We start from the raw sequence: 144,179 nt of genomic DNA, 5'->3' as shown, positions 1-144,179 counted from the left end.
GAATGTAAACTTTATTTATAACAGCTGAAATATCAGATGGTTAATGCTATTTCATTTGAAATTATAATTATTACAAGGAGTAAATACGTGAACTTGGTGTTATTTTCATTAACCAGGAAAGTAATTGTATATGAGCCTATGGAGTTCTCCTTTAATGAGTTGCTTTATCAAGTTGAAAATGATAGTTTCTCAGTGGCTAAAGGCACTTGCTTACAAATATTGTTGTCCTGGGTTCAATTCCCTAGCTACACACATAAAGTTCAGTGGGCATTTGTTTGCAGTGGCAAGAGAGTATGGTACACACACACACACACACACACACACACACACACACACACACAAATATATGAATAATTTCTTAAAAGAAAGTGGTAGGCAAATGCTGCTCAGGTGATGGAAACTTGAAGAGTAAATGCTTTAAGGAAAAAATAAGCCTGAATTTCATGAATGATACATGTATTTTCTATTCTATGTTCTATTTTAAAAGTTTATCCCTCCTTTTGGATGGTTTTGAGTGTTTGTGTATTGTTGGTTTTGAGAGGAAATTTGTGAATTTACTGGACTAACTCAGAAAAAAAAGAATTTTTTATTGCATCCTACAGAAATGATGAAAGTTTTTAAAAATATTATATTTATTTGCAAGCAAAGGGAGACATGGGGTGAGGGAAAGAGTAAGAGAGAAAGAGAGAAAGAGTTACAAAATGCAAGAGAATATGGGTTTACTGGGACCTCCTACCACTTCTAGTGAACTCCAGATACATGAGCCACTTTGTATATCTGGCTTTACATGGGTACTGGAAAATCAAAAATATTTCTCAGATCTGATATTTGTAGGCATCACAGCACAAAGTAATATTTAAATTCAAAATTCTCCAGAATTTGTGAAGTTGAGGTTAAAGGATTGCCATGAATTCAAGGCCAGAGAGGGAAGGAGTTTTTCATCAGCCTGGGTTAGAGTAAGAACTTGACTAAAGAAAATTAAAGTTTTGATTATATAAATATATTTTTCATGATACTATTGTTATTACTTCAAATTATGGATCTCAAATACATTTAATTATATCCTACACTTGTATCTTCATATTTTTTTCTAAAATTCCGCTGGTGAAAAGGACCAATGTTTTGATTCTTCAAAATGAGATAAATAAGTTCATGCTATGTTTCATCTATTACCTTATATAATCAAGATAAAAATCATATGATGAAGGATTATTGTTATTTCTACTGAAAATACAGCAGAAAAGTGGCAGAACAATTTCTTCACTTGCTTAAGTCCCCAGAGTTGGGGAGTATTAAATAAAGCGTGCTATGAGATAGTGCAATCTGGCCCAAGTTAGAGGATACAGTCATTCATTTTCAGAAATGATTCATCAGATCAGTTAGAGCCATATTTTCTCATGGCATGCCAGTATTGTCAAAGTATGCTCAGAAAAATAGGCACATGTTCATTGTACTTCATCATACAGGACCAACTCAACCAGGATTCCCCAATGAATAATTATGGAAACAAACACTGCTTATAAACGTGATTTTAACAGAATTCTCAGATTACTTGCCAACACTTAGTTTCTAAGACATGATGTGCTTTCCAAATGTGTCCACGTCTATCTTGTAAGTGCCTCAGACACACATAGTAGGCTTACTCACTGACACTGTAAGTGGGATAAAGCATAAAGGAAGAAATCTGTGGTTTCACTAACTAAAGATTTTCACAATAATTAGCAATAAATAAAAAATGTATTTTATCATAAACAATCTGTGAATATGTATTTAATTAAGTCAGCCTGCCTGTGTTTTCCTTTCTCATTTTGTTTCACCTGGGGTGCATACTCCCAGGATTTATGAAATGCAGGTGTGTGAGCATTTGACATTTTAAAACTGCCTTGAAAACAAAACAATATAAATCTATGGGTCTATATCAAAACTACAATGGATACATTTGAGAATTAAACATAAAGATGTAAAATATAATTTTATCTAACTTCTCTTTTTATGCTAGTATGTATGTATGTACGCATGTGTACTTGTAAGCATGTGTGTATGTATGTGCATTTGTGTGTAATAAGTATGTATGTATATAAGTATTTATTTATTGGTTTAGAGGATCAAACCCAGAGCCTTGTGAGTGCAAAGCTCTAGCCAGAAATCATCTCAATTTTAATGATACAAGTATTGTCCTTTTAACTGTTGGCTTTCTCAGGCAACTGTAGTTTTGTTTTTAAGTTTTATGATAATTATAAAAATGCATTTATATATACAATTTAGAACCTCAACACAAAATGAATAAAATTTTCCTGACTCTAGGTGTTATTTCTTTTGAACCAAACTTAATAACCCTTAACGTTAGATCTGGACAGTTCTTTACAGACATACTGAGGTAACTATGTTTTTCTGTGGTGAGCAGTAATGAAGTGTGCATGCATACATTTGTATGCAGTGTACTATAAAAGTGATTCAGTTATATTTGTTTGTTACACACTGTATGAGAATATGCCAGATTCTCCAACAGGGGCCCACAAAAAAGTTTTCAAGTCAGAAATTATGGAAGTAGAACACACATAGTAATGATAGAAGGTCTCTCTCTACTTGGGCAAACCAGACTAGGCACTCACCTGTTCCCTTACTGGATTGTAAACTTACAAAAATGAATCCTCTATACAAAATAGCTCTGTTTGAAATTTTCATGTTAACCTCACCATATTTTCACGCCCATTCTCTATTAACTGTTATTGAAATGTCCAGCCTTATGCTGCAGGATACAGTGTGAAAGCATGAGCAGCTCCTCTCATTGAGAAAAGGTGAAGATACCTTAGCAACAAACTTTTCCAGACTTTGGTACCACGTTACTATTATGACACCTCTGAAGGCTGAGACAGGAGGATTTCAGGCTCCAAACCTTTATTATAGGGGCTATAGAATGAGGCAAGGCCAGCTTGGACAACTTCATGAAACCTTGGTTGGAGATATTACACAGCAGTGAATCATTTGAAATTTAGTATTAAAAGCAATTATTTTTTTTCATTCATTTTTGATAACTGCATATTATTGAAGAATTGTGCATTTAAATACAAATTCTTCATTAAGTGCTTGTCAGAATCTTTTCATATATATTTGCTAGACTCTTATTGTAATATATTTTATTAAATTTTCAATGCCTGAATAAAAAGGAAATCAGTACAATATAGTGATGCTAACATAATTTTTTTCCTTCTTAAAAAGATAATTGCTTCAATGTTGCAATATTAAAAACATATTGATTAAATTAGTAACTTAGAAGTGCTACTTGAACAATTGAATAGTTACAAAATTCCTTCATAAAAATAGAACTATGAAAATTACAATGAATATTAATTTTATAATCCCCTTCTGTGATACACTTCAAATATAAGCCTTTTGATTCTGCCATTCACCCAATTTATTGAAGATTTATGACAAAACATCTATGCACAGAAGTTCTATAAAATTATTAAAAAGTAGAGGTCTCAATACTTGTGATTTCAACATTTTCTCTTGTTAGATTACATGGACTCTATGTAGATCCACATAGAAAGATATATTCCTATAGATATCTTAAATTCCATGTAGACGTATTCTCTGTAACTTTTTCCAAGTACTAAGTAGGAATCCCTTGATTCTATAATGCTTTTCTGTTATGAATCATATTCAAAATAACTCTTATTATCTTTACATCTATTCCTCATAAAAATATGTCTCAGGTCATTAACTTAGACTTTTGTTACTTATTACCAAATGGCTTCTTACTTTAGATAACTTGGTTAAACTCTGTATACTTAGAATATTTTATGTTTCTAGAAGCTTTAAATACAGTTTGGGTCTGACCATTGTGTTATGATTTCCTTTCTCTAGCAAGTCTCCTTTTCTCCATCCCTGAATACAGCATAATAAAGTCTTTATTAACCTGCCTTACTGTTATTGTCTTTTGCAACATTTATTATGATGGTATTTAAATTCTAGTGTCTTAAAAAAGACTTCTCTTAGGCTGGAGAGATGACTTTAGTGGTTAAGGGCTTGCATGTGAAGCCTAAGGACCCCACTTTGAGGTTTGATTCCCCAGGACCCACCCAAGCCAGATGCACAAGGTAGTACATGCAACTGGTATTTGATTTCAGTGGCTGGAAGCCCTGGCACACCCATGCTCTCTCTCTCTATCTGCTTCTTTCTCTCTATGCCATCTCAAATAAATAAATAAAAATAAACAAGAAACAAGATTTCTCTCCTTTTGAAGTCCAACAATTTTTTAATTGAAAAAATAATAAATGAGAATATTTTGTAGTCAGATGAAAACAACATTTAAAATATTTTATACTAAAATAAAAACTCAATTGCTTGGATAGGGAGATGACTCAGAAAGTAATAGCACTTGCTGCAAACATGAGACTTCTCTAAATCAGTTTCTGACGACCCAAGTAAACAGGTTGGGGTGGTCATTCATATGTGTAACCACAGTCCTATGAAGTGCAGCAAGGAGAGAATCACTGGGGTTTGCAAGTCTGCATTCCATGTTCAGACAAAGACCCCATTTCAAGTAGATATCTTGGTAAGTGCTAGAGGAAAAACACCTGATATTCTCCTTTGACTTCTGAATGCTTATGAGCATATCGATACATACAAATGCATAGAACCCCACATGCTGAAACACAAACTATATATGCAAAAATTATCCACCAATTCACTAGTGTTACTTTGAAATTACTACAAAACACTACCTGTTTTGAAAAGACTGTTTCAGGAAAAGAATGAGCATAAACTGACTTATTGTCATTAACTAGTGTTTCTCTTGATGACTATCTCATGGTTCCTGTCTTACATTACCTGAGCTATAGTTTTCTACCCCAGAAGGGATAGGATCCCAGAGTTCTTTCTTTCCCTTGAAGGCATCAGAAAAATTAAGTGAATTGTTTAAATATGTGTAACTGTTTAATTGTATAGCACTGTAACAATTTGCTGTAGATAAATTAGGAAAAGCAAATATAGAGATGAATGTGTGTAAACCTGCAATGGCCAGCAATAATTCCTTAGAATCATATAAGAGATTTTATCCGGAATCAGAGGTAAAGGAAGGAGTGACTTTTAGAGCAAGTTGTTTTTTAACATTAACCACAAGAAAAATGATTTGTACAAAAAAAATGTGAACCCCACAATGCATGACCAATGTTCTCCAAAGAGGTGGGTTCCTGCAGAGGACAGGGAGAAAGCTAATGATGGTACCAACATGACTGTATACACACTATGTACATAACTAATAAAAAAAAAAAACTTAAAAAATTTCAAAACAAGTCTAATGGAGTGCCAGACTTTGTGACTGTAAGAAAGATAAAATGAATGCTTGACAATGTTCACCATTAAAGTATTCTTTAAGGACGATTTAAAAATCATTAATTAAATGCATGTCAGTGTTCTGCTCATAGTGAAATTGCAACTTCCACTAAGCTATAGCTGCAAAGCTCAGAATAAATTGGTATGCACTCATGCCTGACACAAGGGTTGTCTATTTAGATTTATTTTCTAGGTCATTGCTCACCATGCGCCTGATACAATACCACACCACCAAAATCTCCACAGTATACGAGTACCTACATGCATGCATACACTTGTGATATCAAGTCAAAGTTTGATATGTTATTAGATTGTTTGCTTTCTTCTACCGCCCATCCTACTGTATGCAACCCAAGACCAGATGGATTTTCACAGTGGGAAGTAAGTTGTAGTGTGAAGTGGTGTGAAGGTTGCTGAGCACAAAAGCATAAAGCAGCACACAACTGTGAAGCCATATTATTTTTACTAAAGAGTTTAATGCTTCATTTTACTTAAAATTAGCTAATACATGGGATGATCAAGAGGAATATGCAATATCATCTTTATTTTAATAAATGTATGTATATATGTATATGTACACATATACATATATAACTTATGTTTATGTTCATATAAGGAAATTTAAATAAACTATGAAGACAGACTGGAGGGAGTTGAGGAGATTGCTCAGTGGTTAAAAACACTTCCTGTAAAGCCTGACGTCCTGGGTTTGATTTCCCAGTCTCAACAAAGCCAAATGCATAACATGAAGCATGTGTCTAGAATTTGTTTGCAATGGCAAGAGGCTCTGGTATGCCGTGCTCACTCATGTCTGCCTCTATCTGTCTCTCAAATAAAGAAATAATATCTAAAGGGACAAGCTGGAGCTCCTTACTTTCTACATGTCTTCCTTTCCCCTGGAGTCTCTAAGATGTGTATATGCCTATTTTATTATTTATGTATGATATAAATATAAGATATTTTGTATTTTAAAGTTCTTAAACATGAATTCTAGAAAGTATACACTAAAGACATTATTAATCAAAATAATTGTAATTTTCAGCAACCATAATTTAACCTCAACAATTTTTTTAAAAGCCATGTGTGAAAGAATGATGTGGATTAACCGGGGAGAAGAAATGATTTTTTGTTTGTTTGTTTGTTTTTATTTACTTGATTGTGACAGACAGAGAGAGAAAAAGTCAGAGAAAGAGAGAGAGAGAGAGAGAGAGGATGGGTGCACCAGGGTCTCCAGCTACTGCAAATGAACTCCAGATGCATGCACCACATTGTGCATCTGGTTTACTTGGGTCCTGGGGAATTGAGCCTCAAACCAGGGTCCTTAGGCCCCACTTAAGGCCATCACTTAATGGTTAAGCCATCTCTCCAGCCTGAGAAGAAGGGTTTCTGTGGGAAGAATATGGGATGAGAATGTAATTGGGGGAACAAGATCAAATCTGGGAAATATGTACAAAAGATCTATACTATCACTAGTACTTCAAAAGTATATAATAAAAAGGAAGCAGAAGGTAAAGAAAGGAAGGAAAAGGGACAGAATAGGTTTATAGCATGTGCAGTATGAGAAATTCTTGATCAAAGGCCTGAGCACTTTGACATTCTGATAAAAATTGGGGTCTGTGAAGACAGAAGGAATAGATTTTGTATACAAAGATCACCACATGCAGATGCAAAGGTGAAAGAAAATGGCAGAGAGTTGAACCTGTTCCTGAACAGCTAAGAAACATGCCAAGAACCTATTGCTTTCCTGAAAAACCAGTGGATTAGTCCATTGTTGTTGTTGGTTTTAGTATAATAAAATTCTGCAGTAAGCTATTTTATAAAGGAAATGGTTTTAATTGGCTCACAATTTTGCTTCAAAGTTGAGCAGTCTCAGAGTCTGAGGTGGCTCAGGACAAGGTGTGAGTGTGTGTGTGTGTGTGTGTGTGTGTGTGTGTGTGTGTACAGCAGCTCTTCTTATAAAGTCATCTGTACTCAGTCAAGGGGACTCTCTTCCTCTTCTCAGAAGGGATTAGTATCTAACCATCGTAGGATTATATTAGTTTATCTAATCCCACTCACTTCCCAGAGACCCCACCTCTAAGCACCATGGTAGGGATGTGTTTTCTGTATACTAATACCTCACAGTTAGGATCAGACATCAACATATAAACCCCTGAACCAGAAATTCATGCCAGATCCAAATGATAGCAACCAGCTCACCAAGTAGCAATACTAAATGGAAATGAAGTGAGACATTACTAACATGGTAATTTAAAAGGCATTAAGATATTAATCATAATAAACTAGGCATGGTGGTGAGAGAGAACTGGAAGGGCAACACATTTTTTCTCTTCCTTTCTTACTTCATCACAATCTATTACTCTTTTGTTATTTTTTATTTTTAATGTCCGTGACCAAAAGGTAAATAAACCAAGAATCAGAATATTACAGGTGAGTAAGCAAGAAGAACTGAAATGTATAATGATAAAATCATTAATTGATTAGGGCACATTGGCATGCGGCTTTAATCCTTGCATTTGGAAGGCTGAAGTAGGAGGATCACCATGAAATTGAGCCCACCCTGAAACTACCAAGTGAATTCTAGGTCAGCCTGGGTTAGAATTAGGCCCTACCTTGACAAACAAAAACAAACAAAAATAACCCACTCATAAATAGGTAATCCACTTAGCAACACATTTTTCTACCTCCTTATATTTAAAATGTTCCCACTGAAAATATATAATGTTATGAAATATATCTTGACAAATCCAAAAGTAGGGTAGGCTGAATTGAAGTAAATTTAATAATGGCACAGCTTGTGTTGAGATGAACCATTTACAAATAAGGACATTAAAAAAATAAAAACAGTTATGGCTTTCTAATCTGAACATTGAGTCCACCTCCTCATGGCAGCCTTTGCTCTGTACACCACAATGTCACATCTGTGATCATGAAGGACTCAGGAACCAGATCGTCACCATGACAGGCTTCAGAGTCCTCAGTAGGCCTAAATTACAGTTTTAGCTTAAACAAAGGAGCAAAGGGGCAGCTGCCCTGCCCGCTGCCCAGGACACCTGAGACTTGCCAAAGATTTGACCCGCCTACCTCCCTGTCTCAGCCAATCAAAATGCATATAAATGTTATTACTGCTTATTTAGCCAATCCCAACAGAGGTTGCTTAACCTAGCTCCTGCCCGCCAACCATGCCAAAATGTCCTAAGAAATCAACCAATCATGTACCCATTCCTTACTTCTTTGTTCAAATCCCAATAAAAAACCTAACCCCCTGCTGCTTGGGGCTCTTGTAGGGATGCACTGCTTTGGTCAAATCAAGAGACTGATTTTAAGAGGGAAATAAAGCTCCTTGCCCTTGCATGTGTGTTTGGTTCTCCTTGGTGATCACTGGGGGTGTCTGTGACTGGGCATAACAATCACATCACTTTCACACACTTGAAATATAATCCAACATTTATTTGATAAACAACAGTGGCCAAGTTCATTAACCTCTCTATTGCTTGATATTCTCATTCATGAAAATGGGGAATATTTATACCAACTTAATAGAATACATTTGAAAAATAAATGAGATAGTGACTAGACAGAGTTGAATCTGGTCTCCAATAGCTACATAGGGTATCTGCACAAGGCCTTTAACTACACCGTTTCTTTCCTGGACTGCTCTCTTGGCAGGCCTTTGCGAGCAAGTGTGTGTGTGTGTGTGTGTGTGTGTGTGTGTATGGTTTTGCTGTGTGGATTTATAAACTAATAATGGCTCCTTAATGCCAAAAAGGAAATAAGATATAATCACAGAGAAAGATAGAGTTAAATATTTATATTAAATATAAAAACAAAATTCAGTAGCTATCATGTATCTATATACAGTTAAAACAGATAGTTTGTTAGTATTGTTAATACTCATTGCAGAGATTATGTCACAGAGTCCAAAATAAATAAATAAATATATAATATATTAATATTAATTATTTTCCTCTTTTCCAACTAAATAATGATTTTTTTTTTATTAGGTTATCAGGGGCTTGTTACTTTCAAACCTAAACTATCTTCTAAAAATGTGTATAAGTAAATTTAGGAGGAATTTTTTAATACTGCTTTCTTAAATGTGAATAAAGCCATTGTTTTATGAAGTTAATGTTCACAAACTTTAAAATTAATAATTTCTTAGCTCTATGAATGTAATCAAATATTTTGAACTATTTTGTATGTAATTCTTTAATAGAGTTAAAGAAATAACATGATTCAGGTATCCAAAACGCAATCCCCAAAACAGACATAAAACACGCGATAACAGAAGAGCCACTGCTTCCCAAGCACAGTGATGGTTTTACTCTTTTCACCAAAAAAAAAGTTCTGAGATGATTTATAATATTTATTTTTTGCTAATCTCTTCAGTTGTGAACATTAATTTTATAGTGTAAGATAGAAATGGGCAACACTTACAGTTAATCTCTCAGCCACTTCCAAATGCATGATAGCAGATAGGACTTGAGTACCTACTTTTCATAAATTTAAATTCAAATTTGGTGGCACAGCCATTATTGCAGGCAGTTTTGCTGATTGTATGAAAAAGCATAAATAGTTAGTCAGTATGAATGAAGATTTCAATAACAATATACCTGCAGCAGCTACTGTACCAGTACTTTCTAGAAGAACTTTTGATGTTGACATGCCAAAGGATGCCTTCCTTAATGTTTTGACTTCTTTGTGAATAGATATTCTTGTGAATTCTATTATTCACCTATTGATAGGAATTTATTTTTCCTTACACTCCTAAGCATTTCCTCTTACATTCTCTTAATCTCCTTTATTTAATTTCTTTGTCTCTGGAATGCTGTATTTATACCCAAATAGGATAACAAATGGCACCTAAATCCATGGTTGCTGTACTTCCTGTGCCCAGCATGTTTGCACCCCCAGCTCTGTTTGAATAATGGCATTAGAATTCATAACCTTCCAAAGCACAAGGCCTTTAACTACACCATCTTCTTTCCTGGACTGCTCTCTTGGCAGGCCTTTGCACAAATCTGCAGAGTTGGCATTGCTCAGCTCTGATTCTGAATTAAACCTATTAGGGTTTTGTTATTAGGGGCTTCTTATTTTAAGAAAATAGCATCACAAGTTTTATGAATCAAAGGACTAATGAGCCCATCTGTCATATTTTTGTAAGAATGTCACAGTGAATCATTTCATCTGCCTCTAATGTACACTGGAAGATTACTACATGTAAATAGATTCACTGAGATATCAAAACAAGAGCCGGACATGACACAATTGCTGTGTAATTCTCCAGTGTTTGCTGGGTTTAAAGCTTTATTAGCCAATTGGGATCAATCATGCCACTGGAGTTTAAGCAAAATGTTCAGAACTATGAAGAATGGAAAGGAGTAATAAATAAATGGAAAACAGAATCTTCTCTCTCAAGCCAGCAGAGGTTATGATGCTTGAATATTATTGTTGAGTAAGTGGAAACCTAAAGAATAAATATAAGGCCTTGGCATGATGTTTAATTTGAACAAAACACTCATCTTTAACCTAAAATATAATTATCCTTTAAGACCTTGTGAATAACATTTCTTTCTATGAAAATATTTACACAATCCATCCATATCAGGCTGAGGTGTCACTTCTTAATGAAGAAATTGTATGTCTCATTTTAAAATTTTATTTATTTATTTATTTGAGAGTGACAGACAGAGAGAGAAAGAGGCAGAAAGAGAGAATGGGCACACCAGGGACTCCAGCCACTGCAAATGAACTCCAGATGCATGTGCCACTTTGTGCATCTGGCTTACATGGGTCCTGGGGAATTGAGCCTTGAGCCAGGGTCCTTAGGCTTCACAGGCAAGTACTTGACTGCTAAGCCATCTCTCCAGCCCTGTATGTCTCATTTTTGTTTGTTTGATGAATTTTTAAAAAGGAAATAGATGGAAATCAAGATGCTATCAAACATAAGAAAGTGATGCTGACTGCAGTGAGCTATAATCTGATTGTTAATCACACTATTCAATTTCTTAATATCAATAAATATCTTAAATTTTTAGAAAATCGGGATCTTTTCTGTTTCTGAGAAATGCAAGTCAGTTGAATGTGCTATCAGATACATACATCCACTAAGGAATAGAAATTTATTCAGAAGATCAGAATTTCCCTAGCAGTGAACAAGTACTCAGGACTAGGACTGTCAGGAAAGATTGGATTATAGGATCAGAGAAAATCAGTAACAATGTCTAAAGGGAAACAGCAATGTGTGTAAGCAATTTTTTGCCTCCATCTTTAGGGACACTGGAAGTCATAGATCTGTAAATGAGCAATTGTGAATAAAATCTGTCTTATCTAAAGCTGGAAATTTTTCAAATAAATCAAGTGTATGAGGACAAATGCAAGCCCATGAGGATACATGAGAAGCCACATCTGATCTTCACTATTTATTATTTCATATTTCTGATCTTCATCTGGTCTTCACATTTATTATTTCATATTGAGCCTTGAGTGTCCCACATTGAGACAGTTACAGCTTCCCACCTTGACACTGCACAAGAGTGTGGCCCACATCAGGAAGAATGTAGAGGAACTCTGTTCTGCCTATAAGCCTATGCCCTCCTAAAGAGCTTCCTTATCACCAGCAACACATCTAAATAGTGATGCTTGGTGCCCTAGAACCAACCTCCTGGTCTCCTGGTTACTATATCTCATCCATCTTCCAGTTTTCCACTCTTGTGGCTACTTTGCCAAGAACCATACATGGGAATTTAAATGTAAAAAATGAGTTGTTGTATAAAAGACAAATGGATTTAGCATCTAGACCCAAATTATTTGTATGCATTTCCTAATTCTGGTACTTGCTGGCTTTGACACATTTGGTTAGTTATATAAACATTGTTAGGTCAGGACAAAATGAACTTCCCAGCCATTATCCCTTCATTGCCTAACAATGCCCCAGGTCAAGGTTTCCTGCCCCTTATCTCCCACCTGGTCACTTCTGGTCTCACACACTATGGCTAATGTAAAGAACAAAGGAGTTCCTTCCCTTCCTCACCTTCTCCCAATTGAAGAGCTCTATATAGATCACTATCTGTATTGTTCTGCTCTTAGAGTCAGTCCTGGTAGCTCATGTGTTGAGAGACATAGAGCAAATGCCTCTCCATTTTGCCTGTGCCTGCTCATAAGCTGACTCGTCCATCCAGATTTCTGTTAGGTACTTCTGGAACGTCAGTCAGCAGACTGCTTATAGAATCTTATCTTTTGCAAAAGGCCAGTTTATGGTCAGGATGTGAAGCCTGGTGCAGTCAGAATGTTAAGCCATTGAGGTAAGATTAGGTGAACACCTAATTACATCCCCTCTAGGTTTCCTGACAATTCCAAAGCCCTAAATCACATCAGTCAGCTTACCCCCCCCCCCCGAATTTTTCTTCCCCTATATAACCACTGCATAAAAAAATACTCTGAGGCCTTGACAAACATTTAGCATGGTCTCCTTCTTATGTCTGTTTGCCTTTTATCATTCAGGTTAGCTTCCCCTCAGGTCCTTGTTCAACTCCTCGCTGGCCGGGGCACTCATGCCCCTCCCCCACCCCAATTAAAACTTCATCTTTGCCTCAGAGTGGTCTCCATGGTCTTAGTCACTTCTGAACCTTACAAACCATTCAAACCATTGAGTACACAGTCATTTTACATAGCTCCTGGGGTTATTGTGAGCATTACATAAACAAATGCATATAAAGTTCCAAGAATTGCATGCAGAATACAGTAAATGATCATTTAAGGTATGTAATTGCCATTATATGTTAACTTCATTTTATACTACTTTCTAAAAACAGGTTAATTATGTCAATAGTAGGAAACTTCACTAGCACTTAAGAAGTCAACAATTCAATCCCAGCTCCAAAAATAAAGCGATACTTACTGATCTCTATCAAAAATAATTTCTTCTTTGCTCAATGAAAGTTTTCTGTGTTTTTTTTTTTTAAACTCATAACATGGCAAAAATATCAAGGCACCACATGTTTTATCACTTTATTCTCTATTAACTCTTAAATTACTTTCAATCTTCTGTGTGAAGTAGTCTAAGCAGCTCTGTGCAAAGCTCACATTGTCATCTTCAGGGGTCATAACAAAACACAAGTGTTAATTATCATTTGAAAGTATAAAAGGCTGAATTTAAGGCAAAAGATAGTTCAAGGTCATACTTAGCTACACAGGCAGTTTGTAGCAAACCTGAGCTACTCCAGACACTGTCTCAAAGAAAGAAGGAAAGGAAAAAAAAACAGAAGAAAGAAAGAAAGAACGCAAAAGAAAATCATAACTAAAATCTTAAAATACAAAATGTCAAACTCCTAATTCCCATCTCACAAGGTTTAATTTATTATCTTCCTACGCAATGTTTCAAATCAGAAAAATCCTATTCAAAGCTTAAACAAAGAAGCAATTTGTTCCCCAAATAGACTGGAGAGAAGGATATTCAAAAGATTTAGAGAACAAATCCAAGACAAAGGAGTGGAAATTGTATATGTCATCTGCTTTTCTTTTTTCTTAATGGCTCTGTGAAGTTTTGTTCCAAGAAAAAAAAAAATGCTGACCTCTGATGTGCCTAAATTAAAAACACTGGTCATACTCAGTAGTAGATCCAAAGATTAGGAGATTGTTAACTGACCTGAGATAGGAGCACCAAAATTTGAGGGCTAACTTTTCTGAATGTTTTGCTGAATACTTAGACAACTACCATCCCCCATATTGCTGAGGAAATTGATGTTCACTGAAATTAAGTAAAATATTTCATTTATTTATATCCAGTAAAAAACATCAAATTCAAGATAGAGTGATTTTTAATATCTATACAAACTTTTTCCCTTTTGAAATCAGGATAGAGCACTTTCAACTATAACTAGGGGTTAGGGATATAACTCAGTGGGCAGAGTGCCTGCTAATTATGCATGAAGCTCTGAATTCCCTCCCCAACATCTCAGAAATTAATGTGGAAGTGCATATTTACAATCCCAAAACTCAGGAGGTAGAGGTTTCAGGATTGGAAGTTCAAGAGCACCCTTAGCTATAGTCAATTTGTGGTAAGCCTGAGCTATATAAGACACTGTTTCAAAAAAGAAAAATACAAGAATGAAGAAAGGACAACAAAAGAAATTATAAGCATAATCTAGAAATACAAAATGTCAAACTCCTACATTACATTCAGATTCTGAACACTCACTGGAAATGATTAATTTTTTTGTCACTGCTTCTCATGCTGATTCTGTTGTGTTTCCTTGCTTAGTAGAATAGTGTTTAGTATTAGAAAGCTCCCAAGTTAGAACTATAAAGTAATAGCTAATAATGAAAAGATTTCTCAATTTCACTACCAAGGTCCCTGAGCTTTTAGAACTTTAATGTGCATAGAAGCCACCTGGGGTTCTGGTTGAAATAGATTCTCATTTCATATTTTTCCATCTTATTCTTTGTTTCCAACAACTATGCTTGGAGCGATAATGCCATAACCTCTATAAAAATCTTTCTAGATCTTTCTTATGGATGAAGTTGGGAATATTCAAGCACCAGGAGATGCTTTGATTATGTACTGCTGGGGCTCCCTATAGTGATGTCTCTAATCTAATGAGTATTCAAAGTGACATCTACATGCTTAACCTGCCAGCAATATCATCCTAGCTGCTAAAGCCAAGCCACGATATTTGCACTGCTCACTTCAAGAATTTAACAGAAAGTCAGAGATCAAAAGCTTGTTTCATATAGCAGCAAGATCAAATCGTCTTATCTATTTCATGGTACGGTATGATGGCATTAAAATGACAGTGTCACTATCTGAAAATACTAATCATTTAAGGTAATAGATAAGTTTTACTTGGTACAAAGTACTACTAATGATTAATTTGACCTACACTATCACCAGAAAACTTTCATTGGATCTTCTAAATGTTGAACATATCACTTGGGAGACCACAAAAGTATAGCACATCAAATTTTATTATATACCACCATAGATTTCCTCTCAGATACCCAATAAAGAAATAAGAGAAAGAGATTCTTACAAGTTACATGGTAGTGACTTTGTAATGTTGCTGAAGGTTACTCTCAATTCAAGTGGTGTTGACACTGGCTACCAATGCCTCCTCTGAATAATTCCTCAACAGATGCAGAAGCTAACGCATGGGTCGAGGAAGTTCTCCAATGCAGTCATTAACAAAATCAAAAAAATATTCCCTCTCTCTCTCTCTCTCTCTCTCTCTCTCTCTCTCTCTCTCTCTTCTATTTCTCTCTTCCTCTTTATCTATATATATTTTTTAATTAGCTAATATAGAAGTAGGTGTTTCATAACATCTTTAGGTTTGGCTAACCCTTCCCCCACTTATCAAAGTGCTGAGAATAGTAAGTGACTGTGGAGAGCTCAGCGCTAAATGGGACATCAATATCATGCTCTACAAGACTCAGGGAACATTGCAGAATTATATATATATGGTATATATAGATATATAATCTCTCTCTCTCTCTCTCTCTCTCTCTCCATATATATATATATATATATATATATATATATATATATATATATATATATATATACTCTCTCTCTCTCTCTCTCTCTCTCTCCATATATATATATATATATATATATATATATATATATATATATACTCTCTCTCTCTCTCTCTCCATATATATATATATATATATACTCTCTCTCTCTCTCTCTCTCTCTCTCCATATATATATATATATATATATATATATATACTCTCTCTCTCTCTCATATATATGCTCTCTCTCTCTCTTTCTCCATATATATATATATATCCATTTGTACATGTATATGTGTTTAAATGCACATTTGGGGATTATACAAAGAAGTACATATGTGTGTATTTTCTTTATAGAGCATGGGCTATAGTTCTGCAAGATACATAATTGCTTATAACAGCTTTCTCCTAATTATTTTACAAACAAGGGCCAATTCCCACTGATCAAGATTAGCTTTTGAATCATTCCACTCAACAGTTAAATTTATTTATTTTTTTATCAGAAACAACTCGGAGATACAGACATCTGAGAGGTCCAGGCTCTATTTTTATCACAGTGGTGTTGAGAGTTTGAAATTAATTAAATTGTGAATACATCAGTTTTGTTCAGCATAGATACTAGCTTATGTGGCAAGAATCTTAAAATGTTTCAAAAAATAACTTCTTTTATTTTTGTTTCCTACTATAGAAAGAAATTCATTAGCAGTGGTAATTGCATATTTTAATTGCATAACTGTATTGTGAAGCACTGTTTCAACATCTTTGTTTAGCCTTTATCTCCAGAGATCTCTCTCTGGCTGTTATTGCACCTGCTCATTTGCAGTGACAGAACTTTGAGATAAAAGAGGAGACCTTGGACACATTGTGTAAAATGTTGTAATTGTTTTTGTTGTTGTTGTTGTTGTTGCCTTATTATTACACTCACAGAGTAGAAATATTTTGCTTAATTTTCAACATTGCTAAAATGAAAAGACACCTTAAAAGTAGAAGAGTTAGATAAATGGTGAATCAGTTAATACGTGATCTAAAATCTTAAAACTACATTTTGGAATCCTGTTGGGTAAAATTTGGCTGAAAAATTATAACCAACAGTTTTTTAAAATTTTTATTTATTTGAGAGCTACAGACAGAGAGAAAAAGGGAGAAAGAGAGAGAGAGAGAGAGAAAGAGAGAGAGAGAGAGAATGGGTGCTCCAGGGCCTCCAGCCACTGCAAATGAACTCCAGATGCGTGCAACCCCTTGTGCATCTGGCTAACGTGGGTCCTGGGGAATCAAGCCTTAAACCGGTGTCCTTAGGCTTCACAGGCAAGCGCTTAACCACTATACCATCTCTTCAGCCCCATCACTTTTTTTTTAATGATTCTGCATTTTGTATTCAAACTCATTTAAAATTGCTCTGTATATATAAACATGATTCTTATGATTGGTGAAAAAGAATATTGATTTGTCTCTTTATCTTATCCTTATGAGGTTGGAGGTGTTGGAAGCTATGAACCAAACCTCGGTCATGTTAACAGAAACCGCCATATAGCAAGTTGAGTTTCTACTTCCTCACCTAATATTCAACTACCAGAAACAATGGGATCGTACTCCTAGCTGAACACTCTCCCATCCTGCTGGTAGCTGATGAAGAAACAAAGGCATTGTGGTTTAATCAGTAACTCTGTGATCTTTGCCCTAACCACGTCCCCTTTCCCCTACAACTCCTTGCCCTGACCACATCCCCTTCCCCCTACAACCCTATATAAACCTACGTGGAAAAATAATAAAATCTTGAGGCCTTGACAAGCACCTAGCATGGTCTCCTTCTTGAGTCTGTTTGCCTTTTCCCACCCAGGTTAACTTCTCCTCGGGTCCTTGTTCAACTCCCTGCTGGCCGGGGCAGGAGGAATGATTGTCACAGTGATTTTTCAAATCTTTCTGGCATGAACTGGCTTTGTTCCTGAACGAATGTCTTTCATAATGTCATTTAATAAGCACAGTATGTGCCACAGAAAATATATGCACAGTAAACAAGCATATCTGTGGTACTAGTAGGACACTGTGTATATTTTTAGTGAATGAGTTTATTTTGTCCAATAACAAGATATAAAATAAAAATCCATGATTTCATAAAGTGAAAAAAGAAGAAAAATTGTAAGTTTTAAAACGCTTTTGAGAATGCTACACATACTTTGTAAATCAAGCAGAGGGCTGCACGTTTTGGCTAAATAATGTAACTCCAAACATTAAACAGTGCCCTGTTCACTCATAGATAAATTTACTTTATAGTAGATGAATCACCCACCACAGAAAGATAAACAGTCACCTCTTGACAAAAGATCTAAGATAATAAAATCAAGACATCTGCAGCATAACAACCTAACTATAGTTACCTGTATTAAGGATAAATCGCATGATAGGAAGTATATGTTGGAGCAAAGATATTTATCTCATACAAACTGGGAAGCAAAGAACAAAAAAGACCAGAAACCTACCATCTCCCTCAAAAGCTCCCTCCAACTTCCTTCTACTAGACCAAACTTTCCAAAGACTGTCTTTAGTTTTGCAGTGGTGCAATAGGTGTCCAGGCAAGTCTCTAGCCTATGGAAGTTTGGTAACAAAAAATATTAAGAGACAAACCATAACAGGTTTATGTAAAATGTATCTTAATTTTGTACAATCTCTCCAATGATTTCATGTAAGAAATTTAACTCAACATCTTATACCCTTTTTAGTGCCCCAATGCTAACTTACTTCTACAAGTCAATAAAATGCTACATTTCTTTTACTGTGAGTTACTTTGTTTCAGATGTCAATGGTCCTAACTCTGATCAGCAGCAGTATGACTAATAGAAACATTAACTAAATACACAGTTCTGGGCACAGGATTATATTATTTATGCAAATACACATCACATAGTAGTCTGCTTTGTTCTAGGAACTGATACCCTTAATAGTTATGGTCAGCCTATTATATTCATACAAAGAAACTATGCATTAATCCTATATAAGTATTACTCAAGAATAGGGAAATAGCTCAGTCCATATGTTGTTGTTTCAAGCTCAGGAATCTGAGATTGAACCTCAGAACCAAAGAAAAAATGCCAGGTGTGCTGGCACAGGTTTGTAATCCCAGAGCTAGGGAGGCAGAGACCAGCAAACCTGGGATACTCACCAGCCAGCCAGCAGAGGCTCATCAGGTATTCAGCAATAGCCAGACCAAGGAGAGATTTCATTTCAGAAAAGTAGAAGTGAACAGGATTCTCAGTGCACAACCCCCAAAGTTGTCCTCTGGCCTCCACATATACATCGTGTATACACATACATGTACATCTATACCTGCCCCCACATCAGACATATATATGAACACCCATAGCTACATGATTTAGAAATAAAGAGAGAAAAAGAGACTTATTTGACTATAAAAGATCCAGTTCAGAAAATGAAGCATAAAATTTTATTTGACATTTTTGAGACACAAACCAAACCAAGAAACTTTAGTTTCCTTAATCAAATGACCTCTTAGTTGGATCTTATGCCGTCATTTGAGGAGGAAGAAAGAATGAGCACTTGCACTGTTTCAGTGACAGAGAAAACATAGCAAGTTATGGAAAGATATGGAAAACTCATTCTATGGAAAAAGTAATACTTGCTCTAACAGCTTGGTGATGATAGCAGGGCAATTAGATAAAAAGAATGCTGAGAAAATTTGACAAGTAGGCTCACTCTCTTTCAATATCGAAAAATCTTTTGACCTCCAGGCACTAAGATGATTAAAGTTAAAAAGCAACATGGTGAGATGATAAATCCTGCCTGAGCTACAGCTGTGGCTGGCACAACAATATAAAATCATGGGGTTGAGAATTGGTTAGGATTCTGGATACAGAGGGGGTTTCTTTGAAAATGACCTAAACTAGCAGCTGATAGGAAAGAACATGCTGGTATTTTTTCAAAGCTCCCTACTAACCAATGAAGATGCTGTAAAAAGTGTGGTAACCCCTACTAGGAAAAACCAATCTATCCCAGCCTAGCTCATTTTTCTTCCCTGAAATGCAGGTCTATTTTTGAATACTCCATGAATAGAGTTCTTTCCATCTGAACAGTTAAGTGCTATGCATTTCAGCATGCTCTGGTATAATACCCTTTATTCAAAACTTTCATAATCCACTTTACAGATAAAAGTAGATTAGGGAGATAAACTTGGTGAGAGTGACTTTCATATAGCAAGGTAAGAAGCCACATGTGGAGACCTAACAAAGGCTTGAAGTAGGAGGCAGCAGAATTTGCATTAGCAAAGAAGTAAATATGGCTTCACTGCAGTCTGAACAGAGGACAAAGATGAAAGAGACTGCAATGGGAATGAAAGGTCAGGGAGCAATATGAAGGAAAAGATCTTAAGAAAATATTTTAAAAGATATTATCTTACCCAGATGATTTTTAGATGAATATCTGAAACACTTCTAGTGGGAAAAAATGTGTTTTTTTTTTGTTGTTGTTGTTGTTTAATGTGAAGGCATATAAATCATACACTTTCCTTTAAAAGGAACCATAAAAATTATAGTCATGAAATTCCAGAAATGAAAGTGATTTTAAAATCAATAACTTTGTTCTCCAGATGAGAAAACTGATGTTCAAAAGTTTTAGGGAAGAGCCCAAAGTTGTGCCCTGAAGGCCAAAGCCTCTACAGAGACAGGCTTCTACCACCACACATAATGATTTTTTTTTTTTTTTACAATATTACACTACCTATTTTGAGTAACAAATACATTTTTAACTAATTAAAGGAGTGAAGTTCTTCAGTATTAAAGACAGCATTCCGGTACAGCATATTTAAGGAAGTTCTTTTGCTATAAAATAGTAGAGGGACCCATCCTTAGTCCTGAACATTCTGTCTTTCTTTTACCTTGATATCATTGTTAAGATCTTGCTAGATTCTTTTTTTAAATTTATTTTATTTTTTTTCTCAATTTTTTAAAACATTTTCCATGATTATAAAAAATATCCCATGGTCATACCCTCTCCACCCCCCATTCTTTATCCTTTCATTCACTCTAGTCGAGATAATTATATCTTCCTCTTAGCAGTTTCAAAGCCTTCAGCATTGGCTCCAGTAACTGCACTTCACCTTTCTTGAATTTGCTCTTAACTTTCTTATTCTCCTAACCAAAAGATATCAATTCCACCCCTGGAACATGGCCTCAGATTGAAATTTACTCCCTGAAAGCTTCATTATGAGTATCAGGATGTCTACCAATCCAGAACTATTGTCTTCATTCATGATCCCATACACATTACAGTAGTCTGTATCCAGAGTTTCATCTTCTGAAGTATCAGTTACCGTGTCTGAAAATATGTAGCAAATTCAAGAATTATTTCTGGAATTTAATTATCCTACCATTCTGGACAGCCAGATGAAATACTGTGCTCTCATGTCTTTTCCATCTGGAGCTGAATCATTTCGCTGTCCATATCCATATATCAAGCATATTGTTACACAACTAGTACCCATTGTATCTAATCAATGCAGAAAATTGGTCTGAATGGTCTAGTTATTATTGCTATTAATCCCTACTTTTTCTTAACATATGCATTAAACTTTGACATAGGCAAGTACACATGGGAGGAAAATCCTACTACAAATAGCCTTAGACATCCCCTGGGATTCATGAAATATATTGACAACTTTGCACTTGCTTGGCCTTTAACCCAGGTGTTAGATTGACAGAAACTTATGGTCACACAAAACATTCACTGAGTCAGTGACCTCCAATTCTTGTCTAATGAATTTGATAAATGAAATGCACAGGCCATAGAAGGCAGTATTTAGAAAGATTTTATCACAGAGCTGAAGAAAAGAAGGCAGAGCTTCTGCTATAAAGCAAGCGGGTGTTCTCCAAATAAGATAACTTGCCTAGTGACCTATTCACTAACACATGCTGAGCTGGGTAGTCCAGATCCCAGGCCATATGTGTAGGCACCTTGCAGTCCTTTCTAGGGAAAGGGCAGCTTCTTTAGAGAAGAAGAGATATGGAAAAAAATAAATTATTCTCCATTTCTGGCCTCCAGCATAGCGGAGGCTGCCATGACTCTTTGAGGAAAAAAAGAGATAAGAAAGCACCAAATACTCCTTCACAGTCCTAAGGACATTTCTCACTTTTAGTTAATTTTAGTTTATTTTTGGACACCCTGCTAACCCTAGACTGTCCCAATATCCCACACAGATAAGGAATTACTGCTATAGACTTACTTCTTTTTCATATCAATCATTTAAATGGTTAAATATTGTAAATGTATGTTTAAAATAAATATATTACTCTTTTATGCACATTCACTGATGACAAGAGAAATATTTTTAATCTTCATAATTCTAGAAATAGAAAGTGTCATGATAAAATTCCTTAATATTTTAGTAATAATTGATAATGGGGAAAATTATTAATAGCTTGGATTTTTATTATATTCTTGCTTATTATCTTACATGTTTAAGAGAAATGTGGACTTCTATTGATTTAAATGTCATAAGGTTGTGCTATGACAAAGTTGATATGTAGTTAGTGGTTCATTAATTTATTTATAAAAATTATAAGAACTAACACAGCAAAAATAATTACATTGCTTTTCAACCTGCACGTTATCTCATCCCTGTCTGCCTATGAGTAACAATTATACTGAAATTTGTGTTATCTTATTATCATTATATTTATTATATTAAGTATATTAATATAAATTAAATAAGATTTACCATCGTATCATTATACTTTTGTTACACTAACTGTATCAATTAACTAATGAATTTGCACATTAAACTTGAAATAATTTAGCATACTTACATCTTTATGAATTATCTTTATGAAATTACCTTTTTGCATCACATTTTTAAAAAATTTTTTTGTTCATTTTTATTTACTTATTTGAGAGTGACAGAAAGAGAGAGAGAGAAAGAGGCATATATATATAGAGAGAGAGAATGGGTATGCCAGCGCCTCCAGCCACTGCAAATGAACTCCAGATGCGTGCACCCCCTTGTGTTTCTGGCTAATGTGGGTCCTGGGAAATCGAGCCCCGAACAGGTGTCCTTAGGCTTCACAGGCAAGCGCTTAACCGCTAAACGATCTCTCCAGCCCCACACTTCATTTTAATATTAGGCTGCATATAGGTTATTTCAGACACTTTTTATGGATCATAATTTGTACTTAAAATTCTGTTTATTTTTATATTTATAAATATGTAAATTTTTAAAAATAATTTTGCAAGGCATCCTAAGGTATTTACAATGGATATTACCTCATTGTCTTCATTTTCTAGGTTCTCTAGGAAATTTACCAAGAAGGGGAAACTAGAGGAAAAAAAAAAATTATTACATGTAATCATTTTGTTCCTCAAGACTATTTATGAATTTTCCTCTTACAAACAATAAATGAAATTCTTGTAAGGTTTGCTAGTACATTTGAGAAAATAAAATTTATGTTAATTTTTATTGGAATTCTATGATTATTAGGAAAATTGATCATCCCCTCAAGTTGAATCCTTATAGATACTTGTGTGTTTTTTTTCTTTTGCTTGATTTTGTCTTTTCTTCAATTCTTCATATAAATTCTTCTAAATTTCTCCATTTCTTTTTCTTTCTTATTTTTCCTTTAAGGTAAGGTCTCACTTTAGCTCACGCTGACCTCGAACTCACTCTGTAGTCCCAGATTGCCTTCAATCTCATAGCAATCCTCCTTCCCCTACTTCTATCTCCTGAATGCTGTTCATTTATTTCTTATTTGTACATATTCATTCTAAAAGTAATGGGTTTTATAATGACAGATTTTCTCAAATGTATACTATTTCATATATATATATGGCCATTTCATATGTATATATATGAAAAAATATATATCATATCTATCTATATCTATCTATCTATATCATATTCTCCCTTCTAACATCTTTTGTTCCTCCTTCCCTTTGTCTTCCTCTTGTCAAACAGTCCCTTTTCTCTTTTCTGTACGTATTGGTAAGCTTATCAGACATTGTAAGAATACTCTATCTACATGAAACCTCCATTTCTGCCTAGGGATACCAGCTTCCAGTAACTGTTGTAGCCACACAGAGGACAGGTTGAACATACCAGAGAAAGTCCCACCATTACTCTCCAATAATGGGCTTGGCTTTTTGACACATAATGATCCTACTCACCTGACTCTTAACTAGGGGACCTATGAAGTCTGTCCTCAGTGTCTCATATGGGTCCTGGCCAGATAGTCTTCCTCGTGTCTAAGGGAACTGATGATCACATACACTACTCCCATGCCCCCAAGCCATTCCCCAATTTTTACTTGTAGGTTCTTCTTGTTGACTTTCTGTAGTTTGCCTCCCAAATAAATTTCAGGACCACAGATAGTAACATTCGTCTTCTTTCTGTTTTGTTACAGCCAAACTATATGTTTAAAAATACATCCTAACCAGTGCTTTGGATTACTTTTCTTTGACAATAAACGAATGAGGAGTCATTTCTATCATACTTGCCAGGACCTAAGAACCATTTTTGAGGCAGTAGAGGAATAAATATGAGTGCTATACACACTACACAAAAGAGAACATTCTCCATGAAGATGGCCATAGACACTGAGGAGAATCAGAACTCATAAAAGCAGAAAATAGGAGGCTGCTAAGAGATCAACACCAATGGAGATTTCTGTCTAGCTCTCTAAAACTCAGGGAACATTGTGAAAGATGTGGCAAATAAGTGTAAGAGCCACAGGGTACATGGGCAAACTTTGGGACACTCCTTGTCCCAGTACGAAGTGACTGGTGAAATCATGATACCTCAGTGGTTAACACCAATACTCCAAGAAGACCACCATGGTTCTGAGCCCATCACATTTTGACACTGGGGTGAGGAGGACAAAAGGAAACAGCAAGCCAGAGGAAGGAATCCTCAAAGCATGAGAGGGCAGTGGGAAGGCAACAAAAGACACGAAGGGGAGGGAAGTGTCAAATATGTATGTAATTTCACATATTCAAATCACTGTATGTAATTTGACATATTCAAGTTCTCAATTTTTTTTTTTAATTGTACATTGTTATTGGGTAGACTTATTATTATTTATTGCTGGTTTGTCCTTTTATATTTTTATTCTTTAAAATTCTGTCATCACTACCATAAAGGTTGCTATATTTTCTTCTAAATAAATGTGTACTTTCCATATACATTTACTAAACCTGGAATTTACTTTTCTTTATGCTGAGAGATGACGATTTGATTTTTTTTTTTTCATTTGTTAGTTTCATAGGTTGAATCACCATTTTCCCCTCAAGTACTAAAATTATGCTTTTCACATATGATATTTTCCATGTGTAACTCCAGTTGTTTATGAGTTCTTTATACTGAGTTGTATTTCTACTACACTGATACTATACTCTATTATCACAATCCCCTATCTCAATTTCACTGTTTTATGAGAGAGAATTGCGACACTGGGGCCACTGGCCATTGCAACTGAACTCCAGACGCAACACCTTGTGCGCATGTGCGGTCTAGCAGTTGCGTCACTTTGCCTATACAGCTTCTGTTGGCTAAGGGTGTTGAACGTGGGTCCTTAAGCTCCGCAGGCAAGCACCTTAACCACGAAGCAATCCTTAGCTCCAAAAATATTTTTTTGTTTGTTTGTTTGTTTTTGAGGTAGGGTCTGGCTCTAGTCCATGATGACATGGAATTTACTATGTAATTTCTGGGTTGTCTCAAACTACAATAATCCTCCTACTTCTGCCTCCCATGTGTTGAAATTAAAGATATGAACCACCACAGCTTGCTAGAGTTTTGTTTTCTAACGAAAAACTCCTACTTTATTTTAATAGCTTATTTTTATAAATTTTAAGACATGATCTATTAAATTTTAACATCTACTTGTTTGTTTAATTCCAGTCTGTCCTGCATAAATTGTTGCCTTTACAAAACATACTCTTAGGAGTTAAGAATTGGCTCAGCAGTTGCTTACAAAGGCTGATGGTCCCGATTCAATTCCCTAGTACCTACACAAAGCACCATCCACGAAGCGGCAGGCATATGCGTTTGGGATTTGTTTGCAGTGGCAAAATCACCTGGTGCACCTATTCTCTCATCTCTCTCTCTCTCTCTCTCTCTCTCTCTCTCTAATAAATGAAAATACTTAAGAAATAATCTCTTAAATACATTAATGTGAAGACAGTAAGCATAAGTATTGTGGTGGTTTGATTCAGGTGTCCCCCATAAACTTAGGTGTTCTGAATGCTAGCTCCCCAGCTGATGGAGATTTGGGAATTAATGCCTCCTGGAGGGAGTGTATTGTTGGGGGCGGGCTTATGGGCTTTATAGCCAGTTTCCCCATCCCAGTGTTTGGCACACCCTCCTGTTGCTGTGGTCCATCTTATGTTGGCCAGGGGGTGATGTCCACCCTCTGCTCATGCCATCGTTTTTCCCCTGCCATCGTGGAGCTTCCCCTCGAGCCTGTAAGCCAAATAAACCTCTTTTTCCCAGAAGCTGCTCTTGGTTGGGTGATTTCTACCAGCAATGCTAACCAGACTGCAACAGTAAAGTGGTACCAAGGAGTGGGGTTGCTGCTAGACACCTGACTATGTGGCTTCAGCCTTTTGTAGCTGATTTTCAAGAGGAAAGTGGAAGGAGTTGAAACCTTGGCCTAAGAGATGTCTTGCAGTGCTGTAAGTACAACTTAATGGACTATTCTGGTCTGAGCTCTAAGACCTGAATGCAGTAAGAACCATGGACTGTGAGGTTTGGCTTATGAGGGTGAGAAAGAGCTGTGCCTGGACTGGGCTAGCAATTTGTGTGAGAAGCTTGCTCTTATGCCCATGTCCTGAGAAGTTGTGCAGGGTTGCTTTGCGTAGAAATGAACTGGTATGTGCAGAGGGATATGGCACAGAAAGAAAAATCTTTGGGTGAACTATTGCCCGTTCAGCTGCAACTGAGAGATTACAACCTTTGAGACTGGGCTAGCTGACCTGCGCTGGGGCAACAAGAAGAATGTAGACTCTTTTGAAGGGGCCTGAGTGCTCAAGGAGTCCTGTTCTTCAAAGTCTGCTTAATTCCCCCCTGGATTAACAAATTGGCACCCTACCTGGTATCGTGGAGTATAAGAAATGCTGGAAAGAGGGTCATTGAGTTTGCAACACGGTCTTGTGTTTTGGAAATGGCCATGGGCAGTGTGAAGCGGGTTTGCTGGTTGCCTGCATAGAGACCCCATGGGGCCATGAGGATGAACCGTGGCTTGCAGTGGAGACCCAGTGGAGATGCCGGGACCATGAGATGGCTGCCCAGGAGCTGCCGCCCCCGGTGAAGTTTCCCAGGACTATGAGTAGCCTAGCTGGAGGGGCAGAATTGGAATACCAGAGACTTGTTGCTGGTTAGAATTGTCGGACTTGAAGATTTGTCACTGGTTTGAGTTGCTGGACTTGAAGCTACAGAGTTTGATGTTTGCCCTGGTTGTTTTAAATCTTGTATTGGTTGAATGTTTCTTTGCTATGCCCAATGCCATCTATTGCAGTGTGAATATTTATTCTGTGCCATTCTGGGTTTTTTGAGGTTATATTTTGGTATTATGGCTCAGTTAAAAGATCTTGAACTATGGGGATGTATGAACATCATTGAGATTGATAAAAACTATGGGGACTTTTAAAGTCAGACTGAATGTATTGTATTTTACATCATGTATGGATATCAGTTTATGGGGGCCAGGGGCGGAATGTGGTGGTTTGATTCAGGTGTCCCCCATAAACTTAGGTGTTCTGAATGCTAGCTCCCCAGCTGATGGAGATTTGGGAATTAATGCCTTCTGGAGTGAGTGTATTGTTGGGGGCGGGCTTATGGGCTTTATAGCCAGTTTCCCCATCCCAGTGTTTGGCACACCCTCCTGTTGCTGTGGTCCATCTTATGTTGGCCAGGGGGTGATGTCCACCCTCTGCTCATGCCATCGTTTTTCCCCTGCCATCGTGGAGTTTCCCCTCAAGCCTGTAAGCCAAATAAACCTCTTTTTCCCAGAAGCTGCTATTGGTTGGGTGATTTCTACCAGCAATGCGAACCGGACTGCAACAAGTATGTACAATGTATGATGTGAACAGAATTTATTATCTGAATTTTCATTTGGTTGCTGAACCTATGTAACTTATTTTGTATTATCAACTTTATATTTTATGTGATTGCCTGTCACGTAAGATAGCTAAGGTTGCTATGTTCTCTGTTCCTTCTAGAATGCCAAAATAAATGTAGTTTGCTTTAGAGTCTGTTCCTGAAGCAGCTAGCCAGGAAAGAGTGATTGTGTTTTCACTTTCTTGGTTTCTTGGTTTCCAAATGATAAGCATATTTTTTAAATCTATCAGAGTTATAGCTGTCATCATAACTGTCCCTGTTAAAATAAATAAATAAATTTCTGTAAGTCCTTCAAGTGACATCTCTCACTTAATGCATATTTATATCACTTAACAATAAATAATGAATTAAAGACATATTTATTGGTATTCAGTTATTAACTATATTCTATTTCTATATGCAGGAATTTGAGCATAATAATCAGTTTTCTATTTTTCAACCATAAATAAGGGAAAAAGTAGTTATAACTGAACTAAATATAAAATTCCACAATCTCAGTGTATTAAGGATTCCTGAAGAGTCCCTTATTTCTTATCAATTTTACCTACTTATAAAATGTATGTGGCTTCCTTCAGAATAGAAGTTATTTATTTATTAATTCATATATTCATTCATTTTGCAATCCTAGACTCCTTGTGAATAAAGTGAAGTAATTTCACTTAAATCTTAGAATTAAGTATCCCTTTAAAGCTGCTTAATGTATAGAGACATACCATTTCCACAAGGACATAGACACAATGCTACTTTATCAGAAAATAAAATCCAGAAAAAGAGAACAATGACTTCCTCACTCAGCATATTTTCTTAATATAGTTATGCATGTTCTCGTCCTTTTAGTGGTTACTCCCTTGAACTGATAACTGCACAAGTCATAAAATGTAGCCATATGATGCCCATCAAAGTGGACTTTCCTTTGTATGAAATCAATACTGCCTTGCATAGTATAATCTCAAAGTGCCAAAGATTATAACACTTTTTGCTCAGACATATGCGTATCTTGTATATGTATACATGCATATATACACATGAAACAGACAGAGAGATGATAGTTAGTCTCTCTATACATCTGTGAACAAGTTGTTTTTGGAATGTCTTTACCTGTCTATAATCACAGAAATATCAGAATAATTACTTGAGTCAGAGGGTAGAAGGTTGATCTGTTAGGAACAGATATGTTCAGAACAGATGCTGGAAATATCAAGTGCATATCCCTATGACTAATTTTACTATCATGAATTTCATGCTTTCCGAATAGTTCTTTTTATAAATATCAGCCATTCTAATTTATAGCATGCATTTAATTTTGCTCACCTTGATAAATGGCCTATCCAAGTAATTGCCATTTACAACTCTAGGCTACTTTACTCATTTATATCTTAGTGATAAACCTCCCTTTTAAAGCTACTTAATGTACAGAAACATAGCATTTCATTTCTGGCAGTACATACCCATTCACACTGACTAGCATGAATGTTAGCATGGGTTGCTTTTGTGTTACAAAACGTTAACAACTCTCCTGTTAGTGCTGAAGTCTCAGTTTTGCTTGAAGAGGACATAAATAGCTATATTTTCTCTCAGATTCTAAATTAGCGAGTCTTCAAATACTAAAGATGAGATCAAACAGAAGTATATCTTCAAGGCATGGTTCCCTCAGCTCCCATGAAGTTACGTTTGTAGCTCTCATTGTCATACTGGTAATTCTTTGTGCTGGACTAATTGCAGTGTCCTGGCTGGCAATCAAGGAACCAGAAACAGGTAAGTGAAGAGCTCAACCACTGAATGTATCCTCAATTACCTTGTCAGCATACTTTGTTCATTGTTATTGTTTCACCAAAATATATTTTTATTTCATCCAATTATTTATTTGTCCTTTACTTTGTAGAATATTAAGAATGTATTTGGTGCATAAATTTGGAGTCAATAATGAGAATAAAGTAGATCTTTAAAAAAATTATGTTTGATATCTCATTTAAGCATATAACATGATAGGTCTCATAGCCTATAAGTTCATTGTGGTAGAATCAAAATCACAAACATTCAAGCATTATGACTCATAAAATTTCATATGAAAAGTTAATAAATACTGATTTTTCTATTTACATAGGATAGTATATTTATTCTATTGTTAAACTAAACTATCATTTGTAGTAACATAAAAATTTCAATATAAATATAAACATATATTAACATTAATCTGAATTGTAACTTATGACTAACTTAAAGAAAAACAATTAAAATTAGAACTGCTTGAATATATGCTAACAACTTCTAAAAGACCTTCAAATGTAATATCTTTATCCAACAAATCTATGCAGTCATTGCTGTTGGCATCTCATACAACAGATGAGGAATCTGGGACCAAGAACTTCAAGTGCCAGTCTGCTTACATTCACATCATTTGGTACTCAGCAGAAGGTTCCACATTACAAAATCCAGAAGCATAGAGTAAATATAATTTAGAGCACAGCAATAATTTCAGTGTAAAAAGTTGATACATATTTATATTTGTATTTAATTAATAGTATGTGGCAAGTTATTTATCTCTAAAACTAACAGATAGAGCCTTTTACATGTGAATGAACTTTGTAATTTATTCTCTTATTCATTCTTTTTTAGTTTTTTGACATAGGGTTTCACTCTACCCCAGGCTGACCTGGAATTCACTACGTAGTCTCAGGGTGGCCTCGACTGCATGGCACTCCTCCTACCTCTGTTTCCCAAGTGCTAGGAGAAAAAGTATGTGCCACCATGCCTGGCAATCATAGTTTTATTAAGAAAATTCTGTTTGGATTTACTATGTTCCTCAAATAATTAGGTGAATTAGAATATAATAACATGATTCACAACTTTATAAAATAATTCAAAATAACCTCTGAATTACTTACATACCATAAACATATATAAGGAATATTCCTTAAAGATAGGGAATACTTGTGAAAATTTTATATGATTATATGAACAACAACAGAAACTTTGAGAAAAGTAGATGATTTAGTCCTGTTTATATGCTGTCAATAACTTAAAGAAAGTATAGTAATTTTGTGGTATGCTATAGTTTTTAATACTCAATAAAAATACAAAGATTCTTTATCTTATAAAAAGGATATATAATATTCATAAATGATAATCTAATAGCAGAATAAGTATTAAAGGGGATTTGAGTTTAACCTTTGATACATTAGCCAACATGAAATATGCCGCAGTGATTTTAATAAACATGCTTAATGGAAATTATTTTACCTTTTTTTAGTTTTGTGTATATGCATAGTAATTATCTCAAACAAAATATTCACATTGATTCAGTATTTTAACTATGTATTCAGACCCTACTGGTTTTTCCATGAATGTCCAAATGCTCAGGATTGAATGCAGTTTCCTACACAAAATTTGTTTAACAAGGCCCCTGAGTCTCCATCCATCATTAGAGTTCCTTATTCTCACTCACTTCTATGTTCAGGCATGAAAATTTAATTACAATTTGTTTTAACAAAAATAAAATTTAAAAAAAAACAAATAATAAGAATTATCATTAAGCGATGATAACTATTGAGACTAAAGCTAAATTTATTGCTTGGAATATCAGATCTAATATTTCTATGGACTGAAAAGCTTGGTGTCTAAGAGACTGGGTTGTAGTCAACTAAATCTGTTCAAATTCCATGCCTGTCACTTTGAACCTTTACTACTTTGGGAAATGCTTAGTCATTCTCAACTTTGTTTTCCTCCATTGGGAACAAGAAAAACTATTATCATCTGGTATGATGTCACCATCAGAATCATGTGTCGTTAATATTGCATTCATAATGATTTCCTCATTGTGTGAGTGTAAGGTGAAGCAATCATTAACAATATAAATATGGGAGCTGGAAAGATGGCTCAGCAGTTAAGGAGCCTGCCTGCAAAGCCTAACCATCTGGATTCATCTCCTCAGTACCCACATAAAGACAGCTGCACGAAGTGGTATATGTGTCTGGAGTTTGTTTTCAGTGGCTAGAGGCCCTGCATGTCCATTTCTCTCTCTCTCTCTCTCTCTCTCTCTCTCTCTCTCTCTATCTCACACACATACACACACACACACACACACACACATTCTCTCTGTGTAAATATTTAAATAAATAAATATTTAAAAATACAAATATGTATTAAAGAGAAAATATTAAGAAAGGCTTATTACTCTACATTATTTCTCCACTGACAGTACAATTTCTGCATTATGATCATGACTTCTCTAATAAGGACATTCATATTACAGTCCTAAAAGTCATATATGCCAAATTATAATGACTAGAATGCAAAAACTAGCTTCAAATCTATGCTTCAAAGTAACACAGTGAAATCTTCAAGCAATTCACATGCAGAAAAACAGCTGTGTCCCTGGATGCTTGAGGTTCAAGAAACATCCAAGAACAACTACAAAATTTTTAATGGTCCATTTCTCACCATGTTTTCCTGAACCAGTTCCTGCAAATGATGGAATCTGATTATTGCCTGTGTCTTGCAACAGGATTCTGAGTTAGAAGCTGATTGTGGGGGGTTGACTTCAAGAAGAAAGAAATATTGGAAGAGACAAGTAGTATATTTTTCAATTTCTTAAAACAACCATATAGTTAACAAAGAAAAAGAAAATAAAAGGAAGTAAGGGGCAGAGAATTTTGAAACTGGAAGACTACAAAGAAAAAAGAATGTTAGGGAAAACACATCAAGCAAGAATTTTTCCTTTACATCTTATACCAGAGTGCTTCTATTTTCCTCCATTCATAATTCAGTGTTTCATTTCTTATTACTCTGTCTAGATGCAGTATTTGGTAAGCGTCATGAAGCCAGAGGGACATTTAAAGTAACATCTGGAGCAACATACAATCCCAATTTACAAGATAAACTCTCAGTGGATTTCAAGGTTTTGTCCTTTGACCTTCAGCAAATGGTAGGGGCACCTTTCTACAGCTGTTTTAAATTCCACAGTAAAGTTTCATTAACTTCTTGCCTGAAGATATGTAGATCACAATTTCTCACTATGAAAACATTAGTAAATAGTTGTAATGTCTTCGAGATTTTTAAACCTTATCATAATTTTTGTTTTCAGTTTTAAACCAAAGAATCATCTATATTCTATATATCAAGTTTTGAACAAAAGTTGAAATATTCAAGTTAACACATTTTTTCAATTTTTTTTAGATAGACGAGATCTTCGGATCAAGTAACCTGAAGAATGAATATATAAATTCAAGGGTTTTACAATTTCAGTGAGTATATTAAAAAACCTTTTATTAGTTATACAGTTTTGTTCAAAAAAAATGTAGTGTTGCTCTATGTAGTAAAGAAGGTATATTCAAAATTCTACACTTGCTGTGCATTGAGAAATGCTGCATAGGAGAAAATTTCATTTGCAGTAGCAGGTAATAGTGACTTCTGATTAAAAGATCTTAGATTAATATGCTTCTTTTCCAAGAACAAAATTTTCAAGGCATGTAGAAGATGCTAGAGTTGATTCTATTCCCATGTAAACACAGTGTTTAATTTGCTAAAAAAAATCCTTTAGTAACAAAATACTATTCTGTAATATGATATTTTTGCATTTTAAATCACAAAACAGAGGAGACTTGTTCACTTTTGCAAACAGAGAACTAAATACTGTGATTGTAAAGGTTTTCAGTAAATCGTAGATTAATAGGATAATGATATGATTTCATGAATACTCAATGTAGTGTGTGCATAATGTGTCTGTTAAGATGTTGCACTTCACATACTGTAAGAACAATTAACATGAGACCTACCATCTTAACAAATAAGGTTTGTATTTCTGAACTAACCTATGCATCCTTGTTGAACCATTGTATCTTAAGAGAAGATTCCAGGACTTCTTGGTCTGTTGTCTTGCTGAAATCTTGGTGACTTCAGCGATTGGAAAAAATTGTGATTTTCAAAGGGCTTTTGCAACAGAGATACAAGTCATTAGGAATTTAACAAAAGAAAATTATCTGCTAATTGGAATTTATAAAACAGTTAAAATAGAAAAAATACAAATCATTTCAATGAAAACCTAGAAAACTAACACTACATAAAAAAGATTGAATACTACTTGTTATATCTGAAATATGTAAGAAAGAAAAGGGCTTTTAAATAACTAAATATTTGTCTTTAAACATTGAAACATTGAGAAAAATAAAATTCAGGTGAGAAAGGATAGGTAGGTAACATTGTTTTGAGTGCTGGTACTGGCTTTACGTCTAATATGAAGATGATCATTTTCCATGGCTATTTTTTGTATAGATATGTGTATAAGACAGAGTTAGTCCGTGCATTTTAGATGAAAATAGGCAAACATTAAGAAATTGTCACACTAGCACATTTTTCTTAGTGACTTGAGTTATATCTGAATGCCTTATTTTATTATATTCCTAAATTGCCTTAGGCCCTTTGTAGAGAAAAAAAATAATCTCATTCCACTTTCTCTTGTTCTTCTTCCACATTTTACCTTCATAAAATCAGACTTTTAGGAAAATTTATGATATAATGTACATTCAAAATAGTCTTATTTTTAATCTTTGTGGAAACAAACACTTTGTGGAAAAGGTCATTGTAGACTGTATGTTCAAAGTAAGATGAAAATGTACCATATTTTTGCCATTTATTTTTCCTTCAGTTCTACCTTTGTTATGGATTATACAGTTGTTATAGCTTTTTGAGTCATCAATGCTAGCTGTTGGTATGAACATATAGAGAAATAATCTGTCAATCAGGGTGGGTTGAGTTAGGGAAAGATGAAAGAGAACTCCTTACTGAAGCTGAAGGTTGATAGTCCATACAGAAGTCTGAGGAGGTTTCTAGAATTATGATTCATACTAAACTTAGTATGAATTGATTTTCTCATAGTAAGCTCTTTGCTGTTTTAACAAAAGCTATAAACAAATAGAAGGGGTCTGCCTTGATGATGCACTATACATAGTATATAGCCATATATAACAAAAATGAAGTATGCACAGGTGTGCTTGTTCGGATGAATAAGCAAGTGAATGCTATTGATGAAGACTTAAAGTGTCTGTTTTGTTAGAATGAAAACTGTGATCAGTATTTACTCTTTGTGTGACTTCCACCTGGAAATGACACATCCCTATTATGTCTATTTCATGTAAAGCACTTATAATCAGCTTTTCATTTGTGATGTGATTGGAAGCTGTTACCTTGAACTTCCTGTAATCTCCACAAAGAAGCAATTCCCTTCTTTTCCCCAAATGATCTTCAGCTTAGTCAGGGTAGATGTCTCTAACATTCTATGAATGATGCATCATGCTCTCAAAGAGGATGTGGAATGCAAAATCAAAACCAGTACATAATGAAATAGAAATGGAGGTACTTAAATACAAGCTAATGTTCTCCACAGTTCACAGAGAAAAAAATTACCAAACTATAAGGGTAAAGGCAAGTACTTTATTTCAAAATCAAACAAAACGTACATTAAAATAGCTGTGAAGAGCTGGAGAGATTGCTCAGTGGTTACAGTACTTGCCTGAACAGCCTAACAACCCAAGTTAGATTCCCCAGGACCCAAATACAGAGTGATGCATGTATCTGGAGTTTATCTGCAGTGGCTGAAGGCCCTTGCATGCCTATTCTCTCTCTCATTTGCATCTCTCTCTCTCCTTGCAAATAAATAAACAAATAAACTTTAAAATAGGTATGAACATTTGGAGAAAACATATGTGTCCTATCCATAATACTACTAATAATAAATAAATGTTCATTTCTTCTTTATTTATTCTCTCAGCTACACATCACACAGACACACATAGGGTTTTCTTTGAACCAGGCAATTAATTAGGTTATAAGAACAACCATATTAAGAGAGAATAGTATTAAGGAGCTCATACTGCCACCATCATTAAGACATTTTTACCTTAGCAGAGCGGCTCATGCCCATAATTACAGCACTTGGGAGGCTGAGGTATGAGAATCACTGTGAGTTTAAGGCCAGCTTGAGCTATAGAGTGAGTTCCAGGTTATTCTTGGAGGGAGGGAGAGAGAGAGAGAGAGAGAGAGAGAGAGATAAAGCGGGGGAAGGACTGCCACATATGTGTATGGTGTTATAGCATATGTACTACACACACACACACACACACACACACATACACACACACACAAAGATGACAAGCATAAACTTACACATCATAAAAAAGGAAGGAGGGCTGGAGAGATGGCTTAGCGGTTAAGCGCTTGCCTGTGAAGCCTAAGGACCCCGGTTCGAGGCTCGGTTCCCCAGGTCCCACGTTAGCCAAATGCACAAGGGGGCACACGCATCTGGAGTTCGTTTGCAGAGGCTGGAAGCCCTGGCGCGCCCATTCTCTCTCTCTCCCTCTATCTGTCTTTCTCTCTGTGTCTGTCGCTCTCAAATATATAAATAAAAAATGAACAAAAAATATTTTTAAAAAATTTAAAAAAAAAAAGGAAGGAAAGGAGAGGCTGGGGCAAAGTGGTTCAAAGCACTTTCTTAGCAAAGACTGCCAGGCTAGGTTTGATTCTTCACTATCAATGGAAAGCAAGATGTACAAAGAGGCACATATGTCTGGACTTTGCTTGCACTGGCACAAGACCCTGATTCACACACACACACGCACACATTCTCTATTTTTCCCAAATAAATGTATTAATTAGATTTTAAAAATGTTTTTAAAAAAGAAAATTAAATTCTGTTGGGGAGATATGAAAGTCATGACATATCATGTAATATTACTTGATAGTACATGGAAAGTTAAATATATAGCTTGTGTAATGGACAAGAAAAAAAATAACAATTTAAGCTGGTGTGGTGGTGCACACCTTTAATCCCAGCACCCGAGATGCAGAGGTAGGAGGATCACCATGAGTTCGAAGCCACACTGAGACTACAGAGTGAATTACAGATCAGCCTGAGCTAGAGTGAGACCGTACCTCAATAAACCAAAAATAAATAAATAAATATTAAAATATCACAATAGTCTAGCCTTTGTTTAAATGTTTTGGCCCAGGGTATTCACAACCTTATAAGGAAAGAAATTCATCCAAATTCTACAAAAGAAGATCCATATTGCTTAAAATGGATCCTTCCAAAGAATATACCTGCATAAATTATGTATCCATGCCAACGTTGCTATGGACATAAAACGAAATGGATAACTGAGTAATCATTGTTATTACCATGTTCTGTTTATTGTTCTTTGTTTCTTTCCCTCTTGACCACTGATAGTGGTATTAACTTTGTAGTTGTAGAGAAATAACTATCCTTGCAGTCATATCTCAGGTTTTTGGTGCCCGAGATCCAGTTCTTCTATTGTGATTTTAAAAGTAGGTGTGCTCTTGGGTTCCCATCAGAAACTCACTCTTATTTTATTTCTCCTTCTCCTGGCTTCTGCAACAGCCTTGTCTCATCTACTACATAACCACAAAAGCATATTGCTCTCTTCTCTTTTGCTGGAATCCTATTTCTTTCCATAGTATATATCACATTTGTCTTTCATGCCATCCTGACAATTCACCAAGCATCAGTCCATATCACATCTCTGGTGATGCTTAGCAAACACTTCTCTGGATAAGGTCTTCTTTCTCCTGCTCTCTTAGTGCCTGGTGCAAACATAAAATACCATCTTCATACTGTGATGTGATTGTCTACTTACTGCTTTCCTTACAACTTTATGAGTTTTCTCAGTACAGAGAACAGATCTTTGCTATTTGTGTTATCTGAATCTATCTCATGTTTGTCTTTGAACATTTACTATATAAAGTCCTTGGAAATGATGAATCATTCATTGTGCCATTGCAGATGGGAGCAAGCAAAGATCCATGTCTTGTGTCAAATACTACAACTACCAGGAATAAGAAAGTTAGTCAGCTTTTGTCACTGTGGAAAATACATGACGGAAGCAGTTTAAAGGAAGACTAATTTATTATGACTTATGGTTTCAGAGAAGTCAATTTATAGGTAGCTGCTTCCTTGACAGTGGGCCTGAGACAAGGTAAAACACTATAGCAGAAGAAGACAGTGCAGCAAAGCAGCTCACCTCATGACAGTCGGAAGCAGTGTCAAACAGGAAGACTCCAAGGCAGGATATAGTCTCATAGCACCCACCACTAGTGACTTACTTCCTCCTGGTAGAAACCACCTCCTAAAGATTGAACTTCACCAAAATAGTGCCACTAACTAGGAACTTCAGCTACTAATCAATTAATAGCCTTTTTCTCTTTCCACATGCTACCTTTTGTTATTAAATTTAGGACATCTAAGAAGTTTTCCCTTCCTAATACATAGGTCTGGTGAATTATCAAAAGCCCCAGAATTCTCTTTTGATATTTATTAAGCAGTTCTTTGTTAATAAAATTAGTAAAACCACTGCATATGAAAGTGGGAATTATTGGAGCTGAGTAATCTCCTCTCACAACTCTCTTGTGCTGATCTAGGAGTTTCCAGTATATTGCCCAAATCTTAATAAATATTTTACATTTATTTCTCCCTAAGCATACTTCTTCAATATAGAGATATTTTTCCATGATGATATTTGAACAACTTATAAAAGAAGAAAAAAGTTTCTGAAAAGTATGGCTTAGAAACCATGACAATTACGATGTGATAAATTATAAATAAGTCCTCTAGAGACCAGGAATAGGAAAAGTCATGGAGGAGGGAAAGAGTGTGACAAGAGAATGGTTAGGGCTACTTAAAATTACCACATACCAATAGACATGTACATAGAAAGAAATAGCAAACTCATTAGACTTAGTTTAATTTTAACAGTCATTTCATAAAGAAAGAAGAGAAACAACTGAGTTCTCCTCCACATAGAAGTATCCACAACTGTAAAAAGTATATCTAGACACATCTTAAACATGTATTTATAACAATTTAATGTCAAACCATATCCCCTAGCAACTTGTGATTGTGTATTCGCATGTGCACGTGTGTGTGTGGACATTCAATAGATCAAGCAAAATATTTTCTCTCCTTTGAGGATATTTTCTGCTATTCTGCTTTGCGGAAGGTCTTGAATTGTGGGGTATTAGCAGCTGATTCCTTCAATGACAGACAGTTTACATTTGTGGCAATTTGCACTCTAGTTTGCCCTCTGAGCATAGACAAGTCACCAAGTAAGGAAAGAAAACAGCTCTGTTTATTTAGCAAACCTAAAGGTTATCAGTATCATTAGGGAAAATATTAGATGGGAAACATTTCAAGGGCTCAAGGGATGGCTTAGTGGTAAAGGTGTTTGTCTCCAAAGTCAAAGAACCCAGGTTCAATTTCCCAGGACCCACATTAGACAGATGCACAAGGGGATGCACAAGTTCATTTGCAGTGGCTGCAGTGGCTAGGGGCCCTGGCATGCCCATATTCTTTCACTCTCTCCCTCTTTCTCTGCCAAATAAATAAACAAATAAAAATAAAATATTTGTTAAAAAAATGTTTTAATCTATCATATTCAGGTTCTCTGTATAATGAAAGGATTTATCCCGAGGGAAGAAGGGGGCAAGGGAGGGAGAGCGAAAGAGAGGATGAGAGAGAAAAAAAATGAGCTATTACACCACAGCAAGTATTTTGAGAATAAAATGGCCATGTTTCTTCTTTAATCAAATGACTCTCAGTTACCTTAACAAGTAAAGTCAGTCTGAATGTAGAGATGGAAATAATTGATAAGTTACCAAAATTATGTTTTAGCCTTCTAAAAAAGGGAAACACAAGTGCTTATTATTTTGTTCTTTCTAGTATATACTTTTCTCTTATCTCAACATCTACCCTTAGTAACAAAATAAATTCTAACGAATAAGATTTTATATGACTATAAGCTATGTAGCTCCTTATGTTGCAAAATATAAATTATTAAATACAATGTATAATTCACAACTAAGAAGACTCATCTTCCATGCAGGGTGAACTAATCACATTACTTTCACCTCAATGAAGGAAAATGCCTCAATTGTCCATTTTCTGCCCCAACTACCTTACCTCTTCTAGTCCCTAGCCCTAATAAAATAAAGGCTAATGTTTATTAAAATTAAATATATAGAAAATAATTAACACATAAACAAAATGTATGCTTTTAATTAAAATTAACATGATCTTTGTTGAAGTTACCTTCATATTGCTGACACAAACCTCCTGTCTAAAAGCAGTTGAAAAGAGGAAAGGATTTATTTTTGGCTTACAGTCTGGAGGGATAGTTCCATAATGGCAGGGTAGTGGATTAATGGATGGCATGGGCAGAAGCTGGACATCATCTCAGCAGGTAGAAAACAGCAGCAGGAGAGTGAGAAATGCTCTGACAAAGGGAGCTGGTTATTTTAGCCGTAAGCCCACCCCAACAGCACACTTCCTCCAGGAAGTTTTCACCTCCCAAATTTCCCTCATTTGGGGATTAAGCATACAGAAATTATGAGTTTATGGGGGCACCTAATCCAAACCAACAAAATCTTGAATGAATCAAAAGTTGAAGAGAAATATAGAATTGAAAACAGAAAATAAACAATATTGTGCATGATTACATTATTTTAACCATATTTAATCCTGTTTGTTTAATTCATAACCATTCTCGTTTGGGGAAACTGGATTGATTATCAACACATAATGTAAAGAAAACAAGAAAAATAAAGAGGAGAAAACCGGAGGGGAGGAGATAGTGACCAAAAACAAAAAGGAAATTATATACTAAATGCAGAGAACAAAATGTCTTTCTCTCCCAAAAATGTCCAAGTAGTTATCTTTGCCATCTATTTGGATGTAACTTTTTTACAACAATGCAAGATGATGCAAATCTGGATCTACCCATAAGGTTACACATTATAGTGTCTCTCCTCAAGAAAAAAAAAAAAAAAAATCACCATGATATTGTTGAAAGGTAAAAGATTGTGATAACACTAAGAGACAAAGTCATGGGTATCCTAACTCTGCTACTAATAATCTCTGTATCCCTGGACAAGTTACCTATCTTACTTCGAATATCAGTGTCCTTAATACTCAGTGAAAGTTTTGGCACACACAAAATATTAAATAGTCATTTTTTTCTGAAGCTTTTCTTTCCAATAAATATTGGAGGAGGCCTGAGAGTGGTATGCCAGTGATATTTTTTTTTATTTGTCAGTTAACAAAGCATAAAATTACCAGTGCCTCAGGCAATACATGTTTATCTTCAGACACCACAAGAGATTCAAAGTTTCTACTGGAAGTCAGTGGCACATTATCAGTGACATAGTCTGGGAGAAATTCAAATGCTTTCCATTCTCTACTAAGACATCTGTGGCATGTCAGGCATGGTTTTCTCAAAGGTACTCCAATGAATGTTTGAGATTCTGGCAATCATAGTGGACATAAAAAAATATCTAATGAAGAGCTTGAAAGATGGTTTAGTGGTTATGGCGCTTTCCTGCAAAGCCAAAGGTTCAATTTGCCAGGTTCAATTCACCAGGACCCACACACATCAGATGCAGAAGGGAGCGCATACATCTGGAGTTTGTTTGCAGTGGCCGGATGCCATGCCACGCCCATTCTCTCTCTCTCTCCCTGCTTATTTCTCTTTCTTTCTCATAAATAAATAAATATTTAAAAAATATTTTACAAAGAGACACTTTTCTATAGCTTGCTTTTGTAACGTGTGTGTGTGTGTGTGTGTGTGTGTGTGTGTGTGTGTGTGTGTTACTGTGACTTGGGCAAATAATTAGAGAGTAAAGCTGCTCATAGATTTAGATAATTAATTTAAGTGAATTATGAGATAATTATATCAAAGAGTCTTATTCATTTCAAAAATGAAAAAAAGAAAAAAAAAAGAAAACATCTACATGGAAAGGAATAACTCCTGATCAGCTGTGGATCTAAATACTTATGTAATCATCAAGAAGGGACATCCTACACAGTGGATTTGCTGAACTATTGAGCCCTGCAGGAACTTTCTGGTCTTTGTACTTGCAAGTGGAGCCGGGAAGGGAAGCCTTTACTAGGTTCTATCATAAGAGATACATAAAGAAATATTTTGGAGTTTTCAAAGTCCTTCCTTTGAGAATCTCTTCAGAGAGATATCACAAGCATATATGAATGCAAAGACCTATATTTTAGAACCAGAAAGCACACCATGCAAAATTTCTCTCTCACTAGTCTTCCCTAAGGAATTAAATACAACTCAGTGTTGATAGCTTCCTGAGATATGCAGAATAAAGATTGGAACTTGAGTTTGTTTCCGGGTGATTGAATCCTAAAAGGATAATATGAGGTCATTAGAAATGTAGGAAACAAAGCAATATATCTCAATCTTCTGCAAATTATTTTCCCAATTTTATTTATTCTCATTTTTATTTAAAGTGAGAAACTGTCACCTTATAAAATGCAAATTGCAAAATGGGGATTAAAGTGAAGGGGAAAAAGGACAGGGCCACAGAGATGGATTTTTATGTTATAGTAGAACAAGAAGTATAACGAAGAAAATCCAAAACCTGCCACATAAGGTTGAATACTACATGAGTCCCAATAATTGCACATTTGTGTAACCTTCTTATAGTCAGGTGTATTTTGATATCTTACGTTATGTAGAATAGAGAAGTAAAGTAAGTGTAGATGTGTACTGTAAGTTTACTGTGATGATTAATCTCTTTTTTCAACATGACAGGACCTAGAATACCCTAGGAGACAAATCCTCAGGCACGGCAGTAAGGGAGTTTCTAGATTAAGCTAACGGAAGTGAGATGGCCAAATTTAACAGTGCTCTGGGTTCCTGGACCGAATCTAAAGGAGAGAGCCTGCTTAGCACAAACCAGTATGCACTGCCCTCTGCTTTCTGCCTGGGGTCTGAATGTGACTACCTGTTTCATGCACTTTTTGTGTCATTTCTACCTCCTGGTAGTCTGTGCCCACGGGAATTGTAAACTGAAATAAGCCCTTCTTCCCTTAATTTGATTCCAGGTATTTCTTTTCTCCACCAAGAAAATAATGAATAGTCATCATGTCAGGTATTCCTAAACTATGTAGGAAAAAAGAGAGAATAACTCATTCAAAACAAGAGTAATAACCTCAGATTTCTTTCCTTAAAAACCAACCAGAAACATTGAAAATCCACACCTCTTATTCCTTTAAATAGAAAAATGGAAATAAGTGTTCAGACATCATGTTATGTCATTCAGTTTGACACAGGTGATTTCCTGTGTGCTACAGCAGACACAGAGTCCTATGCTGGGTTTTCTGTTCCCTGAAACGTGTTGAGAATTTGAGTTTCTTTTTCCTTCTTCACCATAAACTTAAAGATAATATTTTATATTACCTATTTTATTTATTTTTGTCTTTCTTCATATTATTTTTTTTTTATATTCACAAACAAAGACATACTACAGACCAGGGGTTATACAACATTCTACTAGTGTAATAGAGATTAGCAAGGTGGCAACTGTGGCAAATTTCTTAGACATTTTATATAAATTGAGTACAAATCATTTGATAATGACTGACTTTTTACTCACAATATCTTTTGCTTTGCAGAAATGGTAGCGTTATAGTCCTATTTGACCTTTTCTTTGTTCAGTGGGTGTCAGATGAAAATGTAAAAGAAGAGCTGATTCAAGGCATTGAAGCAAATAGATCCAGCCAACTGGTCACTTTCCATATTGATTTGAACAGCATTGATATCACAGGTATCTGTGAACATTATTTGATTTATTTGAATCATTAAGCTATGAAATTAAGATTCTAGAAACACATCAGAGAAGCAGTGGGATCATCTTTGACTTTACAAGCTTGCCGTGTTGCCTGAGGTAACACATTTACGTGATAAAAGTGAATAAGGGAGAAGTCTGAAGGCAAAATGTCAGTGGAAAAAGTTTGTAAAATATAAAATATTTTTAAAAGTTCTGAAAATGTTCCCATATCTGAGCAATATCCAAGTGTCCCTAGACTCTTAAAAAACCCTCTGTTACCAAGTAACATTCGACTGAATCATAGACTTGATTAGATTACTAAGACAAGTGACCAGACCAAGTGTAGAATTAAAAAGCAGAAAAGGGGCTGGAGGGTTGGCTTAGTCATTAAGGTGTTTGCCTGAGAAAGGACCCAAAGGACCCAGGTTCGATTCCCAAAGGCCCACATAAACCAGACGCACTAGGGGGCACATACTTCTGGAGTTTGCTTGCAGTGGCTGGAGGCCGTGGCACACCCATTGTCTCTCTCCCTCTTTTTGCCTCTTTCTCTTACTCCCTCTTCTCTGCCAATAAATAAATAAAAATAATTTTTAAAAAACAGTAAAGTAGAAAATGATGGATCATTAAGTTAGATTCATCCTATTTCCTTATTGAATTAACACCCTAACTTTATAAATAGTTCATACCATAAAAATGGCTGAAAAGAGAAATGGATATCAAAAATAACTCTGAGAAATATATCTATTGCTTCTGTCTTAATATGAGTATGAAGTATCTTCCCCCCAAAAGGCTTATGTTGAAGATTTGGTTTGGATTAAATGCTCAAGGTGTTCAATTCACAGGATAGGAAGGGGCATTGCTGAGTGGGTAAAGCACTTGCTATGCCTGTGTGTGGACTTGAGTTCAAAACCTAGTACCTACAGAACTAAAGAATGGACATGGTGTCATGCCTTTAGTACCTGAATTCAGGAGGCAAAGACAAGTAATCCCTGAGCCAAGCAGGCTATCTAGGCTTGCCAAATCTATGAGCTCGAGATTCAAGTGAGAAACTCTTCCTCAATACATAAGTTGAAGACTCATTGCAGAAAACAACACATGTCTACCTCTTGCTTCAGCACAGCATACACCCATACCAGTATATGCCCACAGACGAAGAAACATGCATACATAGTTCATGCAAAACAACATATACATACAAAAATATAATGAATTCATAAAAGAATTAAACACTTGATTTTTTCTCATAGTTAGACTATTAGGAGGAGCAGCACGCATTGGCAGAGCTAGAATATTGGGGTCATGTCTTTAAAGGATTTATGTTGGCGCTGCACCTTCCCTTCTCCCCCTTACCCCCTCCCTTCATCCCCATTACCATGACTGAACAGATACCCTGAGGTATTTCCTTCCTGTTTGACCACACATCCAGAAACAATGGAGCTAGCCCAATGTGGATGAAACCTCTGAAAACAATGAGCCAAACTAAAACTTTCCTCCTCTAATTTGTTTATGCTATACTTTGTACCTCATTATCAAAACACTCACCCACACACATACTCCCATTAAAATTTCCCCTATAGGTACCCTCTGTTCACTTTAATACAAATGTTTTTATTTTGATTGCAGACAGTAATAATTTTAATTATCTATGTTCACAATTCTTTCTGCACAAAATTTGAGTCACAGTATGTTTAAGAATTCAGACCTTTTGGACATTAGAAAGCCTATATCCATAATAACATCAGTATGTAAATATTCAGACCGAGTATAACAAGACAAACTGTAAAAAACCAACATCAGTTCCAATTGTTTTGGTACAAAATGAAGTCAGTCCGCATAGGTCTGCCCCTACACTGTCTATAAAAACATGCAGAACTTGATGGTGCATATAATATGTGCATCTTATCAGCGTAGGTTCAAGGGTGTGGCTCTCTCATTGAATTTCCTGGTAGACATAGTTCATACACATAACATCTACTCAGGCTTCTGCTGTATCCTCTGGCTGCTGTTCAGTGAAAAGAGAGCTACAACACATTTACTTAATCACTCCTGCTATGTGTGATGTTTTTACCATTCCCGTTTTACAGAATAGAAGACCAAATCCCAGATGAATTTAATAAACTTTGCATCATCTGTTACTTATAGTTAGAAGATTCTGATGTAGGTGATATGAGGCTATTCTCTGTTCTCTTTTCTGAGAAGATCTCTGATGTCTATAGTAGAATGCACATTCATCTGGTAGTCTTTTGCCAAATGAATTAATAGACATGCTAAAATATTTTGATATGAGTCAATACAGTACCTTATATTTAAGGGTATATTTAAAGGGCAATAGATCATGGTATTAGAATCACATATTTATTTTAGAAAACCATATCTGTTGAGTTAATTTAGAACTTGTGTTATGAAAGCTTTAAACCTCATTGCAATACTGGCTCAAGAATATTCTCAAGTTGAAGTTACATTAGATTTATTGAAATGTGTTAAATTAAAACTGTAAACATTGCAGCAATGTTAACTTTATGTATTTATGCTTAATGTTTCTTTTTGTCATATGATTTTACAAATTTATTGAATTTTAAAATTTGTTAACAACTTCATAAATATACTGGATTTTATATTAAAATACAATAAAAATTCTTATAAAATTCTTATAAAATACTTATATTTTCCTATTTTCTTAATCAAAATATGTCATGTATCATTTTCAAAATTGTCAATATTTTATGGGATCAAAACAGAAAGAAATAGTGAAACAACCTACTTAGAGAATGAGAACATTTAATTTAGTCTACGAATGGTTTTCTATAAATCAAGATCATTAGGTGAATGTTTTATATAAGAGACATACTTTAGTTTCTATTACATCTTGCCTAATTGATCCACTGAATTTTAGAAATGATTAAACATTTTAAAGGGTTAAGAAAATGCTGTTTTTAAGCCATCCTATGAAAACACCAAGTAGTTACACAGTACTTAGTTTACACCAGATATCATAATATGGGCACTTACTTTTTGGGTGAAGTCATCCCTGTTTTAGTAAAAAGTGCTGGTTCTAAGATGACAAGATCTGGTGACAAATCCTACATTGGTTGAATATAAATTATTTTATGTAAGTATTGCATGACTAACTCAATATTTTACCTGGATTAATACAAAATAAAACAAACTTGGCAAAAATAAATTGTTTAGACAGAATATGCTGATACTGGAAATTTGCCCAAAGTACCACCTATATAATGAATAAGAATAACATCAGAGTAAAAAAGAAATCAGATAGCCTGATGCGGTGGTCTATGCCTGTAATCCCAGCAGAGGTAAGAGGATCGCTATGAGTTTGAGGCTGCCCTGAGACTGCATAGTATATTCCAGGTCAGGCTGAGTCAGAGTGAAATCCTACCTCAGGAAAAATAAAAAAAAAAATCAGATGTACCTTGAACAAATATTGTAGTTGTACCCAAAATTTGATAACACAGTCATATTATAAGCCTAATTGTCAAATAAAATTTATTTTCTTCTAGCATCTTTGGGGAACTTCTCAACAGCAATCCCTCTAATAACTTCAGGTCAGTACATATGATGTAAAATACATGAAACAAAGTGTTTATCTAGCTTGTAGACATTGGGAAAGGATGTGATTTATATCAGTAGTGCTTTCTAAAACAGATTCTCCTATTAAAATTCAAAAGGCATATTTTTTAGAATAGTATAATTTAGAACATCATGGAACTCATGCCTACTTAAATGTGTCAAGTATGTATAGTTCAAACTTTGATGCTCCTGATATACTTAGAACTTTAGATGATGTGCATATGATCCCCAAATATGAATTAGACCAAGTGTTCTTAGATATAAAAACATTTATGTCAGCTTACTAGGGATGAAAAGAGCCTGGAACATCAGCTCATGCCTGCAGTTCCAGTTAGTTGGGAGGCAGAAGCAGCAGAATCACCGGAGTACAGGAATTCTGGGCTGTAGTGTGCTATGCTGATCAGGTGTCCATACTGAGAACAGCATCTACATAGCAACCTCCTGGGAGCAAGGAGCCACCAGGCTCCCTAAGAAAGGGTGAACCAGTCCAGGTCAAAGTGAAATGAAGTTTAGAAGACCAATCAAGTGATGACTTTTGCAAATACGACGAAAGCTCAGTATTGACTTCAGTCTGTCAATGGGTCACTGCTGCTCAGAAAATTTAGATGTTCTCTTTCTCTCATCAATATCACAGCACTATTAAAAGTGTTATCTGAAAAAATTATTAAAGATTTGTATAATTTACATTATCTAACTTAAAATATGAAATTAGTCAGAAATAGAAAATGTATTAAAATTGAATATCAAAATTTGAAAATTAATCTTGAGTCTTCCAATGACCAAAACTAGCAAGCAACTATCTTTATCCTCTTGAATCATTGAGAATCACAGACATCTTCTGATTATATCAGAAATAATTCTAAATTATTCTAAATACATTTTATGCATAAATTAATAATAAATGCTAAATATTGTATTATCATAAAGATAACACTTTTGATGTTATTTGTACTCATGGACTATTTCTTTAAAATATACACTTGGAGTATATTCCACATCTCACAAACATTTTCTCATTTAATTTCCGTAACAGTGCATTAGGAGAATGGTATTTTTCACAATTAAAAAATATATGACATCCCATTACCAGGGTCACAGAGCTTGCAAATGTCAATCTTTGAAATCTTTTGCCTAGTTGATCCACTGAATTTGTAGAGGAGGTAACAGAAAGAATGTAAGAGCCAAAGGAAGGAAAGGACTCATTACAATACACTCTTCCAGACACAAAATGGCCGGGATATCCATTACCTTGCAGTGTTTGACACTACATACACAACACCATCTTGATAGTAAGAAAATATGATGACATCAAAATAAAAGAGAAACTGATAGGAAAAGGGGTCATGATGGACAGTGGAGTTGTGAAACAAAAAGTGAGGGGGGGAGGGAATTATCATATTTTATTGTCTATAATTATGGAAATTGTTTAAAAAAATATTTCCTCTGATACCAAGTGTGGTTCTGGTCTAAGTATATACCATGTCTAGAACCTCTCATTTATAGCCAAGGGGAATTAACGAATCATAATATTTATTTAATTTTCATTGATTAACATTTTTTAATTCAGAAAATAAAAAAGAGGTAAAACTCTCAACTCCCACTTTAATTTTAAAATTTAGTAATAACAATGTGAATGGACAGATTTCTTCATTATCATGATTCAGTCAGTCAACTTTATAAACAAGAATAAAAGTATCACATTGTACTTAATACATGTTTGTTTGCCAATGAAATCTAGATGTCAATAACTAAAATAAAACAAAAGATTTCTTTCTATATCTAGTTTATTTGGGTATGGGAGAATCAGATCTGGGTCAACAGGCTTTGAAAGCAAATTCTATTAACTGCTGACTTATTTCACCAGTCCTCAAAGATTTATTCTTATATCCAGATAAAAATGACATATCCTAAATTAATATACTAGTAATTTTAAATGTTAGCATTTTTTAATGAAATATTAAACTGAAGGTCAATAAATAAATTTCTAAGACCAGTTTAAAATATGTAATATTTATTTAATTAATTTATTTATTTAATATCTTTGGCAATTTCATAGATATGTATCATATTTTGATTTATTTGACATTTAATGTCTTCTCTCATTAAACGCTCTTATCTCCCTCCCACTTCTGCTGAACTCCTACTTTCCCAGTCACTTCTCCCCTGAAGTGACTGATTACCTCTCCCCAGCAACCATTAGGTGCTACTATTAGTTGCACAGGGCAGGTTATATCCTCAAGAGCCTGTCCCATATGCGTGACAGATCTCTGACTGCCTTTATCATGTGCAGGTCTTGTTCAAGTAACCACAGCTGTTGTGAATTCATAAGTGCAATGGCCATGGCTTGTCCACATGACAGTTCCACAGGCTTCTTTCCCACCCTACAGCACTCCAGTTCATCTGCCCTTATTTCACAGTGTTTACTGAGCCATGGAGAGGATGATATTGATGTCCCATATAGGACTGAGTACTCAATAGTCACTTATTTTTAATACTTTGACCATCTGAGTATCTGGTTTAAATGCTGCAACTGAAGATTTAAAACAAAGTACAAAACAAACAAACAAAAAAAGCAATAACTAAAGAAACTTTTTTGACTGAAACTGAGAGGAAAACTAACTGGTGCTATATTGTTAAACATTAGAAGGCCAGAAGTAATTTTTCAGCACAATTATATAGCAAAACAATAGTTGTATGTTCCCCCTTTGGTCTGTAACCTCCTAGTCATAGGCTTTTGATCTGGTTTACAGTAAAAGATCTGCATTCCTTCTTGATGAGCAGACCTAAAATCCCATAGGAAAGCTTTTATTCTCCTAACAGTCATGCCACTATTGTAACTGTGGGCATATCTTGCACAATAGGTCAGTACCAGTAACAGAAAGGGTCCACTGCAGGGTGAGATTATTAATTTTTTTTAAATGATTTATTTTTGCAGATAAACCAACAACTAGCGCTTCTTTAACAACTCCAGGTCAGTCTTCTTGTTGTTTCTGTATATTTTTAAAATGATGTTTCATTTTAGGGCCTTGAAAATGTCACAATAATAATGTTACCTACATACAATAAAAAGGAACTATTAACATATACATTTGTAGTTAAAGCTAGAGATCCAATTTTACTATAGTACTCTACTTTATTTCAAAACCATGAGTATTATCTGTTGCTAATAATATCACCATTATCAAAATGTTTCTATAATAGAGGCCAGCTTCATCAGATATTGTTTAACTTTTGAATATTTTCTTTGCATACAAGGTAAATGTACTTGCTCTCCTGCTAATGTGGTGCTGTTGCCAAACCAGTACAAACTAGCATTGGTTCATTTAGACAACTGTTTATTTTTTTTCCAATTAAGTATGTACTATGTGCCAGCTCCAAGTTTATATCTTTTGTTTGTCCATTTCTCTAAATTCTAGCAAATGGTCTACTATATTTCAAAAGGCTTTCTCTGGTCATGATCATCATGTTAAATGGCATAAGTGTGTCACCATCTATCATTTCCTATCCAAAGTACAGCAGCCATTCTTCTCTGTGGGTGCCCATCCTCAGACCCCCAGTACACATTTATACCACAGAGAGTACTGAATTCATGGTTCAAATTATGAATTGTTGACTTCATAAAACTATAAAAATCCATGAATAGAATCATTCTGTTATCCTCTTTGAATTCAATATTTTATAAAAACATGAAATGTTGAAAAGTTTAAATAGGATTTATGTTAGATGATTTTTCCCAATTCTAAAGCAAATACAAAATTCTAAAGCAAATACAAGTGCTTTAACCAGGAAGGCTAAGGTAAGTTAGGATGTTAGTATATAAGGTACATTATATTCCTTTTTTTTTTTTTTTTTCTTTCCCAAGGTAGGTTCTTGCTCTAGCCAAGGCTGACCTGGAACTCACTCTATAGTCTCAAGCTGGCCTTTAACTCACAGCAATCCTCTTACCTCTGCCTTCCAAGTGCTGAGATTAAAGGTGTGTGCCACTATGTCCAGCTTAAATGAGCTTTTTTTTTTTTTTTAAATTTGTGGTATTTCCAAATATAATGATGGGTTTATCAGTATTTAAGTCGACTCTAATTAGAAAAACATCTATTTATGCTTTGCTCTTCTTCTCCTTATATAAACATAATATATTTGGAAAAATATTATGAAAAATGTCCACTTTTCCATTTTAATATAAACAAACCATAGATATCCAAGTTGTGAAAATTTCCCCTTTGTGCAAATGGATGGTTTCTAAAAGTGAGAGTTACTTGAAATTAAACGCTATGACAGTATAACAATCTGATTACCAAGATAGCTTCTCAGTGACTTGTGGCAGGAACCCACCTACTGACTTTCTCTTAGCTGTAAAAGATGGCATAAGAAATACAATACATACAATGACTTACAAGGTTCAGAATTAATGCTAAAAAAGCAAAAAAGAGAATGAAAAGAATGCATTGAAGGGTTTCTTTGATGCTAGAGCAAGAGAAAACGTTCCTTACACATTCCCTTCTTTCATTTCCCAAATACACACTTGAGTGTGTTCCTCCCATTTTATATAAACAGCCTATATTCAAAATAAAGTTCAGGAAGTCATATAACAATATGAGGTTGTATCTTAATGGTAGAGCACTTAGCTTGCATGTGGCTCTAATTTCTGATCCCTGGAGTCAGAAAGTTAAACACTTATGAAATTTACATGAAAAAATATCTAAAAACTGAAGATAAAAATAGATGCTTTAGATGATAACTGAGAATTGAAAGGGAGACAATTCAGACACCATTATCCTATGGTCACATAATCGTTCACACAGAGGACAAAATCAGTATCAGACCACTTTTCCATCTTTTACTGACCTAATACAAAACAACAACAGTAATATTAATAGAAATTATATGCTGTTTAAAAATATTTTTAAACTGCATTAAAATATTTTATATTCATGTAATGCTCCTTTAAATCTGGTCATTTGTTCAGCCAAAAAATAAAGATAAATAAAAAACTGGAAACAAAACCCTTTTGTTTCCAAATATGTCATGTTATTGGAAACGATATTGAATTACATAATCAAGTCTGAAAGAAGTATGGCAAGGTAAATAATGTAGATAGGAAAGTATCATATCCCCCTTTTCACTAGATCCACGTAGTACATGAATCCTGAATCTTATTTCTCATTTATTCCCCTCATACAAGATACTATAGATTTATAGAGGAGAACGAGGCAATTAAACTTGAAAACTGCAGTTTCCAAGTAGTAATTTATTATGAATATGTCTTTCAGGGATGTTAAGTTTATTCTCATTTTTATGTGCCTGCAAGATAGAGTTTGAGAAAAATCAACAAACACATGCATCATATACCTGGCTTCAGTACGACTATAACTTCTGCTAGAGTATTTTTATATGGTGAGCAGGACAAAGTCCGTGAGGACTGTGTTCCATTGTGCAATGGCCTTTGTTGCCAATTACTGTAAAGTTTCACTGCCCCATTTGGACATGGAGAGGGGAGAGGCAGGAGCTAAGGTCACATTATACAGATTGATTTCCTGGCAACTGCAGTGTGCCTGAAGGAGCTGGTTTGGGCAATTGCTCATGTGCTTGAAAGCTCTGTTCGTTGCAGCTCACGCTTGTCCTAAGTTGCTGACTGTGCAGGCAATGACTGCAGAAACACAGAAGTTTCACTACTGTGGGCCTTCTCCATCTCACATAAAATGCAATCTTGCCAAAATTCCATGACGTGGGGGAGTTTGGAGATTGAAGAGAAAAGCATAATTGGTTGTTTTTGTCAGACATGATGCTAGGTGAAAGAATCTGAGAAGAAATATGTCCCTCGATTTAATTATTCCAAGACTGAGATGTAGAGACTTTATTGGCTAACAAATGTACATTACTAAGCACCCTTCACTAATTTAAAACACTCCTACTTACATGATATCAGGGATATTAAAATATTGCTTCATTAAGCTTATTTAAAAACTGGCATATGATAACAAAATAATATTTTAAATCCATTTATGCAACAACTAATATTTTCATTAGTTTGTTGACAAAAAATATATGCTAGAAGAATAGGTAAAATATCTTAATGAAATTCTAAAACTCATGGTACTTTCACAATAGTTAGATTCATATATTCTATTTTAATTTCTAAATGAGAGTCTCCTCTTTCTTCAAGAGCAATATTAGATAGAGTATTTATGAATCAGTCCTGCAAGTAAAACAGAGTAGAACTCAAGCAAGAGTACTTAATATTCACACCAGCAAATCCACAAACTTCAAATGACACATTTCTATTACCACCATCCATTACTCTCATAATTACAATTGTGACTAATGCCCATTAGTGATTTGATTACTACTGCTCAATATTTCTATGAAGCAGTAGTTTACTGCATGACATATCCATCCCCACCCTCATCTTCCACCATGAGAACTGCTTCAGAGCTGATCATCTTGTTCAACATGATTCCTCACAGGGCCTCAGTCATTGTAAAAAATGACTTTCTTATATGAAACAATATCTGAAAATTTTCAATGCTACTGCTTATAGAAAAAAAAACATTTCTAACATTTAAAATGGATTTTTAAAAAATTGGCGTCCTAAAACTTGGCCCCAAACTCTCCTAGGGTTGCTCTGTGTTTCATGAAAGGATGTGTTCCCATTACATCATCACATACCATGCTTTCCTGGGCACTTCTCGGTGTGCTTCAATGTCTACATTGAACATGACCTCACCTATGGAGATGGGTTTTGTCTCTTTCTGATTTATAGAACTTTTACATATCTACTTTAAAAAAATAGTCAATGGAACAGTTTTGTACACCACACCTCTGTGAGGCCTGAGTCTCTTGCACGACCTTTCATCCCCATGCTTCAAAATTCCATGACACAAATAAGTAAACAAGAAAAAGTTGAGGAGTGAATGAATGATCACCAATGTGATTAGAGGCTCTCAAATGCTGTCTCTTGCTAGCATGGCTTTGAAGTTCAAACTCTACCAGAAAAGAGAAATATCAAGAAGGAAGGTACCATAAAAAGCATTAAGACAGCCAAAAGCATCTTCCCAGCCGTGCCCCACATCTAGACCTGTAAATGTTGAAGTCATAGAATTTGACTGACTTCATTTTACCTGTGTATATAACAAGCATTTATGAAATGCTATCAAATATTACACATTTTCTAGGTTGAGACAAGATTAAATGCCTATCTTGACTAGCAGCTCTCAAGAATCAAGTATAATGTATATTTTCTTGAAAGAAAACATATTTGTTATCATTGTTATTATCTTAAATGGGGTTACTCTGCCATTTGATATTAGCTCAGATCATTATGTCCTATTTATGTGTTCTGTTGATCTCCCAACATTTATGTCCATTTTACTTAAAATTAGTATGAGCATACAATTTAGTTGTCTATATACTAAGTGATTCTGTCTGTAAGTATCCCTAGTCAAGTACTATCTTTATATATTTACTGATTAAGCAACTTTGATTTCCCCTATTGATTTTAGATAGCATAGAATATTTCAGTTTTAATTTTTTTATATTTTAAATCCCAGCAGATGGCAGTGCAGTGCTGGCTTTAGGATTAAAAACAATAACGAACCAGGAGTTAAGTACTTCAAGAAGCTTAAGCTATCATTGCTACTATAATACAAACAAAAATACTCAGATTCCCTCATTGCTCTGAAAAGTAATCATATATATTTTAACTTATGGGAATTTTTAGAAATGCATTTAAACTTTTGAAGTTAATTTGTACAAATATGTAAGTCTTGGTGCATTTCTATACCCACATCTATGGAAGCATGATAGTTGAAGGACAAGACAGACTCCAAGTGGCAAACAGATCAGATCCTGCTCAGAGTACAACATAACCCCTTGCAAGGATGCATTTGCATCTTAGCATCTTAGGCCCTGCTAATATAATATCTCCATTAAAAAGCACACACACACACACACACACATATATATATATATATATATATATATATATGCCATAGAAATCACCATTGGTTTTCTTTACTGCTCAAAGTAGCAATGGGTGTATAATCTTGGGTATTTACCTAATTTTGAAATGGGTTTCACTGATATAGTGTGCTTTGTAGAATGCAGACCACATATTATAGTTTCTACAGAATCCAGTACGCATTTATGAGTAAATGAATTGGCTACTAGGTGCTATAGATGACTCATGATAAACTTTCCAATGAATTGCCCCACATAGCACTTAATACCATGCTAAGTGTAAATTTAGAGTCTGACTGTCTAAACAGTAATATCAATTTATGAAAACTAAAATAGTAACATTCACATTTAACAACAAAGAAGGAATATTTCTGTTTCAACATTTAACATACTACTTATATATTTTTTGCATACAAATGATTCATTAAAAACAATAGATATTACCAGTGGTAATCGAAGTGTGTTATTACAATAACCTAAAATATCAAAAAATACAAAACAATGTCCAATTATTGTGTATGTCTCACTAACTGGTAATTAACTCTACTGTTCAAACAATTTAAATCTCTTTAAGGAAATTTCTCAATAGAGTGCCAATCTGGTTCCAGGCCTTGTGCTGATGCTTCCAAGTGTATAGCAACAGACTTCTTTTGTGATGGAGAAATAGACTGTTCAGATGGTTCTGATGAAGATAATAGAATCTGTGGTAAGCCCACCCACTCTTTCCTCTTCCTCTTCTCCTCTCTCACTGCATATACATATACACAGGCACTAAAAGCTCAACTAACTGAAGTTACTAAAAATAAGCTCCTCAAATAGCCATGTGAAACCCCTAATACAAAAAGTCTAGTATGGTAGTTTGAATAAACATCCCCCAACAGATTTAGGAGTTTATTACACCTCTTGGATTTCCAGCCACCTGGCTGGAGGAGCTGTATGTAGCTGGGGGGAGGGGGGTCCAGAACTAAGGACATTCCAATCTACAGATATGCAAAGCACCTGAGTTCCTCCTAGAGTTCCTGAAGTGCGCTGTGTAGTTTTGTTCTTTGGCTTTTGGCTTTCTGACTCTGTCTAGTCCCTTAAGAAGCGGGCAACTTCTTCTGCCACCATGGAACTTCCCCTGGATCTGTAAACGTCAATAAATATCCCTTCCTCCATAATTGTGCCTCATCTGGAAGTTCATCTCAACACACCTGAAGCTGTCTACTACAGATAGTAACTATGCTCTGTGCCTAAACTTAGTTATGGAATGTCATTATTTTTCATCCCTTCCCTATTTTAAAGTACCCTGAATTCTTATGAAAAGGAATTTGTTCTTGCATCCTTTGGTCTGTATATATGTTTGGTGTGTGTGTGTGTGTGTGTGTGTGTGTGTGTGTGTGTGTGTGTGTTTGTGTGTGTCTTCATATGTGTGAATGTGGGCACACATTTGCTACAGCACACATGTGGAGGTGAGAAGACAGTATTGGATGCCAGTCCTCACTTCCCCCTTGTTTGCGATCAGGTCTGACATTGTTGTTCATCACTGTTCGTGTTTGCAAGGCTACCTGGTCCCCAGCCCTTCTAGGTGCTTTTGTTCCTGCCCCCATTCTCAGCACAGATGCACTGAGATTATAGATTCAACTTTATGTGGATCTGGAGATGCACACTCAGGTACTTATGCCTGAGGAAAGTGCTTCATCCACTCAACCGTCTTCCAGACCTTACATGAAATTTGAACTAGATCTTTTTCATGAGTTCATCATCATCTTTTTTTTTTTTTTTTTTTATTTTTTAAAAATTTTTATTTATTTATTTGAGAGCGACAGACACAGAGAGAAAGACAGATAGAGGGAGAGAGAGAGAATGGGCGCGCCAGGGCTTCCAGCCTCTGCACACGAACTCCAGACGCGTGCGCCCCCTTGTGCATCTGGCTAACGTGGGACCTGGGGAAGCGAGCCTCGAACCGGGGTCCTTAGGCTTCACAGGCAAGCGCTTAACCGCTAAGCCATCTCTCCAGCCCTTCATCATCATCTTATGTCACCCATACCCACTTTAACAGCACCTCAATGAGCATCACTGTTTCCATCATTGCTTTTCTTTGCCTCTTATAATTCTATGAATAATGAAAACAGTTATGATGAACAGCTTCGTGCTCATAAATAAAAGTCAGTGTTTTGAGCATAAACTTTGGCATTTATTTTGAATGTTACAATTTTACTTTTATTATTATTAAACACTTCAGTAGCACACATAGTAAATCAAAAATGGATTCAAAGGGCTGGAGAAATGGCTTAGTAGTTAAAGCATTTGCCCGTGAAGCCAAAGGACCCTGGTTTGATCCCCCAGTACCCACTTAAGCAAGATGCACAAGGGGCACACACACCTGGAGTTCATTTGCAGTGACTAGAGGCCCTACTGTGTCCATTCTCTCTGTTTGTCTCTCTTCTATCTCTCTCTCTGCTTGCAAATAAATAAATAAAATTTTAAAAATGGATTCAAATGATATAGCCATAATTACTGTTGATATGTCTTTTATTTATAACTGGATTTCATTTCTTTTGAAGTTTGCTAGAAAGCAGTATCTAGCTAAAAATATTTTGTGTGTATCCTATCTAGGAAGATTACCTTGTAAATGTAATTATAAACTGTAGTCAATGAAAAGAACCATTTGGATAAGTCTAATCTTGGAAATGATAGTATAAACATGAGTTGAACCTGGTTTGGGTGTGGTTTTTAACCACTTATTTTTGTTTATATTTATGCCATCAGTCTCACAAAGTAGCTCAAGCTGGTCTTGAACTTACATGTATGTTTTTTTGTTCAATATTTTGCATCAACCTCCTGAATGCTGTTATTATATGCATGTGCCACCATATCTGGCTTTTTAAGGCCTTGCAAAGTTGACATAGATTAGGTCACAAAATGGGCTAACCTGAGGTATCCATATGGGCACTGCCCTCTCCCATCATTGATTACACAGTCCTCAACTTACTAGGCATTAACTGAGCATGGATGCTCCAATAGGGCCAAGCTTTTAAAAACAGCTACCTGTCAAGTACTTGCTTTATAAGACAGACACTTGGGCTATTTCCCTGTAACAACTCCACAAAAAGCTGCTGCTATTCTAAAGCGACTTCTACTAAGCAATCCCAATTCAAATGTTCTTGGATAAAATTCAAGCCTACAAAGTTTAACTATGTACTTTGAAGTGCACTCAGAACATATTGGAAAAAAAGTGCAGTCTACAGAATATTTTTAATCTACTTTATATAACTAAGTTACTCAGAAAGAAAGAAAGTGATCTTTATGTGATGGTTTTGAGGCATTATCCAAAACCTATTTTTAGGGAGAACGTGGTGCAAGTGTGCCATCATGAGGTAACAAAAGTGATGATGATTTCTATTTCTAAAATAATAATCTATGGTAATGTTAGATGCATAGTTTTAAACTTATATAATGAGGATCAACAAATTTAAATGCAAGACAAGACATAAGTGATGAAATAGCTGAGTCAAATTATTACACCAATCATTTGGTGTCTACTTTTATTTACATGGAGTAATTTTAATGATAAATTAATAATAATGCCTAGCAGAAACCATATGAGTAGTATGAATCCTCATTATTTTTATATAAATATGAACAATTGAATTATTTGCTTTAAAAGCGGTAATCTGCACTATAACTTAGTATCATAATTATATGTTTATTAAACCATGTAATATTATCTAACTTTCAATGTGACTCTCTTAAACTTCTATGTCCTCATTTTCCACTTTTTCCCTATATTTTCTTATTTTCCTCTGTATCTATTTCTGACAAATAAATGTAAACCATTTATGAGATAAGACAGTGGAAAATGCAGTCAAATAAACTATGTTTAGCCAACAAAACCTAGAAACATAGTTTTGTTTATTATTATTTCATTTCAATCACTAGGGGTGATGCACTCAGAAGTCTAGGAGACATCGCATGCCTCACATACCGCGAACTTTCAGCAGCAGGGTTCCACTTCCCAGCCCCTTTCAATCAATCTGCACTCACAGAAAAATGCATGCAACGGTTTTTGACCTTTGATCACTCTGCTATTGATTTTGCTTCAGCTGTGAGTTCTAATTCTAGTTTGTGTTATTAATAGAGTCACATTAATTTGGAGTTCCTCATACATCTTCGGTTTTTAGTCTTTGATTAGTTATGTTTCTATAACATAGCTGACTATAGCTCAAATAAAAAGTTCTCTTTAATTTTTTTTTTCCTTTTCTGATTACAATTGCATCAGCAAGAAAGTTCACTGTTAACTAAGCCATGAGGAGAACAAAAGCTGACTCATAGCCTTTAGGGCAAGGTGCAGGAGTATTTGAATGCTGGCATTTCTTCTCTTAAGTTGCATGCTCAAATGTTTGTGCATAACTGTTGGTGGGTGGGCATAGATTACATTGCATTTTAGTATCCTGGGGAATTCAATGCCCTGAACAGACATGCAATTAAAAAATAAACAGCCAGCAGAGGGAGCTCTTGGTTGGCCCTAAACCACAGCAGCAGGAATCCCAACCCTTTGCAGGCAGTATTTGTGACAGCTCAATATTCTGCTATTACTTGACGAATTTTCCTCCTGCTCAGAATTTTTTTATTTCAGATACTGTTAGAAGTTTCTGAGAAATTCAAACACTCTGTTCATTCAGGGTTGAATTACTTATGTTTTTTCTTTCTTTTGAATCCTGGAAATATATCTTGGTTTATTATGATATGAAAAATAAACTTTACTGGAAAGATTCTGAAATTACAGGAAAGAATATATAAGGCGGTTATCAACACCCTCCTCCAACCTGGAGTGATATTTTGGCATTCAGAACTTTTCTATTTTAAGTAATTATATATTCTTGTAATTTTAAGTACCTTCAGCAATATTATTTACTTTTGTTTGTACCAAAGGCCATTTAAAGCAGACTTTGAACTATAGATTATTTATTTCCAAGGAAACCTTGCAGCTTCAAAGAAAACTATACAAACAATTGGATCATATTCATTAGGATCAGGAAAATGTCATGGTACAAAATCCTAGCCAATTAAGGTAGTAGCAGTCCACTACCAACTACATCACAGTCCAAGAAAAATAACCACATGCAGAACTCTTTCTGAGGACCCACGTTCAACTCTCCAGATCCCCCTTAAGCCAAATGCTCATGGTGATGTAAGCATGCAAGGTCACACATGTGCACAAGGTGGTGCATACATCTGGAGTTTGATTACAGTGGCTGGAGGACCTGGTGTACCAATAATTCCTCTCTCTCTCTCTGTCTCTCTCTCTGTCTCTCTCGATATGTATATTTTCTACTTTCATTATGTACCCTCACCTACCAAAAGACCTGTGGGAATTGCTTAAGACTTCTAATTCCAAAATTATTTAAATTATTTCTTTCTAACATGACCCGTATCACAGCCACAGCTTGTGATGGAAGATTCTTGTTGGGTGGGTCTTCTGGATCCTTCCAGGCCACCACATATCCAAAGACAGAGGAAGCAGGTGCTGTCTGCCGCTGGGTCATCCGGTAAGCTCCTCTGTGTTCTGTTCTTCACTCTGAAAATCCTATCTCTTTCTACAGCATTTTTCAAACAATTATTGTTTTCAGTATCTATGGAGCAAAGTCCTACCCGCTGACCAATTGGTTCAAAGTTCCTCTTTCATTCTATATCATGAGAAGCTCTTATTTAATCGATATGAGCATTTTGGGGGGGCTGGAAGAAAGTTTTAATTTATCTAAAATGTTACCTCAAAACAAATGCTGTATGTCATGATGAGATTTGACTTCTTTAGTCAAATAAATAATCCAACTTTGTCTCCTTAAAACTAGTTACAACAGTTGTTCACAAACTCTCACTGTTGAACCAGCCAGCTTCTCTGAGTCCTAACACAAAAAGAAAAACTGTTTCTCCTTTTTTTTTTTCTTTTTGTTCTTTGGATGCCATTTGGAATCCTCAGCATGCTTGCCCTGACAGGTTGGGGCTTTTCTCTCTATTTCACAATAAATCTCTTTTGCCTTACTAAAAATGATAATAATAATAATTTTGCTATATTAGAGATTCATTAATATATAGTTTGTTTTTTTCCAATCATAACCAAATAAATATAAACACAATAAATTTCTGCAATTTTAGAAGAACAAATAAGTAGAGGAGAAATGTTTAGTGTATAGCAAGTCAACGATGTTTAGCTCTACATTAGCCTACACTTGATGTTATAACTGTCTTTAGCCACCTGGCATATGGTCCGGAACACAAATCTCATGTGTGAACTCAGACACATGGATATCTGTTTGATATAAAATTTCTGCATGTACATTGTTTAGAATTTATTTATTTTTTGTTTATTTTTATTTATTTATTTGAGAGTGACAGAGTGAGAAAGAGAAAGAGGGAGAGAGAATTGGCACACCAGAGCCTCTAGCCACTGCAAAAAAACTCCAGATGCATGCACCACCTTGTGCATCTGGCTTATATGGGTCCTGGGAATGGATCCTTGAACTGGGGTGCTTAAGCTTCATAGGCAAGCACGTAAGTTTTTATTCTCCCCTTATTTGGTATATCTTTGATTTTGAAAGTTTCTGTAATTAAGGGTTGGAGGGCTGGTTTAGCAGTTAAGGCATTTGCCTGCAAAGCCAAAGGCCACAGGTTTAATTCCCCAGGATCCACATTAGCCAGATGTACAAGGGGGTGCATGCATCTGGAGTTTGTTTGCAGTAACTGGAGGCCCCGGGGCACCTATTCATTCTCTCTTTCTCCCTCTTCCTCTGTTAAATAAATAAATCAACAAAAATAAAATTTTATAATTGACATAAAGTATTCAAGCTATATCAAGGACCCAATAAAAGATGACTGTAGAAAATTAGTGAAGAAACAAAAACACAATAAGTACATTGTCTTTAGAAATGTTTCACTTTAGGAGGTTCAGAAGGATACAAATATGTCTCATATTCTAAACATACAATATTCTATTCATCTTACTTTGCACAAATACCTGTGTTTTATTGCACAAAATTTGGCTTTCCTTACTCACAAGAGAGCAGTGTGTTATTGTTTCTCTCTTCTATCCTTTAAAACCAAACATTAGTGCTATAGGTTTAACACTCTCTGACAAAAAGAATTCACAAAACTTGCATAGGGATATAGGGACTTTAACAAAGCAGAGCTCAACCTTAGCTTCTCTGTGTTCTTCAGCGTTAACTCAAGTCCGTAACTGTCTAAGAAGCAGGCTAACCATCTTCTCCTGAACTGTCTCAGCAGAGGCAGAGCTGAATCAGGCAGTCAGCACCATCAGCCTTGCTCTCCCAAGCTCAGTAGTCGCTGAGGACACCTGATGCTCCACAGCTTGATCTCCTGGCCATCGCACACCTGTAGATACTAAGCACAGCTAAGCACAGGAGATCTCCCTTACCAGCTTATTGTACTCCTATGTCTCTCCCAAAGTAGTCAATATTTTCTAATGAATCTGTCATATTTCTTCCTATAAACTTATATTGGAAGATATGTACACAGATTTTAAGCCTGTAACAGTTTCTACAAATATTAGAGAATACAAGGATGGATCAGGAAATCCCTGACTTTGAGTCACAATGTTTCTAAATACGAAATTTAAGCATGTAGCTAATACTTTCACTAACATTATTCAGGATTGTCAGAGATTTATGGCACATGGATTAGAAAACTTAATATATTAAAATTCTCACACTGTACATAGTGATATATAGATTCAACCTGTAATCTCTGACAAAAGGCCAATGGTATTATTTTTATTTTTTTGTTTATTTTTACTTATTTATTTGAGAGTGACAGAGAGAGAGGGAAAGAGGCAGACAGAGAGAGAGGGAGAGAGAGAGAGAGAGAGAGAGAGAGAGAGAGAGAGAGAGAGAGAGAAAATGGGCACATCATTGCCTCCAGCCACTGCAAATGAACTCCAGATGTGTGTGCCCCTTGTGCATTTGGCTTACCTGGGTCCTGGGGAATCCAGCCTCATACTGGGATCCTTAGGCTTCACAGGCAAGCACTTAACTGCTAAGCCATCTCTCCAGCCCTGCCAATGGTATTTTATATAAATAGAAAAAAGGGCTGGACAGATTGCTTAGTGGTTAAGGCACTTGAATATGAAGCTTAAGGACCAAGGTTCATTTCCCCAGTACACATGTAAGCCAGATGCGCAAGGTTGTGCATGCATCATCTGGAGTTCCTTTGCAGTGGCTAGAAGCCCTGGCATGTTCACTCTTTCCCTCTTTCTCTCTCATAATTAAATAAATACTTAAAAAGAAAGAAATATAAAATAAGTTACAGCTCATATGGAGCCACAAAGGATCCAGAGAAGCCAAAACAATCTTTATAACAAAGAGGAAACCTGTAGTCCTTACATTTCCCAATTTAAGAAAAAATTGTGATGCTACAGTAGATAAAATCGTAGAATATAGGCATAACAGAAAACAAAACCCACACTGGCCAAAAGAAAGAACAGTAATAAATCCTACATACATTTTTAAATTTTAAACATGAAGGTAAACACATTAGAGAAAAGATAGTTTATTCTACAAGTCATGTGATGAAAATATGAAATCCACATGCTAAAGAATGAAACTAAACCTTTACCTTAAAATGTACATGTAAATTTTCCCAGAATGAATTAATAACTTAAAGGCCAAACCTAGTGAAGAAACCTATCTGAAAATACAAGAAAAAAATAATTCATCTGCCAATGATTTCTTGGATAAAACATAAATAACAAGTAATGGGTAAAATGACCTAAAAAATAAGAGCAACACAGCAAGGGATTGAAAAAAAAAAGATAACCCACAAAATAAGGCACACATTTGTTAGCCACACATCTGCTTATGATTAAATACATACAATAAAGAAGAAAGTACTATAACATTATAGAAAATAATAATAACCTGATTAAATGGATGACCTGTAATATAATTAATCCAAAGTTATATAAATTGATGAAAGTACAAGATTAGAGGTTCAATATCACAAATAATGAAATAACTGCATATCAAAACCACAAGGAGCTCCTACCTATTAGGATGATCATTGCAAAAATAGAGTAAGTGTTGGCAAAAAGTGAATACCCTGTAACCTTTGTACATTAATTGAAAACATGTAAAATAGCTTTTCTGTATTAGAACACTCCATAAAATATGATCCAGAAAACTGGTTCTCATTATTTATCTAAAATAAGTAGAGTTAGGATCTCAGACAAATCTGTAATATATTGTACATTTCAACATTATTCACAATAGCCACAGAGTGAAAGTAAATTTGCCTCTGTATATGAAGAGGTAAAGAGAATGTAGTATAAGTGTATTTTGTAACATTATTTAGCCATACCAAAGAGAAGAATTTCAATCTATGGTAGAAGATGGACAAAACTGAAGATCATGACTATACATCAACAAAGGCAGTCATCCATAGTAAATTATACCTCATTTCCATTACAGGAAGTACTTTGAGCGGTTAAATTTATAAGAAATGAAATAGCATATTGGTTACCAGTGACGGCAGGGACAGAACAGTGGAGACTTTTTGTATAAGGGATGCATCATGTCAGCGGTACCAAATTCATAGTTCCTAAAAACTTGCTGTCCATTATGATAGTAGAAAATGGCACTGCATTGTACACTAACAGTTTGTAGCATTGGTAGAGCTCACTTTACATGTTTTATATCACAGGAAAGAGAATTGATTGAAGTTATAGAATGCACTAAGAATTGTGAAACAGATCAGACTGTGGTAATATGTCTTTTGTTTGTTTGTTTGTTTGTTTGCTTTTAATTTAGTGTAAACCAAGGACTTTCCATTAAGCTGAATTTTCAATCTTTTAGTACATTTTATATGGATATATTGAATATTTATGAAGGTATAGGATCAAGTAAAATCTTAAGAGGTAAGTTCAAACAAATACGCACTTGATTACTGTAATGAAAACATGAGTAGTTTTTGAAGTGTTTTCCATGCTATTTTTAACATAACACATACTTGACTTGTAAATTATTGGAAATGAAAATAAATATAGCTGTATATTTTTAAAAAATATAGACCAATTTTTGTAATTGCAACCAACTTTATTCCTATGTTTCATCAGCTCACAGAAGCTCTGATCTTATTTTCAATCTACCTTTCAGTGTCCTGCAGGACTAATAAGAATATCTATTGGTGAAATACTGTCATACATGAAAGAGATGGTCAGGAAAGAGGAGCTGTAAATAGTACTGGTATTACATAAGTATTAACCATTAGCTCATAGAGAATGGTGGAAGCCTAGAAAGAATAAAGAGATGTACTTAGTGTTTCACATATGTCCAGCACACTGTGTTCCACTTGGCCAAATTGAAATTACAAGAAGACTTTCAAGAGGAAATAAAATGAAGCTGATGAGGGTAATGTGAATGGAATGCAGGGTATAACTGCATTCCTTATACTTTGGAGAAATAGTCAAATACAGTGCAACATGTTTGCAAATGAAACCTGACATTAAAGTTTAGTGATTTCATCTTCCAAATTGTTTATGTCATCAAGAAAAATAAATGTAGATTAGTGGACTGCTTTTGATACACTTAGTATCTTAAGAACATTGCCACATACTAATAATGTTTAGCTCTGTTGGATGCTATTGACCTAACACTATACCCAGTCTTTATGCAGCCTTTCTCCTCTTTATGTACAACAAATGGGAAATACATATATTAGACAGGAGTAAAATGAGACCTATAGGAAAATGACCACAGAGCTAGAGGCAGAAATATCTGCCTTCAATATAAAGAAATTATTTGTTATGCATTAAGTGCCAAACAACAAATGTAGTCATGACTATATTTAAAATATGTGAATTCATGTTGTCAAATTTGGTTAGATATATATGTGCATAATCTGTTCCTATAGTCAATAACATGGGCTATTTGAAAAGGACAACTCAAGTTGATTTAAATGTGTCCAAAATTATATGTAACATTTATAAATTTCATCAGCTGCTATATATTTCAATATGTAAAGATGTCTTGCAAGTGGTTTGTCAATTCAGAAAATGCCTTTATAATTGAAATTCCCCAAATGATGCAATCTAATTCATGAAAGTTACCTACTCTGTAATAAGTACTGTTACCCTCATGTTCCTTTACTTTGTAAATAACATTGTCTGTCTAAACATTCTTTTCATATTCTTATACTATTAACAATTCATCTGCAAAGGCAAAATTAGTAAGTTGATGTGGATAACACACAAGTAATTGTCATAATAATGATATGTATGAAAATAAATATCCAAATAGTAAAAGAGTGACCTATGGAGATATGTTTAAATTGTAATCAGCAGTACTTTAAATTCTTGGGCATAAAAACACATTTCAAAGTTTTCAGAATTATATATCTTAATTCTAAGCAGGAATAACTGAAAATAATATTAGATATCTAAACAAATTTAAAATTAAAACTAACAGATCTTTTAAAGAAAAGCAATAATATCTTAAATTGAGTATCTAGCAAATTGCATGGTATGTCGTAAAACTAAGCATCTGTGGATTTAAATTTAAAGTACGATGCTTATATTTCTATAATACAATATTATAGCATGTAATAATGGAGACAGGCAGTAGTCCTCATAACCTCAAATATAGTTTTACTAAAATAAAGCCAGTAGTTTCCATCTTAAATAACAAGCTCATATTTATAAAATATTTTAACAAGTGCCTTTGTTTGAGAAATGCTTAACTGGTTTACTTTCATTGAATTCAAATTCAGAATATAAATCTGAAATGCTGTCATTATTTTATCACATTGAAAAGATATATATATATATATATATATATATATATATGCATTATATACACTAAGATACATGAATTATGTAGAGAAATTATAAGAAAATAATACCATAAAGTTCCATGAAATGTTTGTTATATGCTTGATAATTAGCATAAATTCTAGAAGCATTTGCCAGCCACTTTTAAATATATTTATGTCGTAAATGTTTTCTCACTGGTAAAACATATTAGAAAATGTTGGACATTATTAAAAGGAAGGCAATGAAAAATACTTCAAACACTTTGAGCATTCAAATGACACAACATTTTTCCAGGAGAGTTAGCTCAAAATGTGCTTCCTCAAGTTGTAGGGAAGATATAATCCTCCATTCAGTGATGCTGATAATTGTCAATACCAGGTATTAAAGGAGTAGACTACAAGGAGTGGGCTGCTTTAACGCTTTTTTTTTTTTTGAGAAAAATCTGGGTCTTCTTCGAGGTATTAAGGATTGAATCATGCTTTCACACGAGAGGTAAAGTGCTATACCAGTGAGCCAAATCTCAAGTCTTTTGGTTATTTTCTAATTTCAAATAGACAAAGTTGCCTGTACTGGCCCATGAACTCACTTTGTAGTCCAGGCAGACCTTGAACTTGCAATCCTGCTTCATGAAGCATAGTTCCACCACCACCAGGCACTGACAGAAATGTTTGTGGTGGGTCTGGACAGAAGCATAGTCAAATAGCCTGAGAGAGCACACTGGACCTGACTTCGAAATACCCATCCCAGAAGTGTTTCTTGATATTCTACGTACTTAGCCATTAGTCTGCTCCCCCAGAACTGGACTATTGACAGTCCATCCACAGTACTCTGGATTATCACCATATGAGGCTATATATGACCAAGGTTCTTCATCCTTAAGCCCTTCCTGAGTTGTTGAGTCATTTTATCCTACAGTGAGAATAAGCATATGGTGGATATGAAGTTAAATAATATATATACAAATAATTTTCAAGATCAAGCATTTTTAATATGTCTTATACTTTTATTGATACACATTGGTATATACTCAAAGCACTTCTTCACTGACTTTGTTAATAGGAATAATCTATATGGAAAGGTTTTGTAAGCACTAACTTTAAAAAATGCACTATTTTTCAAACTCTCAGACATTTCCTCATAATACTACATGGGAATATTGACAGTTCTTTTCTGAGTACACCAATAGCATTTTTATGATACCAAATATAATTATACCATTAATTGCTCTATTCTGATAAGGCATTTAGCTATTTTTTATGATGTCATCATGCATAGCTTCCTGATGCATTGAGTGGGCACTCAAGACAATGAGTTGAATTTCTTAGAAATCCTCTGCATAAAAGGGGTAACAGTATAATTGCAGCAGTATTCGTATGACTTGAAGAACGTAAGTACTTTTGAACTATCCATTTTTCTCATGTGAAGAAATATGTGCCCTCTTTCTGAAGTCACTATACTGTCTTTATGCTTCTATTTTCTTCTCTTATACCAAACAATCACACCCAAAGAACTATTGACTTTTGGAAGAAAAAACAGGGTTTTCTTTAGTAGTTAATGCCATGAAATTATTTTATTAACTCTAATATTACAGTAGGACATACAGTCTTAAAAAGTTATAAAGAAATCTTTTAATATATAAAAAATCTTTTATATGTAGAAATATATCTACATATATACATATCTACATATATATATATATATACATATACACATATATATGTACACATACATATATGGTGAACAAATTTGTTTACTCTATTTACACATATCATAATACTTAAATACTGACTGGTATGATGATCAAGGCACTTAAAGCATTAATTTAAAAGCTCTGCTTTTCAGACCTTAGAATCTACTTGGTGAAAAAGTGAATAGCTTTTCATTCATTGGGAATTCACCATTAACCATTCGTCATTCAACCTAGTTGCTATTTTAGTCCTTATTATAAAGCAATACATTACAACAGAGTAAACAGGCATAAAACCATCTAGTCTGACATGGAGCTTGGACTGTACTGAACTAAATTGAATTAACATGAACACTGACTCTGGAGCCCCAGATCTTGTACATCTCCCTCTCTGCTACCCTTTGATGTACCAGGGACTAGCTGTTCATTGGAGCTATGATTCTGACACTTTTTTGGTCAAAGAGATTAAAAATCTGTTAAAAGTTTTCTGAGATCTCTACATATACATACTCAACACTTGGTCCAGAGGTGCATGCAGCTCTGAAGCATGTTCATGACACCAGGACTTAGAACCCCAAACTACATAAAATAGGGCCCTAACATTTGAAAACATGGGGATGTAACATAGCCTTAAAAGAAGCCAGTGAGCCAACCTCTAATTCAACTGGAAGCCAATGAGAGAAGGAATCTGAATGCTGTGGAAAAGAAAGCAACATTCGATTCTGTGGAAATGATCATCCATGTATATCACATGTTTAGTAAGCTTGGACACAAGTATTTGTTAATATGAAGTACTGATGTTTTGCCCCCCATTCCATGTATAGTTCAGATTGTCCAAATAAAACATTGAACTACTATTATATATGTTTATCTGGGTTTATTCATAGAAAACTAAAACTCTTGTCCTTATAAACTACTTCTAATTTTCTGAAAAGTGATACTATACCCTCTGATAATATATATGGTGAACAAAACATTTTACAAACAAATTTCATATAATGATATTTTATAAATTGTCATGAGAAATTTTTATATCCTTGAGAATCAAAATTGGAAAATATTTCTGACATCATCCTGTTTTAGGAATCAATAATGAATGGTATAGAAATAATCATTAAATGAAGTGGGATTATTTTGAGGCCCTGCAGTTACATAATTAGTTCAGTTTAGATCCTAAGGTTACATTCTTCCTTTATGACCCTACTTTAGTGACCATTAGTATGACATGGTGCATTAAGAACAGACAAAAAGTATCTTTATAACTGCTTAACTTTGGAACTTTCAAAAGAATATAACTTTTGTGAATATTAATATATATATGCATATATATATATATATATATATATATATATATATATATATACACGCATAAGTATACATATGCTGTAATTAAACTTTATTTTCTTTTATAGCTTCTATTTGGGAAACTGATCCTGGTACAATTAGAATTTTTTCCAACCAAGTTACTGCCACATTTCATGTAGAATCTAATGAAAATGATTTCACTGGCTTTAGTGCAACATACAGTACCTTTAACAGCAGTGAGCTCAACAGTAAGTATCATAGTTTCTTCACCTTGACTTGTCAAATGCCTTACTATTTAAGTAGAATATAAAAATAGCAGAACCTAAATATTTTTATTATGCAAATTTTGTACTATGTTCTTTATATCTGAGAGAGAGAGAGAGAGAGAGAGAATGGACACACTAGGGCCTCTATCCACTATAAATGAACTCCAGATGCATGAGCAATGTTGTGCAACCGGCTTTATGTGAGTACTGGGGAACTGAACCAGGTTGCTTAGGCTTTGCAGGCAAGTGCCTTAACTGCTAAGCCATCTCTCCAGCCCTTCACTGTGTTTTATGTGCCCATCTCTTCACATGAGGATTTGAAAGCATTACAAATTAGAAAGTCACAATATGCCTCATAGGAAACAACTAACTCACGTGAGAAAAATTATAATTCAAATATGAGGCAAATGTTACAAATAGACATCATTAGCATTAAACTACCTCAGAGAACAATCAATGTGAAAGTAATTTTGGTCAAAGAAGTAAATTTACAGGAGTAACCTGTGAGGGTGGGGAGCCAAGATGCAGAGTTCTCTGTCCTTCAACAAGGACACAGTAGGGCAAGGCGAGAGGCAGCTAGGCAGCAAGCATTGTGGAGATGTGAACAATCTGACATGCCAAAAGAATCAAAGGAGAGTACCATTTACTTGTGGTGGAGACAGAATTGGACCATGGTGGGCCTCAGGCTAAAGAGCTTGCTGGGTAAAGGGGAATTGTGAGCTATTAATGGAGGAAGGTTCCTGATCTCACCTATAATGAATATTTTACCTATTGTTTAATATTACCTATTGTTTAGTATTGACATATACCTCTACCCCCAAAGACTCCCTGGATTTAATATGCTCTTTCCCTCTCTTAGTTTTCTGGGTTCCCTCTTCCCCATGACAGTTTAGTTGAATCTGGGGCCTCCTGGTTGGAGGGACAGGTGATTTATGTTTGGGACTTCCAGCCTTAGGAATTTGCTTAATTTAGGAAATGTCTTTCTGATCCCAGATACTCAGCCCTCTGTCCTTTGCTATGACTGAGGCTTTGCCTCTTCCTTCACTTTAAGAGAGAAGGCATTGCTTCCCGTTGGGGCCTGACCCACCTTCATAGCAGCCCAGGGAGCCCCGCATGTGCCAGTCTGCAGGGGGCAAGCAGTCTCTCCATTCCTTCCCCCATCCTGTCCCAACTGCCAACAGACATGCTAACACCCCTGCCCAGTGGCCAGAGTATTCCACTGAAGTTCCCCTGTAGCCGAGGTCTCCACCAGCTCGGCAGAAGAGAATAATAATAAAGAAGTAGTTGGCTCTAGAAAGAAAAAAAAAAAAAAGTAAATTTAGTTGTAAAGTTTAAGAAAGCTATGGGAAAATGTTTGTGTGTGTAAACCCAATGGATGTAAGATATAAAACTGACATAGTGAAATTTATCTTGCGTAAGCCCTGATTATTATAAGAAACATTAATTCAACATGGTTGGGAACAAACAACACTTTTCACCTGAATAGAATAAAAAAATAGTTAAGATGATTAAAAAAAAATAGTCTTATGCATGGTAAGCACTTATATAAAATTTTAAAGGAGATAATGTTCATTGTACTTTGACATAACTGAATATGCAGTGTATTAAACTTGAGGGATTTTTAAAAAATTATTCCGCAGACTTTGAGAAAATTAACTGCAGCTTTGAGGATGGTTTTTGTTTCTGGGTCCAGGATCTCAATGGTGATAGTGAATGGGAGAGGATTCAAGGAGCGTCTTTTCCTCCTTTCACTGGCCCAGATTTTGATCACACCTTTGGAAATATTTCAGGTATGATTTGCATTTCTTCATGAGTTAAAAAGAATTTTTTTGTGTGTTGTTCTGTAGTTTAAAACCAGCAAAGTGAATCAGAGAATCTTTTCATATTTTCTCTTATCTACTTTGCATTTCAATGAAAACCAATAATCAAATATGCAAGTAAAAGTACTCAATCATCAGATATTGAAAAGTAATCAAGGAACATTATCAAGAAGGAAACAAGGTGGTCACCCTATATTTGCCATTTATTAGTAACTAAGTAAATTTCTATAAGGTAATTAACTTTACTGAGCATTGGTCTGTTTTGATCTAATTTTATTTTCTGATTATTCATTACTAGCCCACAGAAATAAAATCTGTTTTCATATATTGATCTGACACCTGGAAATCTTTGCCTGTTTGTTATCTTACTTTACTTTATTTTTCAAGATGCCTTAGAATTGTCAATACATGAAATCATAACTTAAAGCAGAGGTAGGTTTAGTTGCAGCAGGCCATGGCTCTACATGACACCTTCCAGGAAAGGATTGAGTTATAAGTAACTTTTTTTTATAGGAAAGAGATATTAAACTCAGATTACAGGTTTAAACACTAGCATTAAAGACAATAATATTTTAATAGCAAAGTCAAAGTTCCCGGAGACATATAGGGAATAAGGAATAGTCATGAAAAGATCACTCCAAGGTATTTGAAAGCTCATATACATTATACCAAATATGATCAATGAATGGAGGTTTAAAAAGTTACGGGGATCTAAAATAAACCTGTATGTTTATATAATTGTCTTAGGAAAAGAATTCACCCTATAATTTCATCACCTATGTATGACAGTACAAAATTTGAGAACTCCTTTAGTGGTTCAGAACTGTAGACACTGTGGACGCAGATAGCATACCTCAGTTTCCACAAAGAGTTCCTTAGTGGTAAGAGTTCTAGACCCTGAGGAGGCAGAGCACATACCCCAATTTCCACAAAGCCAGACAAAACAGGCAATGTGAAATATTCCTTGAAAATTAAACATTATATTTGCATGCTTCTTTTCACCATAATATTATATCTAGTGACATAAGCCCAGTCTATTTTCATCTTTGATAGCAAATCAACATGTAAAGCTATATTTAAGCATAGGAATGAAAGTCTACAACTCTAACTTAGTCAGAAATGTCTGAATAATTCTGTGAATGAAATAAATTATAACATAAAATTTCTAATCACATTTGTACTGTACTTGTTTTTTTAAGATTTATTTTTATTTATTTATTTATTAGAAACAGAGAGAAGGAGAAAGAAAGAGTGAGTGAGAGTGGGCAGAGCCTCTAGCCACTGCAAACGAATTCCAGACACATGCACCACGGTGTGCAACCTGGCTTATATAGGGCCTGGAGAATTTATCCAGGATCCTTAGACTTCGCAGGCATGCACCTTAACCACTAAGCCATCTCTCCAGGCTTCTGTACTTTGTCTACATTAATGATCACTTCTGTTACAAAGACCAATTTTTCAATTTTATGATATAAGAAGTAATTGGTTGATATAATTTTAACTATTATTGACATCTAATAAAATGACATTAATGAATTAACTTTTTCAGGATACACAGGTGTATAAATAGTTCTGATTTTTTATACAGAGTTCTTATTCTATTTATTTATTTATTTTAAGTTTTTCGAGGTAGGGTCTTGCACTAGTCCAGGCTGACCTGGAATTCACTATGTAGTCTCAGAGTGGCCTCAAACTCATGGCGATCCTCCTACCTCTGCCTCTTGAATGCTAGGATTAAAGGTGTGCACCACCATGCCCAGCTTTAGAATTCTTATTCTTTATACTGTATAGTGTTATCAAATCTTATCAAAACAACTTCAATATTTTCAAAATATTTTACTAAAAATGAATGTATTTAACATAGTTTGCACCATCACTAAATCTTTGTCCATTTATTATTTTACATATTTCTTAGCTCAATGCCTTATTCAAGCCACTCCAGTATACCTCTGTGGACAAAATAAGCCATATTTTCTGGATTCATAGGTCATATATTCTATGAAAGAAATTACAGAATAGTAGGATACATAAAGAGTAATTTTTAGGAGAGGTGTCTTAGAAAATACAAACATTGGAAAGAGGAAACAAAAGAACAGTGCTAATTAAAATTTGATAATTCATTTACATGAAAATGAAAGAAATAAACATTTAAGATATTAAAGGAATTATCCCTACATATTATATAAAACTGGGAGCAAAGCAAGCTCAGACTGAAGAACAGTGTGTGATGTGTTGGAGGAAAGCCACTGGGCCAGCCTGATAAGCGTGGAAGGCCAGATGGCAATGGCTATACTATGTCTCTGGCTTTTATGCTGGGTGACAGGAGAGGCTGGTAGATGTTCTGGAAAAGCAAAGTGTTAAGATTCACACTGACAAAAGATAAATAGTATGTGGAAGAACCTAACTGTGGCAGGGAGACCAGTATCAAGCTGTCCATTGCCCCTGAGTAGTCACGGGGCCAAAATCAATGATCAAAAGCAGCCAGAGCAGGCAAGATTCTGGATATAATCTGAAAAGAATAACAACAGTTATTCATCCTTATTCAGTACTCAAAACTAATAGTAATCTTACATACAAGTGTGGCTATGTATATAAAAATATCCTCTGGGACTGGGGAAGTGGAATACTCAGCAAAGTATTTGCCACCCAAGCATGAGGATTTGAGTTTTGACCTCAACTAGTACCCATGAAAGTTCCAGGAAGGTGGCACATCTGTAATCCCAGAATTTGGGAGGTAGAAACAGGGGCTTTCCATAGCAAGCTTTGTAGCTAGACCAACCTGTTTGTTGATCTCTGAGTGTACCATCAGAGTCTGTCACAATACATAAAATGGGCAGTAATTGAGGAAGACACTTGAGGTCAGCCTCTGGCAGTTACATGCACATGCACACATGTGCACAAGTATCATCACACAAGTGTGCACCAAATATATAAACAAATGTGCACAGAAAGCACACACAAGTTATCACACAAAATTAACTAATATAAATGAGCTCTGCCTAAGTAGCTGCTCCCATAAGATCAAAAGTAGTATTTAATCTGTCTTTTAGGATGTAGAATTTTATGGTACCATTGCCACTTGGGTCCAGTGTTTTGTCCCCCACTCCCAACTTTACCCTCCCCTCCCGCCTCAACCTCCCCATTGTCTGGACCTTAAGATGCTTATTAGGTATGTCCAGCATCTTGGGTAGATTCAGGTTAGGAGCTGTAGATGAGTGAGACTATGCAACAATTAATTATACCTCTAAAGTGCACCAGCTGAAACTAAAGAGTAATTGAGGAAATGAGCAAGAGTACTACTTTTCTGGTGAACCTGGTACCAGCACAAGGGTAAAGGAGATAGATATAGAAAACACTCAAATCCTACCACACCAGATATCCAGAAACAGAGAGGCTCCCAGGATGTCATCACTGAAACAGACCTAAAATGAACCCAACATGGCTCAGGGAAATTTGTGGAAGAGGGGGCAGAAAGATTGCTAGAGCCATATGTTGGGACATTATGCAAAGAGACATTGCCTCTTACCCATAACTTGGGCTTACCTTGCAATACACAACCCATATTCCCCAACCAGGAGGATTCCTGTGGAGGTGGGAGGACAGGGAGGAGGCTAACGATGGTATCAACATGATTGTATGCCCCCTTGTACATAACTAATACATATGTTATTTAAAAGGATGACACAGAGATTAGGGAGATGGCTCAGTGGAACATGCTTGCAGGGTCTGCCAGTCTGGGTTCAATTCACCAGTATCCACATAAAATCAGATGCACGACAATGGTGCATATATCTGGAGTACTTTTGCAGTGCCAGGAGGACCTAGCATGCCCATACTCTTCTCTTTCTCTATCCCTCTGTCTCTCAAATGAATAAATTAAAATATTTTTAAAACACTAAAGGATGGCATCCTTATTCTCCCATATAATTAATCTTTCAGTAACTTTCCAGATCCTGATCCCATATGGGTGAATTAGTAATGTGTATACATGATGAATAACATTTAAGTTATAATCGCCCTACATCCCTGAAGACAACCTTAAACACTTAAATAATATGGTCACTTTTTTCATACAGTGTGGGAAAGTAAGGTCACCACCACACTTGGACAAGGAGAATTAGAGGAAAGTGCAGGAAAGCATTCATATCTATTGACTATGACAGAAATCTTTTATGTAGGTGAAAACTTTGATGTTCAAATTATCATTTTTCTACTGTCATGTCATCATAATGAGATAAAATAATTCCATTGATATTTGAAAAGTACAAGTAGAGTACAGGAGAAAAAAATGGTTCAGCCTCCAACAGATTAAGTAACTACAAAAATACAATGAAGGTGACCAAAGTGAAGCAGGTTGAATGTCAGGTGGAGATTTTAAATAGTTGGGTGGGAAATGCAGTCTCCGGAGAAATCATGCAGCCAGAGTTATTTAAAATTAGACAAGGAGAGCAGGTCAGAGCACACCAGAGGCAGCAAGTAATGAGAGCGATGGTGGGGGTGTGGGGGCTTAATAGGTCGTCTCCAACTCTCACACCTGTGATCTCATAATCTACCAATCATTCACCCCCAGGGCCCCTTTTTCTTCCAACTGGCTTTTTTATGTGTCAGAACATCCTACCTCTGAAATGCTAGAGAATTAAATCTCTCCTGCTGCTCTTCTTATCCAGACAGGGGTACTTTTTGTTCTCAGCCTTCACATGAAATGGCAAGAGAACCTAGATGAAATGTAACAGATCAACGTTGAATTAGCGTGGCTTTAGGGCAGAACATCTAAGCCGCTGCACTTTTCCAGACCTAAGTAAAGAACTCTCTCTTGGGGGAACCAGAGCCCTTACTTCTCTGCACTGTCAACTCTCAGAGTTCCTTTGTGCACCTTAGAAGCACAGGATATTGGGAGAAGGTGGTATTGATACAGGATAAAATTTTGGCAGGCTCAGAGGGGCCAACTTGTTCGAAACACTGGGGATGAAGAAGGTTAGTAACATGTGAAGACTTCAGAAATGTGGGGGTCACAATAGGGCTACACAGTTTAAAGAAAGAACTGCTTCTTACCTCCCACTTTTCATGGGAAACCGAATTATTTCTAAAGCTTTGGAAGGCAGCACAGTGTAGCACTAAAGATCATCAAAATGCAGACCCTGGGTCTCAGCTTCATTCAAGCCTCACACATTTCACCAAAGCAATTTACCTTTCCACTCTCTCAGCCTCAGTTGCCTCATCTTGAATGTGAGTTTAATGATGATAGGACCCAATTTGAGGGGTATCATATAAACATTGCATACATTACTATGTTTTAAAAAGCAGGAAATGCCAAAATACCCGATTCAAATGTCAAATAAATGTTACAACTAATTTATTTTCATGCCACAAATTTATTCAAATCTATTCAAATTGCAAAAATTGCCCATGATACTATTCTAGCTCATACATCCAATAGAAAAAAAAGGAGTTGTTTGGCTTAATTTTAAAATTATGTCATTCTTTTGGATATTGGCCTTTCAAGTGAGCATATAAACTTTTCCTTAGTGTAATTTCAGTGTTTTAAAATCACCTCCTTGTTTTCTTACCTTTCATGCTTAACTTTAGAAAACACTACCATTTATAATACTAAAGGATCTTACTGAATTTTGGCCAAACTACCAATTAAAACTTTCAAAAATATTTATCCACTAGTTCTGTTAGTTTTATATACACACTAAGAGTCACAAAGCCACTTATGGGATGGAAGACAGCTCAGTAATTAAAGCACTATCTTGCCCACACATTCATGGGTACCTGGGGTCAGATCTCTAGAACCCACATGAAGCTGAAGATAGACTGATAGTATAGCTGTTGGTAATCCTAGCATACGTAAGGGGAGATGGAAGGTGGAGACAGGAGAACCCTTTCAAGTTTATGGATCAACTAGCCTGGAGATTGTAACAGTAGATAATTACAGATCCTGCTTTAAATGAGGAGAATGCAAAGACAGACACTAAAAGTTGTCTTCTGATCTGCACATGTGCACCATGGTACCTATATACCCACACTGACACCCACAATAAAATACTTCACTCCTGTGAACCTATTATGTTCTTGAGAGAGTCCTCTAACTTTCTAAAAGTATAACCACTTCTGTGCTCTGTTATGCACTCCTTTGGTAATACATGCCCAGTACTTTTTTCCTTAATTGGGGTGCTTAATGAGAAGACTTTAGGTTCAGTCCTTAGAGAGATAAGCAGAAAAAGTGACAAGAGAAAATAATAAGAAAAACATAAGAACTCAAATAAAAGGGTCACTGTGTGCTAAAATTAGCAAAGTATGTTCAGTTTTCTGGAAGAGAAAAATAGAATTTCAGAAGAATATAAGGGATGTAAAACATCCTAAAATTTCTAAGTGTTTAAAACAGTTAAAAAATAAAATGAATAGATGTTTTATAAATATACTAGTGAATTATAAGAACTGCGATTAGAAGATATCTGCTAATTCTTACTTGGTTGAACAGAAAAAAAAAAGAGTGAAAAAATTCTTGACTAGAAAGCCAATTAGATTATTCATAAAGGAAGGAGTATTATCAAGTATTGCTGTAGGTAATGAATTCTTAAGGATTTAGAATGAGACGCACTTGGATATAGATAGAACAATGGTGTTCTAGCTCACATTATAATCCGTGGTGTCATGATTCTCTCTACTTTCTGATGAGATTCTCCTCCTGGTATGGGTGGAACCAACCAGATATGCAACCACAAGGAGACATGATAGAAGGCATTGGGCATTTGTAGAGCTAACAAATCCAACTCATCCCTGATGGTCTTGGAGGTCAAAATTAGAAATGTTGTGTGTGCCAGGTGCTCGGGAGGCAGAGGTAGGAAGGTCGATGTAAATTCAAGGCCGCCCTGAGCATAAATAGAGAATTCCAGGTCAGCCTGGGCTAGAGTGAGACCCTACCTTAAAAACCAAAACAAACTAACTAACAAGCAAAAAAAGCAACAGAAAACCCAGAAATGTTGTGTGTATAAAAGATTGGTGATCTCATTGAATCAGGTTCACAGTTAGCAGAAGAGTCTATTTAGTTGGATTTGGCTTATCAGGATCTTTTCATGGTCCCAAAGATTGTCAAATAAATGTACAGATAATTGAATGTGAGAAGAAAAAAAAAAAACCCTGGGGCAAAATGATACTGGATTTAGTTGTGACAGGGCTGCTAACACATTCCCGGTCACGTTCAAAGAACCTATCGAAATCCTGGCCAAGGTGTGCTATACAGCATGCACAACAATCAAGGGTCCAGATTCTGAGGGCGGCACAAAAGCCTTGAAGAAAGTAGTGCGCGAAGCACCTTCTGCAAGCACAACTGCTCTCTTAGCTTTCAGTTCACCTTGTACTAATAAGTGCACATCACTAAAACATGAACAAATACTTTCCTTTTTCATTTTTTTTAAAGACAAATTTTTAAAAAGAGAGAGAAAAAAAAAAAAACTGGGTGTGGTGATGCATGCCTTTAATCCCAGGACCCAGCAGGGAGAGGTAGGAGGTTCGCTGTGAGTTTGAGGCCTCCTTGAGACTACATAGTGAATTCCAAGTCAGCCTGGGTTAGGGTGAGACTCTACCTCAAAAAAACAAACAAACAAAATGCACAAAGGGGCGCACACATCTGGAGATTGTTTGCAGTGTCTGGAGGCCCTAGTGAGCCCATGTTCTCCTTCTCTCCCTCTTTCTTTGCCAAATAAATAAATAAAGTATTAAATAAATAAATAAATAAATAAATAAATAAATACCGAGAGAAAGAGAGAAAACAAACTACTACTCATGGTAAAATGAAATAAATGGCTTCAATTGTAATAATTCCTATTGCAATGGCTATATGTGTTAAGTATGTCAAGTGGCAACAATACATAAAATAAGCTGAAGCTACAAATGCTACTTTTAGAAACATAATTTTATACATACTTCATCTTTTAATATTTTTGGTCAACAATTTAGAAGAATAATATTATGCATTGTTTTAATATATTTCATAATACTTAATGTTAAATTATATATAATTCACTATTCATTTCTATTTACTTATTAATGCAAAATATATAATGTACTATAGCTTCCATAATCAATTTTGTTCTATGTTGACATATGCCAAATGTTAATTGTACTAAAAACTCTAAATGTGAAATGACTAATGCATAGACAACAGTCTCAGTATATGTCAGATTTTTAAGTGGTAGACTATGGACAACATCAATAGAAACAGGGTGTGTGTTGGCATCATATACATTCAGCTAAGCAGAAACATTTCTTGGTAGCATCACTCTTTGGGTTCTTATGCATGGGCATTCAGTGGCATGTTAATCAGTTTATCCTCTAGTGTACCCTAAGCAAATGCAAGCAAGAGAAACTAAAATGAGTTTATGACAGGTACTTAGAAAGTAGATTCTGGAACCTCTCTCCTCTGTCACCATACTGCTCCTTTCATAATGCTGCACAACTTAACACTAACTAAATACCTAAAATAAGTTTTCGTGAACTATTGTAGCGTACATAAAATAAAAGAAGTGCACTTTGTATAAACTGTTCAACACACATTCATTTCATCTTATATTTTACAATAAAGTTCTAATGAATGTGCATGTATTACATGTGTAAGTCTTTCCACCATGCTTTCACCTTGACAAAGCACTCAGTTATTGTGAATAATTTTTTTGCCTCACTGACGTGCATTTATGTGTCCATAGGCGGTTCTACTAGCAGTGCTCTGCTTCCTGTCTTATTCTGCATATTACAAATGAGTGAACTTGAGTTTTATATGCAACATTGCCTATATTTTTCTGTTGGGAAGTACAAGGGAGAAAATAATGATTTCAAGCAAGTACCAAATTTTAACATTTCACAAAACTGCATTGCAATCATATTCTATTAATCCAACAATTCATTTGCTTCATATCATTGTTTGCTACCTGATTCCTGATCCCTGACAAAATATGAATGGCAAACTAAAAATAAAATAAGATCCCTTAAGAAAATGTGAAAAATGTCCTTACCTAACACTTCAAAAAGTTGGAACGTCTTGAATCATTGGCTAGAATAATGATTTCTAGACAGAAAGCACTTTATACAGTGGGTTGTGATATTTCAAAAGCTTTTATACAAATTAGCATGCTTCCTGTTCCTCTGTGAACTATCAGTTATCATTCCAAGGGATTCAGAGAATGAACCTCTCATGAAGCCAGACAACTTCTTATTTAGAGGTTTGCAAGATAGTTAATGGAATATAATACAGAGGATCTTTGAAGCCCTTAGGCTTACATTCAAATGTATGTTTAAATAATTGTGTATATTGGGCTGGTGAGATGGTTTAGAGATTAAGTGCTTGCCTGTGAAGCCTAACAACCCTGGTTCATGGCTCAATTCCCCAGGACCCACGTTAGCCAGATGCACAAAGGGGCACATGCATCTGGAGTTCCTTTGCAATGGCTGGAGGCCTTGGCAGGCCCATTCTCTCTCTCTCCCTCTCTCTCTCTCTCTCTCTCTCTCTCTCTCTCTCTCTCTCTCTCTCTCCCTCTCTCCCTCTTTCTCTGTTTGTTGCTCTCAAATAAATTAATTAATTAATTAAAAAATAATTGCATATATCAAGAGATAGCTCCCAGAATATGTAAAGACCTTTATATGCTGATTACCTGTAAGTTGTGAAATCATCAGAGTATATATAAAAGTGGCATTTCAGTGTTAAGAATCAAATTGTGGAGTGACTTTCCTAAATAACAATCTGTTACAATATAGATGCCAATTTCTAGATTTATGTCTAATACTTTGTCTGCTATATAAAACCATGCTTCCAAGCTGGAGAAATGGCTTAGTGTTTAAGGCACTTGCCTGTGAATCCTAAGGACCCAGGTTCTGCTCCCCAACACACTTGTAAGCCAGATGCACAAGGTGACACATGCATCTGGCATTCATTTGCAGAACAGAGGTCTTGGCACACCCATTCTCTGTCTCTATCTTCCTCTCTCTAACTCTCTTTTCCTCTCTCGCTCTTATAAATAAACAATAAGAATAAGAACATGTTTCCTAAATTTTAATCTTATGGTCTTCTTTTCTGCTTATGACTAATACATTTCACAAGATGAAAAATGTTCTATTTAAGCAAGTAAAAACTCCTGTTTGTTTTTGCAGGATTTTACATTTCTACACCAACAGGACCAGGAGGAAGAAGAGAAAGAGTGGGGCTTTTAAGTCTTCCTTTAGAACCCAGTTTGGAGCCAGTCTGCCTTAGTTTCTGGTATGTTTCCCATTAGTTTTCTACTAGGACACATGTAAAATACTCTCTTTTCATATAAATAACAACACATTTCTCAAGGAACTAGGCTCAGATTTCACTGAGATGTCCAAAGTTCTAATACATGCAATAGTGGTTTTTGATTGAGAAGTAACATGTTATTTGATTCTCTTCTCTCTCCCCCAGAAAAACATAAGAGAGGTAATGCAAATATAAAAAAAAAGATTTGGAAGGTAATAAAATATATTTGCTCTATTGTGATAAAATATCAATCATTTTTGCTTATTTCCAAACTAGGTATTATATGTATGGTGAAAATGTCTATAAATTAAGCATTAATATCAGCAGTGATGGACACATGGAGAAGACAGTGTTCCACAAGGAAGGAAATTATGGAGAAAATTGGAATTATGGACAAGTAACATTAAATGAGTCAGTGGAATTTAAGGTTTGCAAAACACCTTTTGCTATATATTTGTATTATTTTGTGGTGATATGTGTATATTTTACAGCGACATGGTAAAAATTCTTATTTTCTGGGGATAACCTAGTCACTTTTCTTCTTCCTAATCAAACTTTGTTTCATCTCTTAGTGTCTTTATTTTCATTTAGCCACTGACTTATTAAAACCACATTTTAATTTGCTGTCTGGAGCTGGCAAGATGGCTTAGTGGTCAAAGTGTTTGCCTACAAAGCCAAAGGACCTCAGGTCAATTCCCCAGGACCCATGTAAGCCAGATGCACAAAGGAATGCATGTGTGTAGAGTTCGTTTGCAGTGGCTGGAGGCCCTGGTGTGACCATTCTCTCTGTCTCTCAAATAAATAAATATTCAAATAAAATATTAAAAAATAATTTACTTTCTGAACATGCAGAGTATGTTGACTAATAATATTCTAGAAACCTTGTAGGGGTCTTCATCTTTCTTCAAAAACTCTTGTATACAGCAACACTGTGTTCCTTTCCCATCCAATCAGTTCTATTCTTTGTGGCTCAGCACCTTTCTTTATGGAATATCTGCACCCTTCAATAACAACTTATTTTGTCTCACACTAATTTAATCTCCATTTGTTTAGAAACAAATTATATGAGCCCTATCCCTGGGAAGTCTCTGATCATTTATTCCACATTAAGATGAATTAATTTCTTCAGATAGCAATTTAATGTGTTCTCTTCCTGAGGGATGTTGTAATTAATATATGGGATAATAATGGGCTATTAGTAGGACAAAATTAGCAATGTTCTGACTGGATAATTTCAAACAAACTAGTATCACTTTTAGAGGATGCATGTTTGAACAGACACTGTCATCACCAAAGGCTAAATTTCTGCCCCATGAGATGAGATGACAAGAGTCAGTGACTCTCATCTGCATTTTTCCTATCTTTCTTTCTTTTCTTCTCCTGCTTTTCTCCTTTGTCATTTCTTCTGCTTCTACTTTGATGTGACATTTTCTTTTCTAATTTGGCTTGTTTTATAATGAATCAACTAAAATAAATAGAAATAGACCATCAAAAAACAAAAGAAGACATGAAAGAATTAAGAAAGTATTTCTATGAGCAATCCTGTCCACTGAGAACATTTTCTAAAGTAATGAATACTCCAGTATTTTTAATTTATTTCAAAAGCAAAAACATATTGACAAGTTCTACAAATGCAGTCATGCTACCTTATTTATGTTTTAACTATCATGGCTTCAATGAACTATAGTCAACTATAGACCTAACGTATTAAATAAGAAATTTCAGAAAGAATTCATGTCTTAAATAATTTATCATAGTCTAGTTATGATTGTTCTACTATATTACTGTTGTTGATATCTGACTTGCTTAACTTGTAAACTATACTTCATCATAGGCAACATATATAGTATAGAGAAAATCATAATATGCATTGCATTCAGTCCTACTTGGAAAACTCCAGTGTGGTTTTAGAAGACATTCCCTAATGATATTGCATAGACTACTATACTGATACATTTGCTGTGCTACTTTTAGGAAATATTGAGCAAGTTTCTTCTGTTTCTTTGAAATTACTCTTACATAAAAAGAAGAATAACATAGCTATAAGGAATAGTGTCTGGAAAGAAGTAGGCAGAGATCATGAAAATTGTTGTGAAATACCAGATACTACATATTATACCTAATATATGATATAACATATAGCAGGTATCATGTTCATCATTCTTCTGTGGAAGAAGGGACCTAGGAAAGAACAAATCAAAATATCTTCCATACTTTAGAACCTACTACATTACCACTGACCACTAGAGCTGTGTTCAGTCCTGGTTGTGTGTCCTATGGGCAGTGTCCTTACACAGCAACATACCCCAGAACCTTATGTAAACAATGGCAAGTACCAGGTTCCCCAGGTTGGTCATACAATTGTAATAATTTCCACTTGTCCCTATATTCTTCCTTTTAAATTATTTAATTAGTATGTCTTTTCTTCAGGGCTAGTATGTGCTCAAAAGGCACAGTATAATGGTGTCATAAAACTGAAAGTGAGAGAGAAAAGATTGGGGAGAGAACAGAAAAATATAGAATAACTCAAAAGAGAGACATAAGTGAAGATTTAGTTAATATATAAACATAAGAGGTTGATTTTGTCTGAAGGATTAACAACATGTTAGCTATTGACATTTCTCTATGCAGAAGTTTATTTTTTGTAATATATTTTGAGATGGCAATGTTGATTTTCCACACACTAACTATTAGAAGTACCAAGTCAGAAAAGATAAGATTGGAATCATTTTTATTATCTCTCTGAATTTCAGGTTGCTTTTAATGCCTTTAAAAACCAGCTTTTGAGTGACATAGCACTGGATGACATAAGTCTAGTACATGGAAGCTGCACTGAGAGTCCATATCCAGAACCAACTTTGGTTCCAACTCCCCCACCAGAGCTTCCTAGTAAGTAACTGCAGTACGTATTTTCCCCATGTCATTAGTAGTTTCAGGTATATGTACTATGGAGATATTTCAGCAGGCAAGAGAGATCACCACGCAAGCATGGGGCCTAATTTTGATCCCAAGACCTCACCTAAAAAGTTGTCCATGGACATGCATGTCTGTAATACTAGTCTTCAGTAGGAAAAAGACTGCAAAATCACCAGGGCTTGCTGGTCAGCCAATATAATGAAAGAAAAGAAACAAAGAAAGAAAGAGGGAAGGAAGGGAGGGAGGGGGGAGGGAGGAAGGGAAAGGGATAGTAAAGTAGGAGGGGAGGTGAGAAAGAAATAACAAAATAAATTTTAAAAAGAAAGAAGAAAGGAAGAAAGAGAGAAGAAAGAAAGAAAGAAAGAAAGAAAGAAAGAAAGAAAGAAAGAAAGAAAGAAAGAAAGAAAGAAAGAAAGAAAGAAAGAGGCAAGCAAGCTAGCTTCAGGTTCAGTGAGAGAGTCTGTCTATAGGAAACAATGCAGAAGCATGCCAGAGGAGGAGAGTTTCTACTCTGGCCTCTACATGTGTGGCCACATGGTGCATGCATCTGCACAAAAACATGCATACACTATATATACAAATAGCATACACACAATATACACACATGCACACACACACATAACACACCTAACATACTTCAAATACACACAAAGTTTTCCTGTTATGTCTTACTTTTTCTTATTTTTGTTTACTTCAGGCTAATGTTTGTAACAGAAAGCCAGGAGGTAAAATAACTGGAGGCAGTACATGAGACAGAGGCCAGCCAAATACAGCATGTTACATTGAATTCATAAAGAATGTTGCTTAGTGTTGTGTTATGGTCTGTATTTATGATGATAGTTTTATTAAGATTTTATTTTGAAAGTAATATGGGTACAGATTTGAGTCTATTTTCACTAAAATAGAAACTGAAATGCACTCCTCACCATTACAATGGTCTTTGGAGAAAGAAGTTTGAGGATTCAATGGCCATTTAAAGGAGCAGTTGCAAGATCTCAAAGATTCAGCAAAGACTAAAACCCACATAGTCTGGTTTTAGAAAATAAACAAACAACAACAGAAAGAAAGAAACAAAAAACAGGAAAAGTTTAATGTAACCTTTCACATGCAAGTACTTCTGGAAAAATAATCTTGTCTTTAAAAAATGACCCGTAGGAGACTTTGTAGTCTACTCCCTCTGTGGAGACATTTATGGGATGCAACTGAGTTTTCAAACCTGAGGGATCTTTCCACTCAAAGGAACAAAATGGATCCTATGTCTACTTGGGCTCCTACTCTGGACTGTAGGACCCACATAAAACACTTAATTTTGGCCACACATCTGTAACTCCAGATCCTAGAGGGTGCAGAGTCCTGAAAATTCACACACAAACACACACACACACACGCACAGGGAAAGCTCTGGGATCATTAAGAGTATCTAACTCAAATAAGAATGGGCAGAAGAGTGATGGAGCCAGACACCTGGCATTTTGCTCCAGCCACTACAAGGGAGCAAACCTTACCACAGACAAACAGCAAAACAGGTACCCTTTCCCACTAAATGGCCTTAACAAACCAAAGGTTCAAAACTAAATGAATATTATGTGAGAAATTGTAACAAACAAGTTGCCATTAATCAAGAAGGTGATTACGTTTTCTAACTGGTCCCATGCCACCATTATATGTATGCACCTGTACCCCGTCAAACGCCAGGTTCTTCTTGCCCTCTTTTATATTGTCATGTTCAGATGTCAGGATGCATTCTTCAGTATCTCAAGCAGTCACTTGGTCATAAATATGTTGTGTGAAAATATTGAAAAAGAAGTACAAGATGTAGCAGTGGTGATGACCTTTGAAAATGTTCATATAGTATAAAAATAAATATGCAAACCAGCATAACATATGCATAGCTAATCAGTGAGAAAAGTGATAAAGAATGTGAGCAAGAGAAGGTGTCAAGGAAATGTGCTGGTGAAAAGACAACTGATGCTGATAACCCTAAAAGAAATGCATGGAAAGATTTTTCAGGGGTCAGTAGTGACCAAGAAAACCTGATAAGAACAGGTGTCAGTTGTTGTTTCAATGCTAGGGGTAGAGCCCAAAGTTATTTGCATGCAAAATGAGTTTCTCAAAACCAAATTTCTGTTTAATTCAGTTAACCTTTAATTCACTGGTATCCGACTTGTTCCTAATATCCCACAAAATTATTATCAGTGAATATTATTCGACAGATTAAACATTCTTTTTCTTACCTTTACCATTTTGGCCATATTCTCTTATGTGGAACAAAACTACTTTTGTGATATAAAACATTACCAGCAGAAGCAAATCTTGGGAATAATGATGGGGTGAATGTAGAGAAAATACCAGCACATTCAATAATTTGGGCTTGGCAACATTTCAACATAGTTGCCTCACTTTGTTCTGTGTAAGAGCATTACACTTCTAGTACATGGATCATTTTAATGAATATAGCATTTTTTTGATAAATGTATCCTATAAATCAAATATTAACAACAGTGTGCAAGTTTGGTGTTGTAATCAATTCAAACAATAATTTTATTATTTCTGTTTCCCTTTCCCTCTATAAATAAATGTTCAAACTTTTTCATGGTTTATAGAACACAGTTTAATGTACTCCATATTTAAATCAGAGAAAAATCACTTTACTTGAAATATAAACATTTAGTTCAGTTAACTATAGTGTGGTACTAATAAAATAAAAAATGAGATAATTCTGTGCCTATTATACAAATAAAAGAGTAAGCATGGATTATTTTGTTAAAATCTAAAAGTCTTTTACCATCATTATATCTTATCTAGCCAGAAGGAGCAAGCATTGCAATGTGTATTCCTCCATAATTTTGCACTAGGAAAATTGTAATTGTACAACAACAAATCTTATTTTAAAATAGAAATATAGCAACTGTCCAGAGTATGTTGATTCCATTTTCCAAATGGTTCACTTCAAGGCAATATTTATCACAGCAGAGAATGTTAATTGCCATTAAATGCATTCTGAACAATTTTAAGCTAATGCCATTTACAGTTGCTTCAATGACAGTCTTATGTGAACAAAGCTGTTCTGGTTCCAGATCACTGACTTGCTTAAGCAAAAATAAAGGGGTGGGGGCTATAGTTGACTGACTAAAACCCTTTCTTTCATTCTTCATAGAATATTTAGTATGAAAGTCGTTAAACCAGACAAGTGGATGAATAATAAAATCTAGCTTCCTTCCTATTTCCTTTCCTGAGGATCGAGGCTGTGCCTAGTTCTGGGAAAACGTCTGCTCAGTTTCATAACTTCAATGATTCTTCTATTTCTTGGCTTAAGGCACTGTTGCATTGGCTCTTTCTTTGTGTCTATGATATTGGAACAAGTTTATTTAAATATGGGAATTAAACTGAGAGCATTTGAGGTAGGGCCTCGCTCTAGCCCAGACTGACCTGGAATTTATTATGTAGTCTCAGGGTGGCCTTGAATTCATGGCAATCTTCCTGCCTCTGCCTCCCAACAGCAAAATAAGCTTGATTATCAGTTACAAAATAATGTTGGTGTATACAAAAGTGGTCGACATTTCAGGTTTCTAACTGATTTTTAGAGTTGTCAAAAGTAAATAAGAGTATGTTTATAATTGTCCCTATTTTTTTCATTCATTAAGCTATTTTATGTTTAATACACAATAAATGTTAAACTTGAAATGTTAATGAACATTACATTGTACAAAAAGCTAAAACAACCTGGCATGAGTTTTTCATGTGGAAATCAGTTCACCATCAGACTGTTGCTCTTATACTCAATAGGCATTTTCAGAATGCCATCATTTTATAATATTTGTTTGACTTATTATTTAAAAACTTAGCAAGTGACCTATTGACTATATTCATGAACACTTTTATCAATAGGCTTTTGACAAGTCTACTTTTAATAATGATTTTACTTTTTATAAATATACTTTTTATAATTGGCTGGAATTATATTTATAACAAATAAAATATAATCCATCAGGAATAAAATTTTAGACTAAGTTAACATAAATTTAATAAAAATCATGAAAGTTTATAATAATGTGTTAGCAATAATATAAATTTTACTAAACTACAGTTAAAATTGGCATGGGTGATTTCATCTTAGATTATGACATTTTCAAATGTTGTCTATAATATTAGATTTGTTACCTGTTACAAACATAATAAAATTATTATTTTGCAAACTATCCACTTTAATATATTTAATCACCAAGATGAGTTACATTTCTCAAGCTACTTCCCTTATAGGAGTACCCTACACATGTTTTTCAAACTCTCTGATACAAGTGAAAGCTAGGTTCTCCTCTATTGCCCCATCACAGTAAATGCCTTCTCATTGACACATCTTTATCAGTGTCAAAATCTTTTAAAATGATTAAAAATGACACTGTTAAAGGAGATTCTCTATCCTTTAAAACTACTTTGCCATACACTGCGTATTCCTATAGTTTGAACAGTGGAAATTCACACTAACATGGTAGTAGATTGATCAAAGTTCAAATGGAGAGAACATGAAATTTTAACAGGATAAATGAATAGAATTCCTTATACTAGTCAGGTTAATTTACTTGCTTACCTAAGTGGGCATTGCTTATCTAATTACACAGTCTGACTGTGAGATGTGGAGTCACATTTCATGAGTCTTTGGTTCCTTTACTGAAGAGCACAGGCTCTATCTCCACTGCAGCACCACCACCATTAAAGGAAACTGTCATCACATTTAGAATGGCAAAAACTGTTTTGGCCAGTTTCCTGCAGTCATTTATACCCAGACAATATGCACTTAAATGTGTTCTCACCCTAAGCATCTGAGACTGCTTGCTAGTCAGTAATTTGATATGAATGTATAATTCAAATGCATTCCAACATGCACTTAAGGGTTTTATAAGAATAGATTTTTCTAAGACTTTGGTTTAGAGGAGAAACATTAAGTAAAATAACTAATTGCCCAGTCAGACTTAGCAGTTCAATATAACAATCTTTTAGCTCTGCTTAAGATACTCAGTTTATTAGTCTTATGTACCCATATTAACTTACAGATTATACTATTTAATATGCAGTTATGTGAATAGTCAATGTGCTCACAACATGTCAACTATTTAACATTTGAAATATATGGTTATGAAACATTTCCATTTCCTGAATGGTAAGCAAATGATGGATACATACACAGTCACTATACTAGTCATGAGATGACTTCACCAATTATCAATGTACAGGCTTATTTTCTATCCCTGTGTTTAAATTTCGTCTCTTCCATGGTCTCACTGAGGATTGATAGAAGCTTAAAGACAGTGGAGAATTAGTAAAATTAAATGAGTCATCAGTATGTGAGGGTCTTAGAATCATAACAAATTTTTCTTTAGAACTCTTTAGTAAACAATTTGTCTCATAATGAAGGAGACCATTAGATAACAGTAATAATTCCTCATTACTGCTCATTCTTAGGTTTATATTCCCTCTTTACCAGCAAGTTTACCCTACTTTCTTCCTTTTAGATTTATATCTTATTGACTATCTTTATCATTGCTTTCATCCATATTTTTTCTGCCCTACATGTTTTTACCATGTACTTATAAAACATTTGCAACCCTGCCTATAACATTGGGAGAAATGATTCAGAGTTTAGTCAACAAAGTAGGAGATCAAAAGATAATATAGGATGAGCTTCATATTGAGTTGGGGTCTTGACTTTGACACCAAGTAAGCATGAATATATCATTAGCAACTGAATCTCTACAAATTTCATAATGTCCACTTAAAATAATAGTAGTTTTCTAATTTTCAATGACCTATTGAAAACAAGACTGACTATGCCAGATATTGTAAATCAATAATTCATAAGTTATCTTTGATTTTTTATTACATTAAAATCCTTAACAACCATTTATTTTATATATTAATATGAGAAAGAAAGTTTTTAAAAGACAACTAGCTCAAATCACAGTCTTAATCCACCAGCTCCAACACTTTCTTATTACACCACACTCTCCCCAAATGAGACTATGTGAATGAAGGCACACTGAGGGTTGGACAATTGGTTCAGCTGAGAAAGCATTTCCCACACAAGCCTGGGTACCAAGATGTGGATCTCCAGAACTCACATAAAGCTGAGTTCTGTAGAACAAATATTTGTAATCCAAATGCACCTTTGAAGAAATAGGAAGTGGAGACAGAGAGTCGCCTGGAGTCTTCTAGGCTAGAAAACCTGGAGAATTTATTGGTGAAAAACAATGAGATCCATTGCCTCAAACAAATTGAGGGTGAGGACCAATGCCAAGGGTGTTCTCTCTCCACCCCCCCCCCCACACATCCACAGGCAAGGTAGTGCGCATGCACCTACTTACATACATGAAGACACACAGAAAGAAAGCAAGGACGAAGGAAAGAAGGAAGGGAATAAAGGGGAAAGAGAGGAGGAGGGAAGGACGGAGGGAAGAGGAGTTGGAAGGAGGAAGAAAGGAAGGAAAAAAGGTAGGTATAAACAAAGTTCCCATGTAGGTATAGAAATACATAATTATTTTTCTCATCTGCCTTTGCTAAAGGGTTAAAATATTTTATATAGACTTCAAATCAGGATTTTTTTTTAATTTTTAGAAACCCTTTTAATATTTTACTTTTACTCTCCAAAATTAGCTTACAAAAAATAGTTTCGGGCTGAAGAGATGGCTTAGCAGTTAAGCGCTTGCCTGTGAAGCCTAAGGACCCAGGTTCCAGGCTCGGTTCCCCAGGTCCCACGTTAGCCAGATGCACAAGGGGGCGCACGCGTCTGGAGTTCGTTTGCAGAGGCTGGAAGCCCTGGCGCGCCCATTCTCTCTCTCTCCCTCTATCTGTCTTTCTCTTTCTGTCTGTCGCTCTCAAATAAATAAATAAAAAATTTTTTAAAAAAAGTTTCCTTTTGTTATTTTCCTAGCTCCTCCATTTTGGCTCATTCTGCTCACCCCAGTGCCAAGTCCCTATCCTCCTGTCCCCTCCCCACCCATAATCTTTCAGCCACAGCATTCCCTCTCCAATTTTAACATCTAATGTGCTCTATTGCATTCTCTATGCCCTTCCCCTAAAACATCTTTTGTCCAGTTCCATGGCCCTCTTTCCTGGCTTTTAACCACATTAACTCCCATTTCAATGTGCATATTTAACAGGTGCTATGATCCATATATGAGAGAAAGCATACTTTATGCAAATTTCATAAATTCATTTCTCTTTATGGCTGAATAAAAATCCACTGTGTATATGTGACATATTTTTGTTATAATGGTAGTTCTATTTTTAGTTTCCTTGAAAGCTACCATAATAATTTCCATAGTGGCTACTTTTGTTGACATTCTTACCAGCAATGGATAAAGGTCCTTCTTTCATCATAACTTCAGCCTAATTTAAAATTACTGGTTTTCATGATGGTGACCGTTCTTTTTATTTAAAATTTTACTTAACTATCAGAGACAGAGAGGGGGGGAGAGGGCCTCCATCCACTGCAAACAAACTCCAGATGCATGCACCACCATGTGCATCTGGCTTTTGTGGGACCTGGAGAATTGAACCTGGGTCCTTAGGCTTTGCAGGCAAGCACCTTAGCTGCTAAGCCATCTCTCCAGCCTAGATGGTAACCATTCGGAGATGAGATCTCATATGACTTTTGATTTGCACTTCTCTGATGGCTACAGATAGTGTGTACCTTTTAAAATATTTTTTGGCTGAAATACTTTTTAAATATTACAATGACAAGAGGAATTTAAATTGCAATACTTAGCCAATAAAATCTTACATTATTTTAGATTTGTGTTGAATAATTTTAAAAAATGAAGTAAGATAAGGATATTAAAGTGTTAATAAGTCTAAAGTGTCATAGTTGGAAGTATAAGAAACATTCTGTATGTTAGTAATACATTTGAGTTTTGTTCTGACAATCTCAACTTGACTTTTGGGAAATGTTTTGTGCCAGATCTATTCACATAAAACTTTTGGTTTTTGGTTTAGTGAGACAGCGTGTGTGGTGGTTTGATTCAGGTGTTCTCCATCAACTTATGTGTTCTGACTGCTAGGTTCCCACCTAATGGAGATTGGGAATTAACATGCCATGGAGGCAGAGTATTGTTGGGGTCAGGCTAAGGACTGTTATAGACAATGTTCCTTATGTTTAGTACACTCTCCTGTTGCTGTTGTCCATCTGATTTTGGCCACCCTCTGCTCATAAATTTTCCCCCTACCATCATGGAGCTTCCCCCTCGAGCCTGTAAGGCAAAGTAAACCTCTTCCCCCAACCCCCACCAGCTGCGCTTGGCTGGGTGACTTCCACCAGCCACGCAAGCCTGACTGCAGCAGTGCTCATGCGGTCTGCTATGGCCTCCAACTTGCTGTGCAGCTGGAGCTGGGGTTTAACTCCCAATTCTTCCCTCCATCTACCAAGAGGTGCACAACAATGCATCTTGCCTCAGAAAATTATTATACAAATAGAGAGAGTTTCACTATGTCTCCATTTCCTGACACTCAAATGCTTCAATATTAAGGAAAGGGAAGATTACCTCCAAAGTTGCAAAAATGAAAGGCATCAAAATAAAAAATCCTAACTCACTAGATTAGTGATGTACCAGCCCTTTTTATGAGACTGTGGCAGATATAGAATTTGTTCTATTATAAATATCCACTTTTTACGGCAGCAGGGATTCCACGTCTCACTTAATGAAGCCTATTTATAAGATGCTTGGCAAAAAGTTTTCCCATGGTAAAATAATTTTGAACAAGGCTGAACACTGTTATGCACTCTTCAAGATTCATAAAAGCCATGAGACTACACAGATTTTGGAGATTTCTTTAAGAAAAAGATTAACATATATTTTTTCTCTGAACCTAAGTTGAAAAATTCTCTCTTATACAAATCCTAAAATGCACCTATCAAAACTAGTATAGTAGGGAATGTAATTGGAAAGTGACTGGCATACAGCAAGATCTCTTTCTCTCTCTCTAAACGAAACATTATATTAATGACTTGTTTTATCATTTTCTTTCCAGCTGACTGTGGAGGACCATTTGAACTATGGGAGCCAAATACAACATTCACTTCTCCGAACTTTCCAAACCACTACCCTAACCAGGCTTCCTGTGAGTCATTCCATTCCCAGGTTATCAGGCTATCACCCTCAACACAACAAAATCTATTGTAAATTTGTCAAAATGAATATATCTAAAACTTCTAGTCATGAAATTCATTTTTAAAATTTTATTGTAATACACATATATTGTTGACAGGTTTTACTCTTTTATTCTCTTGCCCTTGATCCTGTTACCCTGTGAGCCTTCCTTAGTGGGGTGATGGTATTCACTGTGGGGTCATGAAGACGTCCATCAGCCTCAGTGTGGTAAAAGGGGATCATGCCTCAGGGTATTCCTACCCACTCTGTGGCACTTACAATCTTTCTGCCCCCTATTCTGCTATGTTCCCAGAGCCACGGCAGGCCTGTTGGCAGCCTGATTTAGTGTTGAGTTCCACATAGCCTCTGGATTTCTGCTTTGATGGGTTTTGATTAATCACTGTGTCTCTAACCATCTCCCTGGGACTGGTTTTCAGGTTAGCAGTAGGAACAATATTCATGCCATTGCTTCCTCTGTGATTTCTCCTGGGCCCTAGCAGATGTGGTACAGGTGGTATGTCTCATAATGGGCAGTGGGCTAACTTTTTGTCTTATCAATGGATCTTGGGTCTCCTCTGTTTTCTCTGCCATCTGTACAATATAGCAGATTCTCCAACCAAGAGTAAGAGCAACTTGGGTTAAAGGAGGTATGAAAAGTTTTTTGAGATATTTATTGATGTACTAGCCCACTCTTCTCCAGAGGGCAGTGGGGGCTTATTTCTTGACCATATGGTGTTGATTGGGTTTCCCGTAACAGATATGAGTTCTCTCCCACTGAGCAAACCTCATATCCAATCAAAGAACACTTGGTTACCCACAGAGGCTGCACACCACTATTGCACAAGTGTTTACTTCTTGTCTGGCTTGTTGATTTCATAGTCTACATGGTCTCCTGCTTATTCATGCAGTTGGTGACCGTTGTCTTCCAGCGATTGGCTTTCAGAAAGCTTTCCAGCACTATGAGGCATAGCCCAGAGGGAGCTAGTTTCCCTTTTTGATTCCAGCATTTTATTCCAATGTCTTTTTTTTTTTTTTTTTTGTCAGCAACAGGGTCTTACCTTTTAGCTCTGGCTAAGTCTGTAAGTATAACCAAAGTAATCATGGTTAATATAAATGATTTCCATCAATTCTCACAATTGTTTTTCCAAACATTTCCTATTATTGTAACTCCAGAATAAGTCATTGTAAAAAAAAATGAGGTACCAATCTTGCAACTCTCTTAACACTACCCTAGTTTGTTCACACAATGTGTCACAAACCTGCACTTTCATAGAGCAAAGTCAATGGAAAGGAGAAAAAGTGCATGTGATATGCCCACCTTTAGAAAGGTTATGCTGAAGTCAATAACAACACAGAAAGAGTAATGTGATCAGATGTGGTACAGAAGGGACATAATGAAGATTGCCAAAATATGTTTTGAGAGAATAATCTTTAAAAATTCACAGAGGATTTCTCTAGCTCAGTGTTCCTACCTAAATAAATTCATTATAGCTGCATAAAGGTTTCAGAAATCCTCATTGGAAACACAGACTCACCAGCCCATTCTACAAAGATTCTACTTCAGTAGGTATGGGCTGGGAAATAAGCATGATATTTCTAAGACCATACCTGGTGAGGACTCAGATAAAAATCCTACCAATGGGCTGGAGAGATGGCTTAGCAATTAAGCACTTGCCTGTGAAGCCTAAGGACCCTGGTTCGAGGCTCGACTCCCCAGGACCTACATTAGCCAGATGCACAAGGGGGTGCACACATCTGGAGTTAGTTTGCAGTGGCTGGAAGCCCTGGTGCACCCATTCTCTCTCTCTCTCTCTCTCTCTCTCTCTCTCTCTCTCTCTCTCTCTCTCTTCCTCTTTCTCTCTCTGTCACTCTCAAATAAATAAAAATAAACAACAACAACAACAACAAAATAGAATCCTACCAATGAAAATGCTCCCAATAGCAGTGAAGTAAAAATGCCAGCCTGTCTTTCTGCAATGATCAGGAGATAGGGAAGCATTATTTTCAAAGCAACCAGAGTCACTGTTACCAAATAATTGATCCAAATATACAGGCAATGCAAAAGTATAACAACCTTGAATTTAATTTCACTTATATGAGAAAATAAACATTTTTGCTACTTCATACTCCACACAGATACCTTTTAATTGCTTCATTTGATTAAAGTAGTGACTTTTAGAACCTAAAACTCAGAAGTATATGGAAACAATTTAAAGACTATTCTTTTTATTTTACCAAATACTTACCAAGCATTTTTTCAGGCCCTGAAATGAGTAAATATATATTTTAGTCTGTGTGGAAATACAGATAAAATGTTGGTCATCAGAAAATGTTCAGGAGGGCTGGAGAGATGGCTTAGCGGTTAAGCGTTTGCCTGTGAAGCCTAAGACCCTGGTTCGAGGCTCGGTTCCCCAGGTCCCACGTTCGCCAGATGCACAAGGGGGCACACATGTCTGGAGTTCATTTGCAGAGGCTGGAAGCCCTGGCGCACCCATTCTCTCTCTCTCCCTCTACCTGTCTTTCTCTCTGTGTCTGTCGCTCTCAAATAAATAAATAATTAATTTTTTAAAAAAGAAAATGTTCAAGATTTTTGGGCTGGATAGATGGTCTAGTGATTAATGCAGTTACCTGCAAAGCCTAAGGTCCCAGGTTCAATCCTCCAGTACCATGTAAGCTAGATGAACAAGGGGGTGCATGCATCTGGAGTTCCTTTGCAGTGGCCAGAGGCTGTGGCACATCCATCTTCTGTATTTGGCTCTCTCCCACATGTACATTTTCTCTCTCAAAATGGATAAATAAAAAATTAAAAAAGAAAATGTTCAAGATTCTGTTAAAGTAAGGGAAAAGTCAGGACAATATGCAGAAATAAAGAAGGGTCCTTAGTCTCCAAATACAGAAAATCATGCTTTTCTTAACTTGGTAATGTGAATTTAAGAATGGTTAGAGATTAACTGAGAAGAATAAAAGAATTTTGCACCATATTATTGAGCTTGAACTTCATGTGAGTGGAACAGGCAACTTTCGAGCATTTGACATGAAAATAGAGCTAAAATCAAGCTTTCTTCTCTGGTGGCTGCATCTCTCTGTGTGTCAGAGATAGATGCTCAAGTTGTATGTCATCAGCATCACCAATTAGGACATGAGAAGTGGCAGTGCCTTGAATTGTGATGGGGTAATGGATGGTAAGCTGTAATTGGGATGGAAGGGCTTCCAGAGATAGTATTGAGAGTTCTTGACTGATCAAATAGCATAGGAGAGATCAAAGAAGGAAGGTGCTAGAGTTCTGGCATACTAAATCTGTGATTGATGTTGCTATTCTGAGGTGAGAAGAAGAAAAACAAGTGTTCTTTTTTTTAAGAGATGATTCTGCATTTCTGAAATTATTTATTTATTTGCAAGGAAAGAAAGAAGGGTAATGGAAGTACCTGGGCTTGTAGCCATTACATGCAAATACCAGATGCATGCACTGTTTTGTGCATCTGGCTTTATTTGGGTACTGGGGAATAAAACCCAGGTCATTAGGCTTTGCAGACTCAATTCTGCATTAAAAAAAATCTGTTGGAATTGAGTAATGTATGTCCATATAAACTAAATAATCCCATAAATTTATTTACTTTTCAAATGAAGCACAGATGTAAACACTTAGTATTCATTACACTAAACATTAAGTTTTACTCCTTAGGAAAAACTACAGAAGAAAATGGCCCAGAAAAGCCTGAGAAGGCTAAATCATATTCAAAATCCATAAAACAAGGAATATTCATTGATGTTTATGTTTTCCTCCAAATGAATTACTATAAGTTTTAAATAAATGGAAAAATTAAGCAAATATTAGAGCTAATTTGTCCTACATATTGCATTTTAGTTACCTGATTTTCTTATAAAATTAATATTTTAGATTAAATAAATTATACCAGAATACTGAATATATATTAAATATTCATAAATGTTGCAGCATTGAAACAAATGGCTATTCATAGTTTTTGATTAAGGAATTTTATTTAGTATGAAATAAATTCAATTATATAAGACTATTTTACATTTAATTGATATTTACCACACATATTCCTGGTCAAAGCTGTGTATTTTCTCTCCTAATGAAAAAGCAAAACAAAGAGAAATAAACTAACATATCACAACCAGCTTTATATGTTGTTTATCATGAAATAGATAAAAAGCATATCTTTCAAAATTACTGGAAATTCTCAAAAAAAAATGAAGATTTAAGAGAAATCACATGAAGTGTACTGTAAATTAAGTCTTGCTATTTATTTATTTCGAGGTGTCTGGAACTTACATGCACAAGAGGGAAAGAATATACAACTTCATTTTCAAGACTTTGACTTAGAAAATATTGAAGATGTGGTTGAAATCCGAGATGGTGAAGGTGAAGAGTCTTTGCTCTTAGGTAATTTTACAGTTTAAAAACCCAACACTGTTGGATAGCTCAAGAGCCTGTACTGGCAGAGAAATCATTTCTCAGCACAAGTTATCATATGACAACTAGCAAAATAAAATAAAACAGGATAAAATGTTGAGTTTTATATGCAACTTTTAATATTGGTCATGTTTTCATGTGAGACATGTTTGCAGTGGTGAGAAAATGATACTCTAGAGCATTCTTTGAAGACTAGGACTAGGAAGAATATTTTTACATCATAGTTCCTAACAGTTAATATGATTAACTATAAGACACACTTTCTGGGCTAAAAGCTAAGGCACCAGTATGCAGTTCTCTATGCATATTGTGTACCTCAGTTATTCGAAGTACTAACAGATTTCATTTTGTTATAAAATATACAAATTATATGTTTCATACAAATATTTTAATGACTTTAAAATTTATATTTCATTGTTATTTTGATTATTACTGACTCTTGTATTATATATCAGTATATGAAAATACTTTATCCAATTATGTATTGTTTATTCTTAAAAATTAAAAACTGGGGCTGGAGAGATGGCTTAGCAGTTAAGCGCTTGTCTGTGAAGCCTAAGGATCCTGGTTTGAGGCTCAATTCCCCAGAACCCTCGTAAGCCAGATGCACAAAGGGGCACATGGGATTGGAGTTCGTTTGCCATTGCTGGAGGAACTGACAGGCCCATTCTCTGTCTCTGCCTCTTTCTCTGTCTGTCTGTCTCTGTCAAATAAGTAAATAAAAATAAACGGAAAAAATAAAATATAAATAAAAACTGATAGAACATATGCTTCAAGAGGAAATTGTGCAGTTGGGTCAGGAAGCACATACTGACACATTTAAAAGTTAGACAAAAGCCAGGCATGGTGGTGCACACCTTTGATCCCAGTACTTGGGAGGCAGAGGTAGGATCACTGTGAGTTCGAGGCCACCCTGAGAGTGAATTCCAGGTCAACCTGTGCTTTGAAGACTTAGGTTCAACAATTACTATGAGATCTTATGTGATTTCCTGGAAATCAAGATGAAATCATATGAAAAGTATGGTCAGTGGGTAAAGACTTAGAGGACTTTCTCTAACCCATGAAGGGGCAGGAAGGGAAAGGGTTATCTAGTCATGTATTCTCTCACCAAGATCCCACAAAACTGAAATGGAAGCATATGAGAAAGGAGCCAGGGTGCTAACAAGAATTGAGGAATTTCAATTTTTTTTTTCTTTTTTTGTTTTTGGTTTTTCGAGGTAGGGTCTCACTCTGGTCCAGGCTGACCTGGAATTAACTGTCATCTCAGGGTGGCCTTGAACTCATGGCAATCATCCTACCTCTGCCTCCCAAATCCTTGGATTAAAGGCATATGCCACCACACCGGGCTTTCATTTTTTTTTTTAACACACATTTACAAACACATTTTGAATAGTATTTATTTTTTAATTTTCAGGTCAAATTGTCTTTACCATTTTACTTCTGCCCATTTACAAAAACTACTGAAAAGTAATGAGAATTGCAGAAGGATTTCAGAATTACAGTGTTTTAGTAAGTTTGTAGGTCGAAATTTCTCTTGATATGAATCGCTTTTACAGCTTGAAATAAATAAAACAGTCAAAAAAGTGAATATATTTTTAATTAATTGAAGAAGTGTTGTTTATTAAGGAATGTTTATAAAATCTGGAAAGACCAAAAAATAATAATAGTTTGAAAATCACTACTTATGTTTATATTATATGCTATTGATCCATCCTTAACAGTCAATTTCCTTAAGCAAAAATGAAGGTATTTGGATAAAACTGTACAGAGAGACTTTAATACCAATTGTTTTATAAAGGACCTTAAAAGGAAGTAAATACTTTTTCCCTAGAATATTATAAGCTTTGAACAGTAGTGCTGATAAACCAGATAATATGAAAGCTTATTAGTAAAGTATAAAGTTTCTGATTCCTGAGTATTATTAAAAACATAAATAGAACTCTGGGGGTATATCTCGGTGGTATACTGGTAGCTTAGCATGGGCCAGGCTACAGGTTCAATCTGCAGAACCAAGAAAAACAAACAGTAAGATCAACAAAACAATACGGTGGTGAACAAGTTCTAATCCCACAACTGGAGAGCCAGAGCAAGTAGACTGACAGTTCAAGGTCTCCCTATGGTTCACAAGTCCCAGCATCACTTGGTTACTTTACCTACCAAGAACTCACCTCTATAATCAAATATAAACAAACAAATCAACAACAAAAATACCAATATAAAAGTTGGCTTTAAAAAATGAGTCTCTAAAATATAACTAAATACACCCATTTAGGTGTAGATAGCTGACATATATGTGTGAGTGCCAGTCCACATGATCTGAGTGTACATGTGCACACATGTGGACAAAACCAAAGGCTTTCGTCTACATATTTTTTAATACAGGATCTCAAAAAGGTTGGAACTTGCCAAGTACTGGGCTGTCCAGTGAATCCCAAGGCTTCTCACGTGTCTGACTTCCCAGCGCTGGGGTGAGAAGTGCACACCACACTGCTTAGCTTGTTTCGGTTGTTGGTTGTTACTATGAACATGGATTCTGAGGCTTGAACCCAGGTCTGTAAGGCAAGCCCTTTACTGAGTAAGCTATTTCTCCAGCCATATATATAGCTGGTTTTATGAGCCATGCTGCATGACGATGGAAGTGCAGTAAAGAGTGGATCTCGCCAGGAGTGGTAGCGCACGCCTTTAATCCCAGCACTCGGGAGGCAGAGGTAGGAGGATCGCCATGAGTTCAAGGCCACCCTGAGATGACAGAGTTAATTCCAGGTCAGCCTGGACCAGAGTGAGACCTTACCTCGAAAAACCAAAAACCAAAAAAAAAAGAGTGGATCTCCTTCTAGAATCAAATAATGGACAATATCATTTTCCCTGGGAGCAGCTGTGTACACAGGACCTGGCCCAGTGATGGATGTGTTCTCAACCACCAGCAGTATGACTGTGCTTTTCACCACTGACAAGACTTTGACAAAAGGAGGGTTTAAAGCAAACTTCACTACAGGGTACCATTTGGGAATTCCAGGTAAGAATAATTACACATGCACATTAACTGTTGAAGCAAAAGAAGAATCTGGAAATATATATATATATATATATATACAGGGCGTAAAAGCCCAAGGCACAATTTAGATATCTAGATTCTAAGATATTTTTTCTTCCTCATCTTAATGAAGATTTTCTTTCTCCTTTTATATCTACATAATTGTTACCTGAATTTATTCAAAGCCAGGATGCACAGCATTTATGTTTCCATGCGTACTTCTCTAGGAAATCTTGGAATTTTCTCATGAAAGAGGAAAAAGCTTAAAGTTAGACAGGTGAGGAAGGACTGTTGCTTTTGGCAAGGCAGTCTTTAGATAGCATCAGGGAGACAGGCCAGCACACTCGTGGAATGCCAACAACTTCCAATTAAAAATTTTACCATTATTTCCTTCTTAGATACATCCACATGAACTAATGGCAAGGATGAGACTTAATGTTGATTATGGCTGGCATACACACCTCCTCACTTTGTATGCCTTCTTATATACTTAGCGCAAACAGCAAAAAAAAAAAAAAAAAAAAAAAGAAAGAAAGCTCAGTCTACCCATTAAATGTCTGTGTGTATGTATAGTGTGTTTGCATATACATAGATCTACATGTGTGTTTGTCTAAGTGGACATACAGATACATAATACATATATTTACATTCACATACAGGAACAATATATAAACTTTTATTTAATAATCTATACAAAAGTTTCTATAACTTGTTGTTCCATTCTGGCTTTCATTATCCTTATACTATTGACCCCAAACTCACTACTTCTTTCATGATATGCAAATATGCCTCCCAATACAACTTTCATTGACTCCATAGGAGACTCTTCTACATATCTAGGAGAAAGGAAAGGTGAGATGGATTACCCTTAACTCCAGAGAGTTCTCTGCTTTTACTTTCACTGCTGTCCTCTGGCCCTGAAAGTAAGCCTTGACCTTGATTCTGAAAGTGGCTTAAGGGTGGGTGGTGGTGACACAATCAATTAATCTTTCCTTCTGGCTTTGTCATTGATTTTGGAAGCAGCTTCTTTAGACTTAGAAAGGACAGCAATATACATTAATCAAAATAAGTAATTGGTGTGAGAAAAGAAAATGGTAAAACCTATGGAAAACACCTAACATAATAGGAAAGGAAAACTGGCATGGTGTCTCATGCCTAAAACAAAAGAAGTTGGAAAGTAGAAGCAGGAGTTCAAGGCCACCCTCTTCCTTGGCTATGTAGTAAGTTTCATGTCACCCTGGACTGCATCATGCCATATCTCAAAAAAGAAAAGAGCTAAAATCTAAGACCTATCAAAACATAATTGATTTAAAAAATAGAGTTCATGTAGAATGAGCAATATAAAAATAGAAAAATTATAAGATTCTGTTAATGAAAAATAGATTAATTCACATGAAAATATAAATAGTATTTGTGTAAATATTTGCAAATGCATATGTTTATAAATTTATACATATATATAATCAGAAATTAACTCAGAACAAAGTTAAATCACTGCTTTGGAAAACTGACCAATATAATTTTGAACTTGACATTTTGAATTTGATCAGTAGTACTGCCTCTTAATAACTTTGTTACTAGTAAGTATAGTATAATAACTCTGTGTACTTGCTAATACTTTACCAACTGTTCCTTTTTTTTTCCCCTTTGGGGTGGACATATTATTTTAATTTTAATTTGATTCAACATTTAGTTTGACATATATTAATTATTTTGTTTCCCAAAAATGTTTAGAGTTTACAAATATGATGAATATAGATGTTCATAGCTAGTATTGAGTGCATTTATGATAAAACACCTATCCTTTGTATAACTGGATAAAAGCTAATTTGTGTTTGTTGTTTTAGTGAAAAAAAATCATATAATATAGAACTTTTGGTAGAAGAAAAATTATAAAATAGTATCACACACTTTATACCTAAAGTTATATTTCTCACTTCTTAATTGTCGCATACACTTTGGTTCCTGATAGAACAGACTTTGCTCCGCATCTGTTCCATGAATGAGATTACAATACAGTCCTCAAAAATCTGTCCAGAGTAATTTCCTGTAAAATTCTATCATAACCTGATATATTTTTTTTTTCTTTCTGTAACTAGAAGTCTTGTTAATACCACAAGCCAGTTAATTTACTGGGAAATTGTATGAATGTGCCCAATATCTGACTATAAACTACCCACATTTCCATAAAATATAAGTTCTGCAGGAAAGCATAATAAGGAGTGCTTTTGCAATAAGGACTTTGAAAAACATCAGGGCAAGAAACAAAACAGAATCAATGAAAATGTATACCTAGTCAATCAAAATTATTACAATTGCTGATTTTATCTGGCTCTTGTTATTGAATAAATACAATATCTAGGATTTTGAGAAGTGCTGCAAATAATTTACACTCAAGACACCATCCAAAGTTTTATAATCTATTGCTCTTAACACAAAAGAGAGCCTAGCTTTATGGTACAGGAGTTCTTACCCACTTGTTTTCCAGATGTCTAGACCTCAGTCATTATTATTGTGTTATTTATGGAATTATTTTTAAGAGAAAAAATTCAATTAAAGCTGGAGGGATACCTTCCACGACTAGCCCTGTGTGGTGCATTCACTTCACGTATGGCCTCGCAGTCCTCCCACATTGGGCACTGGGGATTTTTAGGAGGAGAAAGAAACTGAAAGAGCTGTCACCAACAAAGTATTTTTCCTTCATGATTTTGACATCAAAATCTGAAAAGCAATTACAGAAACACAGAAACAGAGACTTGGCAATAGATGGTGCGGTTTTTAATGGATAGTGAGTTTGTTGTGCAAACCTGTTTATATTGGCATTCTGCTTGGGCAATTATTTTATGAAAATGTGTAGAAGTTGCATTACAATTTGCTTTTGGTTTTGTTTTTCAAGGTAGGGTCTCACTCTAGTCCAGGCTGACCTGGAATTCACTCTGTAGTCTCAGGGTGGCCTTGAACTCATGGTGATCCTCCTTCCTCTGTCTCCTGAATAATGGGATTAAAGGCTTGCTCCACCACGCCCAGCTAATTTTTTTTTTTTTTAATGAGAGAGACAATATGCCAATTCTCCAGCCACTGTATTCAAACTGTAGATTTGTGTGCATGTACAACCTTGTGTGCTTGCATCACCTTGTGCAGCTTGGCTTATATGGGATCTGGAGAGTCAAACATAGGTCCTTAGGCTTCACAGGAAAGCACCCTAACTGCTAAGCCATCTCTCCAGAACACGAATATTTTTTAGAATATATGTGCTTTCCTGGTCTTCGGAGATATTTTAGGGACACTTTGAAGGCTGTAAATTGAAATAGAGTTATATAGCATATGTTTTTATATCTTTCTTCTTGTTTTAGACATTCCCATGTATATTGAATGAGAGCATGCATAACCACTGTTTATTAAGATAAGTCTATAGATGTATGCTCATTGCTCTGGTCTGGTTCTCTGGGTTTTCAGATGGAACTAAATGGTGCATCTCAGACAACTTGAAAGTGCCAGATAATTACATTCAGGACCTTAGAGCCTACCCCGGCCTGTGTGGCATGTGTTTTAGAGACCAATTTAGTTCCTTTTAAGACCAAGCATATGCTGACTAAATGAAGCTGGGGATGGAGACTTCATAAAGAGAAGATGGGGAAAAACATTGCTGAGCAGTATGACATTTCTGTTCTCGCACCATGGTCCAGAGAGAGTTAAGCTGTTGCATTTAGGTCTTCTTAATGATCCTGATCTAATATATGTTCCAAAGAGTCAAAATAAAGTTGATGCATGTAAGGAAAATTTCACAACAGATTATTTACACCTGCCATCCACTTTTATAATTTCTATTCACTTCAGCAACAATATCCCATTCAGAAAGTATTAGCCAATTCATTCAGCCTTTGGAAGAAGGTATATATATTTTTAGGTTTGTAGGACTTAGTTTTGCCAGCTTTGGCTAAAGCAAAATGGCCCATTATAATGTATGGAGAGTTGTGTATGATTTCCCTTCAAATGTTGTTCAGATATTTAAAATCATTCTACTTAGCTAGCATGTAAATTTCCAATTAAACATAGCTTGATGACACTATTAAAGGAACAAAACTATCAATACATTTATCCATGGTTAATTTATGATCACTGTGAACTCATTTTATATAATGATTTAATAAGCTATGAAAATACAATGAATAATTTTAAAATAGCTAGTGATGACTATCATCTTATGAGTATATTAAAATATTTAATTATGGGCATAAAATTAGTTCTTTCAATTCTTAAAATAAATATAAAGCATGTTTATGTATTATTGTGAAAGATATATAAACAGTTACAAATGATTTGTCTATTTTTATACTTTTCTGTTTTCTATAGGAAAGTAAAGTAAAATTAAAATTCAAAAAAAAAGAAACTCCCAGCAAAAATATTCATATTTGCCTGTAGAAGAAAATGTAATTACCTTTGGTCATTTGTCATCTCAGTAATCTGCTTGTGAAACAAATTGATAATTACATTTAGAAAAAGCATCCTAATAGTATTATATTTTGAGATATGACACATGTTTTTCTACTGATATAAAAGTTTGCAGAAACCACCAGCCATGACTTCCTAAAATATTTTTTATTAAAGTTAATTATATTTGAGTGAAAACATATTGAATGCTTCAAAGTTAAAAGTAGACGAATAGCTCCAATGATTGTTCATAAGTTACTACCAGAGAAGAATTAGGCATGTTTTCCTGTTAACTTATTTGGAAAGGAATGTGACATAAGCACAGCACATGGAGCAGGAATATTAACTTACAAGAGGCATTTTTAGAGTACCAGAGCAATGTTTGTACACTTGCCTACCTCACTAAAATAAATAAATAGGGATTTTCCATTTTCTTATTTTTACTATTAACAATATTACCTGTTGAGTACTCACTGTGACATTACTGATAAGCTAGATTAATTTTTATTTACTTTTTTTGATAAATCTAAGATAAAAGCAATACTTTCTCTTACTAGACAATCCAGGCCTTTCCTAATCAGCCAGTGTTAGCACAGTTCATACTCTGGAAACCACAGACAACTGCCTCCTCTTTGACCCAGTTCCTTTCATTTTTCTCCCACTTTTTCATATGCCAAGCACATCCCTGTGCTTTAGAGCTCCATCTGAAACTTCTTTTCTAGCTACTTCTGTTGAGTTTCTGTTTCATGGTTACATTCTACTGCTTGATAATGTTTACAATTTGCATTGTTTCCGACATCATATAACTTTAGTTCCACAGAAAGATGGCATCCTTGTTCCTATATATAGTAAATATATATAAATAGTATATAAAATAAAAAATAGAATATACAAATATATAATCACAGTAAGTAAATGTTTAGTGGTATTATTTGGAGGATGATACTTGTTAACTTTGGGTAACATTCTGGTGGCTGTCATACGCTTGCTCTTTAGGTTAGAGGAGTTTATTGGGCACAGAGATCATGATGATAGGTGATCCAAAGCAGCTCAGCTAGTCCTTGGATTTGCCCCCAAAGCCCTTTTGCAAAGGAGATATCTGAGGTTTTTTCTATACTGCTTTAAAGCCACTGCTCTGCTTCCACAATATTTCTGAGCCATTTTGAATAGCTGTTTGTGTAGTGTTTACTATCACAGCGACTTGCTCCATGTGCTATAAAGGAGGATTAATGCTTAAAAAAGGTCTAAATAGAATGGGTAATTCAACATCAGCAATGCATGACTCCTTATGCTGGACACCAAACATTATTTCCTAATAGAGCCCTGTGAGGACAACGATTTTCAGTGTGAAGATGGAGCATGTATTCCCATGGTGAATCTCTGTGATGGCCATCCACACTGTGAGGATGGCTCTGATGAAGCGCGTTGCGGTAAGTCTTCATGTTATTTAAAATGTGGGGCTGGAGAGATGGCTTAGCAGTTAAGCACTTGCCTGTGAAGCCTAAGGACCCCAGTTCGAGGCTCGATTCCCCAGGACCCACCTTAGCCAGATCCAAAAGGGGGCGCACGCATCTGGAATTTGTCTGCAGTGGCTGGAAGCCCTGGCGCTCCTTCTCTCTCTCTCTCTCTCTCTGCCTTGTTCTCTGTCTGTCGCTCTCAAATAAATAAATAAAAATAAACCAAAAAAATTAAAATGTGTTTATTTTAACCCCTATCTTTAGATTCTACAAATGTGAAAGCATGATTATGTATGTGTTTACTGCAAGGTGTTTTTAGGTTTTCAGATATAAACATCTCCTTATGATATGAGCCTGTGGGACCATTCTAGTTACTAGAAGCAAGTAGGCTTTGATTTTTGCTTGCCTGTTCCTTTGTTGGGTTGTTTGTTTAAACAAAGCTACATTTAATAATTGAAAGTCTTGGGCAAACAAGAGCCAGAAAATGTAGACATCACAGAGATGCAGTAACTCAAGTCAAGCACTCCGTCGCCACAATGCATGCTACATTCTAGCTATTGGCTACAGGAGAAGTTACTTTATAACTGACTTTCCTAGACACGGCCCTTCCATTCTTCATTCCTCAGTGTCTTCTGCATCTTTTGTCCCACTTGCTGCCAATCCACTCCTCCTAGTCATATTGTTGTATTAACATGCATAATCTATTCTTTTACTACTTATTGCTTTGATTTCTAAGGAAATAGTTAACGCATACTATATGGCTTACACTGTAACTAAGTTGGGAGAAACAGCCCCTAGTATCACTCTGTTTTAATCCTGAGGAAACTGAATTAGAAAGAAGATATATAGCCAGCAAAGCTGACACAGTGGGGGGCAGCTAAATTTGTTTTCTGAAACTTGATATTTTCAAATTCTAAAATCAAGAATTTAATTTTTTCATAAGAATAAAACGTAACAGTATGAATGAATATGGTGTGATGGTAGGACTGCCTCTGCTGATGTTTTCCTTTGTCTGATGACCTTAGGTTGTTCAATCCCCTACATAGGCATAAACGCTCCTAACATTCTTCCCAAAATATGTGCAATATGGAGTCAATAACAGAAATTCTAAGAAAAAGCACAGTTGGAAATAAAAATAAAATATATCTGAAGAGAATAGTAAGAATGATGTATGCTAACATAGTTCCTGCATTTTGGTTTTCCATCTTTGACAAAATTGAAAAGCAATGTTCTTCATAAATAACTTTTGTTTTCTTGATTTGCTGTATTAATGTAAAGTGAACTTGCATATTTCTGCTTTGTCCATTTTATACATATGTGAAAGGGAAAAAGCAGGTCAACTACATTTACATTTTTCAACTTATATCTTCCAACATACTCTAAAATAACTGTCATCAACTTCTAACCTAAACATTAAAAGAGTCGCACATTTTATTTAAAAGCTATCATTACTCTATCAACATAGGCCAAAGTGACCCTGTGTATAGCTTAATAACCTTTATAACTGTGTATATTAGTTATTTTAATATTTTTACAAAATGATATGTTTTAACTATTAATGTAAAGCTTTATGGAGTACAAAGTTATGGAATAATACACATATACAATGTGGAAAGAAAATCAGTCCTATCACCACAAGGTTAAGATATTTTTCTTATGAGAAAATTTGATATTTCTTTCATTAGAAATATTGAAATATATGACTATTTTTAATAACACTCAGCATATTGTGCATTTGGGCTGGAAAACATTCCTCTTCCATTTAAATAAGATATTTATAGCATAACTCTCTCACCCACTGGTAACCACCTCTCTACCTTCCATTTCTTCAGTGAGATTTTTCAATGGCTCTATGAACAATGATTTGGTGCAATTCAGAATCCAGAGCATATGGCATGTAGCTTGTGCTGAGAACTGGACCACACAAATTTCCAATGATGTTTGTCAGTTACTAGGCCTAGGGTAAGTAATTCTACTGATCTCTTTTAAGACAATATATATATATTCAATTCAATTGGATGTCATTTATGAATTCAAAAAATGCACACTATCCTAAAAGAAGAAAATCAAATCTTGGTTAACTCCTTCTTTAAATAGTAACCATCACTAATAGCTCTTGTTATAACTAATTATAAATTAAGATATTTTATAAATATATATTCAAATATTATATAAAATATATTTCACACACGAGTATTTCTTATGATTGAATATCCTTTCATAATGTCTATGTGAATATGTGCATGATATATACATATGCATTTGTGTGTACAAGTTCACTGTATGAATTTGGGCATATACAAGCCACCGCACATGTTTGGAAGTCAAAAGAAAACTTTGGGTGCCCATGTTGCCCTACACCTTGCTTGTGTCATGTTCTCTCCTCCACAGCTGTGTTTTCTGGGCTAAGTGACCCACAAGCTTCTGAAAGATTCTCCTATCCCCACTTTCCATCTCACTAGAGGTATGTTGGCACTAGAATATAACATACAACTTTAAACATGGATTCAGGAAACCAAACTCAGGAATTCATACATGTACACCAAACCCCTTATCGATTGAGCCATCCTCGCCAATAAATTATTATTTGAAATAAAATGGAAGATAGTCAGCTTTTGGTATTTGTTGAGAATTGGTTTCTAGATCCCCATGATAACAATATCATGGATAGTATAGTCCCTTAGATAAAATGGCATAGTATTTGTCTACAAACGATATAGTTCCTTTAATACATTTTAAGGCCATGTATATATATATGCACATATACATATATGCATATATACATATACATATATACATATATATATATATACATACATATATATATAATTTAGCATGTATGTGTTAAAATAAAGTCTGTAAATAGTATATTTAGTTATTACATATAAATAATATACTTACTACACTGATTTTTATGGAATAACAACAAGAAGAATTTCTATATTTAATCACCCAGATGCAAACTTTTTGACTGATTGATTGTATAGATATGGTACTTACAGACATAGAAAGCTGTTTGCATTCCACTTTGTGCTCTATCACAATAAATGGATAAGCACAACTAATTACAAGGGTATTTCATAGTCACCCTTTTATATTATCTTTACAAAAATGTTTGAAACCATTGTTTTAGAACATTTTCAGAAGTACAGTTTCTGTGGGAGAAGAAAGACAAATGGTTAAGACTTTCCCAGGAAAGATATAAAAGTAAAAATGCAATTAATGACTCACAAAAATGTAATGTGCCTCCAAATCTAATATAATAACAGATAAAGAATATAAACTTAGTATGTCTATTCTTTGCTTTCATATTCATCTAAAATAATGAAGGACAGTAGGAAGTAATAATAATTTACTTCTTCAGTATAACACCTTAGCTCAGTCCCACCCTTGTTATCCTTGACTTTTAGTATTTCTAGGGTTACTATTAAGTTGAGTCCCATGCAGGTTTTTTCATCACGTATCATACTCTATTGTGTATCAATTTTTCATAGTAAACTGTGAGTCTACAATGGTAAAGACTATGTTCTGTTAGCTTTCCATCCTTATACCTTATATACATTGAGGTTATAAGCTTATAAAGATATAAACATTTTGTCTTACAGTTTTTGAAGTTCATCTCCATTATCAGTTGGACTTACGACTTTGAGCCTTTAGGGAGGCAACATATAATGGCTGGAGTAGGTAGTAGAGCAAAATTACTCACCCTGTGTCCTAAAGCAAAAGACAGGAAGGGAAAAAGACTGGAGTTCCACAGTCCCTTCTAGGGTACCCAGGGGTGTCCTAACAAGCTCTCCCTACCATCACATGAATACTGTATCACTTTAAACATTATTAATCCGTTACCATTCAGTATCTCAAAAAATGGTGCAATATTAATACAGTGACAAAAGCATTTCAATTATAGGGGATATTTCAGAAAAGTGTCACAAGAGTATGAGTTATAGAAAGAATAATGATGGTAGTTTTTTTTTTTTTTTTGCATTCATGTAGAATCAGCAAAATACTGAAACTGGTAGGTGTTTATTCACACTTCGAGAAAAGCAATTGGATAAGTCACATTGATTCTGGCTTCCTCCTTTAATAATGATTTTAGATCAATGAGAAGCTGAGAGAGGTGAGGACTTAGGAAGTCGCTTGCTTCTACTTCCCTAACTGCCAGTCAGCTGAGTGGCTGTTTTATAGACTGCTTATACCTAGGAACCTGAGGGGATAATTGACCTTGTTTCCAAATTGGTACAGCATGTGTTCTGGCTGGTTGAGTTTTCACTGCTTTGTAGCTGTGTGTTCCAGTTTACCAACTTCCTCAACATCCTATAAGATTATAAATATACAACTTCTATTGTGGTTTGTGAATCATAATTCAGTTAGTTGCTTCCTGAAGTATCCAGATGGTTAGGATGAACCATTTGTTTACTGTTATCTTACATTAATAAAACACTATTTAAATGAATTAGAATTATATAGGTTAGATGGCCTCATACAACTGCAAAACAGAATTGACTAGTAAGAAACCATTTATCTTTGGTACATTTTAACATTATATAATATAAACATATTACTTTATTAGTCCTGGATCAAAAAAAAATCAATGACAACTTTATATCTGTCTCATGAATTCATAAGATCTACTTTCATTTACAGGTTTATGTGATGAGGACACAGATATAAATGGAACATTGCTGTATAAATCCAAGGTGGTAGAGGTTGAGCATATTAGGGAAGGTTTTTCCAGAAATTAGCCTGACATAAGCAGATGAAAGTTCCACACTAGGTCTTATTTATTTATATGTTTTCTCTTCCCTACCCAGACTTTACTATCTAGTTCAATGACCTCATTTCCTAGGTACCACTGTCTGTCCAGCTGGAGATAGGGACAAACAGACATTTTGTTGTATATTTAAAACAAGTGTCCCATCCCATTGTCTTAGATACAATATGTTTTTAAAACCTATTTTATTTGCTTATTTGATATATATGGAGAGAGAGGCAGAGAGAATAGACCTCTAGTGCCAGGACTTCCAGCCACTGCAAATTAACTCCAGATGCGTGCACCCCCTTGTGCATTTGGCTAACGTGGGTCCTGGGGAATCGAGCCTTGAACCGGGGTCTTTAGGCTTCACAGGCAAGGGCTTAACCACTAAGCCATTTCTCCAGCCATGAAATAATTATTTTCTGATCAGGTTTAAGAGAGAAAGGATAAAATTGAAGCACGCATATGGCCAAAGATTGACATATTTGCAGGCATCACTTGAATCATTTCAGAAGAAAGAATGTACCTGACCTTTGTCAAAAATATTGCATCTGGGAAGCCTAAAGACCCCAGTTCAAGGCTTGATTCCCCAGGACCCACATTAGCCAGATGCACAAGGGGGCTCACGCATCTGGAGTTCGTTCGCAGTGATTGGAAGCCCTGGCACGCCCATTCTTTCTCTCTCTCTCTCTCTCTCTCTCTCTCTCTCTCTCTCTCTCTCTCTCTCTCTCCCTCCCTCTTTCTCTCTCTGTCTGTCACTCTCAAATAAAAAAAATTTAAAAAATTTACTTCAGTGATTTTAGAATTGTAAAAATATTGAAGAAGAAAGTAATTTTCTTAAGTCATTTAAATAAATAAAGCACAATTAAGTTCCACTGTAAACATCACAGTGAATTTGTTTTCACAGGTTGGCTCTGGATTCTAAAACACAGAAATTAAAACTTTTAATGTCATGCATGATAGTTTAAGTTGTTGGAAAGATAGTTTTCTTGTTCCTGTACTTACTTCCTGCCCTGATATTTTCAACTACTTCATTTATTACTTATTATGACTATGGACACAAAACAACTGAAACAAGGAGCTGGCCTACAATGGGGTGCTGGGATGCTCCCTGGAACCCCAAGCCCAGTGTTCATACCTGAAAATTAACAAAAAATTGGAAATCCAGACTAAAGTAAATTATATTTAAAATATATTTTTATTTATTTATTTATTAGAGAGGGGGAAAGGAGAGAGAGAGAGAGAATGAGAATGGGCATGCCAAGGCCTCCAGCCACAACAAATGAACTCCAGATGCATGCACCTTTGTGCATCTGGCCTAAGTAGGTCCTGAAGAATCAAACCAGAATCTCTTGGCTTTTCAGGCAATTACCTTAACTGCTAAGCCACCTCTCCAGCTAAGAAAATGATTTTTAAAACAGCACATTTTATTCAGATAGCACAGGGATGTGGGGAAGGAAAAGGACTGAGGAAAAGAAGGTGAAATGGGAAGAAAGAAAATGTACCACATGGTCCAGGAGCCCATGTAAAGGAAACACAAGAAGGGATAAAAACGACAAATATGCACTTCCAAAGAGATTAAAAGTAAAATCAGTAATAAAAAGTGTCCCTGGGCTGGAGAGATGGCTTAGTGGTTAAGGCACTTGCCTGCAATGCCAAATGACTCAGGTTCAATTCTCTGGGATCCAAGTAAGCCAGACACACGAGGTGATGCATGTGTCTGGAAGGAGCTGGAAGCATGCCCATTCTCTCTCTCTCTCTCTCCCTCCCTCCCTCTTCTTTCTCAAATAAATAAAAATAAAATAAAATAATGTGCTACCACTCCAAGTTTAAGAATAGAAAATGTGTCTCTTCACCCAGCATCGCTGCTGGATATGGAAGGGAAGGATAATCTTCCCAGGAGGGAGACCCAGACATGTTACTGTTGTAGCTCCAGAGAGGATCTCTCATGGGCCTGGAAAAGATATACTTTAGAGTTCGCAATTCAGCATATCTGGGCACACCTGTACCAGGTATCCCAGGCAATCTGTCTGGGTTCAGAAGAGAAATTCACCCACACCTGGGCAGGGTGCTCACTCAGCAATCTGGTTTGATTAAAGGGACAGCCTGGCATTATTAAGGTGTGGTAGAGTAAAAAAAGACAAAGACAAGCTAATGGGAAAAAAACTTAATTCTACTGGATTCTACTGTGACTTATCTAAAGCATTCAGATAAATAATAGACTTCAATAAAAAGCCCATCATTAATTGAAGTGCAAATTACCACTTAAATTTTACTGTTTTAAAATGAGAAATGTATCAGTTAAAGATAACTAGAATGCAAATGGTGGCAAGCTAGTAATTTAACAATTAATCTTTGATACATTTATAAATTAGTTATTTGCTAATCTCCTAGGTTAAGGAAAAGCACAGTGGTTAGGAAGTTATGTCTGCTATGGAGAAAGGAGTTTCAGCAATTTCTAATCCAAGAACAAGAACAACATGGAGATGAATCATATATTCACATGTTACATATACCTGCTCTTATTAGGAAGAACCACTGACATAACCAAACGTACTCTTTAGCTTGTCATACTGACAACAAAAGAGAATTTGTCAAGAGAAGTTCTCTCTCATTCCAATAATAGATCAAAGAGAAATTGGAGTATGTATAAACTCATACATTAGAAGAATATTGTGACAGTGAATCACTGGTTTTGAAATTGACAGAATTTAGATTCACCATGTAAATAAATCCCTTAACATATCTGTGAGGGATTGTCTACACCCTAACTGTGGTCTATACCATTTCACAGGCTAGGATCCTGAAATATATATACAAAATTAAATCTAAAAGTAATGGAATAGTGTGTTTAGCAGAGAATATTTCAAGACAGCAAAGCACTGACTCTGTGGCATGGCATCTCTTTTCTGCCTTGATTCAGATCTACAGTGAGGGAGAGCAAAATGTAGAGCAGACAGGCATAAAAATTATAGTTTGGCGCAGAAAGAAATGTGTCAATGTTACAAATTTTAGAAAAATTTAGAAAAGCTACAGAAACTGCAGCTTTTCTAGCTGTAATTGTTAAAAAAAAAAAAAAAAAAAAAAAAAAAAAGACCACCATCAAAGACAAGCCAACTTCTCTGCCCTGGGACAATAGAAAACATGCCCAATGGCAAGACTTCCCCCATTGAAGGCTTAAGATAGGAAGAAGGTAAATCCTTTGAAATGAAATGGCCCGAGACAATAATACTGAAGGTCTTTCTTCCTCATAGTCAGCATACCAAGGCTACAAAGACTGGGTTCTATGAGTACAAAGTTTCATCCTGATTTGACCAAGTCCATATGGTAATTGTGTTGAAATAATGAAAGAAACAAGGTTGAGGAGGTCATAGAGTATAACACCAGAGTTTTAGTGATCCACTGAAGCTTAACCAAGTCAGGCAGGGTGAAGTCCCAACAAGAAGCCCTGTGAGTCCATTCCATGAAGCTGTGAAGGTGAAACCTAAGTTGCAAGGAAATGTCAGGATGTTAGAGATGCCAGGACCTTGGGACACCTGCCAGAAAAAGTTATGAGCTCAGGATGAATCTAGTCCAAGAGAGAGGCCACAGGCAGCACAGTTGGAAGGGCAAAGCTACTCAAGACCTTTGGAGCCCAGATGAACTCATGAGGAGTCTCAGATGCCAAAGACAGAGTTCCAAGATTTGGAGTCTGCTTTGCTGGTTTTTGATCATGCTTTGGTCCGATAATTCTTTGCTTTTCTCATTTTGCATTAGATGAAGGCTATGAGCCTATGGAGAGGAGAGGTGGAAGATTATAGCTTAAAAGTGCACTGTTTGAGTGTCAAGTTCATAAGGGCTGAACTTGTGATTTTTAATCTGTGGTTGTGAAATTAATAAGTTTAGAATCACCATGGAAATAAATCTCTTGGCATATCTGTATGGTTTTGCTAGTTTCACACCCCTCACACACACTATTATGGGCAGCATCATCCTATGAGCTGGATTTCCAAACTGCTTAATAAAGAGAAACCTAGCTGAGCATGCAACATGCATCTCTCTACTTCTTCCCTGGGCATGTGACCATCTAAGTCTGGCTTTCTGCTGTCATGTTTCTCCCTTGAAGCTATAAGACCAAATGTATCATTCCCTTCTTTAAGCTGCTTCTTGTGGCATATTTTATCCCCCAAAGAATGTAGCCAACACAGATATCAAGAAGAAATAAAACATATCCATAACTAAATTTTCAACAATGACAGATTTGCATTGTTTCTAACCAGTAAAAATATATTCCTGATTCTTCTAAATTATATTTTGGAAAATAAAAATTTCTGTTACATGAACCCTCACTTATTTGCACAAATACAGGCAGGAAGATTCTCTTTATATCTATAGTCTGTTTATTTTACATTTAAATGGGTACTTTTATATCTTAGGGAGATTTTATATGGTCAGGCATTAAATGAGAATATAATCATCTACATGAAAGATAAAAAGCATCCTCTTTCATGTTTTCATGTAAATGTGAACCACTTCCCATAATTATTTACAACACATAGTTGTTTAATCTCTACTTAATATATAAGAATTTCCTTTTCTCCAGGCATAATACTTATTCTAATCCTTAGCCTTGATTTTAGAAGAGAGAAAAGTTTTGCTTATGAAATACAAACAGGTGAAAGAGAAGGTCACATGAGCTCTTTAAAATTTGTGGTAAACCTTCCTTCTTTATTCTACTTCTCTTCTAAGATTGACATTTGTGACTCAATTTGTTATTAATGCATACTATATGAGGCAACTACCATTATTTATTTATTTATTTATTTATTTGAGAGTGACAGAGAGAGAGAAGGGGCAAGCCAGGGCCTCCAGCCACTGCAAACAAACTCCAGATGTATGCGCCTCCTTGTGCATCTGGCTAACATGGGTCCTGGTGAATCGAGCCTCTAACTGGGGTCCCTAGGGTTCACAGGCAAGCGCTTAGGTGCAAAACCATCTCTCCAGCCCAACAACTTCCATTTTTAAATACAATTGATGAAGTCTATCCTTTTCAACTTCCCTCCCTCTCCTTCCATGTTTTCTTCTTGTTTTGTTTCCTTCTTCACCTTCTTACTCTTTTCTGCCATTTCTCCATTGTTTCCTTCTATCCTTCCACAGACACAAAAAGAAACTGGTACACATAAATATAAGCTATGTGGTATGATTAATAGAATAATATATGAAAAAATAATCTATGGAAGCAAGGTGACGAATCTATAAAACAAAAAGCCAGTGATTTTTTTTTTCTCTCTCAAAGATCCTAAAAAAATCCATGAGAAAGGAAAACATAAAAAGCATGCAACCTTCATTATGAACTGGCGTAATGCTGTCAACTTCTTAGGGACAGACTGATTTCAGTTGTCACTAAATCCCAAAGTAAATTTCATAGACATGTTCTTACATAGTAATAATGCAATAAGAAAATATAGGCACTGACAAGATTTTTCAGTCAATATGAATGTATATATTATATGCATCCTGCTTAAAAGTAAATAAAACCACAATGGCAACCGAGGAAATAAAGTTAAACTAAATCTTGTCTTCCAAAGTGCCCAGGATGTTTTCTGCAGAAGGCCTGTCTCCTTGATGACCTTCTAAACACCAAATCTCTCAGGTGCCAGCAGTTTGTTTCCTTCCAAACACTATTGCTTTTGAAAGATAACAGAGTGCAGCGACCAGACTGACCCATTGATTTCTCTCTGGCTCTTTGTATGGTAGTTTGCACAAAGAGGAATTGATTAGGTTAAGCTAACTGTTCTATTGGCATTACTTTACTTCTATGCAAATGTTAGAAACTTTTAAGAGCTGAGGTTAAAAAAAAAAATCTACAGCTGACTACTAAGAGTTACCATAGGGGCAGGTGAGTGCTATTATTGTGGAATGAGTAAATGGGTTAGTCATTATAATTGAAATGTGTTCAGGTCAGGTGTGGTATTACTTAAATGGCCATATGCTGACTGTCCTAGTCAGGTAATTTCCTGTGTTACTTCTAGCCACACTCCCCTGCCTGTAAAATGCTCTGCCTGGCATTCTGTCCTGCTAAATCAGTCTCCTTCTTTCCCTTCAATCTGAAAAGGATGACCATCATGCTTCAAAGGCCTTTGTAGGATAAGTCCACCTGACTCTATTCATTACTTAAACCTGTCGGGGTTTGAAATGAACTATAGTGCCTAGCTGCAGATTTGTAACATGTGTTATTATTTCTTCCTGCATTAGTGTATCCAAAGGCTTAAAACATCCCTACCTAAGCTCCAGCTGCAGGCGAGAATTCTTATCACAGCAAATACAGCCTTGAGTTGTGAGACAAAAGAGTGAAAACCTAAGTGGGCCCCAAGAAAGAGTGGCAGATTTAATACCATACAAGTAGCCTGGGGATATCCCTTTTTTTCTCCCTAGAATTCATTTTATAAATATGTTTTTATATTCCATCTATGACCTAAAAAATAATAACAGGTACATATATGTGCTTTTTTTCTTCCATAGAATGGAGTGTGTTTCCTGAAGTCAAGAGAGCCTTTTGAGGATGCATAAGTATAAAATGATAATAAAGCTTTAGAAATAGGGTTTTAAAAGGCATGAATACATCAACAAGGTAGCACTTTATGGTGCTGGTGTGATAATATATTTCTAGTGATTTCAGGCAGCAATATATTTCTCAAAATCTGCAGATGTAGAAATTTCACAAATTTGGAAAAGCTTAACTACTCATAATCTTCACAGAATTCCTATCTAAAAAGTAATAACAATGTCCTTTCAAGAAAAGGGAACTGAGCCATGGTTAGGACTTAACATAAGCATCTTACATTCTATTTTCTATCAACAATTTTGATGTATTCTTTATTATCATTTTATCATTTCTTAAATCAATAATTCATTGAAAACTTCTGCTACATTATATTCTGTTTACTCTGTATCAATCTGGAATAAACTTATATTCATGAGAGATTGATGGGTTTGACTTAGAAGGATTTGAAATTCGGGTAGCTCATCCCAAATTAAATTCAAAATTAAAATATTTAATACTTATACCTAGAAATGTTTATATGAACTAACAAACACTAACTACTCTTAGAGTTCTAGTAATAACATTATTTACAAAATTTAATAATTTCAGAATTATGTGATATTTGAAATATATTATTTTTATTCTAACAAGCTCAACACCCTTGAAACCAGAGTACTACAAGTCTAAGGCTAGTCTGGGATAGAAAGTAAAAGTCTTCTTTTATATATATATAGATATATATATATCATATATATATCTATATATATATATATATATATGATATGCAGTCAATTTTCACATGTCAAGTTTGAGAACAGAAAGCATGTAAAAAGATATAACATTACATGTGTCTTTTTTTCTCATGCATAAATACCTCTATCTTTCTCTGCTCTGTAGTTTTATATCATTATGGAACAGCAGTTGAGAATTTTAAGGGAAACAAGTTTCATTTATTTATTTATTTATTTTATTAAAAATTTTTTTTTGGTTTTTCAAGGTAGGGTTTCACTCTAGCCCAGGCTGACCTGGAATTCACTATGGAGTCTCAGGGTGTCTCGAACTCATGGCAATCCTACCTCTGATTCCCGAGTGTTGGGATTAAAGGCGTGCACCACCATGCCCGGCTGAGTTTCATTTATTGAACATAAATCATTCTTTAAAGTTTTCCTCTTGTCTTCCTTTCTTCTAGAATAAGCATGTTAAAATCATCCATGAGTTTCCTCATGTCTCATGCCAATACTAGATATTTAACCAACAGGCTACATTAAAAACACTTTAAAAATATGTAATTTAATCTTTATACAGATTTTGATGTGAATTTCCTCAGAAATATATAAGTTCCTTTGGGAACAGTCTTAAAGGAGGTTGTGAAATTGATGTACCTAAAATCCTCATGACTGAAGTACATTTTCAATGAAGCAATCATCAAGATTTCCCCCCAGTTAATCTCCAATGCCATAAAATGAATTTGGAGAACTGGAAAGCATTTTAGAGGAAAAAAGAGGAGTCATGTCCACAAAGATCATGCATTTGGCTATGACCATGCCTCGGTTCCCAAAACAGGCATTAAGTCTTGTTGGACAGCTTGTTACTACAAAATTGTACCTATCCCCAGATATTCTGATCTCATTGGCCTACAGTGAGGTTGGGTAATTCACAGTCTAATACAGTAGATGGTAGCAAAACTGTTTCTAGTCCTAAGGCATACTTTTATATGTTGATTGAAGTGTGTAATAAGTAATAGTAAGGAAACAAGATTAATAAATGAATGCTAAACATCTCCAGCTAAACTTAATAAGATATGTTATAAAAACTATGAGAACTTTTCACCAAGGAGTCACCATTGAGCACATGTATTAAACTGGTATTAGCCTAGGGGATCTAGTCTTTTGTGGCACGGAGGTATCTTTTTTGTCACCCTGTGGTAGCTCATTTATTGGTACATGCATACCCAGGCTAAAGAGACTCTCTTTGAGCAGTCACATAGCTTATAACTGTCTCATGCTCCATGGACTGATGTTCCAGGTGCCTTCACTTCTGCCTTTAAACTGGGGTTGTTTGGCCTTTGGATTGAAAACAACAATCAAGAAAAAAAAAAAAAAACATTTTGTAGGATAATCATTGAAAATCAAGGCTGCTGTGATGGCTCTGTAATTAAATGTGCTTGTTTGCAAAGCCTGCCATACTGGGATCAGTTCCCCAGCCACCCACTTAAAGCTGGATGGACATTTATTTGCAGTGCAAAAGAATCGTGTGTGTATCATATGCATGTGTGTACAGACATGCAAATGTACATATACACATACACATGCACATAATATTTATAAGACAAAAGATAACATTGAAAAATCTTTCTTCTGTGGAGTTCTTAGGTGATATGCATTTTTGAAAAACAAATTTCTGTCAACAAAATGGTTTAAGTTATGTTATATATATATTGCACCATCAAAGCATTTGAAATAATAGTAAAAAGTTAATTATCTAGTATCTCATAATGTTCTTCAGTGTCTACTAAAATTGGGGTCTGGGGAGATGTCTTAGTGTTCAACAACTGGTTTGCAAAGCCTGATGGCCCAGATTAGATTCCCCAGTACTCATATAAAGCCAGAAGCACAAAGTGGAGCATGCGTGTAGGATTCATCTGCAGTGGCAAGATGTCTTTGTCTTTGTTTCTTCTTTCTCTCTGTCTCTCTACTCACAAATGAATAAATAAAAATATTTTTAAATGAAATAAAAAATGCAGCTTTTGCTTTTGTGTTTGCCTTTGTTCATATGTCCTTTCCCCCCATAGGAGTGCAAACTCATCCATGCCAGTATTCTCTCCTAGAGGTGGACCATTTGTAAAACTAAACATAGCACATAACGGAAGTCTAATATTAACACCCAGGTAGGTCTTAAGATCTGTTTAATCTAGGTTTATGTGGACCACAAAGAATATTGATGCTGAGAGAAGTCAGATATCTATAATAATATATAAATTGGTCATACACTATTAAAATTTTTGTTTTATTCTTTGGCTAATCTCAAGCAGTACCTGAACTGATCTTTCCTGGTAGATTTGTCTGACCCTGATATATTGGTAAACTAGTCAAATGAGGTAAAAATACTTTAATGGCACACTGATAAGGAATTGATGGTCCTTGACACCATATCTTTCTTTTTTTATATTTCTTATCTTCAAATTATCAAATCCTCAAATATCATAGAAAGAAATTATGAGACTTGGGATAAGTTTATTCAATGCTGCACAAGTTAAAGAAATATGATTTAGCTACCAGAAGAAAAAGCAAAGAGTGGGTGGAAATCATGGTGTTTCTTTGTATTCCTTAGTGTTGTAGTCAGCTCTATGTTGCTGGGTTGAACATTTAAATCAGGCACAGTTTAGAAGAACAGGGGTTTATTTGAAGCTTACATTCCAGTGGAAGTTCATTAATGACAGAAGATGCTGGCCCTCTTCCTAGATCCAAACAGAGAAAACCACCAGCAGCCAGCACCATAGGCAAGCACAAACAGCAAAACAGCAGAGACCCAGGCAACAAGCACCAGGGACCCCTCCAAAGCTCAGACTTCTCTGCATAACTCTAGGCAGGGAATAAGATTCCACTGGATCATATTTAGGGCTGGAGTCCAGGATCTAACCCCAGTGATACATCCTCCAGCCAGGCAGCTAGAGACAAGCTGTTTTTATACACAAAAACTGGCTGCAGACAAGCTTTTTTTAAAAAAAAAAAATTGTTTATTTATTTGAGAGCGACAGAGAGAAAGAAAGAAAGAGAGAGAGAGAGAGAGAGAGAGAGAATGGGCACGCCAGGGCCTTCAGCCACTGCAAACGAACCCGAGAGGCTTGCGCCCTCTTGTGCATCTGGCTAACGTGGGTCCTGGGGAATCGAGCCTCAAACCAGGGTCCTTAGGCTTCACAGGCAAGTGCTTAACCAGTAAGCCATCTCTCCAGCCCAGAGACAAGCTTTTTTTAAACACCTGAGTCTATTGTGGGACATAATTTCAAACTTCCACATTCAGCAAATAGAATGTGAATATTGTTTGAGGTGAATATAATTTGACCTATGCATTCCCTTTTGTTGTTTCATGTTGGATCTGTTTCCCCCCATGTATCTGGCTCTCGTGGGTCCTGGGGAATACAGCCTCAAACTGGGGTCCTTAGGCTTCACAGGCAAGCACTTAACCGCTAAGTCATCTCTCCAGCCCGACTTCTGAATTTTATAATTCCAGTTTTGAGTGAGAGGAAGTCCCAGAAAAAGGAAGCTGAAACCATAGTCAAGGATTTAAGATGCTATTAATGTAGTTGATGGTAAAAATAAAAAGCAATGCATAATTCAATATTTGGAGAATTAACACTTCTTGTAGTCAAAAAATACAACAAATTATAATAAAGTATTATTAGTACCAGTAAAAGGATCTTACAATTGAAGGTTTTATAGTAATATTAGCTGGCTCTTTACTGATATTATGAGTCTCAGAAAGATTAGACACATCATCTAAAAGTGAGAAAGTAGGCTTCCAGATGTCCCTCCTATAAGTCATCCTTAAATTTATAGCAGCACTATAGATTTTGAAGTAATGTGCATTTGGAGATTTCTACTCATTCACACTTCATAGTCATGTAAGAATTAGTAAGGAAAAATATCAAGAAACATCAAACATTCAAATTAATTATTATGCATATTTCAGGAAAGAATCAGATTATTCTATTCTTTTGTTTGTTTGTTTGTTTGGTTGCTTCGAGATAGGGTCTCATTCTAACTCAGGCTGACCTGGAATTCACCATGTATTTTCAGGGTGGCTTCTGCAATCCTCCTACCTCTGCTTCCTGAGTGCTGGGATTAAAGACATGTGCCACCACACCCAGCTAGATGATTCTATTCTTACAGAAAATGACATCAACTATTATTGATGTCACTATTGTAAGCATGTTCATATTTGAAAAAGATTACATGTAGCCACACACTATGCTTTCATCACACCAAAAATCCAGTCAGCTAAATATCTATAATTTTTCCTTAATTAGGCACATTATACTGAGCTGGTAAAAAGTTATCCATATTCATTAACTTATTTATTTGCCTATTTAATTTATGTATTTACTTTTTCTTCATTATTTATTTGTTGTATAGATGATTGTATTCAATATCCTATGAAAACTGGTACCATTGAAAATCCCATTGCTTTAGTGATTGCAATACAAATAAGTAAAGGAAGAGATTGTCAAAGAAAAAGGATCTCTCAACTCTGAAAACATACTTATCTTTATCTATATATGTATCTTATGCTGAGGCATATATAAGCCTCAGACCACCATTTGCAAACACTGGAAAAAGCTCACCCCATGTGAAATGCTTCATTGTTCATAGCCAAAGATAATATGTTTCCTTTTCTTCTAACCTTTGGAGCACTACAGAATATTTGTAGAACTCATCAAAATTTGACTAAATACATATTGATCACTATTATGTTATAAACATGATATTAGATAAAAGAATCAAAATATTACTGAAGCTGGGCATGGTGGCACATGACTTTCATCCCAGCACTTGAGGGAAGAGGTAGGAGGATTGATGTGAGTTTGAGGCCAGATATAGACTACAGAATGAGATCCAAGTCAGCCTGAGCAACTCTGAGCTACAGTAAGACCCGACCTTGATAAAAGCAAACAACAACAAAAACTTAAAAAGTAAAATACACTACTGGATATTTTGTTAAAGTCTAACATGTAATGGACACTGGGTAAGGATGTGCTAGAAATTATCTCCTTCCCTGCAAAGTAAATGACATAGGTAAATAATATTGTTTCCCTATAAAGGGAAGAGGAGAGAAAAAGAGGTTGGGGTTCATCATTGACTTACATGAGCCCATAAAACTAGGCACTGTGAATATTCTGACCCAAATCTGTTGGACTCCAAACTCTATATGTTTATTCCCACATGCTACCTCCCAGCTCTCATGAGGCAGAGGTAGGAGGGTCACTGTGAATTTGAGGCCAGCCTGAGACTACATAGTGAATTATAGGTCAGCCTGAGCTAGAGAGAGATCCTACCTCAAAAAAGAAACCTCCTCATAATAGAAGAAAAAGCTGATGACATCAACATAAAAGAGAGACTAACAAAGAGAGGGAGGGGATATAACAGAGAGTGGAGTTGTGAAGGGGAAAGTTGGGGAGGGGAGGGAATCATCATGCTTTATTGTCTGTAAGTATAGAAGTTGTCAATAAAAAAATTTGAAAAAAACCTGTGTGTGTGTGTGTGTGTGTGTGTGTGTGTGTGTGTGAATGTGTGTATATAGTTATAATCAGTGTAGGATTTCCTACTCTGTTCACCCAGAAAGTTACTAATTTCCTCCTGTGCTGAAGCCATGAATGTTTGTGATTATATATAGACAATTTGGCTATGCAGAATACATGGAGAAGAAGGTGCTAAGTTCAGATGAATTTTCTGGATAAATAGTCAACTATTATCTATATCTATGTTTGATGAAAATAAATTAACAATTGCTGTCTTTCTAAAAGAATTAAAATATAGAAAAAAACTGTTTTGAACATGGATTTTCATTGATGATAATGAGGTAGAAAGACATTTCTTGAAACCGGAATATTTATTATGATTGACAGCTAAAATTCTCAAGATGAAGTGGATATTGCAATAGCTGCCTGCTTGGGTATAGGCCTTATTCCTTCATGGAATCCATGCTCGAATCTGTGATAGACAACTTTTAGGTGACCCATCCACCCAGTTCTGATAGCATTCTTGGCCTTAGCACTCCAGTTATACTTTGTCTTGCACTTAGCAGGGTAGCCACATTTGCCGCACGCTGACTTCTAAAGGTGGTTGGCCTTAGAACCACAGAGGCAGCACAATGTGTGGGTATTATCGTGATGCTTTCCAAACAATGACATTCTCTTTGTCACCTCGCTTCTGCTGTGGAGACCAAAGAACTGGAAGAGTTTTGATGAGACAATATGTGTGTATATATATATATATATATATATATGCTAGGAAGCACCCTAGAAATAACTTGTCTTTCAAACAGATATGAATATAAAAAGAGGTATTTACTTGAACTTCTTAGAGCCATTATGATCACATTATACATAAAGCAAAATGTATACATACATATATAGGATATTAATAAAATATAATTTTTTCTTATATTTCTGTTGAAATTACCCTATCTTCTAAAGCGCATATCAATACAATGTAGCTGCAGGTGATTTCAAATAAATGTTATCATGCACAGGTCAGAAATGTCAACTTGTTTCAATAAAACATGCAGAATTGTTTTGTGGCTTTTGTTTTTATTTTCCCCAAAGATCATTCTGCACAATTAACAATTAAATTAAGTGAATATCTACTATAAGTGAGTATTATCAAATATATGTATGTGTGTTTTAATTTCCCTTTATCTGCAGTAGCTGGCATAGGAAATACTGTGGCCAAGTGTTATAAGTGTTATAATTCCTTGTGTAATACTGATCTCTAGTGGTTCAATTGTAAAACACATTGTGAAACATTTTTTCTTTATTTAAATTTTTGCCTTTGAAAAAAAGTTACATTAAGTAAGTATTAGGCCCTTTTTCGTAATCTGCAGCTATACTTTATTTTACATTTGCTCTATCTAATCTATATTTATATTTATGTTCGCTCTGTTATGTGGCTATTTCACTTAAAATAAAGATCCAAAATTCATTCTTCATGCAGTTTCGAGTGGAGCACATACAGTGTTCAATGTTGAATAGTTGAAAAATGTGCAATACCAAGGCCTTTTCTGTTCAGTATTCTCTTATCTACTCTTGCAACTTCTACTGTTTCGGTTATCCGAGGATCTAAAAGAGTCTCACAATGAATGAAAAGTTCCACAAAGAAACAACTTGTATGCTTTAAATGATGTGTCAATCTGAGTAGCACTGGGAAATTTCAGTCTGTCCTGCCCAGGAATGGACCGCTCCTGGATCCAGAATCACCATGCCATACTCACTGCGCTCCTACTAGTTGCTCAGAAACCCCATCACATATCGCATTGGTTTGCTGTTTTCTGTGCCTTTGTTCAAGCAACTCACATCTTAATTCATAGCGTCGTCAGAGGAAGAGAGTAGTGTACTTCCCCTACATGAAAGTTCTCTATTTCAAGTTCTCTACATTAATAAGAAAGAAAAGTATTATGCTAAGGCTGCACATGCCTATGATGTATCAAAAATATGAATATTTCATCTATGAAATTTGAAGACAGAAAAAGAAATTTGTATGTTAGCTTCATAACAATACTCCAAATTACAACTTTTATAACTTCAGTTGTAATGAGTGCTTAGTTATAACGAGAAGGGCACTAAGTAGATGACATAGGACTATCTTTAGGCATACACTAGGTGTCTTTTAAGCATACACTTTATGAATGAGGGAGACTGGGATTACAAAATCATGAAATTCAAGGGTAGTTCAAGAAAAAAAATGGCAATATCAAATTGATCACATGTTATGGTGTGTAAGGCACAATGATAACTCCTACACAAATATTTCTTTTAATTGCCTAAAATTTTGATACACTGTGCCCTACTACTCCATTTTATGGATTAGGAAACTGAGTGTCCAGGATACTCACAAATTTATGTAAAATCATATGAAGAGTAAATGGTAGTAAGAATACAAATTTAACTCTATTTTGTATCAAAGTGCCCCACTTTCTTCAGTGGGCCTCAGCTTTCCTGGATTTCATTGAAAGATGATGCATGTGTTTATACATCCGTTTAACTGAAAAAAAAAGTTAGGATAATCAACACTGTGTTGTGCTTTAAAAGTTAAATTCAGGGCTGGAGAGATGGCTTAGAGATGGCTTCACTTGTCTGTGAAGCTTACAGACCCCAGTTCGAGGCTTGGTTCCCCGGGACCCACATTAGCCAGATGCACAAGGGGGCGCACGTGTCTAGAGTTCCTTTGCAGTGGCTGGAAGCCCTGGTGTGTCCATCCTCTCTCTTTCTCTCTCTCTTTGTCACTCTCAAATAAATAAATAAATAAGAATAAACAAAATAATTTTAAAAGGTAAGTTCATAATATTAAAATACAATTATCATTCTGTTATAGTGAACAGTGCTCACAGGATTCCTTGATTGAGTTACATTGCAACCATAAATGTAAGTATTTTGTTACCTTCTCTTCAAATCCTTCAACTTTAAATTCTATACAGATATTTTTATAAACCTGAAGTAATTTAACATCATTTCAATTTTCCTGATGAAGTAAAATACTGAAAAATAAAATATTATTTATTTGTTTTAGCATGTGGGAAAAAACTAGTGACCAGGGAAATCAACCCGAAGATTGTTGGAGGAAGTAATGCAAAAGAAGGGGCATGGCCCTGGGTCGTGGCTCTGAGTTACAGAGGCCGGCAGGTCTGTGGTGCTTCTCTTGTTAGCACTGACTGGCTGGTGTCCGCTGCACACTGTGTGTATGGGTGAGTAGTGATGTCATATGTCCTGTCCTAATAAGGTCACCTTGCTCACCATCTGACGACAAAAATGGTTCTACTACTCATTATATAATTTTTCTAGTCATTTTTCATTATGATCATCATAAAAGTAAGCTTCAATTAAAACACATTCTTCATTAGATGCTGATACTAAATAATATGTCTCCTATGTATAGAAAAGCAAGATTTGGTCACAATGTTGATGGAAAAGTGTGGAATTTGAGTGTATTGTACAAAGTGTCCTTGTTGCCAAACACTTAAGCACATATTGATTAATAGCAAATCATCAATACAAAACACATTCTAGTTACAAACATATTGTGCATTGAAAGTTCATGGTTCAGTATTTTGTTGTGAATTAAAATGTTTACTTATGTCTGAGATGTCTCAGAAGTTAAATACACTTCTGGGCCAAATTAGAGTATACAGATTCCAAATAAACAGATGGTTGTTGAAATGTCAGTCCATAACCCCAGTCCAGAAGGGTATCAGAGAGACCCAGGAATCACTGGAGCCCTGCAAACTCTGAAATCAGTAAAGAGTCTTAGGCTCAAAACAAAGGAGGAGGAGCCCCTACCTTCTGTTCAGGCCACCACAGGAATCACCCTCCCAACCCCACAGGGAAGTAGGTATGTGGCACCACACCACACCACATCATACCACACCACACCACACACACACACACACACACACACACACACACACACACGAGAGAGAGAGAGAGAGAGAGAGAGAGAGAGAGAGAGAGAGAGAGAAAGTGAGAGAAAGCACAGAAAAATGTTTACTTAGTTCTCACATTGAGATCTATTTTAATATTAAATATAAATTTAAAGCTAATTGCCAATTAAAACTCTAGATAACAACATAAGGAAAACTGTTCTCAAATTCTCAGGTGTGTTTTCTCTTTGTAAAACCATCCATTCCTAACACAGTGTAACAGAAGGAAACAGAGTAACTGGAGAAGGGCAAGGGGAGAAGGAGGAAATGCATAACCCTCAGTATGTGTTCATCTCCTTCCCCATACTGCCATACTACTGAATTAGCTCAGGAACAAAATAAGAAGGAGAATTCCTCATAAGATGTATATAAACCTGACCTAGGACTAATTCAGTGTCTCCTGCTGAGTAGCCAAGGCTTACTGAGCATTAACTCACCTGTGAGCATTAGCATTAGGCTGAGTATCCCTGTGGCCAGCATGAAGCTCAGAATGATGTGTGGGCTCAGGCAAGGAGGAAGCAGATGTAGTTAATCAGGTTACAAGATTTAACCTCCCCCTATCAACACAGACAGTGAAAGTTATGGAGTACATAAAAACAGATTGTCAGACACAGTGGGGTGCAGTTCTTTTAGGGAAGCTAGGGAGAGGCATGGGGAATCAAATGACTGAACCTGTAAAGAAATACGTATCATATCAGAATGAGGAAAAAAATCCAAGTGCATATATTTAGCAATCTGTGATAAATCTCAGATTAGCCAAAGATCCAGGCAAAGGGGGACCTTTCCACAGTATTGTTCTATCTGTGTCTAAAGCTTTCTGCTATTGTGCATTTGGAGCAATATCTAGATAACTAAATTACAACCTGTCCCATAGTAAAAGTGACCACTTTCCTTTTCTACTGTCTAGTAATTACATGTTATCTGTTTTCTATCACACAGTAAGAAACAGCTGTGGCAGACATGCCTTTTCCATCTGTGCTAAATATGGCTTTACTCACTGTCTATTTATATTCTTCTAAACATACATGTGCACACCTATTTATGTGTGTAAGAGTACAAGTGTGTAGTTGTGTTTGCACGCATGCACAAGTGGAGGTCAGAAGGAAAGCTTAGGTATTACTCCACAGGAGTGCTCCCCATCTTTTATGTGACAGGGTCTCTCGTTGGTCTAGAGTGTACCAATTAGGTTGTACTAGCTGGCCAGAGAGACTTTCAATCAATCTTTTGATCATCAAAAGTGGTTTCATCATTTCAATCTTTCATCAAGAATTTCTCTCTCTTTTTTTTTTTTTTTTTTTTTTTGGTTTTTCGAGGTAGGGTCTCACTCTGGTCCAGGCTGACCTGGAATTAACTCTGTAGTCTCAGGGTGGCCTTGAACTCACGGCGATCCTCCTACCTCTGCCTCCCGAGTGCTGGGATTAAAGGCGTGCGCCACCACGCCCGGCAAGAATTTCACTTTTTTCGAGGAAAGGTCACACTCTAGCACAGGTTGACCTGGAAGTCACTATGTAGTCTCAGGGTGGCCTTGAAATCTCAGAGATCTTCTTACCTCTGCCTCTGCCTCCTGAGTACTGGGATTATGTCACCACACCCAGCTTTTTTTCTCAAGAAGTTTAAATCTATATGTATAGGTAACACAGTGTTTTTAAATCTTGAATTGAAAACCAATACACAATGACCTGTGAAGATTGAGTATGTACACTTAAATTAAATACAATTCAGAAGGCTAACTTGATACACTCTTCATAGTTTCTTCAATTATTGTTTTGCTGTAAGCAAAAATAGTCTCTTTTTCACCTGCATTATTATTTCAACATCTACAACCAGCCACATGGTTAAGAAAAATTCCCCCAACCTGCATGATTTAAGTTTTTTCTCACCAGTTCTACTCAGACAATGTTCTGTGTCTATGAATTTAACTTACCCATCACAAGCCCAGCTCTAGTGCTGAACAGCCAGTGTTTTTATGAATAAGCTGAGAAATTGCAAAATGAATTGGATTATTTACTTTCCATTTCTCAAGATTGTCACATGAAAGGCTGGTGTAAATCTCAAAAGTTGGTGAATTTTTAAAATATGGTTGGGATATAGACATTTTTATTTGTTCATATCTAAGGGTTTGAAACAGCTAACCTTCAGAGATATCATTTCAGAGATGATTTTGTGGTACTAGAGATCAAACCCAGTGCCTTGCACATGCTGGGCAAGGTCAATATTATCGAGCTACACTTTCAACTACTCTATTTTAGCCTACAATGTTCCTATAATCCTGAAATAGTATTATGACATTATTATAACAGGAGGCAGATAACTATTATCCTCTCTCTCTAAAGTCATACAATATTGTGAAGCTATATATTAAATTAAATTAAATTGTGTTCATGTTTTACAGTGTTTTAGTAACAAGTAAGTTCTAAAAAGTACTTTCTCTGCATAGAAGTCATAAAGTATGTGAGGAATTTGGAAGAATACAAGTTTTGTACAGCAAATGAGATATGAACAATTAAAGTTATTTTATACCAAGTGCTAAACTGTATTTGAAGCCTCTACCTGAACCCAGATAGCTAAGGTAGGGCACAACACTACTTCCTTCACATGACCTCCTCAGTCCTCACTTCCTTCCCACTGCAAGCTGTCCATAGCTCTGTGAGGGACCCAGTATGCTGGCACAAGCGCAGCCTCTAAAGTCAGTCCTAGTTCACATCTTCACAACACAACTTAAACAGCCAGTGTGATTATTGAGTATTCAGTGGATCCTCAGGCATTCAGTGCCTTTACTGACAAGTGCTTCTTGGTTAAAACATGATGAGATAGGAAGCAAAGTGACGAACAAACATGAAAAGACAGATACAAGTAAAGTGCCTTCACCTCCCTTTATACATGTGTAAATGACTTTAATATTAATATATTTAAATACCATATTTACACAAAGTATTCTCAACTGTTATGAAATTAATCAGTACATTTGCCTATAATTGTAGTCATGGTGGATATAGTTTAATTGGCTTAATTCTAGCTATTCAGTGGTAAAATATTGATTGGCATGAAGATATTGCAGGTTAACAGCACACTTGGAATTTCTTGCTAACTTTCAAATCATAAAGTACTGCCTAAGTTATTTCATCATATAGCATGAAAGTAACTTTTTGTTGTGTGTGTGTGTGTGGTATGATTGTATATATGTGTGTGTATGTGATATGATGGTATGTATCTATGTATGTGTGTATGTGTGTTATGATTGTGTATATCTATGTATGTGGTATGTATGTATGAGTTATGATGGTATGGATCTATGTGTGTGTATTCTGCTTCTGTGTATCTATGTGTATGTGGTATGATTGTGTGTGTATGTGCGTGTGTGTACAGATGCATGCATCTAGTCCATGCAGAAGCCAGAAGAGAACATAATTTGTTGTATACATGAAAATATTCAAAACCTATGATAGGTTTTACTGCTTATCTCCATGTAAATTTACTGACCTCCTAAGACAGAACATAGTTCAAATTTGTATGGAGAGTGTCTTGTATTTCCTTATTAAAATTTGCAGGAGAAATTTAGAACCACCTTTGTGGACAGCAATCCTAGGCCTACATGTGAGTTCAAACCTGACGTCTCCTCAAGTAGTGACTCGAGTGATAGACCAAATTGTTATAAACCCTCATTACAACAAACGGAGAAAGGACAGTGACATTGCCATGATGCATCTTGAATTTAAAGTGAATTATACAGGTAAGAGAAACAAATTCAGTCACCTTATCTGTTCACATCAATCCAAAATAGGATTTGAACTGTTATCAGGATGAATTTCATAAAATGGTAATTTGTTGCAGAATTCATTATAAGGTACAGGTACTTGAGGTATAGGGAAAAATGCATGAATTCTTCATTGACATGTTTAAATCTAACTTTCTAGAAAGGACCAGTAAAATATACTTGTAAAATTTTCTCTATCAGAAAACAGTGGCAGCAAGTAATAGGTCAGGATTTATATAACCTCTCTATTCCTTATGTAATAGAAAGTGAGCCAATCTAGCAGAAAGGACAAATAAGTCATGAGAGAGAGAAGATAACATGTTCTAAAGATGAAGACTGAACTGAACCATGCATTCAATGAAAACTTTAAAGGAGATCAAATACCATACACTTACCAAGAAAGGATTTGTTCACACCTGAGAGAGTAAAATTTGTCTCCAAGGATTCTGCTACATTCTAACGCTAACCCTGAAGCCTTTTCCAAGGCCAAATTAGGAACAAGTGCTCCTGTTGCAGTTACTTTCTCTTCTCCTTGATGTGACAAAACACCCAACCACAAGCAGCATTTGGAAGGAAAGGGATTATTTTGGTTTATGGTGTTGAGAGGAAGGAAGAGTGGCAGAGTAGAGGCATTAAGTCTCATCACAACAGCTGAGAGAGAGCTGGTCGTCTACTGGCAAGGGGAACTGGGCTATAAAACCACTCAGCCAACCCCAGAAACACACCCCCTTCAACAATATTCTAAATTTTCACAAGCTGAGGTCTAAATATTTAAAAGCATGAGGTTCTGTGGTATATACATGGTAGGGAGAGCAAGATTTCATATTCAAACATCTGCAGCAACCCACTCTGTGTTCTCATGATGTCAGTTTACAAAGGTTTTACAGAGCATATGAAAGGCAGGCCATTACTGTTATTGGAATAATGCTATCCTTATTCTATCCATATCCTTAAAAGTAAGCATTATATTTTCATTTCTGTCTTCACTGAGCCTTGGATATCATGTGCTCATTGAAAATAGATGAGTTGTAATGGATGTAGAAAGGCCAAAGTTAATTCTTCCCAGTAAAACAACTGAGAAAACAATCTTAATATGGATATAACTGGAGAAATTATGAAGAATACCAAATTTTTCTTAACTAACACTACAAAAAAATGTTTGCAACATCTCATGTAACTATTACTTTTAGTTGAGTGTATAAATACTATTTAAACATTAAATATAAATTATTAACTCCTGAATTAAAACACTGTCTACATCACAAAAGAGCAATTATAGAACTAAATAGAGGGCCCTCCAAGGCCACAAGTGCCATCAAACATACCATCAAGTAAGTCCTGTTCTACAATGTCATTGTTCCCTAAGCTTGATGTTTGGAAGTTATACAGGTAGGACAAACCAAGGTATAAACTTTTCAGACAAAATATTAAAAATGATTTTTAAAATTGTATGTGTCTCTTCTGTTTTTTTAAAAAAATTATTTTGTTTTGCTTGATTTTCAGATTACATACAACCTATTTGTTTACCAGAAGAAAATCAAGTTTTCCTTCCAGGAAGTAATTGTTCTATTGCTGGCTGGGGAAGGGTTGTAAATCAAGGTAAATTATTAGACATGCAAACCAGATAATGCTTACTAGAGACAGTATTCTACTGCATTGTCCTGTGGGTATTTTCAGTAGTTTCTGCAACTCATACTATACTGGTTTTTGCAATATCTCCCAAAGCACTATCAGGGCTATGTTTAGGATTACATTTGCATAGTTTTACAAATTATTTCAGATTGTGTAAAACACAATATAAAACAGTAATCATTTTGAAAGAGATTTCAAATAGCTCCCCAAAACAGTGTTTAATTTATTATTATACTCAGAGAATTTTTTTAAATACACCTATTGAAAAGGATATCACACAAGGTTATGAAATTTAATTCCATAAATTGCATGTATGAAGTCTCATCAAAAGTCAAATTATTGCCTACTATAGTTTTATAATCAATAAAATTGTTTTTATTTATACTACTAAGGCTTCATATCAAAATCCTTGCAAACAAGAAGGAAATGTCTATTGGCAATAGAATTCAGATGCACTGGTACATATTAAATATATTCAAACAAAACTAATAATCACCGAGGAAATGCAAATCAAATCCACAACATGTCATCTTACCTTATCCCAATAAGAATAGCTTTATCAAAAGGACAAAAGAGGGCCTAGAGATATGGCTTTTCTGTTAAGGCACTTAACCCAGGTTTGATTCCCCAGTACCCATGTACCCATGTAAGCCAGATGCTCCAGGTGGCACATGCACCTGGAGTTCATTTGCAGTGGCTGGAGGTCCTGGCATGCTCATTCTTTCTTTATCTTTTCTCTCTCTCTCTCTCTCTCTCTCTCTCTCTCTCTCTCTCTCTCTCTCTCTCTTTCTCTCTCTGTCTTCCATTCTCAAATAAATAAATAAATAAAATATTTCAAAAAGGCAAAAGAAAGTGGTATATAATGGTTCACTGTCTTTAATCCCAGCACTCAGGAGGCTGAAATAGGAGAAATGACAAATATTTGAGGCTTTCCTGAACAACAGAATGAGTTCAACACCAACCCAGGCTAATGTGAAACCCTGACCTCAAACAGATGAAGAGAGAGACAGAGAAAGAGAGAGAGAGAGAGAAAAAACAAAAGTGCTAATGCAGATGGTGAGGGGAAAAGAATGCATGTATACTTTTGTAGAATATAAAATAATATAACCATTATGGGAAACAGCATACATATTTTCCCAAAATTTGAAAGTAGAACTACCATAGAACTACCATCTATACTAGATACATTTTCAAAGGAAATGAAGCCAGTGTGCTGTTGAGACACCTGTACTTCCATGCTTATTGTAGCACTGTACATAATAGCCAAAAAAAGAAACAACCTAAGTGTGTAGCAGTGATGAATAGATAAAAGAAATGCCATAGTTGGATAAATGGGAAGCTGAGGCAATAGGACTGAGAATTTGAGACTAGCCTTAGCTATTTAGTGAAACTTTATTTCAAAAAAAATTAAGGAAATAGAGTTAGACCAAAGGAGGGAAGGAAGAAGGAAGGGAGAGACCCAAAGAGGGAAGAAAGGACAAAATAAGGGAGGGAAAAAGGGAGGGAGGAAGGAAAAAATAAAGGAAAAAAGGAAGGAGGGAGGGTGGGAAGGAAGGAAAGAAGGAAGGAAGGAAGAGAAAAAAATGTAGTTTTTATACTTAATGGAACACTTTTCAGCCTTAAATAGGATGAACTGAAGATTATTATTTTAAGTGAAATAAACCAAGCATAGCAAGAAAAGTAAAACATGATTCTCACTTGTATCAGTAAATTTAAAAAGTTGTGCTCATAGAGATTGAGCATAAATTGTGCTTATCAGAGGCATGGGAGTGTTTCAGATGTGGGGATGTTAATTAATGGTCACTTGGGTATAATTTTGTAGGAATAAGATGACTGTGGACAATAATAATGTGTTGTACATTTCAAAATGCTAGAAAAAGGGATTGTGAAGGTTGTTATAAAGAAATGACCAATGTTTGTGGAGATAAATATGCGTTAAATGCTACACACTATATACGTAACTAACATTACATGACACCTCAGTATATATGATTTTCTAAACTTTTATTAAGTGCAAACATTGTATAGATACATTATTTGATGGTACAATAATTTCCCTCCTTTCTGCCTCTGCTCCACGGAGGGTCCTCCTTAGTGGGTCTGCCGGCATTCACCATTGATTTGTGGGTTCTGAATTGCGAGACCAACGGTCAGTAATGTGGAGTTTGCCTCTGGATATTCCCTCTCACCCTGTGGCTCTTACAATCTTTCCACCTCCTCTTCTGAAAAATTCCCTGAGCCTTGGTGGGTGTGCTTTAAGTCTACTTTGGTGTCGAGCTTTCAGCAGCTTCTAGATTTATGTTTTGGTGCATTTTAGCATCCTCAGTGCCTGTCTCCATCACCGTGGTGCAGGTTGTCAGGCTCCTGGTGGGAGCAGTGCTCCTGTTCATCTTGCCAGTTCTGTGGTTTCACTTGGGCCCTAACTGCTATGTGAGGGGTGCTTCATTTCTTGCCAGTGAGCCAATTATCTTTTCATGTCTTTTTGGTAGATGGTGCTTGTTCTTGAATCTCACTGCTTTCTGAAAAAGAAAAACAGATTCTGATTCTTTATCTAGCAGTTAAAACTAAACTTACAAAGTAAAGTTAAACAGAACTTATTGGTTAAAATATATACAAATGCAGAGTGCTGTACTAATGCTGTGCTCAGGTATTTCACACCCTACAAATATAATTGGAAGACACATTGACTACAGATTTCATTGAAAAAATTTTCCATCTAAGAGAGGATTTTAAAGATTCGGTAATACTAGGCAAAAAGCAAAGGCATTGTGTGTGCTAGAGTCTCCTGACCTCTGTAGTCATGGCCCATCATAGCCATCCTTTGAATGTCCTAGTTGTATTTAAGATGAACATGTACAGAATGCTGTGAAGAGACACTGCCTCAAAATCAGCATGGTGCCTTTGAAAACATCCTTCTCACCAGAGAAAGCATCAAAGTCTGAGCCTTGTGATTCCAACACAGAATCAGATGCAATTATATCAGATTGCTGAAAATTCCTTATGAGTCTTGTCCATAATGAGTATTAAAGTCTATTAAAGTCAAAGACTGTATATTCTTATTTTACTCTACTTGAAAAATGTCTCGATTTATTAAATTTGAAACTTAAAGAATACAAGTGATTTCCAGATAGATTGTTTTTCCCTTTCAGACTAAATGAAATTTTATGGTCACAATGTAGAATACAAAAACAAATTATCCACTAACAAAGTTTAAGATTATTTCTTCCATGGGGATGTTAACTTAAGAAAATCTCAAAGCATATGGAGCCAGGAAGGAAAAAAAAAAAACAAAACTGTATCTGACATCAATTTAATTTAGGAAAAAATAGCTATATAGTGTTCAAGTAGTTCTTGCAATTTAAATGATTTTAATGCAGTTTTCTTATGACTTCCATCTACTTAATTTCATAAAATTCCTGTTTCTGATTTTATATGTTTATTGCACTAATTAATTAGCTAAGAAACTTGGGAACATATTATTCATCAGGAAGAAATTAGGTGATAATTGTGTAAATCAGACAATCAATAAGTTGAAATAACTTCATTAAGTCTTTATGCACTTCTCTTTTTCTTTGTGTGAGTATGTGTGTGTGTGTGTGTGTGTGTATGTATCTGCATGAGTACATGTTCTCAAATGTACTCATGAGAACTTTTGTTATAAAATAGATATTAACTCTACAGACAATGCTCATACTTTGATTTGCCAAAGACATCATCTACTCAGATTTCTCACCCATGAACCTGGAGGGAAATGTCCTTGCTTTTTACTGTAAGACCAGTCTGCCATCCTTCCTTCATTTTCACCACAGTTAATAACAGAGAGATGCTTCATTTCCCTTGCCATTTAAAACCGATTCAATTTCTTTTCTTAACCAAAACCTATTGTCAAACTGTCAGTGCTATCCACTGGTTTTGCTGCTCAGTGGCGTAGCCCAGCTGGCCATAGATATTTGTAGACAGCTCATTTCAACTCTGTCATTTCAACCCTCTAAATGACTTAAGGTGAGAACATTAACACAAAACAAGGAAGAAGACACATTGAGACTCTTTCCTCCTGTTTTCTTTCCCTGCTACAGCTTTATAAACATACCACTGAGTCACATAATCACATATACACATATACCTACCAATGCTGTATTGCATTTAAATCACACATACTTCTTTGTCTCCTTAATATTTTTCATGCATAGGTGAAATTTAGCTGTAAATGAGATCATAAACATTTTTACAGCACTTCTTACAAAGTGTACTAAATTACTCTTAACTTTGCCTCCTTTGAGGCACCAAAAGAAATACTAATTATGAGAAAGTGCTTAGCATGGACTTTTTGTGCAATACTAACACCTGTTTGCTTTCTATTTCATTTGGGATTAGTGGCTTAGTAAGCAGAGATTCATACTAGTAGTGAAGGATTCATTATATAAAAGAATGTAAATACACTATGCTGAATTATGCCTGCTTTCTCTTCACCTGCACATGGGTAGCAAGCTGATTGCCCTTAGAGCAGGCCACAGTTCATCAGAGCTTTGTCCCATGTTCGGTGTGCACCTGCTCGCTCACACAACGCCACAAAGAGGCTGAATGCCGCTATGCAGGAGAAAGCACCTCTTCATGTGCCAAATGAAAAGCACTTCTCGATTTCCTAGCTGGTGCTAATTTCCATGAAAGGAAATCTTTGTGTTGGCCGGCTTTATTTCCATGAGCAAGATTGTAAGTGTTGAAAATGACTGAAAATATCTGAAGATCACCCTACACCAACCCACCTTTCCCACTAGCCTCTGGGAAAGAAGTTCTTCACTGTTACCCATTTGGCAAGGTGTACTGATTTGCTTTCTTGCGTGTTTTCAAGTGTAAGGTTGGTGGTTCTGTCATAATCTACACAGAACACAAGGATGTGAGCAAAGTGGTGAAATAAGTAAGATGGATTGTATTTCTTTCAGTGATGTCTGCTATCACTTCTGACTAGCTTTCTGCATCACCCAATTTGAGCAGGTCCCACTGCAGACATCTTGCAAGAAGCTGATGTTCCTCTTCTGTCAAATGAGAAATGCCAGCACCAAATGACAGAATACAACATCACTGAAAATATGATATGTGCAGGCTATGATAAAGGAGGAATAGATTCTTGTCAGGTAAACGATTTGCTTTAAAATAATTTGACTTGGGCTTGAGAGATGCCTTAGTGGTTAAGGCACTTGCCTGCAAAACCTGAGGACCCAGGTTCGATTCATCACATCACAACTGGTCTGTTTTCTTTAGATGAAAGCTAATAAAATATTAATGAATCATTGTCTACTGGATCGGATTAGTCTTAAAGTACTACACACCAAATGAAGAATTTATACCTGTAGAAGAAGCAATTCATATCATGAAAAAGGTTTTTCCATGTTCAAGTGTAGCTGCTTATTTTATATTTTAACATGTGCATCATAATTTAACAATACCCTTTCTCCTTCTCTTTTCCCCTTCCTCTCCTTTTCTTTTGACAATACATTTTTAATAGATACTTATAAATCTGTATATATGTTCTCTAGCTAAACTAATGTTTCAAGTCATGTTACACTTTTAGATTAGCTTCATGTTTATTCTGATTTCATGAACACTGGCAAATGCAAGACAAGCCAGTTAGCTCTCTTCTCATGTAAAATTTTCCTTTGGATCTTTATGCTTCACTTTTAAAATGAAAGTGTGCTAAAGGTAAGATATATTACCACTTAGGGGGAAATTTATAGAATTGTTGCACAAGAGGGAAATCAGCTGGACAACTTCAATTATAGTTAATGGTGATTGTGTGGCAGAAACTTCACATACTAGGCAAAAAATATGATGGCTAATGCTATTGATGTTAGGGTTACATTAAGCCTATAACTCATTCCTAGATCTATGAAGCCTTATAGTTGGCTCTGTTTTTCTACAGAATATAAATATGAGATTCATTATCAAGTAAGACAGTACTAAGATGAAAATATCTTGTGTAACAGAATGCTATCATAATTGAGTAACCATAGTCTTAGATTGTCACATGATTTTCTAGGTTGAACTTTAATATTATTACTTAATTAAAATGTACTATTTAAAATTGTGATCATGTTATTACTTGAATAAGTTTTTAAAAACATTTTTAGCTTCAAAAATTGTCCTCGCAGGACTGGATATACATCTATTTGTAAAGCACTTGCAATGATAGCAAGTTTGATCCCAAAACCTATGGAAAAACAAAGCTCTACTTGATGGCACATGACTTTAATCACCAGCACTGAAGAGGCAGAAATGGATAGACTCAAGTGGCCCATTGGCCAGACAGTAAACCCTAATTGTCCAGCTTCCAACCAATGAGAGCCTTTGTGTTCAAAACATGTTGATAGAATTCCCGAGAAATGACACCCAAGATTGTCCTCTGGACTCAACATACACACACACCTAGATCCATGCATACCTGCACACTCCAAACACATGTACACATCAAAAACTGTCCGGTCAAGCTTCCACAATCCCCTAAATATCTTTGGCTTAACAAAGGTTTACTTTTTTTTTTTTTTTTTGAGGCAGGATCTCACTCTAGCCCAGGCTGACCTGGAATTCACTATGTAGTCTTAGGCTTGCCTTGAGTTCACAGCAATCCTGCCTCTGCCACCCAAGTGCTGGGATTAAAGGCATGTGCCACCATGCCCAGCCTACAAGGCTCACAATTTTGTGGCAGTCTTCTGAATTTAATACCAGGAATATCGAAATGTAGAATAAGTATCATTTCATTAGCCCTTGAGAACTGTATTCTTGCTTCATTGGCTCATCCAGGCAGGAAGATCAGTATTACCTGAGAACCTGTTACAAGCAAACCTGAAGTCCCATCCCACACTTGCAAAATCAGAACTCCTAGAGTTATTGCCCACTGATCAATCTTTACTGTGTCTGTCAGGTGAATGGGATACATAAAGTTTGAGAACTACTGTTCCATGGAAAAATGGCTATCAAACTTTACATTCTCTGAAATAAGGTAGTGATTTATAAATTAAATACACATACAAACACACACACACACACAACCATATGTGTATGCATGTAATCTAAGTGAAAACATACACTAAAGTAGAATAGTTTTATGTTCTGGGCATTAATTCATATTTTATGTGTTCATATGTGTTTGAAATAGTGAATGAAAGAAATGTCTTCACTATAAAAATTGTAAAATTAAGATACAGAGGCTATATAACTCAATGGCAATATGTGGCTACATGACAGGAAATGACAGAATGGAAACAGCTTAGTCCCTAGACCATGCAGACCTCCCAGCAAGCCAGACACATGGTCCTTGACTCATGCAACTGACCTATTATGTGCCAAGCCAATTAAAATTCTTGATCCCGATATCAATATCTGAACATTTACTGATTTTAAAAAGTACCTTACAAAAATTAGAAAAAAACAAAATAACTCCTTTAAAAGTATCTGAAGTTTACTTTTAAATTTTTTTGTTTATTTTTATTTATTTATTTGAAAGTGACGGAGAGAGAATGAGGGAGAGAGAGAGAGAATGAGCACACCAGGGCTTCCAGCCACTGCAAACGAACTCCAGATGCATGTGCACCCTTGTGCATCTGGCTAACGTGGGTCCTTGGGAATCGAGCCTCAAACTGTGGTCCTTAGGCTTCACAGGCAAGTGCTTAACCACTAAGCCACCTCTTCAGCCCTGAAGTTTACTTTTAAATTTTTTCTTAATCATGTTTACTTTGAATCATAGATATATTCAGTTACATAAATAGTTCAAAATTCTAGTCTAATGCCTTAGGTTTCAAAAATAAAAACCATATTATCTCCCTTCAAATAATTTGATGATATAGTTAATTTGTGGTTATCAAAGTGCATTCATATTTCTTTGCTCCCAGTGAAATATACATGTTTTAATAGGCCACATTTTTCCTTCAAAAATAGCACCAGAGAGTGGTTACAAAATCAGGCAAAAAGTTTCCCAGGAAATTTCCTAACAAAAATCAGAACTTGAAATAATATATTAGACCAGTAACTTTAGATAATATATTATTTCATAATATAAAAACAAGTAATTTTAGACATAGTTGCATAATTGATGTGAGAGAGTATTGGCCAGTTTTATCTAATTAAATAATGATGCTACATAATTGTATTACCTATATTTTCCTTTCATCGGAACTACTGTACACAAATAAAATCTATGTAATTGACTCTACTTGGATCTGCTATAATCAATACTTGTGAAATTTAGAAAGTATTTCACCATCAGTTGAATCTCTGATGAAAACATGTTCATTAGAAATTATGCTTACTTCATTTGAAATGTTAATGTTTTCAAGAATGATTGTTTTCCAATTGACATAAATTCATCATTAACCAAAAGAACCTAAATGAGTATCATGTGTGGGTTCTTTTATTCTAAAGTCACATTGTGGAATCATTTTATCCTTTCTAAGAAGTCCTGCTTGTGAATGCATATGTTACTTAATGAAAATGTTTAACGAGTTTTTTTTTTTTATGTGATGTCTTTTCTTTGTAGCATTCTAGAAACGCTCTTATTACCCATTGAAATACCATATTTAGAAAGTGCTTTCCCAACGTGCCCCACCAAAATTATAAAGTATGTTTTGTTGTTACTGGCTGCCTTGTTTCCTTCCTTAGAGGCAAAGAACTCTACTTAGTATTTAGAATAATGGCAGGAAAACGTGTGTGTGTGCGCATACACACACACGCACACACAAAATTACATTACATTCCTCAATACTTTTTTGATTGATTATCTTAATACAACCTATATCTCTCTTACTAACTACATGTTGAAAATTTTCTTTTGTTATTCACTCTTTAGGGGGATTCAGGAGGACCACTAATGTGCCAAGAAAACAACAGGTGGTTCCTTGTTGGTGTGACATCATTTGGATACCAGTGTGCACAGCCTAATCACCCAGGGGTGTATGTCCGGGTCCCCAGGTTCACAGAATGGATACGAAGCTTTCTACCTTAAGAATTTCCTTAAGCAAATGGTGAAGTAAGGCAGGGTTTTTTGTTTGTTTGTTTTTCATTTTACTCAAAGGAGCATGGAGAATGAGTTTTGTCGCAAAAAATTTACGTATTGTTTCTACTTTCATATAAGTCACTTAATGCTGGAATGAGTAAAAGAGACAGCAAAAAATTAAATTAATCTAGGTAACACAAAGTAATTTTAAAATGCATTTTTTTATTTTACATGAACATTTTATAAGACAATATTTCTATTGTCTTTAATCATTCTATTTTTAATTCTTCTATTGTTAAAAGAGATATTATTTTAAAACATGTATCATAAATTTTAAAAAGTTTACTTAGGAAAAGAAGTAAAATGATGTATATTTTGCCTAACATGTGTCATTGTATGAAATAAATTGCTATAAATTGTTTTCATTTTAGCTTGCAATTATCAGACTTTTAATAGTTTTCTTCCTTTCCTGTCCACATGATTTTGTTTCAGTTCAAACAGGTTTTCCCTGCTCATAAAAATATTTACTGTAAACTCCTACTGCAGAGCTGGCTATATATTATGACTATGTATTTCTCTAAAATAGGCAAATAGATAAAGGTGTACATCCTGACCTAGTGTCAGAATAAAGCACATTAACTGACATGGCCA

General features: G+C 35.5%; 1 protein-coding gene and 1 pseudogene across 1 annotated transcript; one reads left to right on the top strand and one right to left on the bottom strand.

The window, feature by feature from the left end:
• The first annotated feature begins 29,570 nt into the window (after positions 1-29,570).
• Tmprss15 (transmembrane serine protease 15) lies at positions 29,571-143,537 on the top strand. The gene is made up of 26 exons (XM_004654547.2): positions 29,571-29,715; positions 32,754-32,884; positions 33,136-33,203; positions 43,436-43,587; positions 47,109-47,153; positions 50,114-50,149; positions 55,706-55,837; positions 60,554-60,662; positions 64,932-65,038; positions 70,031-70,171; positions 71,830-71,979; positions 82,156-82,261; positions 82,556-82,706; positions 85,033-85,168; positions 94,217-94,306; positions 98,618-98,743; positions 101,649-101,789; positions 107,558-107,668; positions 109,528-109,657; positions 121,763-121,858; positions 128,058-128,107; positions 128,253-128,427; positions 132,708-132,889; positions 134,417-134,512; positions 139,538-139,677; positions 143,382-143,537. Exons 1-26 carry the CDS (start codon positions 29,571-29,573, stop codon positions 143,535-143,537), a joined length of 3,102 nt encoding a protein of 1,033 aa, XP_004654604.2.
• On the bottom strand, positions 125,603-127,000 carry LOC105943793 (annotated as a pseudogene).
• Positions 143,538-144,179: the final 642 nt, after the last annotated feature.

The sequence above is a fragment of the Jaculus jaculus genome, chromosome 5, assembly GCF_020740685.1.
Source record: "Jaculus jaculus isolate mJacJac1 chromosome 5, mJacJac1.mat.Y.cur, whole genome shotgun sequence".
NCBI lineage: Eukaryota > Metazoa > Chordata > Mammalia > Rodentia > Dipodidae > Jaculus > Jaculus jaculus.
This window is presented reverse-complemented; position numbering and strand designations above follow the sequence as displayed.

Coding starts and splice junctions, on each gene's coding strand:
- Tmprss15 (XM_004654547.2), top strand. CDS start 29,571: ATGAGATCAAACAGAAGTATATCTTCAAGGCATGGTTCCCTCAGCTCC. Junction 70,172..71,829: donor TAACAGCAGTGAGCTCAACA/GTAAGTATCATA, acceptor ATTATTCCGCAG/ACTTTGAGAAAATTAACTGC. Junction 139,678..143,381: donor GAGGAATAGATTCTTGTCAG/GTAAACGATTTG, acceptor TTCACTCTTTAG/GGGGATTCAGGAGGACCACT.